General features: G+C 37.3%; 1 protein-coding gene across 2 annotated transcripts; it reads right to left on the bottom strand.

The window, feature by feature from the left end:
• Positions 1-44,612: 44,612 nt before the first annotated feature.
• Wdr44 (WD repeat domain 44) lies at positions 44,613-133,092 on the bottom strand. 2 transcript variants are annotated; one of them, XM_034485665.2, is made up of 21 exons: positions 132,951-133,092; positions 132,678-132,863; positions 101,733-101,766; positions 91,245-91,319; positions 84,578-85,214; positions 83,590-83,720; positions 82,529-82,624; positions 82,007-82,143; positions 81,160-81,243; positions 73,962-74,068; positions 69,706-69,857; positions 67,701-67,839; positions 65,488-65,552; positions 60,609-60,722; positions 54,275-54,397; positions 51,557-51,748; positions 51,295-51,396; positions 50,975-51,090; positions 49,840-49,967; positions 48,309-48,443; positions 44,613-45,664 (listed from the first exon to the last, which is right to left on the bottom strand). In XM_034485665.2, exons 2-21 carry the CDS (start codon positions 132,752-132,754, stop codon positions 45,570-45,572), a joined length of 2,739 nt encoding a protein of 912 aa, XP_034341556.1. In that variant the 5' UTR covers positions 132,755-132,863; positions 132,951-133,092; the 3' UTR covers positions 44,613-45,569. The 2 variants fall into 2 exon arrangements, with proteins under 2 accessions (XP_034341556.1, XP_076775008.1); XM_076918893.1 differs by having other exon boundaries at positions 132,678-132,792; positions 132,951-133,089.
• Positions 133,093-144,179: the final 11,087 nt, after the last annotated feature.

Here is a 144,179-nt window from a genome sequence, read left to right as displayed (position 1 = left end):
GAGAGAAACTTCAAGCAATCCTACTAAGTTCAGGGACTAGACAAGGCTGCCCATTCTCACCTTACCTATTTAATATAGTACTGGAAATCCTAGCTAGAGCATTTAGACAACAAAAGGAAGTCAAATGCATACAAATAGGAAAGGAAGAATTTCACTATTTGGAGATTATATGGTAGTATACTTAAGTGACCCTAAAACTTCCACCAGAGAACTCCTAAACCTGATAAACAACTTCAGCAAAGTGGCTGGATATAAAATCAACTCAAAGATATCATCAGCCTTCCTCTACTCAAAAATAAACAAGCTGAGAAAGAAATTAGGGAAATGACATCCTTCACAATAGCCACAAATAAAATAAAATACCTCGGAGTGAATCAAACCAAGCAAATGAAAGATCTGTATGACAAGAACTTCAAGTTTCTGAAGAAATAAATCAAAGAAGATCTCAGAAGATGGAAAGATCTCCCATGCTCCTGGATTGGCAGGATTAACTTAGTAAAAATGGCCATCTTGCCAAAAGCAAATTACAGATTCAATGCATTCCTCATCAAAATCCCAAATCAATTCTTAATAGAGATAGAAAAAGCAATTTGCAAATTCATTTGGAATAACAAAAAACCTAGGATAGGAAGAACTATTCTGAACAATAAAAGAACTTGGGGAATCACCATCCCTGACCTCAAACTGTACTACAAAGCAGTAGTGATAAAAACTGCATGGTATTGGTACAGAGACAGGCAGGAAGATGAATAGAATAGAATTGAAGACCCAGAAATAAACCCATACACCTATGGTCATTTGATTTTTGACACGGAAGCTAAAACCATCCAGTGGAAAAAGGTCAGAATTTTCAACAAATGGTGCTGGTCCAACTGGAGGTCAGCATGTAGAAGAATGCAAATTAATCCATTCTTTTTCCCCTTGTACAAAGTCAAGTCCAAGTGGATCAAGGACCTCCACATAAAACCAGATACACTGAAACTAATAGATGAGAAGGTGGGGAAGACCCTTGAATACCTAGGCACAGGGGAAAAGTTCCTGAACAGAACACCAATGGCTTATGCTCTGAGATCAAGAATAGACAAATGGGACCTCGTCAAATTGCAAAGCTTCTGTAAAGCAAAGGACACTGGCAATAAGACAAAATGGCAACCAACAGATTGGGAAAAGATCATTACCAATCCTAGATCTAATAGAGGGCTAATATCGAATATATACAAAGAACTCAAGAAATTAGACTCCAGACAACCAAATAACCCTATTAAAAATAGGGTACAGAGCTAAACAAAGAATTCTCAACAGAGGAAACATGAATGGCCAAGAAGTACCTTAGGGAATGCTCAACATCCTTAGTCATCAGGGAAATGCAAATCAAAACAACCCTGAGATACCACTTCACACCAGTCAGAATGGCTAAGATCAAAATTAAGGTGATAGTAGATGGTGGCAAGGATGTGGAGAAAGAGGAACACTCCTCCATTGTTGGTGGGGTTGCAAGCTGGTACAACCACTCTGGAAGTCAGTCTGGCAGTTCCTCAGAAAATTGGACATAGCACTACCTGAGGACCCAGCTATACCACTCCTGGACATATACCTAGAAAATGCTCCAACATACAACAAAGACATATGCTCTACTACGTTCATAGCAGCCTTATTTATAATAGACAGAAGCTGGAAATAACCCAGATGCCCTTCAACAAAGGAATGGATACAAATAATATGGTACATTTACACAATGAAATATTATTCAACTATTAAAAATAATGAATTTGAGAAATTCTTAGGTAAATTGATGGAACTAGAAAATATCATCCTGAGTGAGGTAACCCAATCACAAAAGAGCACACATGATATTTACTCACTGATAAGCGGATATTAGCCCAAAAGTTTGAAACCATAAAGATTCAACTAACAGACCACATGAAGCTCATGAAGAAGGAAGAACAAGTGTGGATGCCTAGGTCTTTCTTTGGAGTAACTAAACACCCAAGGGAGCAAATATGGAGACAAAGTGTGGGACAGAAACTGAAGGAGAGGTTTATGGAGACCATTCCACCTGGGTATTCATCCCATGTGCAGTCACCAGAAATAGATGCTTATATGGATGACAGGAAGTGCATGCTGACAGCAGCCAGATAAGGCTATCTCCTTAGAGGTCCCCCAGAGTCTGACTTACCCAGAGGCAGATACTAACAGTTAACCATTAATTTGATGAAGGGTTCTTAATGGAGAAGTTAGAGAGAAGACTGAAGGAGCTGAAAGGGTTGGTGGCCCCATTAGGAGAGTAACAATACCAACCAGGCAGAGCTCCCCAGGGTCTAAACCACAAGCCTAGGAACACATAGGGAGGGACACATGACACCAGCTGTATACGTAGAGGAGGATGGCCTTGTTGGGCATAGGTGGGAGAGGAAATTTTTGGTTCCATGAAGGCTAAACACTAATTGGGGCGGGAATCTGTGGGTGGGGAGGTGGGAGTGGGGGATAGGTTGGTGCACAACTTCATAGAAGCAGGTGGAGGGAGGATAGGATAAGAGGTTCCTGGGTGGTGGGGAGAATGGGGTAAGGGGATAAAATTAGAAATGTAAATATTTTATCCAATAAAAGATTGGAAAAAAAGCTTTTATAACCAACATCTTTAATAAAATGTCAGCCCTCTAAAAAATTATCTTGATACTAAAATTTGTTATTAGAATTGTATATTACAGAATACACAGCCTTGGTGTATCTACTCATCAAGCAAGCTGAGCAGACCTGCTCAAACCTCTGATGTCCTGGAATTCCATCTGGATGCAGTGAAGACACAGCATCAGAGGCTTATCAACTTACTCTTCCCCCACCCCTCTTCTAATATCTCAACGCCCTTAATCATCTTGAAGAAGTTAATGAAGAGTCAGCGCCCCTATTCCCTGGGCTTGGGGACTAAGGTGGTTAATAATAGTCTGTCTTTCTAGGGAAAAGTAGTGGTTTGTGGGAATAGGGAGGATTTGCTAGGATTTATTGTATAGCCATAACCTATTGGTAGAAATCTGTATAATTATCATCAAGATGAAGTTATAATCTCTTAAATGGCACAAATTTACTTTGATTTCAAATTTAAGGTTTTCATTGGTACGAGCTTCTTATTGATATAAAAGTGAGATGAATATTGATACTCTCATAGGTGTTGTGCCTGTATAACACATTTAGGAATACAAGGCTTAGACCCAGTCCTTCTTTAACTTATTAAACTGATTTGAGATGGTTAGCCTGTGAGTTAAGGGACTATAGCAAATTCATGGCTTTGAGTTTATTGTTAGGGTATTTTCTATGTTTTATTTAGAAATAGCTGTGTGGAGTTAAGAGACAACAGTCCAGATTACCTTACATGGATAGTTGGTTTTCAAAATGTCAGAAGTCCACAGAATTGATGTTACAAACATTTCTGTAGTAATGTTCATTTTGGTTAGAGACCTGTCTGCTCCTGACAGCTTCCTGTCTTGGATTCTAAGAAGAAATTGAGCATCCTTGGAGTTACTCTAGTTGTGGTGAGACAGCCACTAGGCAAGAATTGCCTCTTTCCATCTACAGACAAATTACTGTCCAGAAAAGGACACACTTGCAGAATAGTCGACTGATTATATCTGCCTAGACAGAGTAATCAGCCCTTAATAATTCTGCAGCACTAAGGTCTATTAGATCATCCTGGGCCAGAAGGCTGAAGATCAGATGCTCCAACGTTTTGTAGTATAGGGAGTGTCCAGGTGTTCAGTGGTCTCTATAAATTGGCTAAGTTTTAAAAGCTATGCTTTGTGCTTCCCATAATTTTAACTAACTCAGCCATTCTTGATTTCTGACGGGGTTTAAAACTTATAGTCTCATAGCCAATCCTGGCTATTTACCTTGAGAGAAAAGATTTGAGTGGATGGTTTTCAGCTGACATTTCATTCTAAAGCCAAGGAAAAAGCCATGTTCAGAACTAATTGTTTTAGTTAGGAGAGATGACAGAGGTTCTGGTTAGCCAACAAAATGATGGACTATCTTGTACTTCACTGGTACAAATTGTCATCATTATGCTCTAATTGTATTTTGAAAGAAAAGTTTTATTTTAACAGGAAGGGTGATATGTAGGAGGAGCTAAGGTGGGAGAGTGCTGAGAGGAAGAGAAGGAGTATGGAGAGGAGAAGAAGGGGAGAAGAAGCTAGGTGATGAGAGAGAGGGAGAGAGAGAGAGAGAGAGAGAGAGAGAGAGAGAGAGAGAGAGAGAGAGAGAGAGAGATGTTCACATGCCTCCACCAGTCAAAGATAGTTGATATATCTAGGTTGGGTATTGGGTTACACTTCTGATTGAGCATTACCAAACTTATAAAGCCTTTGATTAACATTTTAAAAAGTGTACATAAAAGCAAAAAGGAAAAGGGGGCATGGGATAGGGGTTTTCTGGGGGGGGGGATGGAGAAAGAAGATGGCATCTGAAATATAAATAAAATACCCAATAAAAAAAGAAAAAGAAAAGAAAAAAAGAACATTAGTTCTCTAGAAACTACCAAAAAGCATCTACCCAATGTTCTTGAATGGAAGGGTCCCTAGTTTCAGCACACTAGTGACCAATTCATGGGAAAAACTTAAACATTTACAGCAGCTAATCCAAGAACAACTTCAGGAAGTTCTTATAGAGCCACGCTTCAGCCCCTGGAATATGTCTATCTCCTGTACTCATGAATCTTGTAAATGGTTTACATATCCTCCTCTGTGTCAGTGCTTATCCCCATTATTTTGATGCTCCTCAGCCTGAAGTTTTGTCTTCTTCCATGGTCACTCAAAACTACCATATCATTTTTATTTATTTGCAGGATCATATTATTTTTCCTTTGTATACTGGTGATAAAGGTATGTGTTTCCAGTTCCTACTCCTCAACAAACAAGCACTGACAAGTGGGTTTCAAAATACTTCCCCAAGTTAAGATCAACAGCCCTATCCTCTGCCAATGCTTGGTAATACAGCAATATGCCCTAAAAAGCAAAACTTTTCCCCACATAGAATACCAAAATGCTATTATCTGAATGTAATAACAATACCAGTATACCCAAAACCTGTCAGTGTCACATTATGGAAAATAAATATAAATGCTTTTCCCTGGTGTAATTTAACCAAGAGTGAGCCCATATTGAATTCTTTAATTTTCTCCCTCCATATCTTCCTTTGTAGGTCTGTTCCATAAATCTGGGTCTGTATTGTCCTAAATGCAGACTTGTAAATGTGTCTTTGTCTGACTATGTGTCTGTCTTTGTATGTATCAGTGAGTCTTTCCCTAAAAATTCTCTCTCTCTCTCTCTCTCTCTCTCTCTCTCTCTCTCTCTCTCTCTCTCTCTGTACATGCCCATATGCATCTCAAGCATGTGTGTGTGTTTGCATGTGTAAATATGTGTCTAGTACAGTATCAGTGTGTCTGCTCCACAGGATGTAATGCCTCAAAGATTCATGAAACAATGCCACAAAAGGGATGGAGTACAGCATTTAGGGTGGAGAGTTGAGAACTGAAACTGAGAGATCAGGTTCTTTTTTAGTGTAAGCCATCTAGGGTCCCCTCACTCAGAAGGAGTCAAGGTGAGCATAATAATATCTGTACTTATCCCTGGGTGTCTGGTATGCATGTGGCTTAGCCATGTGGCTTAGCCAATCACAAACCATGTGACAATACTATGAAGGGTGACAAGACTCATAGTCAGGTGTCACTAGCATAAAATATCTGAGTACAAAGAGCAGGCCCACCCCTATATAGCTCTCTTTGGAGCATCAGAGCAGATGCCTACAGAAGGCTTGGTAGACATGGAGAGTTGAACTTCACTGATGGGTTTGTTGGCAGAAGGCTGAGAGAGTGGTCTTTTATGGTTGATCATGGAAATTCTGGGCATTGTGGAGTTAGAACTCTGGAGGCTTGGTTTTCAAAGAAAGTAAGGCTTCCTGTGAGTACAGAAAATCATTACCCAAGTGCACATGATAAATCCTCTGGCAATCAGACTTGCCCTGTTGCTTTGGATACAGTGGCTAGGAATATACACATGAAACATGTGAGAGGGAATTAGAGGTAGAGCCAGAAATAGAGAGACAGAGAGATAGACAGAATCCCATGTGTGGAGAAAGAGAGAAACAGAGAGACAGAGACAAAGACAGAGACAGAGGATTTTTATATATTTGTGTATAGTGGTGATGTTTTAGTACATGTTTTTAATTTTGTTGGTGTGTTTGCATTCAGTCTAGTGGCAAAACTCATTCACTTATGACTACACTATGGAATCTTGTCCCTGATCTGTGGATCTGAACCACTGGTGAGAATGAGTGAAAGTACCATTCAGGTCCTAAATTGCAGCACCTAGGCATCTCTACAAGCTAAAATGAAAACAGAGGCCTAATCCATCAAAGTTCATAGCTCTTCAAAAGTCTCTAAATGACCTAATCTAGCTTTTTGGCTTCTGTATTTCAGCTTTTGGTTAACAATTCCTGTTGTTTATTTTTTTCAAACACTTTATCAATATTTGTATAAACATATATACTTATACATATATGTATATGTATAAGTATATGTATATATATGTATACATATACATATGTATATATACATATATATGTATATATATATATTATACATATATAAACAATAATTAAATAATAAGATGTATTTAAAATGTATGGGGAGTTGGAAAAAGTGGGAGGAAGGAGAGAAAGGGGAAAATTATGCAAATACAGTGTTCATATATGAAATTCTCAGAAAGGAATCCAGTTTTTTAAAATGTTCAACAGATCAACTAGCATTTTACAATACAGAAATAAATATGACCTATAATTATGTTAAAGTGTTGGAGGCCGACTTTTAGCAGAAAGCAGCTATCAGCTTTGCAGCCATCTTGAGCCATATACCCTGACATGAGACTTGGATTACAATAGCCTACAACAGCTGAGCACACTCTGATAATCTTGGTTTAGATACCTTGGGTGTGTGAGATTAAAGGTATGTGAGATTAAAGGTGTGTGATTTAAGAGTGTGACCTAGAGATCAGATTTAGAGATAAGACCTGAGGCATGATTATAGGTGTGACCAAAAGGCATGGCTTAGAAGTGAGACATATAAAAGGCAGAGGTAGACAGAGAGAAACAGACTATATAGAGAGAATCAGACACTTCAGAGAGTTCAACTTGGAGTACAACTTGGAGTAGGAATTAGGCATTAGGTAGCAGGCACTTGGAAGAGAACTTGGAAGAAGTAACATGGAACTTGGAGGCACTAGGAACTAGGAACTCAAGACTTGGGACTTTGACTAAGAAGAGAGACTGAAGAATAAATGGGACTGAAACACACTCTGTCTGGTCTCCATTCTTCGAGTCCGACCTCACTCTCTCTCTTGCTGAGCCGCAACCCGTGGACCAGAGCTGCAGCTTGGGCCAGGATACAGTGGCCACCAAACTCGGGGCAGCCTGGGCCTCACCATTTTGCTCGGGCCATGACATTTTTGGCCGCCCGAACGTGGGGCTAGTGCGGTTCTCAACATTAAAGGACATTTTAACTCACTACAAACTTTGAAGTTTAAAATGAGATCAATAAAAATCATTTTACCCAGCACACTAACAAAAACCACAGTAACGTTTTATAATTCAATGTATTTCTGACAACAAGAAAATAGATTGTCAGGAGCTAAGTCAGCAGAGCCAGGGGTACACTGTGTGTTTATTTTTTATCAAATCATAATTTTTACTTTTTAACATGGGGGTTATAAACACAAAAATGCAAGATGTGGGGAAGGGGATGACACAGGAGCATAGGTGTTCAGGGGGAGTACAGATATTGTTCAGAACAGGGTATCAACTGGGTGAAGGTTCAGGGGTCAGGTCACTATGACTCTGCCTATGATTCACTTGTCCTTATCTAATTTGGTACTATCTGCCATAGGCTGCCTATTTACAAGGTCTTTGACTACTCAGGCTGGTAGATTTCAACAAAAGCTGCCTGTTTACAATAGTTTATAGTCCTGTTTCAGTGTTTTTCCATAGAGACCCAAGACTTTGTGTTAGCAGGCATGTAAGTCAAGCCTATTGCTGATTTTAGGCTGGTAGATTTCAAGAAAAGCTGCCTGTTTACAATAGTTTATAGTCCTCTGTTTCAGTGTTTTTTCCATAGAGACCCAAGACTTTGTGTTAGCAGGCATGTAAGTCAAGCCTATTGCTGATTTTAGGCTTATGGCTGATTTTAGACCTTAAGTGTATAAGCAGGGCTGCCCTTGACATCTCCTCCCTTCTCCAAGAATAGAAGGGCTGTGGCGATTCTAATCTTGCCAAGGCAGGGATAGAGGCCTATCCTCCAGTAAGTAAAGGGGACCTTGTAATGGCTCCAGTCCTCCTGTCGTTGTTTAGTGAGGGATGAGGGCCATACCTGTCTGTGGGGCAGAAATCTCAAGGGCGGGGAGAAGGGAGGGAGTCCGGCGACAGAGTCTCAGGGCGGTCTGGCACCAGGGCTTCCCGCGCCGCCAGCCCCACATTCATGCAGCTGTCGGTGGGCGGGCCGGCGGCTGCATCGGCAAGGTTCCAGGGTTCCAAAAGCTGGGAATCAGGCGGAGAGACCATGGACACGTGGAGTCCGGTTTTCCAAAGCTTTTATTGTTCATGACATGGTGAATGGATGCAGGTGTTGTGCGCTTCTTCCCCCCCAAAGGCCAGGGGAGACCAGTCTTATAGGGAAGAGAGAAAGGGGAGGGAATAACTTAATTAGCTACGCCCCTGGCCTTTTGATAATTCATTAATATTTAAATCTCTGGAGGTAGAGACTTGTTAATCACGCCCTCTACCTGTCCTACGTGACTGAAAATAACAGGTTAAATGGAGTTACCTCCAAGGCCCAACACCTGTCCCGATGTCTTTTTCCTGGAGAGGGGATACTTTTGACATCAACCCCTATGCAGTCAGGCTTGTCCCTCAGGGAACCCAGAAACATATTTTTAACTTTTATTTATATTCCCTTGCAGTGATTAGCCTCTCAACCTATGCAAGAATTCAGATCACCAGACAAAGGGGGTTCTGGGTGGCCCCTCTCTGCTTGGTCTAGGGGCAGAAGTCCCCTCTTTTAGGTTGGGTGGAGATGGGTCTTGGGAACACCCTGGATAGAGTAACATCCTCATCTAGAGTCTCATGGTCCTCCATAGTTAACATATGATAATGTATCTGAATAGATTTTGCTATCAGATTATCTATGTGTTGTTTCACAAAGTTAGACTATTTAAGACACAGGGACCAAAGGAAATAAGCAAAAATAACCCAATTAATGATCCCAAGATGGAAGGAAGTAGGGTTAACAATCATGGAGAGGTTGAATACCAATTCTTGTACAAGCTCTCCTTTTCCTCTTTCTGTCTCTGTCTATTCTCAAGACCTTCTCTGACCTTTTCATGCTCTCTTTAACCATCCCTGTTTTGTCTATGTAAAAGCAGCATTCTTCTTTAAGGGCTGTACACAGTCTAGAGCTATACACAGTCTTTTCTATTGTGAAAGAGAAAAACAGGTCCAATAAAGACCTTTGCAAATTTGTGAGATCACATCAGACAGCGAAACAAGGAATTTCTTCAGATTAGTGATGTCAATCTATAGCTATTTGATGTCCTTGTCAAAGGCCCATCAGATGTCTGAGTAGTATAAGTTCGGAGGCCAGCATCAGGATTAGAACACGGGTGATTAATTTTTACCTGGAAGAGAAAGAAGAAAGGAATTCTCAAGGAAATTTCTCTTCCCTGGATGTCAATTGTTATTCATCTTATTTATAATTGGGCCTGGTTTGTGGAGGTATCTATTTAATTCATTAATCTTTTTGGCAGCCATTTAGTTGTGCCTTCTGTGGTATCAAACAGTCATATCAATCCTTGACCCCATATATCCTGGGGTATTTAAGGGTAAAAGTGTCCTTCCACATAGTTGTGGCATAGTTTTTATTCGTCTCAGCAATGCCAGAGGCAATCAGTGGCAGATTTGCCGTGAGCTTTCAGTTTTAGAAAGTTAAGAGTAAACAAGGCATGGTCCTTCCACCCTCAGAGAGTCATAAAGACACTATTTAAAGAAACATAGTTCCTCTTTTATCAAAGAACTATTATAAAACAGCCAACAATTAATCAATCTATATAGTATATCAATTAGTGAGAGCTTCTTCTACTTTTTGTAAAATTACTCCTCTTTGTCAATTAATTGTTGAGGAAAATTAAGATTTGCATCTCTCTTAAGAATATTAAACAGAGACATAAATTCTTTTGTGAAGAGCTTAAAATAAGATCTTAGCCAATAAGCATTTCATGGGAACCTTTGAAAATCGTTTGAAATAAGTAAACTATCTTTTTTTTTCCAGACCCATTATCTGGATTTTTTTTTTTTGGATATTTTACATATTTACCTTTCACTGTTATCTCCACTTCCTTTCTCCTTTTTTCCTTACTGCTTTTAAAATTCTTTCTTTGTTTTGTGCATTTTGTGTTTTGATTATTATGTGACGTGAGGTATTTCTTTTCTGGTCTAGTCCATTTGGCATTCTATAGGCTTCTTGTATGATTATGGGCAACTCATTCTTTAGATTAGGGAAGTTTTCTTCTATAATTTTGTTGAAGATATTTATTTTGTTGAAGATATATATTTGGCCCTTTAAGATGGGAATCCTCACTTTCTTCTATACCTATTATCTTTAGGTTTGGTCTTCTCATTGTGTCTTGAATTTCCTGGATGTTTTGTGTTAAGAACTTTTTGCATTTTGTGTTTTATTTGACAGTTGTGTTAATATTTTCTATGGTATCTTCTGCACCTGATATTCTCTCTTCTATCTTTTGTATTCTGTTGGTGATGCATCTATGACTCCTGATTTCTTTCCCAGTTTTTCTATATCCCTGGTAGTCTCCCTTTATAATTTCTCGATTGTCTCTCCTTCCAATTTTATGTCTTGGATGGTTTTGTTCAATTCCTTTCACCTGTTTGGTTGTGTTCTCTTGTAATTCCTTAAGGGTTTTTTGTGTTTCCTCTTTAAGAGCTTTCACCTGTTTATCTGTGTTCTCCTCAATTTCTTTGAGGGTGTTATTTATGTCTTTCTTAAAGTTTTCTATCATCATCATTAGAAGTGACTTTAGATCTGAATCTTGCTTTCCTGGTGATATGGGGTAATTCAGGACTTTCTAATGTGGGAGAACTAGGTTCTGATGAAACCAAGTACCCTGGGTTGCTGATGCTTGTGTTCTTGCACTTGCCTTTAGCCATCTGGATCTCCATGGTGCTACCTGAGCTGTCTCTGGCTGGAGCCTTGTTTTTCCTATTATCTTGGTTGTGTCAGAACTGTTTGGGATGGGTGTTGATGCTGGGGTTAGAGCTGAGATCTAAGATTTGCTCCGTGCTCAGGTGGAAACAGGAAGGAACCAGTGCTCTGGGCCAGGAGTGAATTCCTGGGTCCCTGCGGGTCCTGATTACTCCCTGTTTGGGTAGAGCATTGCTGTCTCCTGACCTGAGATACTGCCCAGGTTAGAACTCCTGGGTGCCCTGCCACCTCTGGGTTTTGGGAGGTTGTGTACAGAGCTGTCTCCTGGGATCTGCTCTGTGCTCAGAGCCCAAACAGGAAGGAACCAGTACTCCTGCCCAGGAGTGAATTCCTGGGTCCCAGTGAGTCCCAGTTACTCTCTATTTGGTGTGAGTGTTGCTGCCCCTTTACCCAAGACACTGCCTGGGTTAGAGTTCCTGAGAACCCCATTTCCTCTGGGTTCTGTGAGATTGGGTGCAGACCTATCTCACAGGATCTGCTGAGCATTCAGGCCCAGTCTGGAAGGTACCAGTGCTCCAGGCCAGGAGTGAATTCCTGGGTCCTTGTGTGTCCCAGTTATTCCCTGTTTGGGGAGAGCATTGCTGAATCCTTACCTTAGATACTGCCCGGGTTAGAGCTCCTGGTAGCCCTCACTTCATCTAGGTTTTGTGAGGTTGTGTGCAGAGCTGCCGCTGGTGATCCTGCTCAGTGCTCGGGGCCCAGACCGGAAGTATTTTTGTTAGCTCTGGTATATCCAAGCATGAAATTTTTTTCTTGCTTAAAAGCTCAGCCTAAGAAAAGCCTGGGGGCTACACTGGGATTTTGAACACCCAGTACAATGTCTAGCCAACTAATAAAGACTTTATTAGCCTAAACATGACTGAACAGTTATCTGCAATGAGTACCTTGTAACATTTCTGGAGGCCTTCACTAGATCCCAAAGAGCAGACCTTGAGATATCAGGGTTCTTAGGGAAGAAGATTGTAGTGGTCTGTGGACTTCTAGGAACAAGTGAGATGTTTCAGATCCCCAGATATCCCTTTGTTCAATTGCTGCCTAACACTTCATAGGGATCTGACATCTCCAGCACAGAAGAAAACATATTAGAAAGTCATCTAGTCCGTCACCTCCAGAAGTAAGTCTGGTTAAGGCACCTTCTGTTTGGACACATAGGATAGGTTGGAAATGGTTGCTGATCCAGTGTTCAGGAACCATTTGAGATCCCCTTTCCTTTTAGTCTCTACTAGCTTGCCAAAAGGATCCTAGACTGGATTCCTGTCCATGAAAAAACAAAAGCAAAACTCCACCTCTCTGTCCCACTTCAGGAGTGGGGAGCACTTGCTTGTTTTGTTGCTTGACTCCTGCTCATAGTCAGAGTAGTTTCCTATGTAGAAATGGTGAAAGCACAGGCCTCTCATCCAGGGCCCACTGTCATCTAAGCAGAATACACACAGGGAGAGGAAAATAATCCTGCTATCTTCTTACATTTTGATGACCCATTGGTGATTATCTGTGACTGTCACTATGATAGATGAAACCAGGTATGTGGGAGCTATAGTAGGTACTTTAACATACATGATTTGGGCCTGAGCCAGGTACTTCAGCTCAGAGAACATAACTGATCAGTGTGACCCAGGGTCTCAGAAAGGGAAAAGAAAACTCCACCACCATACATGTAAACAGTTGGCTATGCTTTCTACTATTGTATCTACTATGTGGTCTATAAAAAGGGTGTCTCGCCACTAAGAAAAAGAATATTAAAAACAAAGAGAAAACATTTGCATTTCTTAGTGGCTATTTGCCTTTCTCTATGAATTGTGGTCCTCCATTGCCCAGTTGCTGACTTGGATGCCCAACAAATGCCCTGAACACCAATAGGGACTGTTGATATTCTGAAGGTTAGGAAAGTTTTCATGTATAATTTTGTAGAAGATGTTTGCTGGCACATTGAGTTGGGAATCTTTACCCTCTTCTATCCTATGATTCTCAGGTTGGGTTTTTTCATTGTGTCCTGGATTTCTTGAATGTTTTGAGATAGGAGCTTTTTGCTTTTTGTATTTTCTTTGACTGTTGTGTCTATGCCTTGTATTGTATCTTCTGCCATTAAGATTCTCTCTTCTATTGCTTGCATTCTGTTAGTGATGCTTGCACCTGTAACTCCTGATTTCTTTCCTGTGCTTTCCATCTCCAGGGCTGTCTCCCTTTGAGTTTTCTTTAATGATTCTACTTACATTTTTAGATCATGGAGAGTTTTGTTCAATTTCTTCACCTGTTTGTACAGCATTCTCCTGTATTTCTTTGAGTGGTTTATGTGTTTCCACTTTAAGGATTGTTAATTGTTTATTTGTGTTCTTCTGCATTTCTTTAAGGAAGTTATTTATGTCATTATTAATGTCCTCTGTCATCTTCATTAAGTGAGAATTTAGATATGAATCTCGTCTTAAGGGTGTGATTGGGTATCCAGGACATGCTGTGGTGGGTGAATTGGGTTCTGATGCTGCCAAGTCAATTTGGTTTCTGTTGCTTATGTTCTTAAGTTCGACCCTCACCATCTGGTTATCTCTGTTGCTATCTGGCCTCCCCAACTCTGATTGGAGCCTGTTCTTCCTATGATCCTGTGATCCTGGGGAGTCAAGCTGCTACTGGTGTATATGTCCTGTGTGGGATCAGGTCTCTGTTCCCTGCAGGCACAGGTAGAAGCTGAAAGGTGCCTGAATTTCTGCTTTCCATGGTCCCAGGGGTCCTGGTCCACCGGGCCTTGGGGTGGGGTTCAAGATCTTACCTGTGAAGCTGGATGTGTCTGAATACCTGGCGGTTAGAGCTGCAACTAGGGTGTGTGTTATGAAGGATCGGGTCCAGCACTGGGTCTCTGCTCCTGGCAGGCTCAGGGGGAAGCCAGGTGACATACCTCAACCTGATGTTGCCTGAGACTCAATGATAAAGAAGAAATAAATAGCTCAAAGCCACCAGTTGATGGAGGACACTAAAGGCAAAGATAATTCTCTCACAAACAACTGGCAGGATTATTGGTAATTGACCTTCACCAGGCATCTGGGGTCCACAAAAATTTCTGAGTTGCTCAGATTTGCATATGTTATACCTAAAGTGGACATCCTGGTTCAAGATGCCTAGTTTATGTTCAAATATATCCAAGCCAGAAATACCTTACCTAGGAAGTAGTCTGAATATGAGATTAACTCTTTGAAACTCTAGGTAAACTGACTTCACCAAGATACCACCTGCCAGGGAAGGCTAAACATTCTTGCTAGTTTCTTTTAGTTACCTTTTTAAGGTGGGTAGAAGCATTCAACTGGACTGAAACTGTTCAAATAGTATCTTTAAAGCTCCTCCAGGAACTCGTCCCTTATTGGAATCCCCCAGCAATGGCATCCAACAATGGCTGAGCTTTCACAGCACAAACTTATTAATTCATAACTAATGTATTAAACAGAATTCTAAGATTTCATTGTGCATATATACCTCAGAATTATGGACAGGTAAAAAAAATAAACAGGACATTACAAGAAACTTTAACAAAGCTCTCATTAGAGTCCAGCAAAGGATGGATAGATTTCTTTCTTTTGCTTGGGGCTTCTGCACCCCATATAGGTAGAGATTTACTCATTATGAGATTACATATGAAAGGCCTCTCCAACTGCTACCAGTACTCAGAGGTCAGCACTTGGCAGTATTCTCTAAAATACTTTCTCAAGTTACTGTAGGCTCTCTAGTTCTCCATAAAGGATATTTATCCGATTATCTGAGAGTTCCAGCCAACATCTAAAGCCACAACCAGTTTCTGCTTGTTCAAATCTGGTGATGCTGTATGTGTCAAACAGGGGACCTGGAAACAGTTGGAATCAACTTAGAAAAGATCCTACATGGCAATTCTCTCCACTTCTATGGCTGTAGAGGTAGATGGCATTACACCATGAATTCACCATATTCAGGTCAAGGTAGTGGAAGCCATGGATGTCCCTGACAAATGGACTATCTCTGGGCGTATGGATCCATTTCATCAAGCCCCAGACCCTTTCCTTCCCTGCCCTTCTACCTCTGATAGAGTATTGTGTTTTATACTATGGCAATAAGTATAGGGTAATTATCCAAACCCTATGGCCTTTAGGACTGAATTTTGGAACTAAGGATGACAGATACAGAGAAGGTATTAGCTAGCATGACTACAGACCAGAAACCTATATTCATCTCAATCTTTGCTCACTGATGTCTACTTTAAATGTCTGGGTTGTATTTGAAAAAGAAAAGAGGTGGGGTTTATCTTTTGAGATAAGTTTGCCAAGTTTACAATACTATGTATGCCCTGAGGTGCCCCTCAAAAACAGAGTTTCCATTGCAAAAATTTTGGTTGTAATAAAGGATTTAAAAAAAAAAACAAAAAAAAAAACAAAAAAACATGAGTATATAGAAAGAAAGCTCTCTTCAAAGGAGTGCACCACAGAAAATTATAATTCAATGGCCATAAAGTGAAAAGAATCTAGAAATTTCTTTTTAAAATAACCTGGCCTATGTTAAACAGAGAAAAACCTCAGGAATCAAGATTCTTTGTCACAGGATGTGATCCCAGGGATAAATTTGATCATTACCAGCCATAAATGTGCCAACAATGATGGTTATGTTTAGACACCCATCCTTGTACTAACTAAACAGATGGTCCACCATTAACTGACAAAACTCATTGTGACTGGGGAGCCAAAATTAACATAGAGGACTTATAAAGAGATGAACTTTAACTAATATCCAAAACCTTTAACCTATGTACTTCTCCTTACCCTATTGCCTATTATTCTTCCTAATGGATTAACTCATGTGGACAACAGCCATATTACTGAGACTACTTGATGGGCATGTAACAATGGTTTGACTAAATATGCTCGTTCTGATGCTTTCTAAACTAAGTAGACATGTTGATTATGACCTAGAAGTATTAAAACAACAGTTAGATTCACTTGTGAAAATGGCCCCATAAAGTGAAGAGGCTTAGAAGTATTTCTCACAAGATAAGGGGACTATGTATGGCTTTTCAAGAAATGTTTCTACAGTGTATCACCAGGAGCAGCTCTGCACCCAACCTCACAAAACCCAGAGGAAGCAGGGCTCCCAGGAGCTCTAACCCAGGCAATATCTCAGGTAAAAAAAAAAAAAAACAGCAACACTCACCCCCAAACAGGGAGTAACTGGGACACAAAGGGACCCAGGAATTCACTCCTGGCCCTGAGCACTGGTTCCTTCTGTTCTGGGCCCGAGACAGAGCAGATCCCGGGAGGTAGCTCTGAACCCAACCTCACAAAACCCAGGGCTCCCAGGAGCTCTAACTCAGGCAGTTTCTCAGGTAAGGAGACAGCAATACTTGACCCAAATAGGGAGTAACCGGGACCCATGGGGCCCCAGGAATTCAATCCTGGCCCAGAGCACTGATTCCTTCCTGTCTTCACCTGAACACTGAGCAAATTTTGGGCCTCAGCTCTAACTGCAGCAGCAACACCCATCTCAAACAGTTCTGACAAAACCAAGATAATAGGAAAGATAGGCTCCAGTTAGAGACAGCTCAGGTAGCACCAAGGAGATCCAGATAGAGATCCTTGCTAGAGGAAAGTGCAAGAATACAAGCACCAGCAACCCAGGGTACTCAGCATCATGGGCATAGGGGAAAAGTTCCTGAACAGAACACCAACGGCTTGTGCTCTAAGATCAAGAATTGACAAATGGAACCTCATAAAACTGCAAAGCTTTTGTAAAGCAAAGGACACTGTCAATAGGACAAAGCAGCAACCAACAGATTGGGAAAAGATCTTTACCAATCCTACATCTGATAGAGGGCTAATATCTATTATATACAAAAAACTCAAGAAATTAGACTTTAGACTACCAAATAACCCTATTTTTAAAATGTAGTACAGGGCTGAACAAAGAATTCTCAACTGAGGAAATTCGAATGGCTGAGAAGCACCTAAGGAAGTGTTCAACATCCCTAGTCATCAGGGAAATGCAAATGAAAATAACACTGAGATTCCACCTCACACCAGTCAGAATGACTAAGATCGAAAACACAGGTGACAGCGGATACTGGCGAGGATGTGGAGAAAGAGGAACACTTCTCCATTGTTAGTGGGAATGCAAGCTGGTACAACCACTATGGAAATCAGTCTGGCAGTTCCTCAGAAAATTGAACATAGCATTACCTGAAGACCCAGATATACCACTCCTGGGCATATACCCAAAAGATGTTTCAACAGACAACAGAGACATATGCTCTACTATGTTCATAGCTGTCGCTACCCACGTCCAACCAGCGGAATAAGGCAATGGCAACCGTGTTCTTCTTCAAGCGGTTTATTCAGCTATCCCTGTACAGTGAGCTTCTTCTCTTTCTTTTCTATTCTCTTCTTTCTCCTTTCCTCCCCACCTCCCACAGCCCTTTATAAGCATTGCCTTCATTCTATCAGCAACTGCCACAAAGTCACTGGTGATTGGCCATTATCAATGATGCGAGGTGGGGTGATCAGGTAACCACACCTCTCAGCGCATACAACTCCATATATGGAGTTGTCTTTTCTCTCAAGCAATGCCTATGCCAAGAGTCACTTTGTAATGGTGAGAGTGGAGCTGCTTCCCACACATAAAAGCCTTATTTATGATAGCCAGAAGCTAGAAAGAACCCAGATGCCCTTCAACAGAGGAATGGATACAAAGAAATGTGGTACATTTACACAATGGAGTACTACTCAGCTATTAAAAATAATGAATTCAAGAAATTCTTAGGTAAATGGATGGAACTAGAAAATATCATCCTGAACGAGGTAACTCAATCACAAAAGAATACACATGATATTTACTCACTGATAAGCAGATGTTAGCCCAAAAGCTTGAAATAGCCAAGATTTAGCTAACTGACCACAGGAAGCTCATGAAGAAGGAAGACCAAGTGTGCATGCCTCCATCCTTTCTTGGAAGGAGTGACAGAATGCTCAAGAGAGCAAATAAGGCAACAAAGTGTGGGACAGAAAGTCAAGAAGGGGCCATCAGGAAACCACTCTACCTTGATATCCATCCCATGTGCAGTCACCAAAGATAGACGCCGATATGGATGTCAGGAAGTGCATGCTGACAGGAGCCTGATGCAGCTGTCTCCTCGAAGGTCTGCCAGAGTCTGACATATTCAGAGTCGGATGCTCACAGCTACCCATTTATCTGATCAAGGGTTCCCAATGAAGAAGTTAGAGGACTGAAGGAGCTGAAAGGGTTGGTGACCCCAAGAGGAGAGCAACAGTACCAGCCAACCAGAGCTCCCCAGGGTCTAAACCACCAGCCTGGGAGCACAAAGGGAGGCACCCATGACTTTAGCTGTATACTTAGGGGAGGATGGACTTGTTGGGCATGGGTGGGAGAGGAGATCCCTGGTCCCATGAAGGCTGAATACTGAGCAGGGAGGAATTTGAATGTGGGGAGGGGGGAGGAGAGGACGGGGGCACACCCTTGTGGAGACAGGAGAGGGGATGGGATAGGGGGTTCCTGGGTGGTGTGGGGATTTGGGTGAGGGGGTAAAATATGAAATGTATTTTAAATTAGAGAGAGAGAGAGAGAGAGAGAGAGAGAGAGAGAGAGAGAGAGAGAGCAGAAAGCAACTTATTGCTTCTTCCAAAGGCCTGGATGATTATTGCTGACTATGTTTGTTCCTCTGGCTTGTATTTAGCTGTCCAGATCTAGGCAGAAATGTAGAAGTCATTTCATTTCTATTGACTTGCCTGAAGGCAGGTGGCATGGGTTCTATGCTCTGACTGTTAAACTTGTACTGTGGGACCTGAAACCACAGAGTCCTGGAGTCCATTGTTTATACAGTGAGTCAATTGTGGAGCAATCCCTGATCAGTTAGGTGTAAGTCTATTTTGAATATACTTGAAAAGGTAATGGGCCTCATTTTTGAGAGGGAGCTTGTGTTGGGAGGGTAGGGAAGAGCAGGAATGTCACAGGATCCTTCTGGTAAAAGTTTACCTAGGGAATTGGAAGAAGGTGTAGGAAATACCTTATCAAGTACAAATGATCTCACAGGCCAGAATACCCATGTGTTCTGGGACTCTGAGGTATGCATGCCAACAATCAGAGTATTTTTTCTAAGAATTTGGTTGGTATTACATGGAGCTATGTCCTCCACAAGCCTTTCAGCAGCAGCACAGGCATGGGCAACAAATATGGGACTGTTCCATGTCTGATGAGAATCCTAAAGGAAGTAGGTGTTAGATCAGGTCAATTTTTACTGTCATATCCAGGATATTAGGTCAGAGTGGTCTGTAATCCCCTTGGTCATTTGACCATATCTGGTCACCTAGGTCAGAAGGGAAATATTAAAACCTCTTAGAGGAATAAATCTATGAATAGAGGTAAATTCTCTGAGGAAACCATTGTCAGGAATGTTGATTTAGAGTTTCGTTGAAAAAACTGAAATTCTGAGTGAGTTTTCATGTCAGGGGCTTGGTCTACAGCCTTTTTAATCAAAAGAATTTGTATCAAGCCCCCTTGAAATGAAAGTGTGTGTCTAACATTCCCTTGTTCAAAGAAGACAGACTATACACAGACTATACACAGACATAATACCCTTGACAGAGTATTATGTCACGGGTTCTTCATTCCATAGTTATTGACCCTACACTTTACCTTATACTGAAGAAAAAATTGAGGAACCATTTATTTAAAAATGTTTGAGGCTCATTCCATAATATCAGGAAGTTGTGTGTGTCTCCTCATATTAAATGAATGTCTAAGCCTCCTTTGAAAAACTTGAATGATTTGAGACATCCCCCCTTTGCTTTAGTGAGAACATCAGATGCCTCCTAAATCAAGGTAGAAGGAGTGAGTACCCTTGAGAAGAGAGGAGGTTCTGAGGTTCAAGTGATAGAAGAGATAATCAAAGTGTGAAAAATCTCATAATACTCAGAGCTAAAAAAATTTAATTTAGCTACCATAGTTTATGAAATCCTAATATTGCTTTACCTTCTAACTATTCTTCAGAGTCTAACATATCCATATGTTTAGCTGAGTCTGCAAGAAACAAAGTATAAATACCAGGATGCATGAACAGCTTGGGTATGTGTCTCAGCATTATTACCTTTTAAGAATTATGTTCATCCAAAGAGAACTGAGCCAGATTGATGATATCACACCATATCAGGTGACTTTACTCAAGAAAAACAGCAGGAAGTTTAAGGATGAGTCTGCTCTTTTTTATTTCTGTGGACACTAACAAGAGGGTAAAATGCTCCTTGATCACCTTGAGGTGAAGTAGCCAGTGAGCCCTTGCCATAAAGGAGATGTTCTGAGAGCCCATTAAGTCAAGGGGGTAACTTTCAAGGCCTAAATCATCAAAGAATGAAAGCTACCAAAATTTTGGAAAGGAAAAAGATCCTAGACCCTGTTGGACAGACATGGAATATTCCCATTTTTATTTTCTGTAGAGAAGGCTGGTCCAGGCACTCTATAGACTATATAAACTCTATAAAATTCTTGTCTCTGAGTCCTACACTGCAGGCTTGACAGCAAATTGGGGGTTCTTTTGATAGGTTTGTTCAACATACCTACATCTGTTCCCTGCTTAAACTTACAGTGAGCCACACAGGTGTGGATGTGGAGGACAGGTATCTTTTTGTGAGCATCTTAAAGATAGGTGGCCTTGTATTCAGACTAAACCCTGCCCCTGCATTGCCCATGGACTTGTATTCTCTAAGGGGTATTTTTGGTGCTGAAGTATATTGATATCCAATAAGGTCTGATGTCTTAGTAGTATGGTAGACTTGAGTCAACCATAAATGGAAGGAGAAGCTTCTATGAATTCTTGCTCACAGGGATTCAGAATTAACCACTCTTCAGCAGAGTATGAACATTTGAGGTACACATCCCTAGATTTGAACCTCACAGGATGAGTTCTATAGCTTACTTCATCAGAAAAGCTTGTCTCAGACCCCTGATAAAGAAGACTGAAATGTTTTTATTCAAATACAGTATTTTATAGCACCCTCTTTGGCATAACATTAAAGTCAGGGGCTACTATGTTTAGAGGAAATAATTCTAAGGCCCTCTTCAGAAGTTCTCCAGCAGGGTTTCAGCCTCCTTCAAGTCATGGGTTAGTTTAATACTGAGAGGGCATGTCTAAGAGTTTATAGAGTTATTAGCTAGAGGCAGACATTGTTCTGATTCTAGAAAGATAGATCTGAAGCCACATTGTGACTGCAGAAATTCTATCGCACATTTATTCTAAAAGGGCTATATATGTGACAGTCTTGGGACATTGAGGAGGTCTAAGTTCCTTTGATTAGCAAGTTGTATGTCTCAGAACACCTTCAGTCACTGAGAATGTGTGTGACACTATTGTTCTGAAAGGGTAAGTCTGAAGTCCGTTTGGGCAATTAGTGAGTGTCTGAAGTTTTCTGGTTCTCAAAGGAATGATGTATCAATGGTCCCTTAAACACTAGGGAGTATCTAACACCTTTGGTTTCGAGAGGGTACATTTGAACCCCCCTTGAGTTATTGGTGAAAGTCAGAGTAACTTGTGTAAGTGTAGAGAAATCAAAAGTCCTTTCTAAGGAAAGGGGGGTATCCAAAAGTCTTTGGGAAGAATGTTAGCAACTAACTTCAGCACATACTGAAAAATCCATAGGTGCATCATCAGATACCACACATCCTGGTGTAGCTGTTAAAGTTTTTTGTGCACAGGGTACAGATGGTAAATATCCACAAGAGCCCTGGGGATATGGCAAAGGGTCTAGAGAGCCTTTTGCAGTTACATAAATTCTCAGAGACCATTGAACAGATTTCAAAGTCCCTGCCTTTTTTGGAGCATGGTGGGTCCATCCCTGAAATACTTGGGTAAATGGAGAATATGCTACTGTGCACTGTATAGAAGTGGATGGTGTTCCTGTACTTTATATATGTAGGAAAGGATTGGAGAGCCCTTAGGCATATGGGGAGTTTCCTAGAGACCTTTGTGTAGATGTGGACAGACATATGGTCCTTCGTGCAGGTAGAAAGGAACCCATAGCTCCTTGAGCATAATAAGATGCTTGAATGCCTTGTTTTGAGAAAGAAAGTCCGAGAGGTTTGGGAGCACCTTCAGAAGATTTTGATATATATACCATTGCCTGGGCAAAGATGGTAAGTTTCAGAGGTCCCTGTGCTGACTGCAAGGGTGCTAGATACTCTTGGCCAGATGAAAAGTTGTTGTATCTCCTTGGGTAGAAGATTAGTGTCTACCAGATTTTGGAGGTGATACTGGCAAACCTATATACAGTCTCTGAAGCAAACTGAGAAGATTCCAAAACTCCCCCACACATGCCAAATGCTCCAATGCACTCAGTGTGTTTGTATTGTTCCCAAATCCCTGTGGAATATGCTGAAGGCCTTGGAACACTTTAGTTGAAGAAAAAAGTGCTTTGCACAGGCAGAGTACTTCCTGTAGGCCTGGAAAATTCCTTGGGCTTTTGAGAGAATAGCAAAGGTTATCTACCAAACCCCTGAGGTAGATAGAGGATGCTGCTGAACACCTAGTGCAGATGTGGAATGTCCTGGATCTGCTGGTAAAGACAAAAAAAATCTTGAGATTTCTGAGTAGGTAGGAAAAGTCCAGTAGCCCCTGGGGAAGACTGTTAACATTGTTCAGCATGGCAAGAAGTTGGATGATTCAAAGTCTGTTGACTTGATGACTCAGCTTCTCTAGATGTTCAGATGTGGACAGTTTTAGAGACCCTTGGGCAGTTCTGGACTGTCCCAAAGCATCTTGTTCATTGGGAAAATGAACAAGAACCTAGAGCTTCTTTTGCAGATAAGGAAAATCCCAGAGGCCCCTGATCAAATGGGAAAGATCCTAAGAGTCTAAGAGTACCTGAGTATTTGGAAGAAACCCAAGAGGTCCTGGGTTGGAGGCAAATGTCCTACAGTATATTTTGCAGACATGGACTTTCCCAACATGACTTTACCAGATATAAAATTCCTACCTTGTCCCTGAGTGGGGCACTCTAGGATCCACTCTAGCATCAGATCCTAGAGTGCTTTGTTCAAATTCAGAAATTTTCAGAATGCCTTCTGCTGACAGGCAATGTCCCACACCCTCTTGATCAGATTGAGAAGATGATGGAGTCACTTGTGTTACAGAAAAAGATCCAGATGCCTTGTAGCAGAACAGGAAGTGCCTGAATTCCCTTGAGCAAATGGATAAATTTCATGTTTCTGAAACTGCTGGGGAAGGTGATGAATGCAGTAGAGCCCACGCAGCAGATCCTAATGTATGCATCATTGGCTTGGCTGAAATTGAAAGTTTCAGAGGCTCCTGAGCTGATTTCAAAGGTGCTAAATACCCTTGGCCAGGTAAAAAAGCCAATCCCTCTTTTTCAGTAGAAGATGAATGGAGGTGATGATTGCAGTTTTTGTAGTCCCTGAAACAGGTTGAGAAGATTCTACATTGTCTCTCACATATGGCAAATGCCTCAAGGTACTCTGGATGTGTTTGTATTGTCCCCAAATCCCTATGGATATAATAAAGCTCTAGACACCTTTGGTTAGATAATAAAGTACTTTAAACACACAGTATTCCCTCTGCAGACCTGGAAAGTCCCTTAGGCCCTTAAGAGGATAGCATAGGTCCTAGAACCCCTGGAGTAGAAAGAGGATGCCCATGAGCACCACCTGCAACTGCAGTATATTCTGCATACCATGATGTAGACCTTAATGACCCTTGATTTTCCTGCATAGAAAGGAATGGTCCAGAGGGTCTCGAGAAAGATGGTGAACTTGTACAATATGTTGTGAAGATTGAGAAAATCTGAACTCTGCCTGACAAGAAGTTTGATGTTTCAAAGATGTTTGAGCACATGAAACATTTTCTACAGTACCTTGTTCAGATGTGGGCAGCTTTGGAGACCCAAATTTTGGGAATGTCCCAAAGCCCCTTGGGATGATGAACAAGATCCTAGAGTTTCTTGTGTAGATAAGGAAATTACCAGAGGCATTTTAGCAGAAGGCAAAGATTCTGGTAGCACTTGAGTACTTTGTGTTGACCTAGAGGTCTTGATGGCATAGGTCCTATCATCTGTTTTGCAGATATGGAGTGCCCTAGTGTGGCATGTGCAGATAGGAATCATCTCCCATGCTCTGAGCATATGGGAAAAATCTACGGCCCTTGTTTAGATTTGGACACTCTCAGTATTCCTTTTGCTGGTAGGCAAGATCCCACATTCCCTTGATCAGATTGAAAAGATGACAGCGTCACTTGTTTTGATGCAGAAAGATGAAGATCTTCACCTGGAGGTGTTGATATCAAAGGTCCTATAACCTCTAAAGTAGATTGAAAAGATTCCACATCTTTCCATACAAATGTGAATGCCCGAAGTTACTGTGAATCTGTTTGTTTTGTTCCAAAATCGCTGTGTAATATGCTGAAGGTTCTAGAATACTTGGGATGATTGATGAGTTCCCTTTGAAGCTGTGCAAAGTTCAGACAGTGCCCCTTGCATAAAAAGCAAATGTTCTACTGATCCTTGAGAAGATGTCAATGAATCCATAATCACTTGTCCAGATAAGAAATTTTTAATGACCATTGGGCAAAGGCCATAGAAGCTTGAGTTCCTGTTGAAGAGGAAGAATATTCCACAAACCCTTCAGCATATTGTGAATGCTATGGTGTTTCATTTCCTAATGGGGAAAGTTCTGTGTGCCCTGGAACAAAGGATAAAGCTCTTGAAGTCCCAGAAATACTTAGAGAAATTTCCAGATTTGCCTCCTGGCATTAAAGGCTTGTATTACCATGTCTGGATCTAAATTTAACTGGGTGGAATATTGCCCCAAGGTCATTACTCCCTTAATTCAATTTAATATTCTTGAATACAAGATTCAGCTCCATTTCACTTCCTGTTGCCCTTTAAATTTTAGAACCACATACTTTATATTTTCCTTTCTCAGCTTGATACACTTTTTATGAATGCTCTTCATGAGACTTAACCAGAGAACAAAATCTATGGATGGGTGTTTCTGAGACTTCCCTTGTCAATGCAATTAATATAAATCTCTTTATCTTAGCCTCATGTAGACTCTTCAAACAAGGGCAACATTCTTTAACAAATGTGGCAACCAGCCACAATCTTTAACAAAATTCCACAAAAACAGTCAGTAAGCCACATTCTAAAATTCTCATTGAAACCTCTTGGTGAGGTACAAAACTTACCTGTCTTTCAGTACTCTTTGTTACTCTCAGTAAGAAAGTCTTTTATATTCCTACTAGCATAGTCTGCTAAGCTCCATTTAAAGCATTCTGCTGCTGTCCAAATCCAAAGTTCCCAAATCCACATTATCCCAAACAAAAGCATGGTCAAGCCTATCACAGCAACACCCCAGAAGGATCTCCTCTGATGAAGAAGGAAACTGGATGCCAGGTGTTCACTTGGGTAGTGAGAGAATGTCTCTCCCCAGAAAAGGGATGTACAAAAAACCATCTTGGGTAGATAGGGATGATTGTAAAGCACCCTGTTCAGATATGGCAGATCCTAGGACCTCTTCCTCAAATGGGAAAGGTTTTATTGTGCCTTGTGTATATGTATAAGTCTTGACTATGGCTTCAGGGTGAGGAGAAAATACTTGGGATTCCTGCTCATATGTAACCTCTCTTAGAGCATCATGGACATATGTGGGAGGTCTAAGAGCCTCATGAGCAGATAGCGAAGTTTGTAGACCTCTGTGTGTACTTTTGGAAGTTTCAAGAAAACTTTTTTTAGTTGGAAAAGGGGAAATATCTTTCTGTATAGAGATGTCAGGTTTATTAGCCACCTTATGGGCAAAACAGATTTAAAGCCCCTTAGGAAGATAAGGTAGAATCCAGAACCTTTGTCATATTTTGATAGATGTTCTGGAGATACTTGTGACCAAGGGGAAGGACTAATATCCCTTTGGGCTGATGGGGGAAAGTCTATAGCATTTTTTATATTTGCAGCAGTTTGCTTATACTCTTAAGGAGATACATAAATTCCTATAGCCTCTTGTGAAATTTGTGGAAGTCCAGTGGATTCATCTGTGCAGGTGGAACCCAATCAACCTCCTTCTTTAGATGTACAGTATGCTACAGAATCTTGTGTATGCATGCCATGTCCCATAGTCCTCTGTTCACATAGGGTTGGAATCTAGAACTCTGTGTGAATATAGAATATGTCCTAGAACATCTTTTTTAGATGTGTCACATCCAAGAGCCACTTCTAAAGGCAGAGATGTGGCTAGAATTTTTGTAGATGTATCCTGTCCCGCACTCCCTTTATGTGATAAGGTAGTACTCAGAGAGTCCTGGACAAGTTTGGGATGTCCTAGTATCTCCAATGTATATGTAGAAATTTTAGGAGCCTCTCCTACTGATGCTGAATGTCCTAGATACCATGGGCATGTAGGGAACATTGTATTTTCTCAGCACCCTGGAAAAATGTGGGGCTTGCATGATTCACTTGGAGTGTCTTGGCATAATGTTGGCGCATTTGTGACTTATGACAACTCAGAAGCACCCTTTTTGCTGGTAAGAGATATTTGAAAATGTCTTGGTCTGATAGAGACATTTGGAAATCCCCATGCTCATAGGGAGCATCTCTCAGTCTCCTGTTAGAATGAGAATGTTCAGTATCCCTTTTCATAATAGAATAATGTTGGAATCTCCTTTTCTGAGGGAGAATATAGTTGAGAATATGCCATTGCCCCTCTTCTGTAGATGTGGACAATCCTAGTCGCCCCCTGACAGATTGGGTCTCAGAACCACTGGGGAAGGTAGTGAAGGGGCTAGATCACTTTGTGTATGTGCAGAAGGCACAAAAGTTCCTTGAGTGGATCCAGGAGTTTCTGCTACTACTTCTGTATTGTGGGGCCATGAAGAGATGGTCTGGTCTCTCGGTAGAGCACTGGGTTAGAGATAGCTGGAAATCCAACAGTACCATGGCCTGTGAGAGACATGGCCTGTGAGGGACGGCATATATCTCCCTACGCCCTGGAATCCAGGCTCTTACATGTGGTCCACATCTCTCATTAACCTGCACTGTCAGTCACTGACCTGGCCCGCAGGTCTAGTTATTTCGTGGGTACGAGAAGGACCACAACCTGAAAGAAGAACGGGCAAGACAGGGAAAAGGACTCAAGGAAGCAAATGCTTGTCAAGAGTCATATATTTGGGTGCAAAGCGCTTATTTATAATACATTTTGCAAAGGGAGGGGTAAGAGGGATCCAGGTGATGGGAAAGTACAGAATCTTCTTGGCCTGTGCCCTGAAACAATGGCGGTCTAACTGCTTTCCTCAAAAGATACGGTACACTGCTTTAAGTCTATAAATCTATTTGTAACTACCAAGCCGAACCTTGTGGTTGCTAGGGAGATGAAGCTGCAGGAGATGTAACTATCAAGCAGAACCTTGTGGTTGCCAGGGAGATGAAGCTGCAGGGGACATTGTGCAGGTGGGGAGAAGTAGGGGGTGAGGGTAAGAGGCGAGGGTCCTGGCTTCTGACAAGTCACATAGTGCACAGGTAGAGGGCGTGACTAACAGACCTTCACCTCAAGATTTCCATATTCATGACTTATCTAAAGGTTGGGAGCATAGTTCAATTAAGTTCCTCCTCTTTCCCCCTCCCTATTTAAGCCAGCCCCTTGGCTTTTACGGGAGGGGGGGCACCATCCAGATCCAACTACCCCACTATGATAATAAACTTTGAAACTCTTGGAGTCCACGTGTCTTCAGGGGCCTGCCACCATATTTTCAGCCTTTGGAACAGGACTTTCTAGTGTCTATTGGGACCCGCCAGCTGCCGGTCTGCCTCTGCAGCTGCTCGTATGTGGGATCCAGCAGCGTGGAAAGCCCACCCTGGACCCTGCCACTAGTTCTCATTTGTTCCCACAGCTCGCCCCCAAAGTGGAACTCGAACACCCATGCGACCACAGGACAGGTGAACACTTCCCACAATGCGCGGTGCCAGAGCCCTCTGTCTCTCCTGGCGCAAGCCGCCAGCTGGGCTGGCGCTTCCCCATCTCTATTTTGCTGTGCCTCCCCTACCCAGTGGTGTCTCCAAATAGAGACATTGGCCTCAGGGTCCACTCGCGAGCTCTGCCCCACTTTGCGGAACAAAACTGAGTGAAAATTCCCCACGTTGGGCGGGACACCATAGCGCCCGTCTGGTGCTGTGTGCAGAACCTGCTCAGCTACACCTCTGGTGTGTGCTTCTGATTCTCTCTGGTGCCTGCAAAGAACAGAAGACGCTCAGACTCACAACTCAGCACAACAGAGAAGCCCAAGCCCGCGTACAGGCCATCATTACCCTGCCCACACACCACCCCATTGGACAACGAGTGCAGCGCCAGCTCCAAAAGCGCCCCCTGCTGGCGCCTGCAAAAACTGTGAGTAACATCTCTGCCCACCCTCTCCTCTCTTTCTCTCTCATATTCCTGGCTAATGTCTTTTCTCTGATTCTTAGCTACAGTCTAACTTCTGCCTAGTTCAAAAAGACTCTCTCTCTCTCTCTCTCTCTCTCTCTCTCTCTCTCTCTCTCTCTCTCTCTCTCTCTCTCTCTCTCTCTCTCTCTCTCTCTCCACGTATTTTCCAGCTCAAGGGCAAGATCGTGGCGGCTACCTAGCCCCTCACTCTTTCCATCCCCCCAGCTCCAGAGAGGGCTCCTTCACAGCTAACAGCTGTCCTTCAGGCCACAGCACCTGCTGTAACACTCATTCTAAGATTCTTTCCCTTGGTTGAGGGACTCCTCATGGCTGACACTATTCTCTCTCTCTCTCTCTCTCTCTCTCTCTCTCTCTCTCTCTCTCTGCCAAGATATCGGCTCCCATGTGTCTCCTATGACTTACTCTCTTACACAAAATCTCACTGCTTCTGACTCTCCTGTCAAATATCTATGCTTCTTGCTTTAAGCTTTCCGCCCAGGATCCCGCTGCCAGTTCCCACACGAGTTTGTTCCCACAGTGTATGTATGTAAATATATGCACATACAAGAGAAAATATAGTGTATTTTATATCACTTATCCCAGGAAGCTTCCTTTCACAGTGATTACCAAACTAAGTAACATTAGTAACCACATACAAGTAACCACATACAAGTCTTGCTCAATAGGGAAATTTGGTTATAAGGGAACAACAAACTCGTGATCTCACACTGAACACAGTATATCTTCCAGATCCAAATTGTCTGCAGATCAACCCAGACTATGTTTAAAGTACCAGATATTTGATACCTCTTCCTCTTTTTTTTTTCTTTCATGTATATGGCATTAAATCTTTGTGCTCTGGATGAAGAGGTCACCTAGTCTCTTGACATTATGATTATGGACAAATTGATGCCATTTGCATTTCTAATGCTAAAAATAAACAGAGGGAAGCAGGGGCTTGGAGACTTGGGTCATGGAAATGTAAGCTGAGTGTCTGGAGCCTATAATTATGATTATTTAAAACATCTTGTTTGTGACTAGTACTTCAAGAAAACTATTGTAGAGGAACTTTTCTTATTTCAAAGGACCTTGCTAGGTATTCTCAAACCCTAACTATAATTTCTCTGACTATAATATGTAGTCAATCCAGAGGCCCCTTTTTCTTAGAAAATAAAGGAAAAAAATTAACCTGCTATGTCCTTCCTTTGACACAGGTCTGAAGTTATTGCTAAAACTATATAAAGTAGACAGCTTCAGAGCTTGTGTGCTTATAAAAATATGTGTTTCTAAGTCACCAATGTTGATTCTGTGGGGACTGTGATCACACAGTGCTTGTGAAAAAAAGATGCATGACAGAACGGAGCTGTGTCTCTCACAGCTGGACTTGCTTGTGTCCTATACATACTTTACAATCTGACCCCCTAATGATTATGGCTTGTATGAGATGATAATACACTTTCTGTCTCAAATGATTGTTTCATGATTAGCAATTTATCTTAGATAAATTGATAAGTGGCTGGGTGAATAAAAACTTACCCAACATATGATCTGTAATCATAATTTTAGAATTTAAAAAATGTTGGAGTCACTCTGATTCAATTCTTTTATTATCTGGACAAAACTCAGAGGAAAAATGACTTGAGAAGTCATTGAATGTAGCTGGAAACACTGTGGGAACAGACTACAGTTTTCTTGACTTTTCTTCACTGATCTTCATTTTGACACTTCTGTTTTGTTAGTTCTCTACTATTTATAACTATACAATTCTCACCATTTTCTAATGCATCCTGAATATCATTATCTAACACCATCCTTATTAGTTCTCACCAAGAGTTCTCAAGCATAGAGAGCTGGGCAGAAACTAGACTGTAAGACCTGGGTGTCCAAATGTAAGAATCTCCTCTTCTGTGAAAAAGAGGATTCTGCCCAATTGGGGTAGTCTATGCTGAGGACAAAGAAAGGGAAGATGTGTGGTAAGGATTCTGAATACTATATATTTCAGGAAATCCTGAACATGGAGTAAACCAGAGAGAGAAATTGCTGGAGCTAATAGAGCTCATGAACTGAAAATGAAAAGAGTTAGGAGCAGCCTGGGTCCTCTGGGACTGTGCTATAAAAGGTATAGAATGGATCTTTAACAGCTCAGGGGTGGATGGTTCTGGTTCTACAAAGTAGAATCAGTATATGTACCTTCATCTGACTTCTGAGAAGAAGACTGATACTTCCAGAACCCCCAGGGAGGAACAGATCAGAAGAAATTTGACTTAGACTTGTGGAGCTATGTCCTCTCTAGACAATGTTATTGTTTCAAGTTTTAGAAATGCATTCCAGAGTATAACTCAGTCTGGAAGTGAGTATATCTACTGAACAAAGAATGAGAGTGTAAATCACCAATCTCTTTTCTTAGACATGAATGTTTGTCATAATTGAGGTTGAAAAAGAGGGTTAGATGATAGAAATTCTTACCAAATCATGTGGTATAAGATAAGAGCTCTTTAGTTGGTTGTCAGTGAGGCTTAAGTTTCATAGACCAACACGTGGATATGTAAACTAATTTCTGTCATAGACAAGTTTATTGTCAGCTTGGAATTCTATCTCATGGCTTTTGTTGCTAGCAATGACTCTAAAAACAAGGTGTTCTTTTTGTGTTTTGTTTTTAATTAGTATTTTTCCCTTGAGTCACAAGACACGGTATACACTGGTGTGACCTTTTGTAAATTGTTTAGAGTCCCCAAATTTTCTGTGCTGAATTATTGGAGTGGGAACAGGGATGAAATGTTTAATAGAAATTCTTTTTTTTTTCTTTTTTTTTTTTTTTTTTGGTTTTTCGAGACAGGGTTTCTCTGTAGCCCTGGCTGTCCTGGCACTCACTCTGTAGACCAGGCTGGCCTCGAACTCAGAAATCCGCCTGCCTCTGCCTCCCAAGTACTGGGATTAAAGGCGTGTGCCACCACCACCCAGCTTAATAGAAATTCTTAATTATCAATTTTTATAAAGAGAATGGGAAGTACACATGGATATCAAGCCTTAATAAAGACTGGATTTATAAATTTCTTGGTTGAATAATTCCATATGTGTGTGTACACTTCCTATATTTTTATTAAAAAGAAAACTATGTGAAAAAATCCCTCTTGTAATTTCTTTGGTTAATACAGGATCACACCTTTAATACAAATCAAAACCGACGCAATCAGAAATTTCAACTTCATTTTGTCCTCCATGTAAAATCAGTTTCTTTTGCTTACTTGTTTTTCCCCTTTCTAAGACTGACTGCAAAGAACACAAGAATTTGGTTTTGGCCTCATCTCCTTTCCTTGGTCACCCTCTGGTGGAAGTGAGTGAAATTAGGCAGAGGCTCATACAGCAGGGAAAAGTTGTAATTAGGTCCTCAGCACATGGGTCTTAACGCCCATAAGACCTTTGAAAAATAGACATTTATATTAGTTTTATAGCAGTAGCAAAATTATAGTTATGAAATAGCCAATGAAAATAATTTTATGTTTGGAGGGTCACCACAACATGAAGAACCATGTTAAACAGTTACAACGTTAGAAAGGTTGGGGACCACTGAATTAAGACAATCAGGCAGGGAGCTTCTTAATTAGAGATGGGAAAACTTGACATGTTTTTATGTTGAATTTCACATTTTGCTGAAGCCCAGGAAAGGGGGAAGCTACTTGCTCCAATGAAGAAAGCTAATAGCAGAGCCACATATAAGTACCATCATTTTGAAGACACTCTTGACCCAATCATTTGGGAAGTGGAGGCAGGAGAATCAGATGTTCAAAATCAGCATCCACTTTAAAAAACAAAAAAAGGAAACAAAGTAAACAGAAAAAACCATTCTTCTTTATATTTGATTAATCTGAGTTAACAACTTTTTTTCCTACAATGTAAGAAAATTACAAAAAAAAAAAAAAATGACCTGTTTCACAGGGAAATGTAATAAAAAAGAAAGGTGTCAAACAGAAAAACAGGAAATTTATGTATGTAACAATAGTTAGGTCAAATTTATGGAGTGTTAATTCCCAATTTTTTCTTCTTATAAAATCTCTGGGAGTGGGGAATTTCATTCTGTAGGTTTTTCATGTTTTAAAGACTTCTATATCTTTGGTTGTGAGCCTAGCCTTTAATGGCTGAGCCATCTCTCCAGCCCACTGATAAGCAGATATTAGCCCAAAAGCTTGAAATAGCCAAGATTCAACTCACAGACCACATGAAGCTTATGAAGAAGGAAGACCAAGTGTAGATGCCTTGGTCCTACTTAGGAGTAACAAAAATACTCAAGGGAGCAAATATGGAGACAAAGTGTGGGACAGAAACTAAAGGAGGGGCCCTCTGGAAACCATTCCACCTGGGTATCCATCCCAGTGTCCCAAAGCTAAACACTGATGTGGATGTCAGGAAGTGCATGCTGATAAGAGCCTGATATAGCTGTCTCATTGGAGGTCTGCCAGAGTCTGACACATTCAGAGGCAGATGCTCACAGCTAACCATTGATCTGATCAAGGGTTTCCCAATGGAGAAGTTAGAGAGAAGACTGAAGGAGCTTAAAGGGTTGGTGGCCCCATGAGGAGAGCAACAATACCAACCAACCAGAGCTCCCCAGGGTCTAAACCAACAGCCTGGGAGCACACAGGGATGGATTCCTGACTCCATCTGTACATGTAGGGGAGGATGGCCTTGTTGGGCATAGGTGGGAGGGGAGGTCCTTGGTCCCAAGAAGGCTGAACACCGAGTGGGGGTGATTTTGAGGGTGGGGAGGTGGGAGTGGGGGGAGTAGGTGGCGGCACATCCTCATAGAAGCATGAGGAGGGGGGATGGGATAGGAGGTTCCTGGGTGGTGGGTGGAATGGGGTAAGGGGATAAAATCTGAAATGTAAATATAATATCCAATAAAAAATAACAACTTCTAGACTTCTTTTTTATTTGATTCAAAATTTAATTGTAAAAAATTGAAGGACCCAAAGAGCACAGGGCTGCTCCACAGGAATACCCACAGGGTCAACTAACCTGGACCCTTGAGGCTTCCCAGAGACTGAACCACCAACCAAACAGGGAGCACGGGATGGACCTATGTCCCTGAACCGCACATATGTAGCAGATGAGCAGCTTGGTCTTCATGCATGTCTCCAAACAACTGGAGTGAGAGCTGTCCTTTAAATCCATTGCCTGTCTGTGGATCCCATTTTTCCTAACTGGGCTGCCCCACCTCAGAGGGAGAGGATGTGCCTAGTCCTGCAGCAACTTGATGTGCCAGGGTTGGGGTGTAGGGGTATGGTGTGTGTGTGTGTGTGTGTGTGTGTGTGTGTGTGTGTGTGTATTTGTGTGTTTGTGTGTGTGTGTGTGTGTGTGTGTGTATGTGATATGGGGGTATCCTCTTCTCAGAAGAGAAGGTAGGAGAAATTGGGGGAGGATCTGTGTGAGGGGGTACTGGGAGGAGGCAGGGGCTGATATTGGGATATAAAGTGAATAAATAAAGTTTAAAAATAATCTGAAAAAAGTGCCCACAGGGCCAGAAGGAAGATGGCATATCCTCTGGAGTCACAGGCAACTGTGAGCCACTCACAGTGGGTGCTGGAAACCCAACTCAGATCCTCTGTGAGAGTAGCATGCACTCTTAACCATGAGCCATCCCAAAGAATCTCACAAATAGTATTTCACTGCAATGACCATTGTACAGCAAGGTGAGTATGGAAATGGAAACATCAAAGAGATAGAGAAAAAATTGGAAAAAGTAATTGAGAACAAGTTGTCCAACTGTTACTACTCAATAGTATTAGAGCTCAGGACCTGTTATTGTGTATGAGACCTGTTTTTCACTAAGTCTCCTATATTTGGTTTCACAGAATGCCTTTACCCATGTTTCTGAGTTCAGTCAAGTTTTGAACGTACTAGATGAGAGACAGGCAGAGTTCCAGACCCTTTCACAGGCACTATAGACCTCTAGGAAGACTGAAGAACAGAGGAGGAGTCAACCTTGAAGCTCCAGACAGGAATCAAAGAAGACAGGGAAGGAGAAATTATAGTGAATAGCTCCATCTAGTGGCCTCACTATGCAGCACTCAGGATGATCACAGCTTTTCTTTTCTCTTAATTGGGTACTTTATTTATTTATATTTCAAATGTTATCCCCCTTCCAAGTTTCCCCTATGCAAACCCCCTATCCCATACCACATCCCCCTGCTATGAGGGTGCTCCCCAACCACCCACCTACTCCCTGGCATTCCCCTACACTGGGGCATCGAGTCTCCACAGGACCAAAGGCCTCCCCTCTCATTGATGCCAGATAAGGCTCTGCAGTTGGAACCATGGTTCCCTCCATGTTGGTGGTTTGGTTGGTGGTTTAGTCCCTGGGAGCTCTGGGGAATCTGGTTGTTTGATATTGGAAATCCATCAACATAATCTACTATATAAACAAACTCAAAGAAAAAAACCGCATGATCATCTCATTATATGCTGAGAAAGCATTTGACAAAATTTAACACCTCTTCATGGTAAAAATCTTAGAAAGTTCAGGAATTCAAGGCCCATACCTAAACATAGTAAAAGCAATATACAGCAAACCAGTAGCCAACATCAAACTAAATGGAGAGAAACTTGAAGCAATCCCACTAAGATCAGGGACTAGACAAGGCTGCCCACTCTCTCCCTATCTTCAATATAGTACTTGACATCCTAACCAGAGCAATTAGCAAGATGTCAAAGGGATATAAATTGGAACGGAAAATCATGACATTTCTTTTTGTTTTTAAATAATTTACTCTACACCCTTATCATAGCTTCTCCTCCCTCCACCTAGTCCCTCCTTCTTTTCTCCCCTCCTCCATCCTCCAGTCCTTCCTTTCTCCTCAGAAAATGGGAGGCCTCCCATGGCTATCAACCCACCTTGGCATATCAGGTTGCAGTAGGACTAGGCACATCTTCTATTGAGGCACCACCGTTAGGGCAAAGGGATTCCAAAGGCAGACAACAAAATCAGTGACAGCCCCTGCTCCTGCTGTTAGGAGTCCCACATGAAGACCCAGTTGTACAATTGTTGCATATGTGCAGAGGGCCTTAGTCCTTCCCATGCATGCTGCCAGTTTGACAGTTAAGTCTCTGTGAGCCCCTATGTGCCCAGTTCAGTTGATTCTGTAGGATTTCTTATGGTGTCCTTGAACACTTTGGCTCAAAAAAAGCTACAAAACAGGGCCTTCATTGCTAAAGCTCTGCTTTGATGTTTAATTGCCTTAAATTTACATTGCCTATCTCCTGCTGTCAGGGTGGCAGTGCATCCCACATTTGAAGAAGAAGACTTCGGGGTAGGTTGAAGAAAAATAATCAGAAAACAGTCCAATAGACCAACTGGACTCCAAGTTATACTTACAAGGCAGAGAAAATTGACAGTGAAGAAGGATTTTTTACTCCATGTATGTTATTCTGGAAGTTCATCAACTTAGGAAAAATGAAAAAAAGAAATGGTTGCCAACTTGGTGGGAATCAAAAAGGGAAATCGAGGCTTTCCCAACCCTTGAAATAGGCCAATGATTACATCATACACTTCTGCTATGGCTTGGATCTTACCTTTTCCCCAAAGACCCATGTGTTACAGACATAATCCCTAGAGTCCATGGTGGAACATGTTTTTTAAGATGTGTGTGTGTGTGTGTGTGTGTGTGTGTGTGTGTGTGTGTTTGTGTATTCCACCATGATCGCATATCTGTGCAAGTACCCACTGAATCCAGAAGGCATCAGACCCCCTGAAACTGGAGTTATAGGCAGTTGTGAGGCCACCTGATATGGTGGGGGGGAATAAACTCAGATCATCTGCAAGAGCATAAGCACTTTTAATCACTCACAGAATCATCTCTCCAGCCCCTATGATGGAACTTTTAAGATAAAAAAAATCAGGTGACAGCAGATGCTGTTGAGGATGCGGAGAAAGAGGAACACTCCTCCATTGTTGGTGGGATTGCAAGATGGTGCAACCACTCTGGAAATCAGTCTGGTGGTTCCTCAGAAAATTGGATTCAGCTATACTCCTGGGCATATACCCAAAAGATGCTCCAACATATAACAAGGACACATGCTCCACTATGCTTATAGCAGCCTTATTTATAATAGTCAGAAGCTGGAAAGAGCCCAGATGTCCTTCAACAGAGAAATGAATAAAGAAAATGTGGTACATTTACACAATGGAGTACTACTCAGCTATTAAAAACGAGTTCATGAAATTCTTAGGCAAATGGATGGAGCTTGAGAATACCATCTTGCAATACCTAAGATACAGCTCACAGACCACATGAATCTCATGAAGAAGACCAAAGAGTGGGTGCTTCAGTCCTTCTTAGAAGGGGGAACAAAATACTCAGGGGAGAAAATGAGACAAAGTGTGGAGCAGAGACTAAAGGAAAGGCATACCAGAGACTGACCCACCTCTGGATCCATCCCATATACAGTCACCAAATCCAGACATTATTGTGGATGCCAAGAAGTGCTTGCTGACAAGGGCCTGATATAGCTGTCTCCTAAGAGTCTCTGCCAGAGCCTTACAAAAACAGAGGCAGATGCTTATAGCCAACCATTGGACTGAGCACAGGGTCCCCAATAGAGGAGTTAGAAAAAGGACTAAAGGAGCTGAAGGGGTTTGCAACCCCATAGATGAACAACAAATATCAACCAACCAGACGCCCCAGAGCTTCCAGGGACTAAACCACCCACCAAAGAGTACACATGACTGATGGCTCCAGCCACATATGTAGTAGAGGATGGCCTTGTCTGGCATCAGTGGGAGGAGAGGTCCTTGGTCCTGTGAAGGCTGGTTGCCCCAGTGTAGGGGAATGCCAGGGTGGAAAGGCAGGCGGGAATGGGTGGGAGGGTGGGGGAACACTGTCATAGAAGCAGGGGGAGGGGGATGCGATAGGGGATTTCTGGTGAGAAAACAGGAAAAGGGGATAACATTTGCAATGAAAATAACCCATAAAAGAAAAGAAAAAGAAAGGTGAGACCTAGGGAGAGAAAGTTAGGTCACTCTGGGCATGACATTGATGGTGCTAGTGGGGCCACAGTACTTTCTTCTTTCCCTGTTTTATTCCATTATCATTAGATAAATGGTTTCACTTTGCCACTTGATTCTTTTACAGTATGCTACCTCAGCACAGGCCCAAAGCAACAGGGCCAATCATCAAGGACTGGGACCTTGAAGACTTGTGAGCAAAACACATTCTTTTAAAAGTTAACCACATCAGGTATTTGTTATAGTGCCAGAAAGCTAACCAACAGAACTTCCAAAGAGTTGTAACTATACAGGAGAGAAACCTGATAACCACTACCCCAGCCTGGTGCTAAGTCACATTGACTGATGTGATATAATAGAGTAATTTACCTCAGTGGTCTTCCTTTCAAAAGTCTATAATTGTAACTGCATCATGAGAAAAATATCAGATAAGCCCAAGTTGAGGGACACTCACAAAATAATCAAATCCAGGTTATGCTTGGTGGCAGGTGCCTTTATCTGATGAACCATCTTGCTGGCCTACTCTTAAATTCTTAATTGTAGAAAAATATATAATATATTAACATAAGCCTAAGAGTAGGAGAAATAGATATAGAGGGTACAGGTACTTTTTTCAACATCTATAAAAATATGAAACTTTGAAATTTTAAAAAGCATTCTATAAATGCAATATGGCATGCAGGTTTGATCTTTAGAAAACTGGAAAACATGATAGAATCCAAATAAAATTTGATGTCTACTTAATAATAATGTATTGGTGTTTCTTATTTTGATGAGCATACTCTGGTAATATGAGACGAACATTAAGGAAAATTTGGTCAGGAGTTTAAGGGAACATCATTGTATTTTTACTACTATCACTATTATGTATTTATGCAATGATTATGTGTGGTGAATGCGCATGTGTGTGTGAATACCTCTGTTCACAGACCAAAGGAGTATGCCTGGTGTTCTGCTCTACTCTCTGCCAAAACCTTGAGACACTTTTACTGAACCTGGAGCTAGGATGCCTACCAGGAAGTCCCATAGAACTGGAGTTATAGGCACATAGGTGGCTGTGCTAGGCCTCTTTACATGGGTGCCAGAATTTGAGCTCGGGTTCTCATGCTTTAGTACCAAGTTCTCTTACTGAGTAAGGCATCTCCCCAGTGCTACTGTTTTATATTTTTATGGTGCTGTATATCATGCTGAGGCAAGCATGTCTTTGAGAATTTTCTACTATTTTTTGCAACATTGTTATAAATCTAAAGTGGTTGTAAAAAATCAAAGAAAATAATGTACTGCAGGGTAGATGAAAATACTGAAAAATTCATTTGGACTACTCTATGGAATCTGTTCAAGGATACTTGATATATTTAGGATTCTGTGGTAAAGTCTTTCCTTTGACACACATCTTAATACCTAATATTATTTGTTAGAACAGTGTGAATGTACTTCCTGCACTCATATCTATTAAAAAAAAGGGGGGGAATCAGATGACCTAAAACTGGAGAATAAAACAAAACAAAAAAACTTTCAGAAATGATAGAAAGATGAGAGCAACTGGGAGGAAAGATCGTTAACCACATAGCTTAAATCAGAGATGGTTAAGATTTCTCTGGGAAATAAGCCAGTGGTTCTTACATCGGGTAAAGGAAAGGGCCAGAGACTTAAGAAAAATATTGACAGCCTTGCTGGTACCCCATTTTCTCTGCCTTACCTATCTGATGCACAAACTTTTTTACCTGTATTATCCCTAGTGCTTTATATGAGATCAACAAAGAGTGGTTTAATAACCTAATGTCGGCCATGATTTACTACGGGTAAAACACATAGGGATGGGGAGAGAAGGGGATAAATCTTGGCACCAGTCACAAGATAGTTCCGAGTATCTTGTTCCTGCCATCTTCTCTCTAGTGAGCTCTTTTGGCACACGCATTGGCCTGTTTATTGTCTTAGTTCAACAGCTCCCTATACATAATGGGTACTTAATGTGCACCATGTAATTAATAAGCAAAATGGGAAGCTGGAAACTAGTGCAACTGGCAAAATATCTCTTTTGGGAACCTGTGATAAAGGCTGATGTAGTGGCATATACTATACACAGAGGTAATCACAACACGCTAGAGTTAAAGGATTGGTAGCCATCATTAACTACATAAGGAGTCTGAATCCAACCTAGGTATGCTAGATTATGTCAATGTGACACAAAAAAAGTCATCTGAGAGGAAGGAACCTTAATTAAGAAAATACCCTATAAGATCAGGCTGCAGGGAAGCCTATAGGGCATTTTTTTTTTAATTAGTGACTGATGGAAGAGGCTCCAGTCCATTGTGGGTGGTGCTAACCTTAGACTAGTGGGCCTGGATTCTATAAGAAGGGGGAGCAAGCCATGGGGAGTAATGCAGTAAGCAGCACCTCTCCATGTCCTCTGCATCTGCTCTTGCCTCCAGGTTCCTGCCCTGTTGGAGAGTTCATGATGAATAGCAATGTGGAAGTATAAGCCGAATAAACCTGTTCCTGCCTAACTTGCTTTTTGGTCATGGGTATTTTTATCATAGCTACAGGAACTCAAACTAAGATACTAGGCTATATAAAACCCTGTCTCGAAAACCCAAAAAGTAGGTTGGTGAGATGGTTCGATATTTAAAGTGCTTGCCAAACAGGCACTAAGAGATGGGAGTTTGGATCTTCCAAAAGCCAGGTAAGTGCTAGGTGGATGTACTGGCCTACCTGTAATTCTAACCTCTGAAGGGTGAGACATGAGATCCCCAGAGCAAGCACAAGACTAGCTACATCAGCAGGTTCTGGGTTTGATGTGGGAGAGGATGCCTCAATCAATGAGGTGGAAGAGTAATTAAAGATTATTCTTGATATCAATCTTAGGCCTTATGTGCATATGCACACAGGTATATACTTATCCACACTACACAGATGACTACACATGCATACACACCCATACATAAAATACAAAAAAAGGAACAAATGAACCAAAGAAAAGATACAACAGAAAGAAGGGTAACTCTATGAGGAATCAATCAAAACATATATTCACATTTCATCCCTGTATTAAGATAATTAAAAATATTTTGATAATCAGATTTTCACTTCAAGGAGATATGGTACCTTAGTCTTGAAATTATAAACTAGAAACAGAAGGGATAGATATGCTAATACTAAGTAAACACTTCAAAGGATAAAAGTTACTCTCAAATTTTATAATCTGAAGTCTAGTGAAAAACAGCATGTTAACAAGACAAAGATGAAGACTAAGATTTGATACAACTCTACGAAAGAGCTCTGAATGAGTCAATCTGGTCATCTAGCACAGTGGTTCTCAGCCTGCCACAGCACACAGTGAGATTTTCATGAGAAAGAAATTCACAGAGAGAGGAATATAATTTCTTTCCAAACCTGGATTTATTCGCCATTGTAGGCTACTTGCACTAGGACTATACTGTTTCTATGTTGTTTTACCTATCAACTATTCTTTCTTTTATGAGAAGGTGATAGTTAAAACAAAAAGGGGTTGAGGTTGGTCTTTTTAAAAAAGCACCATGTTAATCTTTGAAAGCTATTGTTTGCTGGGGTTGGTGGTACACTGTTTTAATCCCAAGACTCAGGGGTGGATCTCTTGTGAGTGACAGACAGAAACTGGTCTATACTAGTAAGGGCTACAAAGTAAGGAGCTAACTCAACAATAAAGCAAAACAAAACAAAGCAAAACAAAGCTATTGTGTATGTGCTCATGATTCCATGCATTTAAAAAGCATGTAAGTGTGTTCATGTGTGTGCCTGTGTTTAGGTTGGTTTAGAAGGGAAGTCAGGGAATTGAAAATGTACATTTACTAGTATAAAAGCAAAAGTGGGGATGGGATAGGGGTTTTCTAGGGAGAGGAAATGGGGAAAGGGGATGGCATCTGAAATGTAAATAAAATATCCAATAAAGATTTTCACATATAAAAAAAGAAAAAAAAGAAAATGTACATTTACTGAGTACACCTAGTAGTTAGGTCTCACGTTTCAAACATATGTAATTTGTCATTGAATGCTTTTTAATTTGCATTAGTCATTTCCATGCTACATGTGAAGAACAGATGATAACATAGGATAAATAACTTGCCCAAGGGATATGCTATCAGTCAGATAAACCTAAGTTTATCACTGTAGAACCTGCTCTTTCCTAAATCACATCATTTATAGAGAATTTCTAAAATTTGCTTTAAGGGAAGTGTCATTCAACTCATTTCATATACATCTTTCTATTCATTCATTCATCAGTACTATGGTTGAACTGAGAGCCTTGTACATGGTAAGGAAGCACTTAACCACTGAGCCATATCTATAGCCTTGTTTTCCTTTTTCAGTCAAGATTTTTCCAACTAGAGTTGAACAAACTTGCTCTGTAGTGCAGTCAAGCCTTGAATCTATGATCGTACCGCCTGAGCTGTAATTATAGGTGTACACACCTTGCCCAGCTTCTTTGTACATGTCTTGATGCTTCCTTTGCAAAAGTATTTTATTACTTATAATTTCAGTGTATTTATATATGACAGCCATGTCAGTTGTTCTTAAGCAACTAGCTTAGTTCATTCTGTAAGCAGCAAAATAACAGGTATCAACAAATATTACTATGTCAATACCTTGATTATCTGCAGTTGAAATACCCACCAAGACAGAAGTACTCTGAAAGAAATCAGGCAAAGCCAGGTGCAGTGGTGCACACCTTTAATCCCAGCATTTAGGTGGCAGAGGCAGGAGGAACTCTAAGTTTGAGGCCAGCCTGCTCTACTGCTCTACATAGAAAGTTCCAGGATAAATAGGAGTAAACAGACAGGCCTTGTCCCAAAACAAACAAACAAACAAACAAACAAACTCTGTCAGCACTAAGCTGCCTCAGAGTTTCAGAGCTGAAGAGATCAAATTAAAAAACTGGCACTGGATCTGCCATACAGACCTTAAGACTAAAAGTAGACAATGAGAAAAACTGACATGGCAGTTCACTATGTCATATAAAATGTAGAAGAGTGAGAGATCAAAAGACAGGGAAGACAGAAAGGGAAAGGAGAGGTGGGAAAGGACAAGGAGAGGGGAAGAAGAGAGTACTGTCTAAAGAAAGAAGGCAATGTAGGGGAAATCCAAGAGAGATGACAAGCAAACAAGTAGAAAGTCAAGAATACTTAAAATCAAGACCATGATGGGTTAACTAGGATATGACGGTGACTCCTTGGGTCCTCACATACTGGAACAAAATGCAGAATACGACCATAGATGACAGTACTACTCACTGTAGAATTATACTCAGAAACAGATTTAAAGGCATGCAGCTAATGCATCATTGCTGGGGACAGTATAGAATGACAACTGCCTGCAGTCGGCCAGGATGGAGACATCTCAGTAGCCCAAGGCAGCTCTTTGTAAAAAAACAGTTGTCCCCATTTCTCCTAACCTTAGCCCTGGACAACTGCTGTATAGATTTCATTTCCGCGTGACAGTTTTTCAGCCGGCCTTGGTGTGTATAATTATTCTATTATATCTGACTTTCTTACTTCTTTCTCCTTCTGCTCTGGTGAATTCTGTGAAACTAGATGTTCCTTGATTTAATGATTCTTCAATAATTAAAATTTGAGGCATAGGGCACAACACAGCACAGTCCTAATGGCCCAGGTGCGTGCTGTGTGTTTTCATCTTGGAAACAATGCAATAACTGCATCATGGTGGTTCCAGATTAATGCTTGACTTGCAAAGAAAGTGTGAAGAAATTATTAGAAAATGAAATAGAGCCCAACACTGGGACCTCAAGAAAGAAAGAATCTATTGAAGTTATGAAATAAGTTTTGCACAACATTTAAAAGTGGTTACTAGATAAAGAAGTACATAAAATCTTATACTAGTAAAACTAAGTCAAAACACTGATACTCTTAGGAGAGTCATTGTGTGCAATGCATAGAAGAAGTGGAAAGCTAGTGGAACTACTGAGTTAAGGGTTCGTTTGATTCTTTCTGGCCACTGCCTGGCAGCTTTGCCCATGTCATTTATCATTAGAACTTCTCAGGAAAGTGCAAGTAGCTAGCCTTGGAACTCTGAAGTATAATAAGTTAAAAGTTAAAGTTTAAATAATGGTAAGTTTGCAATTATTATTTTGGCTACAAGCTTGGCAATAGGGAAGCTTGAAACTTTGGGGAACAACTGTAATTCTTAATTCTTTGTGGGACATGGTTATTCTCTTGAATTTGATTTAGCAATGTCTTTTTTTCTACCTGCTTTTGGAGTATCAATAAAAGACTGGGGCATGAAAAAGGCAAGAGAACATGAGAAGAGCATGTGAAGAGTGAGTGAAGGGAATGTAAAGAGAGACTAAAGAGAGAATGTGAAGAGTGAAGAGAGGATGTAACAGTGAGAGAAGAGACAATGTGAGGTGTATATGAAGAGTGTGTGTGAGTGAAAGGAGAGTGCATATGGTATGTGTGAGGTGGATGTGAGATGTGTGTGAAGAGTGTGTGTGGGAGTGAGAAGGAAACACACAGAGGTGTGTAGGAGTGTGGAGTTCAAGAAAAGAAAAGCACATGGGAAAAAGCGGAGTGCACAGGATAATTTAGAGTATGTGCAGCCTCAAGCTGTGAGTGAACAAGCAAGAGAGAAAGCAGAGTGAGAGAGAAGAGAGAGAAACTTTAAGCCTTGAGAACATTGCCTGTCAGCTTGTACTCAAACAGTAGTCTGTGTATATTTATTATGAGCCTTCCAGATCACTCCACTTCCAGTCGAGGACTCCAAACCTGTGTCCAAGGCTGGACACCGACACATCATAATTTAGAGATTTAAAATCTGTTTAAAATCAATTTAAGACAATAATTCATTTTTCTTGCATCTCAATTTACTAACGTCATATGAAAATAATTCACCTTTAACAAGTGTTGATGACCAACTTTAATGATACATATTTCAGTTTCAGAAACATATGCAAACCATCAACAACATTACCAGGGTTCCATTGTCCCAGATGTTATTTCATTGGTACATTATACTGGTATTTACAAAGCCTTTCAAATTCCACAACACAAAACAAAACGGCTTAATTTTTTATAAACTACAATGCTTTAAAAAAATGTAAACAGTTCATTTTTACATTGTTGTAAAAAAGAAGACTCACTCCTTAATGTGGCTTATTTTTAAGTGAGCAAAGCCTGGTGCTCATGGATAAAGAAAAGAATTCTTTACATAGAAACATTGTGCTCCAGTGTGGCAAAGAAAAAAAAATTATATATATACACTTACAAAGTAAAGAATAAATCCACAATTTAGATCACAAAAAAATCTTGTCCCCAAATTGAGAAATTTATAAAAAACCATTTACACATGGTTATTGACCTATTGAAAACCTATATAACATTTCAAAACAATAATTCAGTCAAAAGATACATTTCTTAAAAATGAAATTTTGTGCAAAAAAATTTTTTAGAACTAGAAACAAGACCACCTCACCCAGTAGGAGGCCAAAAGAGCCACCAAAATAATTTAACTTTGTTAGATTTAGTGCATGTAACCAAAAGGCACGCACATGTGATTAATATATTAATATCTTTTCATGCAGAAACTTGTGCATGTTTATAACTATATAACAAAACATAAACATAACAAAACATAAACTCTATGGTTGGCAATGTTAATCTAGACACATTCTTTTCTAGTCTATCAGTCTAGGAGTTCCTAGATCACTAACACTGCCTCTCAAAAAATATATATTATATTTAAACAACTTTCAATAAAAGCTAAAAAAGAATGTTAGCCTGAAACACTATAATACTTTTCTCATTTCTGATACATATAGAAACTTACTGATATGTTTATTTTAAATATAATTTCAAATTAAGATACAGTTTTCCTTTTGTTAATAAACACTTTGATTGCTCCAGTAAAATCAGCAGAGAGAAGAACTTCTGTATTATCTGTCTTCACAATACCTGAAAAGCAGAAAAATGTATATTATTTGTTGATTTTAAAGGACCAGAAAGCCTGTTACCAAAATTATATATGCTCATGAGCCTGTTGCTACCTTTGGTGGTGGTGGTGGTGGTGGGGAAGATCCTCTCCCAACCATTTATTTTTGTTTGTTTGTTTTGATTTTTTAGAATTCTTACATCCTATGGTACCTTTCTTCCCGACTAAATCATCCTTCCACTTAAATTCTTCTTAGATGTTCTTTGCCTGTCTTAAGAATGTTACAGTTCTTTGTTACTCAAGGCAGTTTAGGACTCTAAGTTATGTGTTTCAATCTCTGGATTGGAATGTTGGTAGAATGTTACCAGCTGGGCAATCTGTTGCTAAAGGTCTAAGGTGACTGATGAGGCTGGCTTTACCACAGACACTGTAACTACTGTGAAATGAGTATATACATTTGCTCTGTGAATGCTGATAGCACTCTGCCTTTATGGTATGTATTGAAGATCTATCTATGTAGCTAAAATGCATGGCCAAAATGCTATATTTCCATTTGCCAGCTTTAAAGAAGCATTTGCCAAACAAATTCCATGTTATCTAACTTGATTATATATAGACTAAACGCTGTAGATGTAAGAACCACTGATTTCTTAGGGATAAAAGAATTTAAATTTTCATTGAAAAGTTGGGTACAGGCTGTGTAAGATAATGTTTTCTCACTCTAGGTTTGTTAACATCATCTTGTGAGTCTTTGAGCATTCCTAATAATCCTTCTACCATACCTTAAAGGCAAGAAGCACAGCAGTAGTAAAGGATTTAGAGACATGAGAAAAGCAGGAGAAGAAGATGAAAATTCTTTATTAAAACTCAATAATAAAATAAAACATGAGATGTTGGCTGGAGTCTCAGCTCTAAGTGGGTGAAGTAGGAGTTTGAGGAGGCCAGCCTAAAAGACATAGTGAGCTCCAGGTAGGCTTGAGTTACAGAGGGAGACTACATTACATTGTCTTTAATTATTACAGGATATAAACCAGATCACCCCAACCTGGGGTGGGAGTAATATAGGAAAGCCCAAACTGCCAAATGTCAGAAATAAAGAAAGAGAGCCACTGGGTGTGTTTTGTGGTTTCATACCCTCAGTTACTACTTTAATCTTACATATACCTAGAAAGATTCAAATTTGGAAATAATCTATTAGAATTTGTGTATCTCCAAAAACAATCCAGAGAGACTATGGGACATTGTTAATGTGATACAGTTTTGAGAAGGGTTTAAAAAATATACCACACATTGTCTCCAAATAGGCATTTAATAAAAGCTTAATAATTATGATCTGGACTGAAAGAAGTGGTAGGCTGGACTTCATCCTTATTTCTACAAGTATTCTTCAGACAGAATAGCACAAATGACTTTATTGGGACAGTTCATTGAAAGTGATTAAGAATTTTTTAGCATTCCCAGAACTTTGAGAAGTGCCCTCTGAAGCCAGGCATGGTGATGCACACCTTCAATTCCAACAGTCAGGCAGGCAGATCTGATGTGTGAGGCCAGGCTGGTCCAAGACAGGGGTATAAACAAAAACCCTGTCTCAAAAAGACAGAACAAAACAGCCCCACTCTGCATCCTATTTACTGTTGTGATTTCATGGCTCTCTAAAAGCTCTATTTGAAGGGCACAAAACTATTTAAGGAAGTTCTCTGTGACTGAATTTCATAATACAAACTTATTTTGTCTAGTAACTGGCCTACAAATTCATGTTCTTAATCGCACTCTTAAGCACTAGCACAGAACATTTTATGTAATTGCTTGGTACATTCACTCTTATTTTTGACAGTTTCTTTTCAATTTCTATTGCGAGCATTTTAAATACCTTAAACTATTTTCAGCACAGGCACAGGAAGAAACTGGCAAGCAGGATCTCTGTGAACTCAAGACCAGCCTGGTTTACAAAGTAAGTTCTAGGCCAGCCAGGGCTCCACACTAAGACCCTGCCTTAAGACAAATAAATAACTGAAATTACTGTTCACTCTCACAGCATATACAACAGATGATGCAAAACTGCAGATCTGGGAATAGCCTATTTCAAAAAGAATGGAATTTGTTGAAAGCTAAAGAACCTTGCTTTCATTTGAATACTTAATTCAGCCAGCAAATGATTATTGAGCACAGACTAAAAGCAGGCAAGCACTGACAACACAACATTAAATAAGGCAAAGTCTCTACCATCTCTGTCTAGAAGAAGCTGATTAAAGTTATTTATAAAATTTATTTTCATTTAAATTTTTTTATCATATCACTTATCCATAGGGTTCATGTGATAGCATGTGTGAGTATTTAAGAGTAGTCTTTTCTTCTACCATATGGGTCCTGAGGATCGAACTCAGGTGTCAGGCATGGCAGCAGGGGCCTTTACTGACTAAGCAATCATTCTGATCTCTCTTTAGAGAATGCTGCCTGCAGAAATGATGAATTTCCAATTTTCCCAAATTCTTAGATGAATTTAAATATGTAAAACTTACAAGAAATATGTCACTAGAATTTTCAGAAATCGGTATCTAACAACTGTTATGCTGTACACAAGAAATGTTTTTTACATGCATGAAAATTTTACCATAGGTAGGTAGAAAAAACAACAGAACAAACAAAATAAACAAAACTAGCACCTACCAGTAGATGTGCTATCCAAAACTTCAGTATCTTCATATTTATCAATCCCTTCTAATTTTTCAGATTGTACATCCAAGGATAACATCAAACTTGGGTTTGGAGCAAAGATGGCTGATGTAACAACTGCATTATGTGCTGGGAAAAATTTATTTCAAGATAACTGAGAAATTTTATACTACGCATCAAGACAAAAATGAGAATATGAAAAAGATCTTTTTAAACATATAAGACTAATTTTAAACTCAGAAATATTTTGTTAAAAACTGTCTCATAGATGCTACTCTTCCATAACTTTTCAAAGTTTAGGTCAAGATCAATTCTTCCTTGGTATAGAAAAATAAAACAACTATGAAACAAAACCAGCTATAATTTTTCTAAACTTTCAATATATCTGTGAAGATCAGGCTGTGACTTGCTCTAAGTGTTTCCCTGTATTGCTCTGGGTGGCTGGTTATTACCAAGCAGCATTTGGCTCCATTTTGAATAGAAATGCAGAGACAGGATGACTTTATATCTTATTTGTACACACAGACACCATCACCTGTACAGCACTAAATACAAGCATAGACTGATACCTTCTTATTAAATCTACAAGGGCAGTACCTATAACCTTTTAAACATAGACTGGAAGATATGACTACAACGGCTTATTAAAACTATATCAGAAATAAAAACAGGCCCCAGAATACTGTGAATACTGTTATCAAAAGGTGGGATACACTTATCTGGTCCCTATAAAAAGACAGCCCCTATCACTTTAATGACAAGGATTACAAACTCAGGGAACTGTAACCTGACCATGTGATCTATGTCAAAAATAAAGAACTCACATAAGCTTCAGCTCAGCTTAGTCCCCTCTGCTTGCTGTTTCTCCATCCTGCACTTTCATAGCTTTGCTGTGGTTTTGGTCTTCTGACTCTCCAGAAGCTCTTTCTGTGGTGTTCCTTAATGTCTTATCTAACAGGCTCAATGACTCTTTACATCTACCTGCCTCTGCCCCAGCAAGGCGTCTTTGAACTCTGTGACCTCTTTAACCATTTAGCAGCTGCTTATAAGCTACTAATTACTGTCATGTGTAATGTGCAATTTAAAACTTAATATTGGTAACTATCATTGGAACAAAAGAGCCAGTGAGATGGCCCAGTTGGTAAAGGTTTTGTTACCCAAGCCTAGCAACCTGAGTCTGATTCCTGAAACCAATTTAAAGTAGGAAGAAGAGCACTGACTCCACACTTGCAGTGTCATGTGTGGAACTATACCTCCTACACTACTCCCACATAAGTAATAATTCTTAAAGCTAGGGACAAGAGAAATTGTGTTGGCCTGTGGCCAGCTATCAAAGGAAACTGGGACTTCTTGGGAAATTGCAGCCAACAAAAGCATCCTATCATGAATTTATTGTTATTCTATAAATTCTGACATAAAGGAAAGACGCAAATATGTCCATCTATGTTTCCGGCATAGTGAGATCTCAACAAATCTCTACTCCTTTATAATAAGGGAAATATACATGTAAGCTGCATTTGCTTACCTTTAATACCTTCCCAGAAGTCATTACGATCTCTCCTGACTGAAGTAAACTTGCTTAGGTCATGGTAAGTACTCCAGATATAAACATATTTATCTTCTGAACCGCTAACGAGGTAAGTAAAGTCATGGCTATATTTGAGCAGGACAGGTCAAAAAATAAACAGAAAAAAAAATCAAGGTTTCCTTCTATCAGTGCTTCCTAATTGAAGATATTGACAACAACACCTGAGGAACATTATTGAGAACTAAAGCTATCTCCTTATTCTTGATTCTGAATGTGGCTTGATGCATAGCCAGGCTTTATTGATGTTTGCTTATTGCTACTCATTTGTTCAAAAACTGTTATAATGACTATACTATCTCTGGGATAACCAGGCTAATTTTTTCAGACATAGGGGTGTTAGCTATTGTTCACATTTGGACATTAATTATTAATGTTTTAATGCTGCAGACCCAACCCAGAGCCTCATCATGCTAACCAAGACTCTATTAGCCTCAGAATTTTTATCAAAGCAATGGTAACTGTGATGTTCATTAATCCATTCTAGAACTAGTGACTTAAAGGACAGCAAAAGAAGCCAACTGGATGGCTGGGTAATTACTGGGTACTTCGAGAAGAAAATAATGAATTTTTGAGAAGAGTTGAAAAGAGAAAAGCTAGGAAGCTAATACTATTTCAGGAGAGTTTATAGATCCCAAATTAAGAGTTCAGATAATAACAAGCAAAGGTATAATGACAAGCTACTTTGCTTTAAGGGTGATAAAATGCTTTCTTAGCTCTTGCACTTAAAGGGATCAAGACAATATATGTGCAGTAGTGGTTGTGGGGTGGGTTGTCTCTTAATGGCTTACAAAAAAGTTCAAAAGCAAACATTTTGAAGCAAGAAGTCTTCTAAACATGTATCTCACAACTATGATTGTAGGACAGTTACTTAATGCTGTGTGTTTTGGGTTTGTTTATTTGCAAAACAGGGATAGTTTTCTTACCTACCATACAGGTAGGCAAAGTAAGCAATGTATAATGAAGATACTGCATGACACTAGTTATAAAAATGGAAAGACTTAAGAACATCATATAATAAAAATGGGGAGTGAAGAAGTGCCATATTGTGGGGAATTTCTCAGTGCCAATTTACCTGAAACTTGCTTTGATCTGGCTGCTGCTATTGACATAACCCTTATACTTCATGGACAGTGATAGGTCTCTCAGATCATACAGTCTGATTCTGGAGTCATTTGAGGTTACCAGTATCTAAGAGTAAACCAAAAGCAAAGTTAAAATTATCACTTTTTAATGTAAATTAAGCCATAACACCAATAGGGTGTTACACACAAACCAAGTAAATAGCAAAACTACAAACAACAATATTACCCTATGCTCTTGCCCGGTTTTAAAACTAAGTTTCAGGGATCCATACCAGTGTGGAGAGAGATGGTTTGGAATACTATATAGTACCTTATTTTCTCCAGGTAAAGGTTCAATGCCAGTAATTTTTCTTCCAACCTTGTTGCGTCCTCTAGTAGATCGTACATGTATTTGTGTATGGTATTTCAAATGCTAAAACAAAATCATAAATTAAAAACACCAGCAACCTCAAAGATAATTTGTTCTAAGTCTCAGATATTAGCATTTTGCCCTATTTTACAGATAAAGTGATTAAAGTCTCCAGATGGTATAAATAAGATATAAATCTTTTATAAAACCAGAAGGGTCTTACCTCTGTATCATAGAAAATACATCTACCATCATATGTCCCAATTACTGCATATTTGCCATTCTGACAAAAATTGGCAGCTGTGATCAACTTTGTCTGACCATCTACTTCATTCCATAAAGCCACTTTTTTGTCAGGTATGTTCCATAGGCGGAGCTTTCCATCCAATGATCCACTGAGAAAATATCTGTCATCCTAAAAAGGTTCCAAAAATGCTTTTATTTTCACATCAGAGAAAGTTTAACTAATTAACTAACACATCGGATGATTAAAAACTAATGGTCTACAGTGAAGTCTTATTTGAAAAGTACTTGTTGCTGTTATTTTCTTTTCATTTTGAAGGCTGGGTACTAGAGAGTCAAGTCGTAGCCTCAAGCATGGAGGCAAGTGCTCTCTCAGTGAGCTATATTTACATGTAGCCACAACATTTTAGTCTTTCAGCTAGCATCATTTTGTGTACTAAAAATGGCAATCACACATGCCAGCTTTTGTGTTGGAGAAATAGAATTTGAATTATTTCATCATATTTTCAAACTGCTTTTCCAAGATATGGATGTTAACAGAAATGTTTTCGTAAGCATTATATGTATGTATGTATGTATGTATGTATGTATGTATGTATATACATACATATATATATATATATATATATATATATATATACACATATATATGAATGACATCCATCCCTCATCCTGCAACAAATAGAGTCAAGGTTGAAATATCCTCTGCAGAGTAAAGTAGCTCAGCTGGGCTAAGTTTTGGTAATGTAATGTGATGAATACATATTAGGGGATGGGGGAAGAGCTCACTTGGTAGTGTGAGGACCTGAGTTTGGATCCCCAGCACCCCACATATGTATATGATAATAACAGATGTCTATAACTTCAGTACTGGTAGGCAGAGACAGCCAAACCCCTAAAGCTTCCTGGCCAACCAGTCTAGTTATATTGCTGAGTTCCAGGTTCAGTGAAAAACCCTGTCTCAAAAACTAAGATCAGAGGTTATACATATACATTACAGCCACCATCCTTTTAAACACAAGGATTACATATTAAAAATTAGGACACTTTTGTCATATAAGACATTTTTTCTTCATCACTGCTGAAGCCTTTATTTATAATATATATTATGTGATGGGCATTTTTGAGATTATGGTTTAGTAAACTATACTTAGCAACTGCAAGAAAAGCTGAATACGTAAAAAGTATTTCATCTTGGACTTCAGACTTTAAAACTTTATTTAAATATCAGCTTGTGGCTCCAATGTACATGTCTGTTTAAGTAATTTTTAATTTTCTTTACAACTTTGTTACTTTCTTTCCAGATAACATTGCAGTAGAATCACATTATCTAAGAAAATGTTGACATGGCTCTGTTCTTCCCCAGTCCCTGTTAAAAAATCCTCACACCAGTGGAGGATTTTTAACTATACTTTTAGGTTTTCAAAGAAAATTAAAAAAATAATTGACTGAACAGAGACCTCAATAATAATAATATACTATATAGAAGACTATTACAAGCTAGTGTTTCCTTTCTCTACTGCTACTTCAGTAGGTGGAGAGATTTCCTTCAGTTAGTGCTATAGATATATTCCACCCTTCTTTATCTTTAAGGGAAAGGATGAGCATCCTATTTGGAAAGAACATTCTACTAGCTTGATGGTCAAAACTAATAAGGTACAAACACAGATTATACATTTTTAATTATTAAGTCTTCTTAAGTCTCTTAAGGGCTTAGAATTATTACTGCCTATGTTATAAGGCTTGCCAAGGGAAATACTGAGGGCAAGGGAATATTGAGGGCAAGGGAATATTGAGGGCAAAAAATAGACATTTTTTCCTAATTTCAGGGAAGAAAGAAGAAATGCATAAATGACTGAATGTTGTACTAAAAAAGATAATGGGTATTAAACACATAGGGATGGACAACCTGACTGGAAAGACTCATCAGACTATGGGAGAGAAAGTCAATTTAGACACAGTCCTCCACTTATTTTAATCTGGCAGTAATGGTGGCATCAATGAATACTTTTCCTTGTGCTTACATTTGCAGAAAAACAAAACTAATTGAGATTTAAATATTTATGGCTCTATACCATAAAGGCATAAGACAACTATAATTCCATGTATTTTTAGCTGCTTGTTTTATTTGCTTCAAGACCAAGTTTCATTATATAGCCCACATTGCCCTGAAATTAACATTGTAGCTCAGTCAGGCCTCATATTCATAATCATGCTGCCTTAACCTCCTGAATACTGGAATTCCAGGCAAGTATTATCTATCAAACCCAATGAAGTACTTAGTTTTTAAGAGTAGATATTAAAGGATTAGAGAATGAATAAAAAGGTTCAACAGTGGGAGCCAGGATCAGCAACACATCTATGTTGCCTCAACTACTAAAAAGCACTGAGGCGAGAAGATCACTTGTGGCCAAGATTTTGATGTGAGCCAGAGCAATAAAGTAAGACCTAATCTCAAAAAAAGCAATAACAAACAACAACATTAAGATTAACAAGAAGCTTGGGAGATGGCTTGTTTGGGTAAAATGCTTGCTACCAAAGCAGAAGGACTTGAGTTCTGATCCTCAGTACCTAATAAATGTTGGGTGTGGCTACTAATGTTCTTTTTTTTATCCTGTAGATTCAACTGTTCTTCACAGAAATCAAGTTCCTTCAGTTCCATTTTAGCATGATAAAGAGTGTATAACTGGTTACTTACTCTTGGATGGAAAGCGATGGCAGTGACAAAATCTATATGTTGAAAACAGCAAAGGCATTCTCTTCTAGAAATGTGCCATAACCTGACTGTTTTATCCATAGAAGAAGAGAGCAGAAAGTAGTTCTATGGAAAAAATGGTATCAGTTACTTTATTAGCATATATATGAAAATATGGCTTGCACAATAAAATTGAACTAGGCTTAAAGTTTCATTTTACAATTTTTAGTTTTATACACTATGTTATTGCTATATACAGCTTCAAAAATCATGGCTATTTCAATTTACTTAAAACAATTTTATTTTTCCAAATTACTAATGTATTTCACTGACTAAGACATTTTAGCATTACTTGCAACATTACTATGAATCTTACAATGTATGACAGAAAATATGTCAGGCACTAGCAGAGGATTAAGGAGTGTCTTAACTGTTCTACCCTGTATATATTTAAACTTAACCATGAATATATGATATCTATTAATTTGATTATTTAAGTTTAGTTATTTTTCACACCTAAAACACTGGTGAATTCTAACTTACATGTATCCTAATGTCCCTTATAATGTCTTCAAAAAGATTACACTGTAATGCAGCACAGAAATAAAAAGTTATTGTGCTTCTGTTATATTCTAGGCAAGAAAGTTAGAGAAAAGGAAATGTCAAATTGCTCAGATACATCACAGAGCTTCCTGAGCTGGAAGAGTTAGGATAACTGATTTAGGCAATGCATTTGCCCAATTATCCTGAAACCAAACATCTATCCATCAAAAGCTTCTGGATGGCAAAGTATAAATAAGTTCCAAAATTCATATTTGAAGAGAGAACTATATATTACACTGAATGAGGAAAGTCAAAGGGACTCTAAATTTTTTGAAGTTTCTAAACATGACAAATAAATCAAGGTTATAATAACACGTATGGAGTATATAAAGTTTGCTAAAGGCTTTGTTCCAAGCACTATATATAATTCCATGAAGTAAGTATATTATTATCATCCTTTTTGACAAATGATAACAGTGAGGCTCAGAGAATTTAAATAAGTTGCCTAATATTACACAGCCTGTCAGTGATAGAGTTAGGATTCAAGAGTAGGTGGTCTGACTCCAGGTCTCAGCTCTAACCATGATTTGCAGAGTACAGAAAAGCACTAAGATGCTTTGTCATATGCCTATAATAATTAGAACATTTAATCATTACCTGTGTGACAGCTCATAGCTGTAATCTTTAGGATGTGAAGTCAGGAGAATCAGGAGTTCAAAGATATCCTTAGCTACATAGTAAGTTTGAGGATACCCTGGCTAAAAAAAACCCTATTTGCAAAATCATAAAATAATAAGCCAAAAAGACTAATTGCAAATATTGATTTAGCTATATAACTTTATGAGCTATTTTACAAAACATACTGAAAATACCTACTTTGCTTCATGATTTTAATCTTATCGTGAAGTTGAGACCATTATGTTACAAGTTTTGATTCTGGTTTGTAAAGAAATAATAATCTGGTGGTCTGGGTTAACTGATCAGTGGTAAAAATCTTGTAAGGCTCTAGGGTTGACCTTCACTATCCAGAAATAAAGAGGAAAAAAAAGAGGGGAGAATTTGGAAGCTTTGTTATAGACGTTGGTAGACAAATAATAATTATTACTTTCAAAGATTATTCAGTTCCAGAAACATTTTTAAGGAGCATATAAAGTTTGTACTATGATTTTCCGTTGATTAATTTAATATTTTAATACTAGCTTTCTTTAGAGCTGAGGGTGTAGCTTGGTACCAGAGTGTACAGGTAGCACCCAAGTAAGTCAACCAACCAAACCAAAAATGCTCAATAAAATTAAAATTTGCTTTATTCAATGCTTGCTTCAAACATATGAGATATATGCATATATTCTTAAGGTATGAAGTGCTAAAGACATGTTCAATTTTATTATACTATGCCAATATTTTTTGTTCAATACATTCTTACTAAATGAAATTAATTTCTTTAAAATTTTTAATGTGTATGAGTGTTTTTCTCCATATATGTCTGTGCACCATATGCATATATGGTGTCTATAGAGGACAAAAGATGGTACGGCATCGTGTGGGTGTTGGGAATTGAATCTAGGTCCTTGGGAAGAGCAGCCAATGCCATTAACTGCTGAGCCATTTCTCCAGTCCTGAAAAAATTTCTTAAACTAAGCACTGACCTTTCAAGTCACATAAAGTGTATTAAAGCTGAAGTTCTGTATATAACTAGTTTTATAATCCTTAGAATGATCAAGGAAGCTAGGCTTCTCATCTGCACAATGAAAGATCCATTACAACATGAAATTTTTACTTTATGATATAATACTGGGTTAGCTGGCATAAAACAAGTACTTAGAAAGTAGAAAGCTCACTACAAACAGATTCTGGTATACACTGAAGAGAAATAACAGTAAAATAAGACTTGATCCCTGTGTTTTAGTGGTTTAGAATCTTCTTGAAAGTATGATCTACAAATCGTTGGTGGCTTGAATAATAATGGACCCTATAGGTTCATATATTTGAATGCTTTGTCCACAGTTGGTGGAATTGTTTGGGAAGGATTAAGAGGTGTGGCCTTGTTGAAGAAGGTAAGTCACTGAGGAGTATCAGGTTTCAAAAGCCCATGTCATTCCCAATTCTCTTGACTCTATTCCTGCTTACTGCCATGAAAATCATGGACTCATTTTCTCAAACTATAAGCAAGAACCCAATTAAATGCTTTATTTTTTTAACTTTCCTTGGTTATAGTGTTTCTTCACAGCAATAGAAAAGTAAGTAATATAGTAGCAGTTAGGTCTTTCCCAGGAAAAAGCACACCAATACCAATAGTTATCCAATAACAATGGTCCACACTGAAAGCATATCATACAAGCAAAATTATATTGAGTTGACTGTATTCATGTATTTAAGAGCATGGTTGTGCGTCCGCACATCCACACACGTACATACACTAATGTCAATAACATCCACAAAAATTTTCAAAGCATTATATTCTTGGTTTTTTTTGTATTTATCTTTTTATGATTAGTATGCATAATATAAAGAATCAGGAAGTCCCAGCTTAGAAACTATTACCAGTCATAAGGCAAATATGTCTTTATACTAAATATATTTCTGTGACCTAAAAATTTGTTAGGAACGGAAGAATTTATGACTTCTTAAATCTCTGCAATGTATCCAGCATTGTAAAATTATATATACTAGCTCCTCTAAGGTGATGAAATACTGTGACATGGAAATTGGCTTAAAGAGTAGTGGTCTAAAGACATGGACTGTGAATTGTCCTCCCTGCTCTTTATTTAGAGGTCTATTAGCATGTTCCTTAATTAATATAAATCTTCTTTTTCAAATCCTTGATGAGTATTAGGACCTTCACTTATTTTGATTGAACAACTGGACACAAAGAACTCATGTAAAATACTTAAACTTGGTCTCCTTAGTGCCTGCTACATTCATAGATCATGTTTTTTTAAAGAATTTATTTATTTATTTTGTGTAAGTACACTGTAGCTGTCTTCAGACACCCATATGAGGGCATCAGATCTCATTATGGATGGTTGTGAGCCACCATGTGGTTGCTGGGACTTGAACTCATGACCTCTGGAGGAGCAGTCAGTGCTCTTAACCACTGAGCCATCTCACCAGCCCATAGATCATGTTTTTATTTCTTTATTTTTAATTGTGTATGTGTGTGTTAGTGTAGGGGGTATTTTTGCCTGCAGAAAACAGAGGTATGCCCTTGAAGGTAGAGTTATAGGCAGTTGTAAACTGTCCCATGCAGAACTAGCCCTATTCACAGATACTGTTAATTGAGCATTTACTGTGTGATAAGTAGGTACATTTTAATAAAGATTTAGTTTATGTGTAGGAGTATTTTGCTAGTATGAATGTATGAGCATGGCATGTCTACCTGGTACCCATGGAGGCAAGATGAGCCTGTTGAATCCCCTGGAACTGTAATAACAGGTGGTTGTGAGCCATTATGTGGTGCTGAGAATGGAACCTAGGTCTTCTGCAAAAGCAGTAAATTCTCTTAACTGCTGAGCTATCTCTCTAGTCCTATGTAAGTGCTTTGTATTTACTCAGTTAATCTTTCCTCCTAACTCTACAAAGAAGCTACTTTCGCTATGGCTATTTTGCAGGTTAGATGTGGTATAGTTAAGATAAGTGGCCCAAGATCACAGAACTATAAGGGGCAAAGAAGTTAGAACATGGATCCTAGGAGTCTGACCCTAGGAGTTGTGCTCTTAGCTAGGTGAATAAGTAAGCAACAGATATGTTTTGAGTGACTATGAAATACAAACTATCTAGTAGGCAGATATTTATAGGTTCTCAGTTTATTATTTTATTTTAATTAAAATGTAATTACATAATTTCCCCGTTACTTTTCTCTCTCCAAATGCTCCCATGTTCTTTCCTTCCAACCCTCCCATATACTCTTTTACTTCCTCTTGAGTTGTTGGTCTTTTTCATTGACTATTCCTATTACACTATTACACACACACACACACACACACACACACACACACACACACTCCCTGCTAAGTTTGTCTAGTTTTGCACAAAAATTAAATTAGGCAAGAGGAATAAGGTCTGTAATCTAAAGTACCAGAAAAGTCTAAAGGTACCAAATACAAAATGGTAATCTTCAAGGAGGTAGATGTCAATTACCTGATTTTTCATCATTACATATTATATACACATATTGAATTATCATGGTAGACTAACTGTCATGTGTCAACTAAAATATAAAAACAGACATAGAACTTTTTATTTATATGTAAAAAGGTTCTTGGGTCTGTGAGATGACTCAGAGGGCAAAGATGCTTGCTGTTTAGCCTGATATACCAGAATACAATCACTGGGACACACATGGTAAGAGAGAACTGAATATCATCTTTTATCTGTTGGCTTCCATATGTACACATTGGTACATGTTCCCACAGACATGTGTGCAAACACAAATAAATACTTTTAAAATTTAAATTTAAAATTTCAAAACTAAAACTTCACATTTTTTTCCAAAAACGGCTCTTTTCCTGTTTGTGTTAATGCATGTGCATGTGGAGTTCAGAGAACAACCTTAGGTGTTGTTCTTCAAGTGTTACTTATTTTATTAGACTAAGACTTTTACTGGTCTAGAACTTTCTGAGCAGGCTTGATTGGCTTACTAGAGTTTCATGGGTCTGTCTCTTTCTAACTAATGCTTAAATTATAAATGTGTGCCATTCCACCTCGCTTTTCTTTTTTATGTTAATTTTTGCCATCAAATTCAGATCTTAAAGGTTCTAAGATATTTGGTTTAAAAAACAGACTACCAGAGAGAAACAGAGAGATACACAGAGAAAAATATTATGACAGACGGGTTATATAAAATACCCAGAACATCTAAGGAGAGTGAGCAATTCACAAATGGACTGAGTCAAAGGTGATGCATAGTAGGAAATGTTGATGAAAATCTATGATCCTAGTACTACTTGGCAGGCAGAGGCAGGAAGGTGACAGTGAGTATGACATCAACCTGGGTTACAGAGTGAGTGTCAGCCCACCCTCAGCTACAGAGATTCAGTCTCAGTGAAACAAGGAACAAACAAACAAACAAACAAACAAAGAGACCTCAGGTATATCTTGATATAATTTGCCAAAATATTGATAACTCTGTGGTACATAGGTTTTTCTCATATAATTAAAACTTATCAGTACCACTTGTATCTCTGCTATTAATGTCTAGTTAATACAAGTTCACTTTTATCAAGTCAAGTTGTTTAAATTTTAATCTTTTTCTTAAATTCCAAATATATTTTAGATTTTGATTACTGATATAAGTTTAAGAGATCAAGAAAAAATTCTAAACACCTTATTTAAAACTTGAAACATCTTACATTTTTAGAAAACTATTGAGGTATTCATTGGCAAAATTGTCTCATTACTTCTGACATACTGATCTATGAGGAAAAGCTTCACAAAATAAACTGTTAAAGAAAAATTAATAATTGCATAAAGGTAGCAAGTTAGCCTAAAAGCAGACTTAAAGATACACCAGACTTAATCTTTGTAGGTGAAGGCATATTCATTTTGTTAAGCATCATTACTTTCTGAAAAAAAAATCACTGCTTATAAAAAGCAAATAGCAAATAATACAAAGATAGATCTAACTTGTTAAGCAATATCCATACTTGAAATTTGTATTTTTAGAACTTAGGGCAACTTTCACCAAGTAGACAGCTGACACTTGCTAGTGTGATGACAATCACACAAATAAGGCATTTTAAAACACTAATGCCAGAGTCATATGGATTAATGCATAATTCAAATAATAATTGCTTACTTTAGACCATGAAAGATCAAGGAGATCAGCAGTATGTCCTTTATATTTGCAAAATGGCCGCTGCCGAAAAGGTGCATTTTTGTCATCTGGGTCTTCGTCAGTTCCACTACATACCTAGTTCGACATAAAACAAACTTTAAAACTCCGATGGAATGCTATCATAACAAGAACTTCAGACTTTTCCCATCTACCTGTTCTCTCATAAATTTGTATGATGCCCAAACGGAATCTCAAGCCACCCAAAGTAGACTTCCCTGTTTATGCTAATTTATTACTTGCCACCATTCTTTCTCTCCATTGAGTGACAAACTAGAATCATTTCTGAGGCAATAGACCCTGACATACTCTTTTCCATATCTAAAAGAACCCCTTTCTTTGTCCTTTTCTTAGCTTCTGTTGCTTCAGAAGTAAAACTAGCTTAAGGGGTGAGTCATTACTAGGCTAAACTAATTTAAGATAAGCTCACTCCATTTTCCTAGACCACTAGGTTAGCAATAAGGTGTGTTCAAGGGAGCTCTTTTAAGAGACTTTCCCATTTTTTGTCTTTAAACATTTCCATGTGATTAAGACACTAGTGGCCTTCTTAGGACCATAAGGTATGAAAGGAACCAAGAAAAAATAGAGTAAAAAGGAGAAAGTTGATGGAACTCTGTTTCCCTGGTGATGCTACTGAGCTAACTAACCCTGAGAAGCCTTACCTCTTGAATCACTTTTTCATTATTTATGACATTTTAAAGTTAGGTTTCTACTATTTTATAGAAGTAGGTAGAAAACAATGCCATACATGCATGCCAAAATTGGTTACTGCATGCTATATGTATTTATCATCAGAATTAATCCTAACTAGGAAATCTTTGAAATAGTTATTAATAATACTATGAATATAAATACTAATAATACTATGAAAATAAATACATTAAGAAAAAATCTTCCAGGTCCAAGAGGTTAAAATAACATATTAGAAGGTCACATAGCCACCTTTGAACAAGAAAATTAAGGTAGAATATAAGTTATCTAACTTGTAAGTCCAGATATACCTCAACTGCTTCAGAGCATACAGCATGAGAGACAACACAGAGTTCCAGCTAAGCCTATGTTTAGGGAAGAATGGTTAGGATGAGGATAGAGAAAAGTTCATAGAACTATAAAACGATATTAGGGTAAACAGTTATTTTTGAGACCACCTCACAAGATCTAACTTGTGTAGCTAAAAATTCTATGTGGTATAAGGCCATGGAGAACCAATACTGAATTCTGAAAGGGAAAAAAGTAACAAGATCTGACTGGAGCTTTAGAGAAACTGTGAACAATGTCAAAGACTGTTTGGTTGGAGCAAGTGAAGGAAGGAATAATAATAAGTTTAAGAATGCAGGTTTGACTTCGGATACAGGTCTTCAAAGATCTGAGCTGGGCTTGATCTGAGAGTCTCCTCCCTAAGGACTAACTTCCATAGTTTAGGAAAGTGCTATCCAAGTTGCCAAGGGAGACAAGCAATCAACATTTCTACCCAGATATGAAGTCTATGAACCACAATAAGCAGTATGGGATATCCCTAAGACTGTAACAGTGACATTAGTATCTTGGCAGTAACCAACAACTGTAACTGAATTTGTAACTGGATTTAAGGACAAGAGGGAACTCATGCCTGGCATTAGAAACCTAGCCACAGCTAACCCACAGCTAGTGAGATTATGGATCTTAGAAGAAAACATATTACTGTCAACAACAGAACCTACTACTACTAAACCAGCATAATTTCTAACTGCATTCTAAATACTTATTAATATATCCACAGATAAGCGTAGCTCCAGCCCTCGCCAAAGAATCTTCTATTTGCAATAAGTAGAGACCATCACAGAAAAAATCACAAGTTGTCAAAACAAACTGATCATAGGGTGCCTAGCCCCATTAGCTATATTTAAAACACAACTCCTACACCTAAGACTTAGGGACCTTATATCTTTTGGTTGTGAGCCTAGCCTTTAATATCTCAGTCATCTATCCTGAAATAAATATTAGTTGTCAAAACAAAAATTATCTTTGGGAATCTCAGATTAAAAATAATTTTTAAAACGGTATCATCATGATCATCATCATCATCATTGAGGAAATAGGGGAAGAAAGGTTTTAAGAGCCAGAGGACCAGAATATCTGTTATGAGATTATATTGTCGAGGTGCTTCAACCTATGATACCACTACTATAGGGCTGCCTAAATAAAACTGGAACAAAGACAACACCAAAAAACCTGCAATGAGGAAGGAGGAAATGTCACAGGACTCCAGGCTAGGACAAACAACTATAGGTAACTAATAATGCTTAAAGAGGGAAAAATAGTCTTTCCCCAAGGGATGAGCCTTACTAATTGCTTATACAATATCAAGTGCTCAACCCTGAATTTACATACATATAAAGAACACTAACCATTCTCAGCAGATTATATTAATATATATATACACCTCTCCCTCTGTGTGTGAGAGAGAGAGAGAAAAGAGAGAGAGAGAGACAGAGAGAGACAGAGAGACAGAGAAGGATAGAGAGAATTAAACGTATGAGAAAGAATAACAGTTAAAGAAAATAGGCCAGGAATTTGAGAGGAAGCAGTGTGTGTGTGTGTGTGTGTGTGTGTATGGGGTGACAAGGAAATGGAGAAAATGATGTAATTATATTTTAATAATAAAAATCTTCAAACTATCAAAATAAGGGCTTGAACTAGGACAGTAGTCATGGGATAGAAATAACCTACTTGTTTATATTGGAACTTGATTTTTGGTGTTGGAGATGAAATCCAGGCCGCATACATAGTAGTCAAGGGCTCTAGCCCTATACAAAAACTGTAAAATTTATTAAAACATCTTCATAGGAACCATGCAGGCAGACTAGAACACTGAGTTCTGGAGTTTTTACCAGTCACTTCTAGATAAAAACTTCTTCCCAAAATTTTACTTCCAGACTAGTGAGCCTTGACAAAAGACATAACATTAACAGTCTTGTCCTTTACATAAATCCAACTTCCTGCTTAATACTTATTTATTTTCCATTAACTCTTAAACACATTTCCACTAGCAGCAATTCTAGGCTGTTTTAAGTAACAGGTAAGTGTTATTATTACTCATTGACACTCTACCAATTAAGTATATTAAATGAAAATTAACCCCCAAAACACTTAGTTCTAGGTTTAAAAAAAAGCACACTTAAAATTTATAGCATTAAGAAAAATTTACCCAGAATTGCATATTACACTCTTGTCCAACTATGGATTCCAAACTGAGAAGGCTAAAAGCCCATGCTAAAGCCAGCTCTACGATTTTTGAACCTTTACACAGCAGAGCAAGCTATGCACACACGTCCCCTACACTTTCTGAGCTACTTTTGAGAATCAAGACAAACATTCATAGGAGACAGAATTCTAGGCTTCAGAACACTGACAGTGAGTACATGAGTACCCTTGGCTCATCACTCTCTGGAAAACTGTACAGAAGGTTCTATTATACTCCATTCCACATGAAGAAAAAAACATGAAAGCACTTCAAAAGGAGTAAGAAACAACTATCATGAGCCAGATAAAATGCATATGAAAACGATCTCTACTGTGCTTACTGTGTTCCACTGTATCTAAAGTTACCTTACATAATTCCAAAAGCCATAAAAGAGACCTCACTGAGCTGTTTCAAGAAAGACCCAGAAGAATCAAAGCAACATCAAATGACCTTTTCACAAAAATGGTAAATTACTGAAGTATTTCAGAAGGAAAAAAATCATCAAATAGTGTAAGAAAAAATGACTAACTCTTCTATTAAGAAAGTTTAATGTTCTCATTTATAATGTCTTGCATTCAACATTTTAGTTTTACTTGGAGATCAGAGGTGGGGCATTCACAGAAATAGTTATGAATCTATAAGTTGCAAAATACATACAAGACAGTCTTATGTAGTATAGGCTGTTTTTAGAAGCAATAAAAACCTAGAAGTGTTATAATAAATTAAACAAATAAACAGACTCTTTCCCTCAAAGCAAAGCAATTAAAATTGTCACCATACATTAGTGAGTGAAGGCTTTAGAGAAAAAGTAGAGCATGAAAAATAGACTTAGTCTGAATAGAAAGAAGAGAGACTGGAAGAATCCAGATAAGGGAAAAAATTAGAATAAAAGCTCAGAGGCAAGATTTCAATGCTGACAGCATGCCTACAACAGTCAGCATGTGGTAAGATAATCAAGATTAGTCCAAAGCCTAAATAGAAAAACAAACTGAAAAGGAAGATATGGTAAGCAATATAAATATAAAATGATATATGACACATTATAAAACTACATGAGTAATAAATTTTCCTGCTGGATTTAGGGAAACTAATAAGAGAACATAAGATATTTGAGCTGAATCCAGAAAGGGTATTCTAGACAAAACAAAAATATGGGGAAAGAATCAACATGAAAGAATATTTAGAATACAAACCAGCATGGAAATTAGAAGTCACAGACACCAGAATATTAAAACTGTTTTAGAAAGGCAGTAAGAGGCAATATTATAAGAAGTATCTTTTTCCTGGAGGTACTAAAGAGACACTAGAAGAATTTAACTATAACTATAAAATGGCATAATTATTATTATTTTAAAAATATTAAACCCAGACTGAAGAAAAGTGATATGTTTTATTTAAGTATGCATCAGTAGGTTGGTACCTTGAATATTATTATTTACCATTTGGCAGTCTTAAAACTTAAGGATTTCTCACTCGTGAATACTAATAAATGAAACATTTTTAATACTATGTGTTAATTTTAATTAAATGCCTTGACAAAACTTTTCAATAATTGAAAATAATTTTAGGACATCAAATAAATGATAGTTTTATAGTAGTAACTATAAAATGTGAACATACCCCCGTGTCTGTGTCAGATTTTGATGAACTTAGACTTTCCTGAGATGGTGAAGGTGACACACGTCCTAAAAACAGCACAGTAATTGTAAAAAGCATACATGTATATGTACTCACTTACCAACAAGAAATACTCTGAAATAATGATAGTCATAGAATATAATACTCCAGAAAAACACATTTTCTAAATGCAAAGTATAACCATACAAGCACCCATGTACTTGTCTTTATCATTTTGAACAATCTTAATAAAATGGCTTAAACAGTTCCCTATGTCAGTAAACAAAATATCATGTAATCCATGTTATTCATAGTAAATGCATCCTTACTCATTACAAAAAGCAAGGGGAAACAACAAAAGCCCAAGAAGTGCTCTGAGCTAAGGTTAAGTCACAACGGCAACTGAAATAGGCTTTTGCCTCAGGTAGAACAAGAAAAAAATGACCAGGGAGGACAAAAAAAAAAAAACTCAGTCACTCATTCTGTAACTGTTTTTTTTTTTTTTTTTTTTTTTTTTTTTTTTTTTTTTTTTTTTTTTTTTGGTTTTTTGAGACAGAGTTTCTCTGTGTAGCCCGGGTTGTCCTGGAACTCACTCTGTAGACCAGGCTGGCCTGGAACTCAGAAATCCACCTGCCTCTGCCTCCCAAGTGCTGGGATTAAAGGCGTGCACCACCACTGTCCAGCATAACTGTCTTGTTAAACACATCATCATCTTAAATTATATATTATAATATATGTTAAGGGAACTCACAAAGGTTTTCCAAGAATATAGGGTCCCTAGAACTGGTGGTGCAGCCTCATTATTTAAAATACTCATGAGGTTGAAGCAAGATCTTAAGTTTAAGGCCTGCCAGAGCTACAAAGAGAGTTCAAGGCCAGACTGGACAACACAGTGAGGCACTGTCACATAATATTTTTTTTAAATGGGAGGCAGATTGAAGTTAAGAATATAGCTTAATGATAAAACTTAATGATAGATGCCTGTTTTTTGAAAATCTAGGTTCAATTTCTAGTACCAAGAAATCTCCAAACAAAACAAAACATAGGATCTAACTAGTTGGCTGGCTGAATCGTCTATGTTCCTTAAATTGGTGCTTGGATTGTACTCTATATTTTCATCAATGGCTAACTCTATTTTCCTTTCTCCCATTTCTTAACTTCTTAAGATGATTGGGAAGGGATGATTGGTGGATAAAGTTTGTTACATTAAAAATGATATATAAACCTATAAAATTAGAGTCTCTACTTACTTAATTTTTCATTATTTCCTAAATCATCACATGACAAGAATATATTGTTTAGGTATACTTAGTGTTTACCATATATTTATAATATTCTGAGGTTCTTCTTTGTTAGCTAACAGTTTTTATATATCCATTCATATATTGACACACTTAACTTTTTTTCATGTCTATTTTCTTAATCTTCCTTAAGTTAGTGAGTATACATAGTATTCTTATTCTTTTTCCAGTTTAATTTGATCTGCCATTTTAATTTAGAGTAGAACGGAAGCTTGCCAAGGGAATCCACAGAATTCTAAGTGGTTGATAAAATTGTACACTATACTTGAAAAGGTATAAATCAAAAGCTTTGTGGTATTTTTTATTAGGTCTGGATTTTTTTTTCTAATACTGTTTGCCTAACTCTTGCTATATAAGCCTAGTCAGCCTTGAATTCTTGACCTTCACACTTCAACCTTGCAAAGGGTCAACATTATAGGTACATAACACAATGCTGGGTAAACACTGGGTATTATGATTAGTAGTTATTACAAATGAGTAACTTACCAGTTAAAAAAAGTAATACATTTGAATATTCCTTATTAGATTTTGGAGCTTGTTGGACTTTTAAGTAACTGCATGGTCTTTATGAATTTAGCATTTCTAATTTGAAAAAAATAGAAAACTGAGCATTTCCTCAGTTTATAAGTTTCAGATTACAAAGTATTTTAGGATTTGGGAACTGAGGAGGCTCAACCTATATTGCATCTAAAACACAAAAATTCCAGATTTACTTAGGTATTTAAAGAAATGAAAAATGAGCTGGGCATGGTGACACACATCTTTGATCCCAGCAATTGGGAAGCAGAGGCAGGTGGATCTCTAAGTTGGAGGCCAGCCTGGTCTACAGAGAGAGTTCCAGGACAGCCAGGACTACAAAGGTGTACACAGGGTTCTGTCTTGAAAAATGGAAAAACAAAAAAGAAATAAAAATACCTTCAGTATTATATTTCATTCGCATATTGTTGAAATAGTCAAAAGCATTTTTTAAAGCCCATATTCTCACTATATTGTCTTGTCCAGCTGAGGCAAGCAATCGGCCACAGTGAGAAAATTTCATGGTCCAAACAGCTCCCTATGAAAAGAGAAGGTTCAAAATGACTTTACAATCTTAAGAGACATTACATTAACACAGCCTTTGAAATTATGCAAAATTATACATAGTAGATGAAACTTACTTCCCTAACACAACTTATGGCCATGGGTGCTACACTACAACAAAGGGAAGCTTTCAGAAGAAAGGTCTATTAAGATCATTATAATTACCCATAGTTTAACCTAACAAATTTAAAACTTATTAACAAAATGGTCACATATTAATAAAAATGAGGTGTATCTTTGGATGCATATATGCACGTGTATGAACATACACGTGGGTTGGGAGGTTGGGGGCAACTTCAGGTGCCATTTCTGAGAGTTCCTAGGCCAGTAATGCTGTTTAGCAAAGCACAGACCAGACCTTAGAAATCTCAGTTCCTTAAGTAAACCCGAAAGGGTAAAAGAAAGCCCTCACTTGTCACTAACAACTCCTATCAGGACTAAAATAAATAAATAAATAAATAAATAAATAAATAAATAAATAAATAAAGCCTACCCTAGCTGTGGCACCCCTGGTATAAACCCCTTTGAAGTAACTAAAGATAGTATGGTCTTACTTGCTTTTCTATTTACAATACATGAATAGACTCTATAGAAACTGAAAACATTTGAGAACTATATGTTCAGAAAAGTGCTAAAGATGGGGGAGGGGGTTCTTTAATATGGATGCGCCAAATCCTATTCCAACAAATAAAATCATAACACATTTAGGTATAGTAAAAAGTTATCTGCCTACAAATTCTCAGGGTAGAAAGATTATCAAGGTTAGAATTGACAGTTAATTTACTTAAATAGCATTTATTTCTACAAAAGTCGAATACAGTAAAAAATTATCATTTTTATCCTGATTTATTTTACTTCAATAGGAAATAAATGTAGGCTCAATATACTATAAAAAATTGATTAAGTTCTAAAATGAAAACATTGCAAATAATTAAAACATTTGATGCACAGTCACTTTGTAGTTAGGGTAAGCTTAGGCTATATTTGATTCCCTGATCAAGGGCTCAGCATAGTTTTCCTAGGTTTGAGTTTGACTGCTATCGTCCTTGTGTTCCTAGATTTGCAGAAGCTAACTGCGATACAATCTGAGTATTTTTGTCTATATTGGTAGGCTTGATTATTTTCTTTGCACTGTTAAGGATCAAACCTTCAAGATGAAGAAAGCACTCTACCAGCAAGCCACGTGCCCAGTCTGGGACTTCAGAAATCTGAAAGAATGCAAACCTGTCTTGGCAAATCTTGGCAAATCTTGGCAAATCTTGGCAAATCTTGGCAAATCTTGGCAAATCTTGGCAAATCTGTCTTGGCAGAACATTTTACTATAGAATAAACACTTTGGAATTCTGAATATTTTTCATTAAGGTAATATGGATTGAAAGTAGGGATTTATGTATGCTGTAAGACGCTCTACATATTCCTTCCCCTAAACTATTTATTTAAATTATCTCTGGGAATATTTAAATATTTTTAAAAGTGACAGACTACTTTCTAATTTAAGTTCTTTAAAGTTTGGTCCCTCTGCATAGTTTTCTCAGTTTTATAACCTAGGATTCATTATTCTAAAGCTCACTTTTATTTTGACATTGGGCTGGCCTTGACCTTGTCATCTTCCTGCCTCAGCCTTCTATATGCTGGGATTATAGGCCTGAGCGAGTTCACTCTGCCTAAGATGTTATTTCTTAAACAATATTTCAGAGACAAACTCTTCATTTAAATATATTAATATACATGTATTGCTCTTGAGTCCAATCAGTAGAAGTATATACATTGGTAAAGATAAGTTAAACAGAAGCCTCAAGAAATACCCTACCAATCATGAAAACTGAAAACAGTTACCTACCATGTGTTCGCCACTAAGATCTTGTACCACTTTGATCTGATCAAAATCATAAGGTCCTTTGAAACCATGTGCTGCCTTGAATTTTACTGGTCGTGTATATGGCATTCCTTCATCATCACTTGATGAAGGGTCATCTTGATCAGTATGAAACACTAAAGATAAAGCAATGAGAATAATTAATGGTTAATACATATCTAGTTACAATCAAAGTTTCAAATATATTGATTACCAAGCATACTGTTAGTAAACAGGAAAGCAAAATTTGTCTATTACTGTATAACATACTGGTTAAGAAAATGGAATCTGATGCTACATTGGTTACAAATGGAGTCTAGTTGTTATTTATAATCTGGGTGACCATAAAGAAGTTACTCAATCTGTCTATACCTTTTAAGTTTTCTCACCTATAAAATGATGATAATGATGATACTCACTTCATTGAGTTCTTATGAGTAAATTAATTAATTAATGCTAATTCTTAGAAGATTATCAGGCAGAGTGTAAGTATTAAATATACTTATTAATAAAACAAATAAGTATAATAATGACAAAGACACAGTGGGATATGATCTCTGCAAATTAAGAAAATCTATTTTTACATTATTCATTGTGTACATGTGCATGCAAATGAGGTGCATATAGAATCTCTTCTATCCTTCTGTCATGTACATTATAAAGATTGAAATCTAGTTGTTGGGCTTCACAGCAAGCTTCTTTACCCACTGAGCAATCTTGCTGTCCCCCAGTTTTGTTTTATGTATGTGTGCATGCATGCACAGATGTGTGTGCATCCACATGTGTGAGTGTGCGTGTATACATGGGTGCATGTACATGCCAAATCACAAGAGATCAGAGAACAATTTTTTGAGAGTGGTTATAGTCTTGCATCTTTTTTGAAGCAGGGTTTCTCTTGTTTTGTTTTTGTTTTTTTCTATTGCTGTGCTACATACTGTAGAGTAGTTAGCCTGTGAATCTGAGAGCAATTATCCTTTCTCCATCTCCTATATCATCATAAAAATGCTGGCATTGCAGGTGCACACTACAGCATTTAGCTTTTGAGTGAATTCCAAGGCACACATCAGGCTTCTATGGTGTTTTAGGGTTTCCATTGCTGAGAAGAGACACCATGGCCAAGGCAACTTTTATAGAGAACAGCATTTAACTGGGGCTGGCTTACAGGTTCAGAGGTTCAGTCCATTATTATCAAGGCAGGAAGCACTGCCATCCAGGCAGAAAGGGTGCTGGAGAAGGAGGTGGGAGTTCTACATCTTGTTTGAAAGCAAACAGAAGAATGGCTTCCAGGCAGCTAGGAGGAGGGTCCAAACTCCACCCCCATGGTGACAAACTTCCTCCAACAAGGCCACACCTTCTAACAGTGCCACTCCCTATGAGCCAAGTATATTCAAACCACCATATTCTACTCCCAAGTCTCCACAAGCTTGTTCAAAGACATGAGTCTATGGAAGCAATCCCTAGCCATAACGTAATGAAAAATACATTTAGTTGATCTTCAAAAATTCCCATAGTTTATCACATTTTCAACAATATTTAAAAGTCCAAAGTTCAAAGTCTCTTCTGAGATAATCCCCTAAAAACTCAAAATCAAAACAGATCACATATCGCAAACATCATGTAGGATATGCATTATCATTCTAAAATGTCAAAGTGAGAAAATACTGGACCAAACATGAGCAAAATCCAACTGGCAAACTTCACATCTTTACATCCAAACTTTACATCTTCATGTCTGATATCAAAGCACTCTTCAGATCTCCAATTCCTTTCAGCTTTGATGACTGCAACACACTTCATTCTCTTGGGCTGGTTCCACTCCATACTAGTAGCTTTACTCATTAGGAATCCCATGGCTCTGACATCTCCAACATCTTGGGATAGCCAAGGCAACTTCAATTTTATATCTTCTTTTTCCATTGTCTCAGATCCATACATGATCTGGGCTCTTCCAAAGGGCTTGGGTCACTTCTCCAGTTCTGCCCTCTGTAGCAATCTTAGGCTATGATTGACTCCACTACACTACACTACAGCTGCTGCTGCTACTCTTAGTGGTCATCACATGGTACTGGCATCTCCAATATACTGGAGTCTTCCACTCCAATTAGACTTCACCAATAGCCTCTCATAGGCTTCCATCATGGTGCCAAGCCTCAGCTCCTTTGCATGATCCCTTCAGTCCTAGGCCGTCAACTCAGGCTGCACCTATACCAATGCCCTCTGTGGCCTCTCACAGTACCAAGCCTCATCTGCTCTAAATGATACCTTTATGCCTTCAAAACCAACCTGGGCAACTCTTACACATTACCAAGTACAGCTGCAGTACAAGGTACAATCTTGGTTATCTCTGGAACATGGCTTTTTTGTGCTCTCAGAAAATACTTCTCAGAAGATTTCATATCAGTGATGCCGGACTCTCCTTAATCACCCCTAGTTTCTTAGCTCCAGCTAGCCAGCATCAATTGTCCAGTAGTCTCACCCTTTTGACTATAAAGCTAGAGCCACATGGCCAGAGCTGCTGAGTTCTGCTGCTTGCTGGAGCTGGAACATGGCCCCCTTGTTCTATTATATTATCACCAGCTTTCTATTTTCCAACTCCCTCACTGCCTAAACTTGGTTGGAACTTGTTCTGTAGATTGACCTTGAACTCGGAGATCTGTATGGCTCTGTCTCCTGAGTACTGGGATTAAAGGCATGTACGTAAGCTTTTCTTTACCTGGAACTTGCTCTGTCCCAGGCTAGCCTTGAACTCAGGGATCTGCCTCTATGTCCTGGGATTAAGGACTTATACTACCATCCCTGGACCTAAATTTAGTTGGGTGGGATCTTGCCCCAAAGTTACCACTCCCTTAATCTGTTTAGCTCCTGAAACACAGGATTCAACTCCACTGCACTTCCTACCTTTTACCTTTGGCTCACACATTTTGTATTTTTTCTTTTTAAGTTTACTATACTTCATCAAGATGTTCATTATGAGAGCAAACCACAGCACACAGTCTAAACTGAATTGTTTTGTGCAATTACTTTTACTATCTTCACCTTAGCCTCAGGCAAACTCTGTTGAAAAGGGCAAGAAGCAGCCACACTCTTCACCAAAATATCACAAGAATAGCTTTTGGCTACATACTAAAAATCTTCTCTTCTGAAATCTCTAGAGCCAGGCTTCCACAGTTCAAATCATCTTCAGCAACGAAGTTTGCCATATTCCTACTAAGATAGCCCATTAAACCCCACTTAAAGCATTTAATTGCTTTCTAAATCTAAAGTCCCAAAATCCATATTCTTCTAAACAAAAGTATGGCCTGGCCTATCACAGCAATATCCCACTCCTGGTACCGACTTCTGTATAAGTTAGATTTTCATTGCTAAGAAAAGACACCATGACCAAGGCAACTCTTATAAGTAACAACAGTTAACTGGGGCTGGCTTACAGGTTCAGAGGTTCCATCATAGCAGGAAGCATGACAGCATCCAGGCAGACATGGTGCTTGAGAAGGGCTGGGAGTTCTACACCTTATTAAGAAGGCAAACAGGAGAAAACTGGCTTCCACACAGCTAGGAAGAGGGTCTCAAAGCCCATCCCTACAGTGACATACTTCCTTCAACAAGGCCATACCCCCTAAGAGTGCCACTCCCTATGGAGCAAGCATAGTCAAACCACCATACATGGAAAGCTGGCAAGCACTTTTATCCAATAAAACAACTGCCTAACCCAAGTTTGCCTAATTAAAAACATTTTCAAAGTTTTATTTATTTTTATGAGTATGAGTGTTTTGTATGCATGGATGTCTATGCATTAGGTGTGTGGTTGTGCCCATAGAAACCAGAAGAGAATGTCAGATTCCCCTGAAACTGGAGTTAGACACAGCTCTAGGCTGCCATGTGAATACTGGGAAATTTAACATGTATTTTCTAGAAGAGCAGCCAGTGCTCTTAACCACTAAGCCATTTATCTAATCCCTTAAAAATAGTTTGAAAAGCCAAAAAGTCTGACAAAATCAACTTTCACCTAATCACTGTATAGTAAATCATTCAAGGTTGTTATAATCACAAAACTACTGAACTAATTCAAACTTAAAACATATACATTATCATTCTTCATATTCATAAAATTAAGTGACTCACTTGTGGCTATAAAAGTTTATTGTACTCACTGATATAGAGTGCTTCTTATAAATGACAAGCTAAATTTACAATACACACATTAATGGAATATTCAGGTGAAATATCCTTATTTTACTGACCTTCATCTCTTACACTTTTAACTTTATTTATAGCACGTTCACCATATTCCTCAGCAAGATGTTTTGCTCTCTTTACTGATTTTCCAAGGAATTTCTTTAGTTGAGTCCTATAGAAAATACAAAAAAAAAGTATATTGTCACAACTTGTGCCATGGGAACTATCCATAGACAAACTTATCTTTTAAAACATTAATAGTAAGTATTCAAGTTTTCAGATTCCTTCTTTTATGGAATGAACATATTCAAGTCAATATGCTCCAGAGAAAATATACATGAATATGATTTCTCTCAGTTAACAGTTATCATACATTCTAGACACACACCTTTCAAGTGTGAATAATAATTGACTGGCAGTGGTGGGGTAGAAATGGGCATGTTTAAGCAGATCTGTTGGTCCTATACCCACATAATCTGATTTGAAGAGCTTGTGGAGAAGCCACAAATATGAAGCTAAATAATCATGGGAAGACTAATTTAGAGACTTGTATCTAAAAATATATTTTTACCAGCAAAAAACATGGGTAAAAAAGTCATTTATCTGCAAAACAGAATACCTGGGAAGTCTAAGATGATATCTTCTGTTTTTTCTTTCATTTGGGAATACATTGTAATAAAATTAGAGTGAGCTTTCCCAAGAGACACTCCCAAACACAAAGTAACACAATTATCAAAAGCTTCCAAAAACATGATCTAATTATTATTCTTTTCTATTAAACAGTAGATATGTGCATCAACAGCAAATGGATAAATAAGTGTTGGTATAAAACATAATAAAACAAATCCCCTTTCTTTGAATTGCCAAGCTCTTATTCATCTTAAGGTCTGTGCACATGTGTTTACTTCTGACTTGAACACTCCAGCACCTATTACTAATTTCTATTTACCTTTTAGGTCTCAGAGCAAATAATTTTCCTTCAAAAAGTGCTTCCTTGAACTAAAACATGTTTTCTTGCTGTACACTTCCATAGTACCTTATAGTTTTTTTGACAGCAATCACAAATATAGCTGTACTTCTGTGCATAATTACATATTTAGTATCTGCCCCATCATTTAACTCGAAGGTCCAAGAAGACATGAGTGTAATTGTCTTAACTACTATATCCACAGCAACTGATTCCTATGTATGGTTCATAGAAAATTGCAATATATTTTTGGTGCTACCATGAAGAGATGCCATGATTTACTTTATTTATAGTAATAAAAATATAAGCTAACAATTTAGAGATATAATGTAATCCCTCTTTTGTAAGAAACAAATATTCTGGGGCTATAATTCTAGCTCAGTGACAGTGTGCTTCCTTAGCATGTGCTGGTCTCTAGATTTGATTCACAAGCATTGTGAAAAAAGTCATGAAGAATCTTGATGATTCAAAAATTATCAGAACACTGATGATTTCTGGCTTTGAGATTATTAGAACTTTTATTTTCAATTTTAAACATTTCTGTTATTACTTTCAATCATCATAAAACAGATAAAATATTTTTGTAGTGCTGGGGATTTGAACCCAGTGCCTTGCATATGCTAAATGAGCACTCTATCATTGAGCTACATCCCCAACCCTATAAAACAAGTTTCTAAAACCAAAATAAGGTGGCTACTTTACAGATAACTATGTTTACTATAATGACATTTAGTTTTAATTGTCAATTTGACATACTCTAGAGTCACCTGAGAAGGAAGGTTCTATAAGAAATGGTCTAGCTTGGGTTAGCCTGTAAGCATGTTTGTGAGCATGTCTATAAGCATGTCTTGATTAATGGGAAGAGTATGGGTGACATCATTCCCTGGGTAGAGGATCTTGGGTCATTTAAGAGTAGAGAAATCATGCTGAGAACTAATGTGCAGGTATTAATAATTTATGTCTTTCTGCAATTTACTGTGGATGTATTATGACTAGCTGCTTCAAGTTCCTGCTGTCTTGCAGGAACTGCCTTTCCTGCAATTATAAGCTATGAGCCAAGTACACCCTTTCTCTTTTAAGCTGCTCTTATCAGGGTTTTTATTATGCCAACAGGAAATGAAGCTAAAATGATTACTATTTAAAAGTCAAGGGAACATTTAACTCATTGAGGAGGTGACTTTGTAAACTATAGACTTTCATGCTTTTTTATATGGCACTTAATATTTAGTAGTATCTTTTCATTGATGAATAGTGTCAGTCATCACTCAGACTATTCTGAGAGCTTTTCAGACAGGATTCACTTAGGCTCAATTATTGGTAACTTCCTCAGATTTCAAAATAATTTGTTATGGTCCAGAAAGTCAGAATCACAGGCCACTCTCTTTTGGCCACTAGCTACCTTCTTGGTTTACTCTATCATTCAGTCCAAATACTTCTATGTTCTATGTGTATCATGGTAAGAGAAAAATCTAGAAAAGAGCCCCTGTATATTACAGACTATTGTACTATGTATGGGTCCTCTCATCATTTTCTGATTACAATCTTGCAATCTGAATATTACCCAAAAGTCTTACATGTCAACATATATGTCATGGTTTACAGTTTCTCTGTTGCTGGGAAAACTTAGGTACTCGATGACCAGATTTTTAAAAAGTATATATATAAATCAAGAATGAAAATGAAAACACCTGAATCTTTTTCTCTTAGAAAAATGAGCTTTAACAGGACACAGTGATGTGTACCTGTAGTTGCAAAACTCAGGACAAAAAAGCAAGAGGCTATGAGTTCAAGGACAGACTGAGCTAGTACAGAGAGTCATATAGTGAGAACTTGCATAGGAAAAGTAAAATAGAAAAAAAAAATGAGCTTTAGGGTATAGACAACAGCCCACTTAGATGTTTACATTTCCTGAACAATTCTTAAATTTCTGGACGCCTACAGTTGTCACTGTTCGATAGCTCACTTTCAAATATCAGCATTTTTGGCACATATTCTCATTTAATATACCAAAAAAATCAGACTTAAGTGGATCATTTGCTTTGGACTTTATATAGCAATATTGCCACTTTAGTGACTCATATATAATCAGGCACAATCTTTATGACCACCAATATACTAGGTATTTGTGTGGGGTAACAGAAGAAACATAAGATCATAAACCGTTCACACCATCTTGTTTAGCTGTTTAAATGTATTAGATTTTGGCTCACAGGGCCATACTCCTTCTGGAGGATCTATAGGTAGTTAACGGCTACAAAGAGAGAGTAACATTTCATCATGGTAGCCACTGAGAAGATGCCTATGATCCTGTAAGTAACCTTTAATTAAACTCATTGGTTAATTAAAGAAAACAAAACAACTTCCCCAAAAAGACATGAAAGAAGATGGAAACTAGTTAGAAAAAAAGATCTTTCCATCTTCTAAGGTCTTCTTTGATTTCTTTCTTCAGAGACTTGAAGTTCTTGTCATACAGATCTTTCACTTGCTTGGACTGAGTCACACCAAGATTTTATATTATTTGTGATTCTTGTGAAGGCTCATTTCCCTAATTTCTTTCTCAGCCCGTTTATCCTTTGAATAGAGGAAGGTTACTGATTTGTTTGAGTTGATTTTATATGCAGCCACTTTGCTGAAGTTGTTAATCAGCAGCAGGAGTTCTCTGGTGGAAGTTTTGGGTCGCTTATGTATAGTACCATATCATCTGCAAATAGTATATCTTGACTTCTTCCTTTCCAATGTGCATCCATTTGATCTCGTTTTGTTGCCTAATTGCTCTGTATAGAACTTTTAGTACTATACTGAATGAATAGGAAGAGAGTGGGCAGCCTTGTCTTGTTTAGTGAATTTAGTGGGATTGCTTCAAGTTCCTCTCCATTTAGTTTGATGTTGGCTATAAGTTTTCTGTATATTGTTTTTATTATGTTTAGGTGTGGGCCTTGAATTCCTGATCTTTCCAACACTTTTAACATGAAGGCATGTTGTATTTTCAGTATTAACATAGTAAAAATGGCCATATTACCAAAAGCAATCTACAAATTCAATGAAACCCCCATCAAAATTCCAACTCAATTCTTCAAAGAGATAAAAAAAAAAAAAAGCAATTCTCAAAATCATCTAAAATAACAAAAAACCCAGGATACTGAAAAATATTCAACAATAAGTGAACTTCTGGGGGAATCACCATCCCTGACCTCAAGCTATACTACGGAGCAATAGTGATAAAAACCCCATGGCATTGGTACAGAGACAGGCAGGTAGATCAACGGAATAGAACTGAAGACCCAAAAATAAACCCACATACCTATGGTCACCTGATCTTTGACAAAGAAGCAAAAAACATCCAGTGGAAAACAGACAGCATTTTCAACAAATGGTGCTGGTTCAACTGTAGGTCAGCATGTAGAAGAATGCAAATTGACCTATTCTTATCTCCTTGAACAAAGCTCAAGTCCAAATGGATCAAGGACCTCCATTCAGATACACTGAGTCTAATAGAAGGAAAAGTGGGAAAGAGCCTGGAACAAATTGGCACAGGAGGAAATTTCCTGAACAGAATACTGATGGCTCAGGCTATAAGATCAACTATTGACAAATGGGATCTCATAAAATTGAAAAGCTTCTGTTAATAGGATAAAACAGCAACCTACAGATTGGGAAAAGATCTTTACCAACCCTACATCTGATAAGGGCTAATATCTAAAAAACAAATATACAAAGAACTTGTGAAAGTAGACTCCAGACAATCGAGTACAGAGCTAAGCAAAGAATTCTCAACTGAGGAAACTCGAATGGCCAAGAAACACCTAACAAAGTGATCAGTGTCCTTAGTCATCAGGGAAATGCAAATCAAAACAACCCTGAGATTCTACTTCATACCAGTCAGAATGGCTAAGATCAAAAACTCAGGTGATAGCAGATGCTGGCAAGTATGTGGAAAAAGAGGAACACTCCTCCATTGTTGGTGGGATTGCAAGCTGGTAAAACTACTCTGGAAATCATTCTGACATTTCCTCAGAAAATTGGACATAGTATTATCTGAGCACCCAGCTATACCACTCCTGGGCATATTCCCAAAAGATTCTCCAACATATAACAAGGACACATGCTCCAGTATGTTCATAGCAGCCTTATTTATAATAGCCAGAAGCTGGAACGAACCCAGATGTCCTTCAACAGAGGAATGGATACAAAAAATGTGGCACATTTACACAATGCAGTACTACTCAGCTGTTAAAAACAATGAATTCATGAAATTCACAGGCAAATGGATGGAACTAGAAAATATCATCCTGAGTGAAGTAACCCAGGCACATAGAACAGACATGTACTCACTGATAAGTGGATATTAGACCAAAAGCTCAGAATATCCATGATACAACTCTCAGGGCATATGAAAATTAAAAAGAAGGAAGACCAAAGTATGAATACCTCAATATTACTTAGAAGGGGGAACAAAATAATCACAGTTGATAGAGTCAGGAAGGGTCCTGGGAGGGAGCAAAGGGAATGAGGGAAAACAGAGGAGGTAGGATCAGGTATAGAGGGTCATGAAATTGAACAAAAATATTTAACAGTGGGAACTGGGGAACTGGGGGTAGCCACTAGAAAGTCCCAGGTGACAGGGAAGCAAGAGGTTTCCAGGATTCAACAGGGATGAATTAGTCAAAATACCCAATGAAGGGGAGAGAGAACCTGTAAAATCCTTCTTTAGTATATAAGCATGGCCACTCACCCATCTCAAAAATTTTAACCCAGAATTGTTCCTGTCTAAATGGAACAGAGACTGAGGGAAAGTCCATTCACAGATCGCCCCACCTAGGGATCCATCCCACCTATAGACACCAAACCATGACACTATTGCTGATGCCAAGAAGCACTTGCTGACAGGAGCCTGATATAGCTGTCCCCTGAGAGGCTTTGCCAGCACCTAACCAATATAGATGCAAATACTCACAGCCAACCATCGTATTGAGCATGGAAACCCCAACAGAAGAGTTAAGGGAAGGACTGAAAGAGCTGACGGGATTGCAACCTCATAGGAAGAACAGCATCATCAACTAACCTGTGTCCCCCAGAGCTCTCAGGGACTAAACCACCAACCAAAGAGTACACATGGAGAGACCCATGACTGTACCTACATATGTAGTGGAGGACTACCTTATCTGACATCAATGGGAGGGAGTCCCTTGGTCCTGTGGAGGCATGATGCCCCAGAATAAGGGAATGCTAGAGCGGTGAGGCAAGAATGGGGGTGGGAATGGGGGAGCACCCTCATAGAGGCAAAGGAGAAGGGGGATGAGATAGGGGGGTTGTGGATGGAAAACTGGGAAAGGGGACAACATTTGAAATGTAAATAAATAAAATAAGCAATAAAAAAAGAAAATAAAGAGAAAGGAGTTCAGCAGAAGAGGGGGAGACAAGAAAAGGAAATAGAGCTGACTATGATCAAATACATCATATACATGTGTGAAAATGTCATAATGAACAATATGTATATGTGCTGATAAAATGTTTTCCTTTTAAAATTAGAAAATGGCATTAAGATAGCATGCTGAAGATAAAAAATTAGTTATGTGGATATAGACTTGTTATGAACTGGAGTAGTTAGAAAGATTACCATATACTTTGTGTAGAAATAGAACTAGGGTTTGGAAAGATGACAGGAAGAGGAAATAATATTAAAGGACAATGATGTTCTTTTACTCACAGTCTAGCACCTATGATGGAAAATAATACAAGGATGATAAAAAAATATATTGATTGATTGATTTCCTTTATGTCAGATTCTTTAAAGGTAACTTATACAAATATAAGACAGTCATGATCAACCAATAGAGGATAGGGAAGAGTAGTATTGAATGTGCATTTATTACTGATTTAAAACCATCAAGAAGAAGATCACATACTCCAATTCAAAGCAATTCTCTTAAGCTGAAAGAAATTATGAGAAAGAAGTTACTTGAACTAAGTGGTAGCAGATATGTCTAAGCAATAATGCAAGGATTTGATCATCTTATGAGTGTATGATAGATCAATGACTGGTGATGGTAAAATTAGTTGGGGGCAACATAACAATACTGGGATGGTGGTAATACTATCATATTAGAAGCTTCAGAATGAGTGCAACTAGGGGCTTTATAGGAGATAAATCTCTTTACAAGACCTGCTTTACAATAATGAAAAAAAGTGGCCAAGAACATTTTTGTATTACATATTTTTGTTAAAAATATACCTGGCAATGTTATTAGCTTTTAATAAACACTTAAAAAGAAGAAAGGAGATGTAGTGTAACTTACGTTTTCTGTTTTAACCTTCCACCATCGGTATCTGTTTGTTGTGACTGTAACTTTTCTTCATCATCTGACTGTGTGGCATCATTACTGTAAGAAGGAAGAGGAAATGATTTGAAAAGAAATCCTTTTTCTTGTCAAAAAATTTCCTTTAATGCTTATTATACAGTTACTAATCAGAATAACAAAATTTATCTTGATAAGTTTTATAGAATTTTAAATTAATGAAGAACCAGAGATTTACTAAATAGTTTCCATGTTTAAAGTATGAAATATTAAAGCAAAATGTGTAAAATTTAAGTTAATGCAATTTAATAGCTTATGATATCCTACTATAACAAGGCTGTGCAAACTAATAATAAAGTAACTTGTAGATAGCTTTTTCTTAGTCCATCAAGTACAACATATATTAAATTTAATATGACCACTTGCTTTTCTAGAACTTATTCCTTAGACTGCATTACATAAGAAAGATCAGTGACTTCACTCTAATTTTTCTGACTGCAATAAATACTACAAATACTTAGAAAGCTAAGTTTTAGAAGACTTAGTGCTCGTCAGACTTGGCCTTTAGTCTTAATGTATTGTTTTAATACCGTTTCCAGCATAAATCATTTTTAAAAGACAAGAAACTAAAGAGTATGAGATTAAAGATTTAGAACAGACTCCCAAAATATCTATATTCCTATTACAGAGATAAAAGGTAAAGAATACATAGTTGAACTAATTTTACTTTTAGATTAAAATAGAAAATTTAATTTAATGAAATAGAGACAGTTGTAGTTCATAAACCTAAATAATCAATAGTGCACTACAATATTGTAAATGTTAAATAACCTTAAGTCATTCATACCTTACATACTCCTTTGTCCTTCTCATGATGTGCAGAGTGAGAGGATTAATACCTGTTGGCAACTTTTCTTCAGCAAGACTTAAAGGTATTTCTTCTCCAGTATCTAAGTTCTTAATCATTACACTGGCTAAAATTTCCTGTATGTAAAAAGAAAAAAAAAAACATCATCCTTAATTTTCTTTTAAAATTATTTGTGAATTGTCTGCATGCATGCATGTAGTTATATGTGTGTGTGCATGTATGTGCATATATGTATGTGCTGCACAGAAGCAAGAGGTAGGTGTTGCTTCTCTTGGAACTGAGCTATCAAACCATCATATCGCAAACCATAAATATGTATAAACATGAATTGTCAATTAAAAATAGAGTAAATTGTTACAGTAATAGGAAACATCAGTGTGTTAACAATTTTTAAGTGTAGTAGTTTAGGATCATGATGTACGCTTATAGTATTATGTAACCAACACCACGATCAATCATTAGTCATTTTCCCCTTATGATTTTTATATTTTATGTTTTTACCTCATCAGTAAGCTCTCTCCCAGAGTTGGATCTAGGTCTCTGAGGGCCCATCACTTCACCTGCTACTGTCTGCACATCAGATGCTTTTCCATTTTCCTAAAATTATAATTTTATAAACAAACACACTGAATCTATTTCTATAAATTTTAATTATTCATTACTATGTGCAATTCTATAACATTCCACAAATCAGATAAAAGGGCCTACTGAAAATTTAAAGGACACATTTTAATCCTTTATTATTCTCTGCATGCTGAAAGATATTAGACACCAAAACCATTGCTGCTCATTAAATCATGCCTTAGTAGTATTACAAACAAATAAATGTTTTATTTGAAACCCATCCAAAACAACAGCTCTCTGTTAAGATTGTAATTAATTCAGGCCATATGTGGATATTGCTAAAGAAGGGTTAGGACGACTTCTGTTTATATAAAAAGCTAGACAACAAATATGTTAACATTTTTACATACAGTTGTCATTGCATTCTCTTCTACATTAAAAAAGTATTTAAAAAAGGCAAACACAAAATCTTACAAAAGCAGACTGTTTGTGACCTCTACTGTATTGCTATAAGATGGTAACATCATATTTCCAGGTCTGTTAACTGCCCTCACCTCAGCTACTCTATAAACTATACCGAGTTCCAGAATTTGGCTGTGGTAAAATGCTATGAAATATTTTTGTACAGTCAACAGCCTAGTACATGGTTTTTTTTAATGTGTAGGAAAGGGAACTTGTAACATTAAACACAGCAGTAGCTATTTCTTTGAAATACCATAACCTGCCACACACTTGGCAATTTTCATTCTTGCAGAAAACCTTCAAGGTGGACCATTTCCCCCTGTTTTATCAGTGAGGCCTCTAAAAGTCAGATGCTAAATAGCTAGCTAACATCACTAAACTAGTTAGTAGCCAAGCTAGACATGGAAATATAGTGGTCAGGTGTCAGGGACAAAGAAATATTTGGCCTAGATAAGAAAGACAGTTTCAATAATTATATCAGCCAGTTATACAAAGTTTGAATTCTCCTGTATCAAATACAATAGTAACTAACCAACCTGGGCAGTAACTATTTTATCTCCACTGGTAGCACTTGCTAAATCGAGAGAAGGCTGGGAATCTCTAACTGTACTCTCTGAAGCCATATTTGTCGTTAGCAGAGAATCAGATGTAATATTGTCTTTGGGTACTGAAATGATAAGAAAATTAATAATAGTAACAATAATAATGACAATGATATCTATAACAGAATAATATCAACAATTTTATACAGACATACACGTGTACACACATGCCTATTTAAGCACACATATGGCTTTTTTTTTTTTTAGTATAGAACAGAGTTTATTCAGGGCATGGAGAGAGGAGTTGAGAGAAAAGAAGAGAGGGGGGGGTGGGGAGGGAGGGAGAGAGGAGGTCAGCCATGAGTATGTGGAGGGAGAGGGGGAGGGAAATGGGGACAGGGAAGCAGAAGCAAGAGGACAGCAAGAGCAAGAGAACAAGAGCAGAACAGTGGCTTTTATTACCCGTTTTCTTTATTGAAAAGCCATGGTTCAAATGAATTATTTAACTTCTTCAAGACTACAATTTATACATTCAAAGATTTAGGATTTACATTTAGATTATAAGTTTTTCAATCCCTTTCCACCATTGCCATACAAATTCTTAGAAGGTAAAAGATATGAAAGTCTAGAGTATGCTAGAATATTCAATAATACTATTATGACTTATTACCAATATAATACCTTTCACCTTTTGTCAACTTATTCAAGAAATAATTTATATAACCTTGCTGTGATTTTTCTTTAGCATAAACTGAAACAAAATCAAAAAGTTAGCTGAGAATCATAGCAAATGCCTATGCTTGGGAAGTAGCGGCAGAAAGATCTCTGTAAGTTCAAGGGTAGCCTGATCAACAAAGCAAATTCCATACTAGCCTGGGTGACATAAAAAGACCCATTCTTACTTTTCCCCAACCAAAAGCAGAAATATTAAAGTTTCAACTCTCATCTTTCCCAACCAAAATATTTCTCAATTAATACTTGCCATCCAGATCAGGTGTTTTAAGAGCCTCAAACTCCAGTTCACTTTTCTTTTTTCTTGGTGGTGGTGCAGGTCGAGATGGAGGTGGGGGTCTAGGAGGCGGGAAATTAGCTGGTGGAGGTGGGCGCGCAGGAACAGGCTTCTTTGTACTGGCTACTATATCAGGTTCTGGAGTAAGGTGCCTTGGGGGTTTGGCAGGAGCCACTTCTTCGGCAGCAGCAAAATCTTTATTAGATAAAGTATCTGAAGATGCAGGATCTAGAACATCACCTTCTTTGACTTCCACTGCTTCCTTGTTCAATATTTCAATTTCTAGTTCAGAAGCATCAAGCTGCTCAGCTGAACATACTTCAGTTAAATTATCAGTTTCATCTACTGTCTTCTCACAGGTGCCATCAGAAGAAAAACATTTTTGTGTTTCTAGTTCAGTTTCTTCAGCTACATTCTGACTGTCTGCCTTTTTGGAATCTTCTTGTAGTTCATGTTCTATGGCTAATAGTCCAGTTATGTTACTAAACTCTGTCCCAGCCATAGAAGGACCAGCAGTAGCCTGATCAGAAAGTCCTTTTCCTTTGGAATCCAAAGAGTCATCTTCCAACTGTAGTGCTTTCTGACTTTCCTCAATAATACTTTCAATTATCTAATGAAAGGTTAAAAAGTAGTTTTAAAAATAATGAAGCTATTTACAATAACAAAATAATAGCTAATTCAGTATATGTCAAGCAATGTCTATAACATTTCAGTGATTTTAATTTATTTTAACCTATATGAAGTTTCACTTCTAATTTCATTTTACATATGAAGGAACATGGGCGAAGTGATTTGTCCAAAGTTTTAGAGCGAGTCAGTAATAAAAGGAGCATAAACCCTGATGTTTGCTTCTAGAATCTATACACTTCAACACTATAATAGACAATTTATGTTAATATAGTCACAAAACTTCAGTCAACCGTGTAAGGTGAAGTCATATATCTTCTCATGAAGACTCCAAACGTCAAGAGTTCATTTATATAGCTCTGCCACTCTAGCTATAACAACACTCTGCTACTTCTAGTTAACAAAATCCACCTAGGATAAGAATTCAATTTGTTTCAGTCTGAACTCAAGAGTATAGAAGACAAGCCAGCAGACACAAGGCAATGAATGTTCTTGAACAACTATAAATAAGGTTTCATTCCTCAAACTGAGGACAGATCTATGAAAAGAGCCCAAACGTCAGCCCACATTGTTCCTACTCCATTTCTCATGTCTAAGAGAAAAATACACACAGGTGATCTACATCCTCAAGTTAATATTTAGAAGAAAATATATCTTTTACCCCTTCTTTTACAAATTTATTAACTTTTATTTTATGTACATTGGTCTTTTGCCTGCATGTATGTCTGTGTGAGGATGTTGGATTCCCCAGAACAGGAATTACAGACTGCTGTGAGCTACCATGTGTGAGCTGGCAATTGAACCCAGTGCTCTTAATCTCTGAACCATCTTTCCAGGACACCTCTTCTACCTAGTATTGTCATTACTAATGCATTAAATCTGCCGATCTACTCATCCTTCTACTGTGCCAAGTGTGGATAATTTACACTTTTTCAATTCCCCAGCTTCACTAAGCTAACAGAGTAGTCCCAGACCTATCCTGGTAGAACTAGTAATTACTGCTGTTCAGTAACATTCACCTTGATATGTCAGAGTATTACAAGTAATAGTTTTTCTCTGTCTTAAAAGTTTTAGTAGTAGAAATTACCTCCTTTTTTACCACATATAATATTAACTAAGGCTCAAAATGTTTATCACATTAGGTGCTTAATCAGCATTGATGACTTCAATGATAACAAAAGTCAGAAAACAACATGTGTGAAAATGAATAAAATGGGTCATTGTAGAAGACATTGTAGAAGAGGGGGTGGAGAAAAATCTAAGAGCCAGAGGCAGTAATTGACTGCAAGGAAACTGACTTCAAGATACAGCAGGGCAACTGAAGTATGAACTCACATACTGTGCATATGACACCATGTATGAGACCAAATCCTTGCATGAAGAGAGGTTTTGGGTACAAAGCTCCACCCACCCCCAGAGAAGCTACTGGCAATTGACAACTGTGTGGAGGGGCGGGACAGTTTTCTCTAAGAGTGTAGCCCCTGGTAAGCTGATCATGCTCCAATGGAAGACCACAGATCCAAGAAAATATGGGCAACAAAAATCAGATTTAATAGGTTTTTTAAAAATAAAAGACAAAGTTTGATAGGAAAAAAGGTAGATTTGGGAGGAGTTGGGGGATTGAATATTTTGAAAACAAATGCAATTCTCAAAGAACAAATAATTTTTGTAAAGACTGTCTAAAATATGAATATATAAACTTAGCTGGGTACAATATAATTTTTTAAAAGGCTGGTAGCTACCTAGTATTTACTAGGCCCTGGGTTTGGTCTTTAGTACCAGGGAAAGGGGAGGTAGGTGTGTATGTAAATAGAAAATACATTTTAAAAAGTAACCCATCAGTTTTTTAAGCTGAAAGGAAGTTAGGCACAGGAGAGAAAGATAACAGAATAAAGTTTGAAAGTTCTAGAAAAAAAAAAGAAAAGAAAGCCTACAGTATGTCATATCCAGTATACATAATCACAGAGGTCTCGGTAGATAGCTAGAGTATCTCTTTTATAGATAAAGGATTCTGAAGTCAAATCATTAGAAAATTTGCCCAAATGCCCCATAGTTAGTAAAAAGAAAGCCAAAACTTAAAATTCCATGCAATACTTTGGATAGGAAAAAATACTTAGTTCTCAGCAAAGGATGATATGAAATGGAAGTAATAAGATTAAAAACAACTTTGCAAATAAGAGGAAGATAATGGAAAAGAGGGGGGGGTTCAGGCTTCTCAGCTTCCTATGTCTACCCACTGAAGAAAACAAGGGAATATTGTTGATCACAATAAGATCAAGAATATTATAAAGGTTTGACATGATCACTGTATGTAAGAGAAAGGTCAGTACTGTGAGAATAAGGGGTCAAAATGAGATTGAAAATGGTGTCTTCCCTAATCTGTTCTAGTCTCATGCTTCTCTAATTTTACCATTCACTATAGCATGAATAATATGATACACAGATTAAACAGGTTGGCTCTGCATAGTCATTTTACTCCCACCAGACCATCAGCTCCATCAGACACATTTTTCATCTTGTTGATGATAGATTCCTACCATACCTATTTATGGTGCCAAATGCTGTCATGTTCTATGGATTTGGGAACATTTTCTATAGACTTTTCAAACATTCTGTACATTCTCCATCTCAAATTAGTTGGTAATGTCCTTCTTCTTTTATCTCTGCCAACCAAAATTTTATCTATTCATCAAAAATCAGTTTACATGCTACTTTCCCCATAAAGTTACCACTGTGCTTTCCATCAAATAGGAGATAGTTTCTTTTGGGGGTACTTATGATATTTTGTAATTTAGTTCAGCATTTTTTACATTTATTTCTATCCAATTTCCATGTTTTCTTTTTGGCATGTGGTTGTATAAAGGCTGGTTGCAAACTCCTGATATAGCTGAAGATGACCCTGAATTTTTCTGATTCTCTTCCCTCCACAATCCAAATGCTGGGGTTACAAGCTTGTTCCACCATGTCTATGTTTATTCAAATTCCTCTACTAAAATGTAAACTACTTATAGGCAGGTTAGTTAGTATTATACTCCTATAGTCTTTATTATTAACTATTAATGAATGCTTAATTCATCTGAAAAATACTTTAAAAGTGTATTATTAAGTCTCACTTCATGTCCCAGACAATTTTCTCACTACTTCTCAGTTTCTCTTTAAATTTTGCTTCAAATCACCTTTTGGGTATTAAGTATACACAAGATAAACTGTACCTAATTTTTTAAGGGATAAATCAAAACCTGGAGTGGTGATAAACATAATCCTAGCACTTGAGTGACTGAATCAGCAGGATGAGGAAAAACGTGGCAAAAAAAATGAACAAGTTTCAACAATAAAATGGATAAATGCAATTTAAGAGATTTGGCAGAAGCATATTAATAATGTATAATTATGAAACACATATAAATATTATAACAATAAAATTTCTGCTGGGTAGTGATGGTACATGACTTTAAGGTGATTTCTGTGAATTTGAGGCCAGCCTGGTCTATAGAGTGAGTTCCAGGACAGCCAAGGCTATACAGAGAAACTAAAAAAAAAAAAAAAGCAAAACAAAACAAAAGCCAAAGCAAAAAGAAAAAGAAAACAAAAACAAACAAAAAATAGACTAGAATAAAATGTAGAATATAAAATTCTATCTACAATGATATCAGGAAAAAATAAATATGTGAAAATGGTTGAGAACCAAGATTGAATCATGGAAGAAAAAAAATCAAAGAAGCTGTTCGACTATAGAATTGTGAGTTTTTTCCTATTCTTGAAAACAGTTCCATTTTTGTTCTATAGGCTAATACATAAGAATACCTCTTCTCCCTCAAGAATCTTTTTTATAGGAAAAAAGTATGATCAGTGTTAAAACTCAGTCTGCTGTATTTACACATTTTATAAGGGTAGACTAGTAGTTCTCCATTGACAGCAATTTTGCCCCCATTCGATACCATATATGTGGTGGTATTTGGAGACATCTTTGATTGTCATGATTAAAGGATGATGAGAACACTATTGGTGTCAAGATAGGTGAAAAATTCTAAAATGTATAGGATAGTGGCTACTTCCCTTCACAACGAATGTAAAGAGTGCTACGGATGGAAGAACTCCAAGGTAGAGAATGAACTGTTTTGCTGGACTCTAGAAACTTATTAACTAGAACAATGCCCATGGACCAGAAAATACTCAAAACTTTTATAAGAAAATTAATACAAATATCTTTTCCTTTGGATGTTACACTGCTACTGCAAACTACTACAAATAGCCCATTTTACAATGCTTTTGTTTTTCTTTCCTTTTTAAAAAAATAAATGTATTTATTTATTTATTTACAGACTAAATGTTGTCCCCCATTTTTGGCCCCCATTCATAGAGTCAGCATGGCTGTCCTCTGAGATATGACTGAGACAGATGCAGACATTTACACCCAACCATTAGACTGAGGTCAGGGACCCCTATGGAAGAGTTAGAGGAAAAGAATTGAAGGGGCTGAAGGGGACAGCAACCCCACAGGAAGACCAACAGTATCAACTAACCCACATGCCTGGGAGCTCCCAGAGACTAAGCCAACAACCAGAGCATACATGTGATAGTCTATGGCTCCTGCAACATATATTGCAGAAGTCTGCCTCAGTGGGAGAGGGTATGTTTAATCCTGTAGAGACTTGATGCCCCAAGGAAGTGGGATGGAGGGGGAAGTACCCTCTCAGAGATGAAAGGGAAGGGGAGTGTGTGAAGAATTCTGGAAGGGGGGACTGTTATGGGGACAACATTTGGGATATAAATAAATAAAATAATTTTTAAAAGGCTATGAAAAATAATAGAATAGAACAAAATTATTTACTTATTTATTTGCATTCCAATGCTGAGCCCCTCCCAGTCCCTTCTTCACAGAGTCCCTCTTCCCTACCCCTCTCTTCTTCACTTCTGAGAGGGTGCCCTCTTGGGTATTCCCCCACTGGTTTTTTTAAAGATGTGTATATGTGTGCACTACACACGGAGACCAGTTAAAGATACCCATCCTCCATCACTCTACCATACTCATTTAAGACACAGTTTGTTCCTGAGCCTGAAGTTTGCCTCCTGGCTTACAGGCCACAAAACTCTATTGGGATCAACCTGTGTCCATTCTTGCACTCCTAAACATAAGCATACACAGTCATAGTCAGTTTTTTTATATAGGTTCTGAGTATGTGAACTCAGGTCCTCATGCTTAAACAGTAAGTGGTTTTGCCTACTAAGTCATCTCCCAAACCCCAAAATCTATATCTCTCTTTTGTGAACTAACTTCGGGAGCTTCACAGAACTGATTACTAAAAAGATACTATGGACACTATCAGCATAAGGTCTTCCTGGTACCTCTGATTCTTAAAGATATCATAATTTGTTAACATAGCCTTTCAGTATCTGTTTTTTGTTGTTATTTTGAGATGAGCCTAAATAACTATCCCTAACTGTCCTGGAGCTTGCTATGTAGATCAGGCTGACATCAAACTCATAGAGATCAGGCTGCCTCTTACTCCCAAGTACTGGGATTAAAGGTGTGCAGAGCCACGTCTGGTCAGCTTCTGTAAACTCAAGATTAGGAAAGCCTAAAACCAGTAATTACAAACATATTTTGCTGTTGGTGTTACCATTTTGATTTTTTTTTTTTTTTTTTGAGACAGAATCTCCCTTTGTAGGCCTGGCTAATCTGGAACTCACTAGGAAGATCACAGAGATTCTTCCACTTTCTAAGAGTAAAGGCTTATGCCATAGTACTTAGCAGCTATATTAAAAAAAAACAAAGAACTGTTTCAAGAATGAATTTCCAAGTAGATGATGATATGACTTCTAAAGGGGCCAATGTCCCTCATACCATAAAACTGATAGATGCAAAAACGTTTCCTAAAACAATTAGTATGTGTAGAATAGTATGCTCAAACAATACAGAAACCATTCTATTTTAAATGTATCATATATTTTAAATATATCATATAAATCATATGTCCTCTACAAACTAAAGTTCTCATTATATCTTTCCAACCTTTTTAGATACATCTTGTCTCAATTCTTGTACAGGGAACTCATTTCCAGCTTTGTTTGCTGTGTTCTCTGTTTCCTGTTGAAAGGAAGAGAAGACCAAATGATGACATCCTTTATTTAAAAGTTTACTCAAAAAGGGTTGAAATGGGGAAAATGCAGCATTAATAAAGCAATAAAGACATGAAAATGTGCCTCAAAAGCTAAAACAGCAAAGTAATAATACTAATCACAGCAAAGAAATATAAGAGGTAGCACAGATGGTATACTACTGTGATTTGCAAAAAAAATAAATAGATAATAATTGCAAATTTATAATTTTTCACATTTAAATGTTAAAAATTGAGCCTAGATTTTTGCAAAGGTTTTTATTTAAAATATATTAGTGTTCTACCTACATCTGTATGTATGCATATGTATATTCATAAAATATAAGCTGCTCAGTCTGTATAATGTTACTTGTGTATATATTTTCATGGCTGACTACTTGGTACTGGATAACCAACTGGTACTCGTCTCTAGAGAAGAACATTTGTCACATTTTCAGTATTTCTTGGTTCTTTATATAGTGCAGAGCCTTGCAGAAAAGGAAGTATTTTTTAAAAGAATGTATTTATTATTTATTTATCTGTTTTTAAATTTTGTGTATAACTGTTTTGCCTGCATGTACATATATGCACTGTGTGAATGCATGATTCCAGAGAACTGAAGGACTAATGGCTATAAGCTGTCATATGCATGCTGGAAATCAAACTTGGGTTCACTGTGAGAATAAGCACTTTAAACCACTGAGTCATCTTTACAGTTTCAGGTTAGTACTCACTAATAAGTGGATATTATCCCAAAAAATTACAGCATATCCAGGATACAGTCCACAGAACTCAAAAAAGTTAACAAGCCAAGGGGCCCAAGTGAGGATGCCTCAATTCCACTTGGGAGTTAGAAGAAAGCAATCACAGGACAGGTGAGGGAGGGAAGGACCTAGGTGAGAAGGGGGACAAGGAGGGGAAGAGGGGAACATGATCAGGTATTGGGTGGGGGAAAAGTACTGAAGCCCTGAGGGCCAGCCAAAAGAATGGAAACAGGCAACCTCAGGAGGTAGGAGGTGGAGGGACCCTCTAGAATACATCAGAGATCTGGGAGGTGAGAGCCTCTCAGGACTCAAAGGAAAGGACCTTAGATGAAATGCCCTACAGTGGAGAGAGAGAACTTGTAGAGATCACGTCCAGCAGAAAGACAGGGCATCAAATGAGGGATGGGGTTGCCATCCCACAGTCAAAACTCTGACCCATAATTGTTCCTGTCTAAAAGAACTGCAGGGACAAAAATGGAGAAAAGCCTAAGGAAAGGGAGGTCCAGAGACAGGCCCAAAGTGGGATCCAGCTCAAGGGGAAGCCCCAAGGCCTGACACTATTACTGAGGCTATAGAGAGCTCACAAAAAAGGACCTATCGTGACTTCCCCCTAAGAGACCCAACAAGCAACTGAGTCAGATGCAGATATTTGCACCCAACCAATGGACAGAAGCTGATGCCACCTGTGGTTGAATTAGGTAAAAACTGGAAGAAGCTGAGGAGGATGGTAACCATGTAGGAGGACCAGCAGTCTCAATTAACCTGGATCCCCAATGAGGCAGCATACGCTAGCTGATATGAGGCCCCCAACACATATATAGCAGAGGACTACTGGGTCTGGGTTTAGTCAGAGAAGATGCACCTAACCCTCAAGAGACTGGAGGTCCCAGAAAGTGGGGAGGTCTGGTGGGATGGGGTGGGGTGGGGTGGGGTGGGGTTGGGGGTGGGGGGACATCCTCCTCATGGAGACGGGAGGTGGGGGGGAGGAGATATGGGATATGGAAGAGTCAGAGGGTGGACCCAGAGGGGGATAAAATCTGGAGTGTAAAAAAAATTTTTTAAAAAGATCTTATCAAATCGTAGTAAACAGAACTTGGATGAAGATGGAGAATATTTAAAAGATCATCTTTAATAGTTACCACATAAGAAAGCACTGTCAATCCTATCAATTTTAAGTATTTTAATACAATTATCTTCTGAATGTTTATTATCTAGAAAATCAAAAGCATTTTATAACATAATTAAATGTAAAATTTTCCCATTTATGCAAAGTAAAAATAAACATGAAAACTTCCTAGGCCACAGTTTGATTTGTTTTCATTAAGTATTTATAAAGATTCTAGGTTAATATCCTTACACTGACAAAAACTGCTAGGTAGTAATTAGATTTCTATTTTATATGGATTAACAATACTTTTTGGACTTTTAACTTAAAAGGTAGCAAGCTGATCTCCGTGGCCACTTACTTATCACCCACAATTCCCTCTTCCTTCTCCTCCAGCTGAGAAAGATGCCCAAAGGAAAGAAGGCCAAGGGGAAGAAGGTGGCCCCGGCCCCTGCCGTCGTCAAGAAACAGGAGGCCCAAAAGGTGGTCAATCCTTTGTTCTAGAAAAGGCCAAAGAACTCTCAGCATTGGGCAGGACATCCAGCCCAAAAGAGATCTAACAGGCTTCATTAAATGGCCCCATACATCAGGCTACAGCGGCAAAGAGCCATCCTCTATAAGCTGCTCAAATTAACTCCTGCCATTAACCAGTTCACCCAGGACCTGGACAGGCAACAGCTACTCAGCTGCTTAATCTTGCCCACGAGTACACGCCAGAGACAAAGCAAGAGAAGAAGCAAAGGCCCATGTTGAGAAGAAAGCTGTTGGCAAAGGGGTTGTCCCAACTAAGAGACCACCTGTCCTCCAAGCAGGAGTCAATACAGTCACCACCTTGGTGGAGAACAAGAAGGCTCAGCTGGTGGTGATTGCCCATGATGTAGACCCCATTGAGCTGGTGGTTTTCCTGCCTGCCCTGTGTCAAAAGATGGGGGTGCCTTACTGCATCATCAAGGGAAAGGCCAGGCTGGGGCGCCTGGTCCACAGAAAGACATGCACCACTGTTGCCTTCACACAGGTTAACTCAGAAGACAAGGGTGCTCTGGTTAAGCTGATGGAAACTATTAGGACCAATTATAATGACAGATATGACGAGATCCGCCGCCACTAGGGAGGCAACGTCCTGGGTCCTAAGTCTGTGGCTCGCCACATTGCCAAGCTGGAAAAGGCAAAGGCTAAAGAACTTGCCACTAAACTGGGTTAAAAAATGTACACTAAGTTTTCTGTACATAAATATAATTACTAAATTAAAAAAAAAAAGTTAGCAAGCTGGTATTTCCAAAGTTAAAAGGGGTCATATGGTACCAGCCAAAAGACCAAATCTCCAGGAAAGAGAGTTAATCAAATGCTTCTTAGTAAAACCTAAGTATATATAAGTCAATTATAGTTTTCACTAGGAGAAAATGACAGTAATTAATTATATAGAGAGTTAGATTATTTTGATAACATGACAACATCACCCAGTTAATATATTTGAGACAGTCTGCAGTACCTTCTTCTTATGGGGTGGGGGTGTTTGTTACTGAAACATAAGACTTACTAAGTCCCAGCTTTCCCAATATCATGCCATTCCTCTAAGTTCTATGTATCACAGGCTCAGAAACATGCTTTCATAAAAGGCACAATTCATGATTCACTTTTTTAGTTATCCATGCAGATATTATACTCCACTTATGTTGGCTAATAAGTTGCTTATACTTTCTCCATGGCCTTTAATTATATGATTAAACATTCTAATTTTAATGTGCTACTCCTAGTTCATCCATAAAATCTGTTCTATTTCCCCTTTCCAGGAATACCCATGTGTTCTCCACCCAGTCCTTTTCTCTGTACCTAATCTCTTTATGGCTACAGATTGCAGCTTGGTTATCATTTATGTAATAGCTAATATCCACATATAATTGGATACATACCATATTTATCTTTCTGGGTCTGGGTTATCTCATTCAGGATGATTGGAAAGTGACAGGAGGATCAGGTGGTAATGGGGAAAAGAGAGTGGCTGAGGGAGGGAATGCAGGGAGAGACATCTAGAATTGAGGTTTATTTGGTGTTGTGGAAACCTAGTACAGCAGAGACTTCCTAAAAACCTATGAAGGTAATCCTAATGAAGTTTCCACATAATGAGGGAGACAGAGTCCCAACTAACCATCTTTTGTCAGCAAACAAAGCCTCCAGTAGCAGGACTGAGTTATATCTGATTGACTTGTTGGCCATTGAAATCCCCAAGCAACCTAGGCTGTTGCCATGACAATAGGTTACTCTCCATAAACTGACAGCAAGGCTCCATTGCTGAAGACAATACATACACAACTCACTGAGCATGGAGAGGTCAAGCTGGGGCCTACATAGAACCTTTACCCCTACCTTCTAGTGTCTTTGTACAGGAAGGTACTTTGCAGGTTAGCAAAAGTGGAACATAAAGGGCAACTCAGCCACAAAACCTTTGTTCTACAATGCTGCCCTGCCAGCAAATTATGTTAGAGAAATAGTGGCACAAAACGTGTGAGAATAACCAACCAATGTTTCATTTGACTTAAGGCCCACTCTATGAGATGGAACCTATATTCAACACTTCTTGGGTAATCAAGAAGCAGAAGCCTAGCTTAAAACCAAAGAATATTAATTTAAAATGTAGTGATGAAATGACTCCTAATGATATTCTGCTATTACTGTCTTATTCAGCCATCACCAGAGAACCTTCCTCTTGCAGCAGATGGGAACAAATTCAGAGATCCACCGCCATATATTATGTGGTGAGAAAGGCCTTAGGACCCACATCTCTAAATGGAATTCCTCCATCAAATCCCTCTACTCAAGGCTCAGGAAATCCCATAAAACAGAAAAGAGGAAGAGTATAAGAGCCAGAAGGTGGAGGACACCAGGAAAACAAGACCCTTTAAATCAACTGTGCATAGCTCATATGAACTCAGAGGCTGAAGCAGCAAGCACTGAGCATGCATGAGTCAGTACCATGTTCTTTGTGTATATGTTATAGCTTTCAGTTTAGTGTTTTATGGGACTCCTGAGGGGGTAAATGAGTATATCTCTGATTCTTTGGCCTTTTCTTGGGCTCTTTTTTTTTCTGTTGGTTTGCCTTGTCAACTTCCATGTGACAGTCTTGGTGTTACCTTATTTTAATTTGTTATGCTTTGTTGTTATCACATAGAAGTCTATTATCTTCTAATGAGAGACAGAAAGGAACAGATGGAGGGTAAACTGTAATTGGAATAAAGTATATGGGAAAGAATCTATTTTCAAAAACAGAATGTAAAAAAGTTTGTGAAAACTCACTTTCACAATTAATTTGTACAAAACTGACTGATCCATACTCACAGAAATACTTGTTATTTCTGTGTTATCTATGAAAGAACATTAAGCTAGGTGCCAGGTATGGTATCTTACATCTGTCACGTCAATAGTTCAGAGGCCAAAGCAGGGGTTTGTTGGCAGTACAAGGCCATCCTGGCTACACAGTTAAGTTCTATGATGGAAACAGAACATCAAACTACAAATAGAAAATATATAAAAAGAAATTCAGAAAAGACTTCATGAAGTTGAAGGTGAGCAACAAAGGGTACATGGAAGGTTTTGAGAGGAAAGAGAGAAATACTATAATTATAATCTCAAAAATAAACTCATTAATTCTGTTGACTCAGTTTTTATTACTTAAGGAGGGGAATATTTAATAGAGATTAAAGTTACAAAAACTTTCATTCACTTTCTGCTGAGAAAAGAAAGAAGAAACAATTCTTAATGGCTATATATCCATCCATCCATTCCTTTCAATGTTATTTCCATTGTCTCTTTGTCAGCAGCAGAATAATCTAAAATTTAAGGTTACCTTAGGCTACACAGTGAGACATTTTAACAAACAAACAAACACTAAACCTGACAGAAACATTGGCCAGAACAAGTGTGACAAAGTGACTCCTATGTCCTGCTTTAAAATGTTAAAGGCTAGAATTCTTAGCTTGCTATCTAAGACTCATCACAACCTACTCTATTTTTTAGGCATTCTACCACTGAAGTTTCTACAGATGTCACACTAGTTAAGTATTTTGAACGCTTCCAGCAAATGTCATACCTTTACATATTAGTTCATACTGTTGTTACTAACACCATATATATCTTGCCAATGGTTCTCTATCTGCCCATGCAATGTCTCAATTTTCTAACCTTAGCACAACTTCTATCTTCTTTTTAAAATGAATTTTATTTCCGAAGTAAACAGTGCTCCCATGGCTGCTACACTGTGTTCTCCTTCTTCCAAACTTGCAATACTCAGCATTTAGTCTGTTCTACAAAAACCAAGACCGTTTATCCCTTTCCGTAGGAATCTATAACGTGAGACTGTAAAATCACCACAAGCCAGGACCTTTATTTGTACCATTTGAGATGTTTGAAGATGAGAAGCTGGAGAGAAGTCAGTAGTGAAAGCACTCTTTGCTTTCCCACAGGAGCAGAGTTCAGTTATCTGCACCTACATTTGGGTGGCTCACAGCTGTCTGTAATGCTAACTTCATGGGATCCAATGCTCTTTTCTACCCTCTGTGTGGTATATACACACAGAGACACATAGATATGTAAAAATAAATCTTTAAAAAGGATACCTGTAGCTATGTCGCATATACATAAAACATACTCAGTAGCCTCACTACATGCACATCATGCGCTACTAAGCAATAAAAATGAATATAATGCTGATAAATGCAGCAAGTCTGATATCTCAATATTTTCAGCTAATTTCATAGGGGTATATACTATATGATTTTATTTATAGACTATCTTCAAAACGACAAAATTACAGAGATAAAAAACAAATTTGAAAATGATGTGGGTTCAATTATAGTTAACTCAGTCATTCTGGATTTCTGACGGGGTTGAAAACTTATAGCTATTTACCTTGAGAGAAAAGTTCTGAGTGGATGGTCGGCAGCTGACATTCATCCTAAAGCCAGGTTCAGAACTAAATGTTTTAGTTAGGATAGATGACAGAGGTGCTGGTTAGTCAACAAAAGGATGGACTGGGTATTAGGACTATCTTGCACCTTACTGACATAAATTGGTATAGTTATGCTCTAACTATATTTTGAGAGAAAAATTTCATTTTAACAGGAAGGGTGATATGTAGGAGGAGCTAAGGTAGGAGGAGTACTGAGAGAAAGAAAAGGAGTAAGAAGAGGAGAAGAAGAAGGAGAGGAGAAGCTAGGTGATGAAAGAGAGAAAGAGGGGGGAGACAGGGAGGCAGATATTCATGTATCTCCACCAGTCAAAGATAGTTGTTATATCTAGGTTGGTCAGTGGGTTACACCTCTGATTGAACAATACCAAACTTATAAAGCCTATGATTAACATTTTTTTTTAAAAAATGTATGAATGCAAAAAGGAAAAGGGGGCATGGGATAGGGGTTTTCTAAGGGGGGGGAATGGGGAAAGGGGATGGCATCTGAAATGTAAATAAAAGATCTAATAAAAAAACTTAATCATATTTGTTTGCACATAATTCAGTGTCCTTAGGATGATTTGGGGCTTGAATGTGTTAAAAAAAAAAAAAGGCAAAATTTTAAGATGGTCTGTTCAGTAAAATCTCCTTATCTCCTTTTTCCTGATTAGGAAGAAAGGAAGCTAAAAGGATAGCACCAGGTTCTGAGTGCTTTTACATGGGCTCTGATTCCACGTCAGGTGTTTGATGCAACAATCTCATTTTCTGGGAGAAAACAAGTATAGAATCTTTACTCTAAAGCTGAATAGCTTGTTACTGAGAGATGTTTTAATGGATGCCAAATCTCTTTGCATCAAGTTGCAAGAGTTTGGTTTTCTCTCTGCATGTCCCTGGGGGAGATGTGCATTGTCCTTAGAGACCTTAGAGACTGTGCATCTGGTGAAAGCAGCAACCACCCTGGTCTCATAACCTGGGAATGGAAATGAATACCTTTGGCTTTTGTTTTCTCATTCTATTGAAAATAACTTATTGTTAGCTCAGGTTATTAGACTGCACGTTTGTCTCCCCTTTTCATCTACTTTCATGATAGTGGGGAGTTTATAAAAGCGACAGTTGTGACTGGTCCCATTATCTAGACTTTTGGGTAGGTACAGATTACATGTATTTGATTAAGAATCAAGATGCATTAAATTCACCTGTTAGGAAGGGTGTGCTCTACAGTTGTATTTATGTTTTTAAAAGGTTTGGTGAATATGTTCCAGCCAAGCAAACATAGGGAGAAGTAAGCTTATATACAAATGTAATAAAGGCTATTTTTTTCTGGCAAAAAAAATGATGTGGGTTGTTGGTAGCATGTTAAAAATAAAAAAAATAAAATAAAGTGGTAGCACAAGGCAGATGTTGATGACCCAGTTCTACATCTTGGTTGTGATGGTTACACAGGCATACACACAAAATATATGGACAGAAGATTATACATTCATACTGTACCAATGTCAAATTCCTGGTTTTGATACTGTTCTATGATTAAGTTATAACCATTGAAGAAAATGGGTAAAGAATACACAGGGCCTCTTCATACTAATTTGTAGTTTCCTGTGACTTCATACTTATTTTTAAATAAAAAAGTAAAAGGGGAATAATACCCAATCTCATATTTATTTACCAAATATGCACATGTGCTATCTATTTTTAGTAATCTTTAGCTACTGAAATAAAGTAGATTCTCCAAGCCAATGTTATAATCTAGAAATATCTTATAGCCAAATAGGTTGAAAGCCTACAACCATAAAAAGCAATCATTTCTAGATATGATGACTAGAAGGTAGGAGATGAGGAATAAGAATAAAGGCTATTTCCACCATATATCTTCTGCTCTAAGGACATTTAAAAAAACAAACAAATTATATATACATACATATATAACTTTTAAACATGTTTACAAAGCTATTAAGTGTAAGATATTTTTATAAAATACAAGAATTATTATAGACCCTTTCTAAGCCTCTAGTCTAAGAAAAAGAACTTTCAAGTCTTTTGTACATTACTATTATTTTCCTTTATAATCTCTCATTCTGAGAAATAATAGCCTAAACTATGTTTATCAATACTTTGCTTTTTTCCAGTTTGACCACATTTGTTTTTCATTCTTCTTTGTTTGTTTGATGTCTCAAGTAGACCAAGACAGCGTTAAACTCACTACGTAACCAAACCAAACCTGAGTTTGAATTTTTGAATTTCCTGCCTCCACATCTCTAGTGCTGTGCATAAAGGCATGAACCATCATGCCCAATTTTTTATAGGGTAATAAAGGAATTGAACCAAGGGACTCAGGCAAATCCCATGATTATATTTGTACATAATATATTCTTCTTTGTATGCTTTTAAACTTAACATAATGGAATCACAGTATATATACTTTTCTGTGCCTTATACCTCTAATCAACAATCTGGTGTTTAAAACTCACTTGGGTTTTGTGTATAATTAATTAATTTTTACTTCTTCAAAAAGATATATATATATATAGATATATATATATATATATATATATATATATACACACATATATATATTAAATATAGAGCATGTTCAAGATTATATATACAAAAGCATTAATACAAATATATATACTTACATGTAAATAAATTTTCTTGATTATATTCTTATACTTAAAATAGGTAAGTCTTAGGAAACAGGATGTAGCTCAGTGATGGAGCAGTTACCTAGCATGTGCTAGGCTCCAGGTTTGATACCCAGCATCACAAAAAACAAATGTCTCCCAATGACGTAATGTCACAATAGAAAATATCTTCACTTACATATAAGGCTAGGATTAATTTTTTGTATACTAATAGTGCCAAAATATGTGCATAAGAAGTATATGAATGTTTTGGTTATTTTATATAGTGTTTTAAAACACTAGGGTCTGAACCTAAAGCTTTGTATATACTAGACAAGTACCCTATCATTAAGTTATATACTTAGTCCTTTATAGAGAAGACTGAAGGAGCTGAAAGGGTTTGTGGCCCCATGAGGAGAGCAACAATACCAACCAACCAGAGCTCCCCAGGGTCTAAACCACCACCCTGGGAGCACATAGGGAGGGACCCATGGCTCCAGCTGTATATGTAGGGGAGGGTGGCCTTGTAAGGCATAGGTGGCAGAGGAAATCCTTGGTCCCATGAAGGCTGGACACCAAGTGTGGGGGAATTCGAGGGTGGGGAGATGGGATTTGGGGGGTTACTGGGAGCACATCATCATGGAAGCAGGAGGAAGAGGAATGGGATAGGGGGTTCCTGGCCAGAGAGGAAGAAATATGGTAAGGGGACTAACACCTGAAATGTAAATAAAATATCCAATAAAAAAATAAAAATTAAAAAAAGATTATAAATCAAATAAAAATTAATGAAATTCTAAAAATTATGTATATATTCTTCCTTAAAGCACAATATTTACTTAGGTATTTATGGAATATCTAATTAATTGGTAAATCAAAAGAGTATACTCAGTGTTATTGAAGAAAAAGTAAGCTTTTTAAAAAGGTAACAAGAAAGTTACAAAAACCTAAATCTTTGAGAAAACACAACTCACCTTAAATGATAAAAGTCCAACTTTTTCTGGAGACCTGTTCAGAAATAAAAGAAGGAATTGAATAGAAGAAATAAGAAAGACTTCTATATATTAATAAAGACAAGCTCACATTTAAAAAAAATAGGAATACATTTTATTACTGGAAAGTCTAGTTTTTGTACAATAAAATCTGGAGAACAAAAAAATAGGGAAGAAAGCTATAGCAATTATTTATTAGCATACACACACACACACACACACAACTATATGGAGCTTTGTCCGTAAAAAACTGCAACTCCAAAATAAACTTTCTCAAAATAATTTTTCTAAATGTGAAATTGTGGGTTAAAATTCTAAAAACATCAAATTTGGGGGATGCTTTCAGGTTGCCATCCAGAACACCACACTAATTTATGTTCTCACTGATTTAAGAATGCCTATTTACTTTTGCCAAAAATGAGTACCATCTCTGCCAATTTGATAAGCAAATATGCATATTATTTTTGTCTTATATTGCACCACTCTGATTCTAACATGGATGAAAATTTTCATATGTGTTAGACATATTGATTTTGGAGAGAAAATCATTTTTGACCTGAGTTTTTCTACTGAAGCAAAACTCTACTCTTACTTAGGGCAAAATCAAATTCTACTGGTCTAAAAAAAAAAAACCAAAATGATAAAACGACTCTTTTTAAAATTCATATGTATTTATTTATTTACATCCCAAACCCACTCCTTTAGAGACTCTCTCTTTTTCCTCTAAGAGGGGTGGGGTCCTCCTGGATATCTCCTTGCCCTTGCACATCCTGTTTCTGCCAAAGTAGGCTTACTCTCTCCCAATGAGGTCAGACAAGGCACCCCTGTTGGGGAACAGATATCACAGTCAGGCTACAGCTTTACAGAGAGACTCTACTCCAGTTGTTGGAGGTCTAACTATTAATGACATTCTACTATTCTCATAGATTCGTGCCTTGTTCAGCCATTATCAGAGAATCTTCCTGATAGGACCAAATACAGAGACTCACAATCAGACAATACAGAGAGTAAGAGAAGTTGGAATACTCAGTCTTAAATAGGATGTCTCTATCAAGTTCCTCCCCTCAGGCCTTAGGGAACATCATAAATGAGAAAGGAAAGAGTGTAAGAGACAGGGCCTTGTAAATCAACATGAGCAAAGCTCACACGAACTCAGAGAGACTAAAGCAGCATGTACAGGGCCTATACAGGTTTGCACAAGGTCCTCTACACTTACATTATGGCTTCTACTTTTGTTTTTTTGAGTGTGCAAGTGTCAGTCTTTGATTCTTATTGCTTCTCGTGAACTCTTTTTTTTTCTGTTGGCTTGTCTTTTCCAACTTTGATGTGATAGTTTTTGTTTTATCTTATATTTTATTTTGTTGTATTTTAATTTTGTCCCTTAGAAGCCTGTTCTTTTCTAATGAGAGACAGAAAGGGAGTAGATCTGAATGGGAAGGGAAGTGGGGAGGAACTAGGAGTAGTAGAGGGAGGGGAAATTGTAACCAGGTTATATTATGTAAGAAAAGAATCTATTTGAATAAAAGAAAAAATAAGGAGTTAATGAAAAATACTCTAACTTTAATCATAGACTATTTTAGATACAGTAATTTCAAAATAATTTCTCAATACCCACCTTTTTGTTTTCTCCAAATAAGAACAGTTTAATATTTGCTTCAAAGCACAATCAAACAAATATATTTATGGCCACTAATTATTTTACCTCAGGCCTACATGGTAACAGTAAATAATTAACATGTCATTCCTATATTTTGAACAATAAAATGTAATGATCACAGATAATACAGCATTGTGTTGAAAGGCAGCTTCAAAGCCAAACCCATTTAATTACACAGTATCTTGGTGCAGACAAAAAGAAAAAAATAACAGATTAAAAGACTAGGTGACTTTTCTTCTAAGTCATATTTAAAGGCAGAATCAAACCACCATATCCTTTACCTTTATATGCCAAATTGGGTGATGTTATTACAGAAATCTTCAACATCTAATTAAAATTTAGTAGGAAACTAAATTCTTTCAAAGAACACTAAATCCCTTCACTGAACAAACACCTAGAGAACACCACTAAGTGCCAGGACTAGAGATAAGAAGATGAAGTAGATAATTTACTAAGGTTGTTTAAAATAACACAAAATTAGCTGTCATAAACAGTACTTATTTAACTAACAGTGTCTGATCCATATAAATTTGTGTTAACAAAGGAAAATTTCCAGAAATGAAAACAGATTTTGTTTTCTTAAGAAAAGGACTTGCTAAATCGTCAAAAGTGAAGATTTTGTTGCCTCAGTCTCCTGATTTGTAAGATTATATGCTTGGCAAGTTGATAGTTATTTCGTTCCCTGGTCAAATCTATATTGCTATATATAAAATTCTACATATAGATAGCTGGTTAGAACTGAGGGTATTCTAATTCCTAAGAAAGAAATAAGGATCAATTCCATATAAATGGATATTTAAATCAAATAAGTTTAATCAAACAAAAACAAAGACTGACACTTCCCTGTACCACAAAACAATGAAGGGGAGGTGCAGACCTTTAATAGATTTTTAAAAGCAAAAAATTTAAGTTATTTAAAACCAAAACCAAAATCAAAATAACTAAACCCCATATGAAATAGAGAAGGGAGAAAATTTTGTTTATCCCAGAATCTGTATACCTAGAGAAATTTGCCCAGGTTCTTTAGCTGCCTGCATCCTGTAGAAAAAAAAAAAAAAGAAAAGCTATACTTAGTTCTTGTATGCAATAGGTTTCTGGATGTTGATTCACAGTATCTAAATATTGGCCAGTTGTTGACATTCATAGATATTCCAGATTATGCAGAGTAACTACTTCCTCTTGAGACAGGGACATAGTAAAATAGTCTGTTAAGCAGGTTAACCTTCCATGAACACTGTTCTACAATGACCCTTGTGTGTGATCGTATCATTTAATAATTCAGTTTCTTAACTATGCTGGTTTGTCCACTCCAAAGGGGGGTAAAAACATTTACTTTGGACTGTGAGGATTCAGTCTAAGTACATGAGGCATAAATAGTACATGGCAATTTCTTTAGCAACTATGAACTGCTCCACAGTTTTCCATGGTATGCAGGCAGTAGTAAGGAGCCAAAAACAAATTTCTGAACACAAAAAGAGTACTCTGCAGCCTATAAAGTTCATTTTAAAGGAGTGAATAAAACAGATTACACTGAGCTGGTGATTAAAATGAAGTCTTATCAATAGGTAATTTTATTAAACCCTAGTAACCCAAAGCACTCATGTTTAAAGCATATTTTAAATATAAAGTTGTTAAGAGTTTCACGGGTAGCAAAATATTTCAAACTACCAAGGTTTCTTTTAATTTGTTAAGTTTGAAAGTGTTTTTTTATCAGGGTAGTATGTAAGGCTAGGATTCTTCTGTTGTATATTTCTACTCTATTTCTAGAACTTCAATGACTAACAAAGAGTTAAAAAAAATACATTTAACTTGTAAATGACCTTGATCATGTGCCAAAATAAAAACAGAACAATCCACTTCAGCATGAAAAAAAAACCACACAAGAGACTGTAGAGATGGCTCATTGGTTAGGGGTGCTTGCTCCTCTTGCAGAAGACTCAGTTTAAGTCTCAATACCTACTGGCTTGCCACTGCCAGTAACTCAAGCTTCATGGGAGCCAACACATTTTTCCGGCCTCTGAGGGCAGTCACACACATGTGCCATACACTCACACAGACATAAATAATAAATAAATCAATAATAGCAAACATTGTGATACATACCCACTTCAAGTTTTTCTAATAAGGGTTTTATAAACAATAAAACAATGCCTATCATGTATGTCCATGTTAGCTTAGCATGCTTGAACTTTTTTATCCCTCAAAATTTTCCTACTAACTACATTATTTTCACAGAACAAAACGCTGACTTAGATTAGACTCAATCATTTAAATTCTATCTTTAAAACACAGGGCCTGGAACATGCCCTTAGGAAGCCTGACTCTAGGCTCTCAACCACTTTACAATATTGCCTCCTTTCTAGGCAAGGTATTAAAACACTACAAAAGTTAGGGACTCAAAGAATTCACTTCTCTGGAGATTTTACATATGAATCATTCCTTATTTCTGATGGGGTTGAAAACATATAGCTATTGACCTTAAGAGAAAAGATTTGAGTGGATGGTCGTCAGCTGACATTCATCCTAAAGCCAGGTTCAGAACTAAATGTTTTAGTTAGAATAGATGACAGAGGAGCTGGTTAGTCAACAAAAGGATGGACTGGGTATTAGGACTATCCTGTACCTCACTGGTACAAATTGGCATAATTATGCTCTAATTGTATTTTGAGAGAAAAGTTTCATTTTAACAGGAAGGGTGATGTGTAGGAGGAGCTAAGGTAGGAGGAGTACTGAGAGGAAGAAAAGGAGTAAGAAGAGGAGAAGAAGAAAGAGAGGAGAAGCTAGGTGATGAAAGAGAGAAAGAAGGGGGAGACAGGGAGGCAGATATTCATGTATCTCAACCAGTCAAAGATAGTTGTTATATCTAGTTTGGTCAGTGGGTTACACCTCTGATTGAACAATTCCAAACTTATAAAGCCTATGATTAACATTATTTTAAAAAAATGTATAAGTGCAAAAAGGAAAAGGGGGCATGGGATAGGGGTTTCCTAAGGGGGGTGGGGGGAAAATGGGGATAGGGGATGCCATCTGAAGTGTAAATAAAATATCTAATAATAAAAAAAAAGAAAATGCTTATTTTTAATGCTCAGCTCTATCTGATAATTATCGTTAACCAAGAAGTAGCAGCCCGATAAGTATGTTACTAATCTTGAGTATCCTGGGTCCACTCGGCCCTTCTATGTATCTCAGTCTCTGATTTTAAAGTGATTCAGCATTTCAAAGTGAGCATAAAGTACTTACAAAAGCTACTGTGGTCAGGCTTACCGATGGGAGGGAAAAATGACTAGAAAAAAGACTAGATGTCAAAAAATGTTATCCTTTTACCTCAACTGTTAACTAGCTGCAAGATTCTAAGCAAGGATCTGTAGAGTTTTTGTGATTTTAGGAAACTTTTTAATGTAACAAGAACCCAAACTTTATTTTTCTAATTTATTCACAGAAACATATCACAATAAAAATACTATTGGAGCTAGTGAGATGGCTCAGTGTTTAAGATCACTGGCTGCTTTTCCAGAGATCCTGAATTCAATTCCTAGCAGCCACTTGGTGGCTCATGACCATCTAATTACCTTTATAATAATTTCACCAAGTTAACCTTACTCATTTTATCTTAATAGCCAAGCCAGATTAGAGGTTCAATATCATCCTATAAACATAGTAAAAAAAAATAATAATAATGTGTAGGTAGAACTCATTCAACTTGGAAAGCACAAATGTTTATTTATATGTGTAAAGCCTGTTCTTTATGTGAGACAGTTTTATATTATAATAGTAAATAAGCAAAGACACTATGAAATATCTACAAACATTTCAGAGAGATTTGGAGCAAAAGTAGGTCTTGTTTGGCAAACTTTCTATGAGACTCTGTCTCAAAAAAGGAACTAAGGAGGAAGGAAGGGAGGGAGGGAGGGAGGGAGGGAGGGAGGGAGGGAGGGAAAAGAAACAAATGATGTTCCTGACTATTAGAAATAATGAAGATATATATATGTATATATATACATATATATATATATATAAATCAATATGTATAATATATATTTAATTATATACAATTAAATATATATGTAATTAATATATAATAAAATATATATAATTAAATCAAGATAATTACCCCATCAGTTTATACATTCACCATGTTTCTAAAAGCAGTTGAAATTTGCATTTATAGCATTTTTTCTGTAGATGGAGTTTCATTTAGCCTAGATTTGCTTCGAAGTCACTGTATATCTGAGGGTGACTTTGAACCTCTTTTAGTCCCCCCTGCCTCTGTCTCCCAAGTGCTAGGATTACAGACATGTAACATAACACCCAATTTTTAGGTTCTGGGGACATAACCCAGAGCCATGTGCACTCTATCAACTGAGCCAAAACAGCAATTTTTAAGTACGCATTACTTGTTATTGTCATATGCCATAGATCTTAAAATTTCCCTTTCTAAACCTTTTGAAGGAAGCCTTCCCATACTGCTCCTCCTCTACAGCACCCAATAAACACCACTCTACTTTCTATTTCTACAGGTGTGACTTATTTTATAGTACAGCGTGTAAATGAGATGATAAAGCTTTTGACTTTTTGTGCCTGATTTATTTTACTTAACTTAATGCCTTTTAGTTTATCCATGTTGCTATAAATCTCAGAATGGTCTTCTTTTGTGGCAGAATAATATTCTATTGTGCATACGCAACACATTATCTTTATTCAGACTCCGAATAAACATTTATCTTGATTTTGTGTCTTGGTTATGAATAATACTATAGTAAACATGGGAATTCAAATATTCATTCAACTATTGATTTCATGTTCTTTGACTACATATCATGAAGTAGAATTTCCAATTCATAGTGCAGTTCTACTTCTAGTTGAAGAACCTGTATACTGATCTCGATATATAAATTGGGTGTTATGATACATGCCTGTAATCCTAGCACTTAAGAGAGAGAGGCAGGAGGACCAGAAGAGGTTCAAGGTCATCCTCAGCTATACAGTGACTTCAAGGCAATTCTGAGCTAAATGAAACTCTGTCTCCAAGGTATTGGTATACTAATATATATCTCTACCAACAATGTATAGAGTACCATATTCTCACCACTTACCTTATGTTTTGGCAATAGTCCTAACAAGTATGTCATGATTTTTTTTTGCATTGCCTCTATGATTAGTGATGTTGAGCAGTTCATATACTTGTTGGCTATTCCTATGTCTCTTTTTCAAAACTTGTGTATTCAGGTTTTTGTTCATTTTGGGTGCAGAGGGTGAGACAAGGTCACAGGAAGCATATAAGCTACCTCAAACCCACTAGTAGCTGAGGATGAAGTAGAAATTCTGATCCTCCTGTCTCTACCTCCCTAATACTGGGATTGTAGGCAGGTCTTTTGTCCATTTAAAAGAATTATTTTACTATTACATATATATGGGTGTTTTGCCTTTTTTATATATCTGTATACAAGTGTGTGCCAAGTAACCTCAGAGGCCAGAAGAGGGTGCCAAATACTCTGAAACTAGAGTTACAGTTATCAGGCACCATATGGATGCTGAGAATGGAACCAGGGTCCTCTAGAAGAACAACCAGTGGTCTTAACCACCAAGAAATCTCTCTAGACCTTACACATTTTAAAACTTGGTCATAATTTTCTTGCTTCTGAGTTGTTTAAGTTTCTGATATACTATAAACATTAATTCCTTAAAACATATAAGGTTTGCAGACATTTTATCCCAATCTATGCTTTATTTTTTCCTCTGTTAACTGTTTTTTCCTGTTCAATAGCTTTTATGTTAAATTTAATCTTTTTTGTAGATCACTGCTGTTGTTGTCCGTGCTTTTAGAGTCAAATACAAAAAAAATCACTGACTGGATCAATGCACACAGTAAAAATTTGAGTTTGTAGCATATTGAAAACAGAGTCTATTAATATATTTTAGCTATAAACATAAAAAAATTATGAAACAGTTTCAAAATGAAAGTTTGTTTTAAACAAATATTAGAGTTTTGCTAAAATAAAAACATGGCTTTCATGTAAAAAAATAGCAAAAAGTAGTATGGCTTCCACTTAGGATTTGAATATAAATGGAATTTTCATATTATTATCTCAGTAACTATCATCATATATAGAATACTTTTATTTATAATAACTTACTTTTATATTTCTAAAATGGACTCTCGGTGTATTGTGAAGATTAATCGTCAACTCCTGGGCTCAAACAATACATCATGCTCAGCCTCTCCAGTAGCTGTAATGCAGTCATGCACCAACATGCTGACTATAAATTTTTCTATGATAAAGTTATTTTTCAATAAACTACTTTTGCTACAGTTTATACTAAAAAAATTAGATTTGAATATAAAAGTATGCACTATAGATATTTTCTCCAGTCTTTTATCTATTTACTATTTTGATGTTGAGTTTTCTTTTTGGAGGCACTGTATTGGTGGCTACAATAAGAAAGTATTTTACTATATGCATTATAGTCATTTAAAAATCACAAAACTTTAACACATTACTCTTGTGGTTTTGTAGAATATAGTAGACATTATTTTTCTTTTTAAAATCTCTAATCCAATTTACTGTACAGGCTGTAAAACCAAATACAACTGCAATAAAATGTGCAAATATGTCAGCAAAGAAACATTTTATCAATTCTTTTACAGGTGGACTTTGAAACTTGCTAAACTTGACTTTTTAGTGTGTTGAGAACAGTCTTCACTTTTTAAAATAAAAATAATTTATTCCCCAAATAGTTAACGTGCCCAATGTACACAAAGACTGAGTTAGATCTCTAGCACACGTCAAATAATATAAGAGAACCAGGTTATCATTTCAGAGATTTAGATATAACAACTATGGTTAGTTTTGCTATCTTGGTTAGTGGGGAACAGGAAACACTTATTCACAGCTGGTGGAAGTACAAACTGGTGAAGCAACTATGGAAATCAGTGTGGAAGTTCCTCAAAAAACTAAAAATAGATCTACCACATGATCCAACTACACCACTGCTGGGTATATATCCAAAGGACTTCATAGCCTACTCTAGAGATACCTGGTCATTCATGTTCCCTGTTCCTCTACTCACAATAATGAGGAAATGGAAACAGCCTAGATATCCATAAGCTGATGGATAGATAACAAAAATATATTTAAGCAATTGAGTATTATTCAGCTATAAAGAAATGAAATTATGACACTCACAGGTAAATGAATGGAACCTGACACAATCATTCTAAGCTAAGTAGCCCAGATCCAGAAAAACAAATGTCATGTTTTCTCCCATTTGTGGATTCTAGATTTCAATCTTCAAATACTTGTGTTTCATATGGAATGACAATAGAGGTTATTAAATTACTAAGGAACCACGGGGAACGGCTTTCACATTAGGGGAGATAGAATATACTGGTACAAATAGTTAAAATGGGATAATGGAATAGAAAAGATTAAATTGGAATGGTAGAGTAGAAGAGGAGAAGAGAGGAAGTGTAAGAAAGGAAAATAACACAAAAAAACTTTTTAAAAGTCATAAGGAAAATTATTACTATAGAAGTTTCCTAATACACACACACACACACACACACACACAAAATATATATATATATATCACAGAGTTAAAATGGAGATAAACTTTAACAGGGCAACAATTTCCATACCAGACACAAAGGATAACAAATAAAAATTCCACTGCCATCAATGGGTTAATTATTTTGGAACTGTTGGCTGGAGAGGTCCTATAGACCCCATACATTACAGGCTATTGCTCTTGCTCTTGGTTACCCTCCAAAATTTGACAGTAAGACTGTGTTGCGGAAGATACCACATACTTTAGTTATAGAACATGGAGAAATCAAGCTGGGACTGACCTGGAAGCTTCACCTGTACTGGCTAAATTTCATAATGCTGAAGGTACCAAGCATGCTTCCAGAAAAGTAATTATCAGTCTTACCCAGCTATGAACCCTGTGAACTATAATATGAATGGCCTGGCAAGACAGGCCCACTGGTATAAAGAGGCATGAATATCATGAGAGCAAGCAACCACTTTCTGATTGGATTTTTAAGTCCTGATCCACAAGGTAAAACCAAGTTTTGTTACCCATTATCAGAGCTAGACAGGCGAGAAGCCCTAGAGGAGAACCTAGCACTATTATTCTGCTAAACTTAATGACTTGTACTTATACTACATGTCAATACATCTTTCAAACCTTCTCTGAGAAACTTCTATTTGCAGTAGATATTGATTAACACAAAGACCACAACTAACCAAGGTGCAGAGAATATGAGACAGCAGAGTAAAGAGCCTTAAAATGGAATACATATAGCAACCCTCCTACCAAGGCTCAGGAATCACTGTGCAAAAAGGGTCAGAAAGAGTATAAGAGCCAGAGGTGGTAGATGACTACAAGAAAACAATGTCGTCACAGTAGAGCAGCTGCATATATGAACTCACAGTGGTTGTGGCAACATACACAAGATCTGTGCAAGCTCAAGCCAGACAAAAGTCCAGGATGGAGAAGGCAATCTGTAACAAACTCCTACTCCTAGTTGTTGAGCTTTTCGCTGCTTCAAGAGGGAGAAATCATTTTCTCTAAGAGCACAACCCTTGTAAGTAAAGCACACTCTAATGAAATAATCCACACATCTAAGATCATTTGAGTATCAGATTGGCCTTGAGGGGTTTAAAAAAGACGCCAAGATGAGTGGTTAGTGAAGGGGATGTGGATCTGGGAAGACTTAGGGGGTAATATGATCAAAATATGAAAAACTCCTGAAGAATTAATTTAAAAAATAGAGCACCTATGATGCTACTGACTATGAAGGAATTATAGCAATCCTTTTTAATAAACTGTTTTTAAAATTAGTCTAATGGCAAAAACATTTTTAAATGTTTGAAGGTATTATTAGAATTATCTCCAAGGCCAGTAAGACTGCTCATGTGGTAAAGACACCCACATTTCAATTCTGAAGACATTAGTTCAATTTCTAGGACCAATGTAAAGGTAGAAAGAGAGAACCAACTCCACAGTGTTGCCTTTTTACCTTCACATGTTTACCATGATCTTCCTGGACACACTCATATACACACACTATACACAACATGAATTGTTTTTAGAAAAAAATCAAAGGATTCATTTCCAGAAGTGTCCAATCTTTTGTTATTCTGATATGATGTTGCCATTTACATATGTGTTGGTCCACATTTAGTTATTATGGGATATATGCAGCCTATAGCTACAGGCTGAACATACTTGCAATTACCTCATTTTTTTAAAAATGAGAAAAATAACACAATAAGGTTAAATTAATGGACTTAAAATCTATCTATTGCTTATCGATAGCATAGTGCTTGTTAAGCACCGGGTATAAAGTAGGGAAAAAGCAGACACTGCCTCTGCCATCATAGAACTTATGCTAAGATCAAAGACTTGGGTTGTTAAGTTAATGGTAAGAGTGCAGACTGAGCATGTTTGGGGTCCTGGGTTCAATTTTCATCACAAATCAACCATCATAAACCAACAAAGCCTACTTAGAACTAGGAAGGGTGTGAGTAGTTTCTTTGCTGATTCTAACAAACCACCTAGTTGCCCAATTTACTTTACTAATTCTTATGACCCTTTTTGTTTTAACCCAGCTAGTTGAAACTTTAACTGTTTATTAAAGAGTTACCTAGAAACACCACCAACTTCTTAGGCAAAGCCAGAAACTGGATACTAGATACTAAACAGTCAATATATCAATCTAAAAGTAAAAGTCATAATTTTAGCCTATCAATAGGAGAGTATGTGGGTTATAATCAGAGCTGAGTTTTGAAACTAAACCTGCAAATAACTACTATATGGCAATTAAAATGTTTGAGGGAGAATTTTCATTATGGATATTTAGAATATACACAGAATTTGGAGAATAATACAATAAAGCTACACCATATATGCTGACCATGTTTAACAATGATAGATCAACACCCCTCTCTCTACTCTATTTCCTTTTTATTCATTAACCATTTCAATATGCATATAAAATGATAAAGACTTTAAAACATAACCACAATATCATAAAATTTAACAAGTCCTAATTATTTATAGCTTACACCCAAATTTCTTAAGTTGTGTCAATCTCTTTTTAAATAATGGATTCTGTTGAACAGTGATATGTGTTTACATCAAGTGTGTGTTTGGAGGTCAGAGGATAATTTGCAGTAGTTGGTTCTCTCTTCCACTCAGGAATTGAACTCAAGTTGAAGGGCATTACCAGATTGATCAGTTGAAATGCCTCTTTAACTCAATCAGTAGGTTCCCCTTATAATGTTTATATCTTGTGATTCATGTGCTGAAGAAACTATGTTGTTCATCTTGTACAAACTTACATGGTTTGAATTTTGTTGATTATATCACCATGATAGTAACATAAGAAATATCATTTCCCTAGGGAACTAATTTACTTTACTAAATGCTTAGGAGTGATGCTTCACAACAGGTAAGTGTGATGCACAAATGGAACCTTGAGAGGCTGCAAGTACTACTTCAGTGATCCCAGAACTCTAAGAGGGCTGGTGGTCATGCCAGAAAAGTGTCTGGCTCAGATACACAACACCAGGTCCCATAGAGGGGACTGTCCAATTAATGGTCTGCAGCCTAGGTTGTGCTCAAAGGCCAAGTATCTGAGGAGTCACAGGGCCTGATCCTGTTTCCAGCAGTGTGCGCTCTAGTTTACCTTGCTTTCTTTTTTTCTACAGGTGTAGCCACAAGGACAGGCACTTCAGGATGAGGTCATAATTTATTGAGGGTCCAGCTCTACCCTAATGGTGTGCTGAGGAAGATTTCCTTTCTGTGCATGCCAGAGAGCAGGCAGGAGATTTCATAAAATGGGTTTTGACCACATGTGAAACAGTGAGGTTCATTTAGTACTTTTTTCATAATGATAATTCTCCAGTTCACAAATTCTCTTGGTATATAGCTTTTTCTCACTGGTGGAAATACACTGAAGATTGCTGTGTACTAAGAAATATCAGTTTAAAAAGAACATTGGTGAATTAAAAGGGAAAAACCAATTTGCTGACTGTTCTGAAACTCATGTCAAATGATATAAAGAAAGAAGGATGGCCAATCCAGAGAAGACAAGGAAAAAAAAAAGAAAGAAAAAAGAAAATCTACCTTAAAATGTTTGAAGCACTCTATAACAGAACAAACACTAGGAGCAGAAATGCTAAGGTGAAATAGTCTTTTTCTCAACTTAATAAGCTTAATAGAGCAGTAGTTTAGAACTTCTTCTGTGATAAGATATTCAAACAGAACTGCATGATAACCTTAACAAGGACATTGCAGATAGTTGGAACAAATGACCTCTGCAGTCTCCTAAAGTCACAATCTCACTAAACCTCACTTTTCACACTTGTAAAGTTAAGGCATTGGATAAGCTGTGCTTTTGGGTTCCTTCATTTAATCAACAAACCATTACTGGTCGTTTTCCACAAGTCAGGCATTGCCAAGCAACAATGAGAAGATAAAGATAAAAAAGACTCAGCCTTTGCCCACAGAGAGGTCAAAATATAGTAGGTGACACAAACCTATGAAGAGACAATTTTAATATATGGTAACTGTACCCAAAGACTCACAGGATATAATGCAAGGACACAATAAGAGCACTTAAGTGTATGTAAGAGGATGAAAGATATCCTGGAATAGCTCTTTTAGTTATTTCTACAATGGGAATTTATAGGGGGCTAAAGAAAATAAAAATTGCTGTAGAACATTAAATATAAACAAAACACTTTGGCCTTGTGCATGAAACTAGTACTTCTTTGTATGTCCATGAGAGAATACATGTGTATTATTGTGGTGTTGAGGTTGAAACCAGAGCCTCAACACCACAAACAATCTACCACTAAGCTTTATCTTCAGATCTTCTTGAGAGTTATTATAGACTGCCCAAGCACAGGCATAACTAAATTAATAACTAGGACACACACTAAGAAATGTGTATTACGCAGTTTTGTTAGGTAGAAACCATAGGCAAAATGAAGAAGATGGTCACTGTTCTGTGTGCAGTCTGTTTTTAACTAAAAACATTATTATGTATCACATGGTTATAGTTCTTATATGGGAATAGTTTAAAATCTAATTTTTAAATTTTAATAAAATACAGAAAAGGTCTTTGTGATTTCTGTTCTAGAAATCCTAATATGTTTAGCTAGGTCAGTTGGATTAATCATATTTTTCCACATGCTCTAGAACCTTTCTTAACTTGATATATAACACATCTGAACCTTTAATTTTTCCAAGTGAAAACACAAACTAAAGCTTTGTTGGTAGAGGTAGAATAATGTAAACAAATTATAAAGCTTTATAAACAGTGGGGTTGAATTTAGATGTATAATATTTCAGTCATCCTGTTAAAACTTACTCATTATCTGATAGAATCTCTGGGATATTAGTGGAAGCCTCAACTTTTCCTTTTGAACTTAGTTCATAAAGTGCATGCAATAATACCTAATATGTATAGGCCAATTTTCTCATTGAAGTCCATGTTTTAACTTTTAAACTACTGTTATTTATTTGATATGTACACGACTATTTTAGTTTTTTTCTATTTTTTTAAATTGGATATTTTACTTACATTTCAGATGCTATCCCCTTTCCCCATTTTCCCTCCCTAGAAAACCCCTATCCAATACTCCCTTCTCCTTTTTGCTTTTATACAATTTTTTTAATGTTAACCAATGGCTTTATAAATTTGGTAATGCTCAATATCAATCAGAAGTGTAACCTAATACCCAACCTAGATATATCAACTATCTTTGACTGGTGGAGACATGTGAACATCCGCCTCCATGTCTGCCCCCCCCCCCCTCTCATCACCTAGCTCCTCCTCTCCTTCTCCTTCTCCTCCTCCTCTCCTTACTCCTCCCACCTTAGCTCCTCCTACATATCACCCTTCCTGTTAAAACTTTTCTCTCAAAATACAGTTAGAGCATAACTATACCAATTTATGTCAGTAAGGTGCAAGACAGACCTAATACCCAGTCCATCATTTTGTTGACTAAGTAGAACCTCTTTCATCTCTCCTAAATAAAAGACTTAGTTCTGAACCTGGCTTTTTTTTTTCTTGGCTTTAGAATGAATGTCAGATGAAAACCATCCTCTCAAATCTTTTCTCTCAAAGTAAATAGCAAGAATTGGCTATGAGACTATAAGTTTTCAACTCTATCAGAAACCCAGAATGACTGAGTTACCTGAGATTATGGGAAGCACAAAGCATAGCTTCTAAAACTTAGCCAATTTATAGAGACCACTGAACACCTGAACACTCCCTATACTACAGAAGATTGGAGCATCTGATCTTCAGCCTTCTGGCCCAGGATCATCTAACAGACCTAGTGGTGCAGAATTATTAAGGGCTGATTACTCTGTACAAGACTATTTTAGAATATCTAGCTTGAACACCTGGATCCTAAAATCCAAAATGTTCCAAACTCAAAATTTTTGAGGGCCAACAATGATGCCACAAATAGAAAATTGTGTACCCAATTTCATGTGAAGGTTCAAACTACAGGCTCATAAAAAAGTACTATAAAATTCCCTTCAAGTTATGTTCATAAGGTATAAATGATTCAAACAATTACTGCATTTAGAGTCAGTTCCCATTCAAAGATATCTTATTATATCTATGAAAGTATCCTCAACTCCTAAAAATTTTAAATCTAAATACTTCTGTTCCTACAATTTTTAAATAAGGAATATTCAACATATTATGTAATTTTCATGTATAAGACATAGAATAAACTTCCTGTGATTCCCCATTTTACCTGGACTCTTGAATAACAGTCATCCCAGAATCATTATTATATGCTCTGTCTGCCTACCCAATACAGGTAAAACTGGGTAAAATTCTCTGATTTGGGGTTTTTAAAAAATTAGTTTTATTGGGTGTTTGTGGCTCATGCTTTTAATCCCAGTTTTCAAGAGAGACATAGGTGGATCTCTGTGAGTTCAAATCCAGCCTGGTCTACAGAGTGGGTTCCAGGGCAGCCAAGGCTACACAGACAAACCCTATCTCAAAACAAAAAAGTTTCATCAAGCTGGGTGTGGTGGCCCATGCTATTAATCCCAACTTTCAGAACACACATGCAATCAGTTTGAGGCCAGCCTGGTGAGTTCTAGGACAGCCAAGGCTATAGAGAAACTCTGACTTGAAAAACAAAAAAGCAAACAAACAAACAAACAAAAAATCTCAAAAAAACCCCCAAAGTTTCATCAAGCATTCACACACGTGTATCCCTAAACAGCTTTACTATTTTTGAGCTTTCTTTCTACTAGTGTTCTTCCCAAGAAAGTGATAGACATTAAAAAACAAAACAAAAACTAACAACCACAACAAAATGCAGCATTATGCTAAAAATCTTAGAATTTTGTCAGACTAAATGCTACTCTTTTTATTGTACTCAGTGGTCATACCTAAATTTCACAACTAGGCCTGTAGCCGCAGATTGACCTATTTAGAAACTGAAAAGAAAATAGAGAATGGAACACACAGCTAACTTTCAATAACAATGAATAATCCTTAACATATTTATCTGTAATTAGAATACAGCTTAATGTACTTACCTGAGATTATAATTAAAGTAAGAGTCTATACCTTATTTAGTAGCTCTACCTCATCAAGTTAATTATGTAGTAACTATGCTAATGTGTGACAAAAGGACAAAGAAGGGATTGAATGGCTAACACCACTATATAAATATTTAGTAGCATTCATTCAATGAAGGCAACTGCACAGGTGTGTAGTCAAAGTTCTATCAGAGTATATTCAGTGTAAAGGCAAAAATGCAAATATTATCTACTTATATGGTATTATATACAGTTAGCAAAAATGTTTAATGAAGAATAGGAAGTAATATTAACAGCTGCATTTTATTCGCTTAGACTGCTTCTACTCTTAAAAGGTGAAGATGGCTACTATTACAAACTGACACAATGTCTAGATAGGTAAACTGACTATTGACCCTATTACTCAGATATGTATATAAAATTAACTTAATTCAACATAATTAAAATGCAGTAATAGCAATACATCAAATAAATATCAACAGCCAATTTTCTAGGTATATATCAATTAATATTATGTTGTCATTAAAAAGAATCAGTCACCACATATAAAAAAGTCATCTGGGGATACTCTTCTTGTACTATAAAAATATTAGTAACACTTCAGACACATTAATCTATATAAATCACAAACTGGTGAGCAATCTGCAAAACAAAATAGATTTTGTATCTCAATTCCTTCAACTAATAATCTTCCCACAACTTTAAGTAATAAGCTCCTAGTTTGAATAGCAATCAATACAAGTATTTATTAAGAACTCATAGATATATTAACCCAAAAAGCTGCCTTTCCCAGTACAGTGGAAAATTCTTCATTTCGAAAGCAGCTGTTGACATGATAGTAATAGTAATTTAACTAATTTTCCCCAGAACCTCAGTGAGGGGTTCCTTCAGAGGGCCAAGAGTATCTACAGTTTTCGCTCCATAAGCCATATTAGAAGCACAACTGTCTTTGGCAAGATAGGTTTTTAACCTATGTCCCAGTAGACTGTGAGAGCATACATATAGTTTTGTTTTGTGTGACACTGTGACACGGCACCATCATATGAGTTCAAGCTCAAAAATCACACAATCAAGTTACAAAAAATAGCCTACAAAATCACTCATATAATGTTCTAAGTTCACAGTTTTCTGTTGAGTTGCATATGACTTGTGTGGGTTAGGCACCGCTGCTTGTAGACAATTAGTGTTGGGTCATCTTTTCTAATTTTTAAGCCCAGATCTTCATTGTTCATGCACTGAGTTATAAAGACTTAAAATTATTGCCAAATGCTAAAAAACTGATTTTATAAAAAACAATAAATGTTTACAGTTTCATAAGTCAGAGCTTAAAATCTATCTTATATATAGTTTCTTGCACATTTAGCTTCAGATTTTCTGTTTTAGGAGTTGTTATTTCTCTCCCACTAACCTGAAGGTTATCTGAAACAATCTATAAGTCTTTGGCAAACAGCTAAGGGAGAAAGAGTACTGAGAGGAAGAGATGGAGTAAGGAGAGGAGAAGATGAAGGAGAGGAGAAGCTAGGTGATGAGAGAGAGAAAGAGAGAGAAAGGGAGGGGGCATGGAGGCAGATGTTCACGTGTCTCCACCAGTCAAAGATAGTTTATATATCTAGGTTGGGTATTGGGTTTCACTTCTGATTGAGCATTACCAAACTGATAAAGCCTTTGATTAACATTTAAAAAAATTGTATAAACGCAAAAAGGAAAAGGGGGCATGGGATAGGGGTTTTCTAGGGAGGGGAAATGGGGAAAGGGGATGGCATCTGAAATGTAAATAAAATATAAAATAAAAAGATTAAAAAAAAGTCTTTGGCAAACAAAGAGGAATCAGTTAACAGACTAATCCTACATTTGCCACCTGTTTTATATTCAATTAAAAAACAAGAAACTCAAAAGGCCACCTCCCGCAGAGCAAAAACAAAACCCAAGAGCAGTCTCATCCTTAACATTGCCAATTTTAAATTCCTCATTATGCTTAGGAAAATATAATAAAACAACCAGCCACAACCCAGAAATGTAGCTTAGTGGTAGAGGACCTGCCTAGCCCTGGAAAAGTCTCAATATTGTAAACCAACCAACCAACCAACCAATCACTACCATCACCACCACCAAGAACAACAAACAAATAAAATTCAAAGAAAAAGAAAACCAATCCCAACTCAAACAAAAACCTATCAAGACTACAGACTGCAAAAACAATTAACAATGCGTTCTCGTTTTGTTTTGTTTTTTTAAAAAAGCTGACTATTACAGTCTTGAGGGAAGAAAAGGGATGGTTGTTTCTTAAATAGCTAGTCAGGTTGCAAAAAATCCCTGACAGAGTCCTGAAGAGGTAAAAGGGGTAATGACAGAGAAGCAAAGTGCCTAGAGTTAGTCAGCTGGAACAAAGCTGGTTGCTCGGGAACATTTCTCTCTTATAGGAAGGTGACTATGAAGCTGCAGAACAGGAACCACTTTGGAGCTTCATTCTGCCCTTTATTCTCTTCCGCTTTTGCATACGAAAAACATAGTAAGAGGAGGTAAAGCAGTGTAACCAGCAACTGGAACAAGCAGAGCAAAATCCACCTTGCTTCTATGAAGAAAGTCCTGGGATCCTAAATTCCTTGAGGGGAACAGGACAGGACGTGAGCATTCTAGTAAGAAGCTAACTCAGGGCTTTAATTTCTAAAGGCCAGCAAGCTAAAACAGTAAAATCTGATAGCAAACAAAGGCCAACACTAAAATGTAAAGTCTAAACAGGAAAATTTGGAATTTTTCTGGTGCTCTGAAAACTACTATGATTTATTTTTTGCCTGAAAGGCCAGGCAAGTAAAAAGAGGAAGACAGACATAAGTAGATAAATAAGCACAAATAAGGCAACCAATCCAAAGCTAAACAGAAATAAAACACCCAACCTGGAAACATATCCAAAAGTAACATTATACAGACTGAGCAGGTCACATTTGAGAATATATAGGTATATTCATAATATCCATGCAGGTGACAACAATTATTTTAAAAAAACATACATTTGAAAGACAGTAATGAGGGGTATATGGGATAGCTTAAAGGGAGAAAAGGGGAGGAAAGGTATTATAATCTCAAAAATAAAAAATAATTTAAAAAGCATTCCAATTTACAGAACAAGATAATACTTGACTTCTGTTTTAAAGCTTTGTCATTGTGAAGTTTTAAATATTTGATGTGCAATATTATATAATCTTTTTTCCTTTCTTTCTTTCTTTCTTTTTTTTTTTTTTTAAGACAGGGTTTCTTTGTGTAGTCCTGGCTGTCCTGGAACTAACTCTGTACATCAGGCTGGCCTCGAACTCAGAGATTCACCAGCTTTTGCCTCCAGAGTGCTGCGACTAAAGGCATGCACAATCACTGCTCCACTATTGTTTATATTCTTGTGGAACATTTTACTTTATTCTATGCTAATAAGAAAATCTCATATAGAAACATGGAATTTGAAAAATACCTCCAATTTAAATAATATACTAAAACTAAAGAAGCAGCATCAAAGAAAAAAAATTTTTGTTTTACCCTTGAAATACAAACCATGACCATGCCCACAACCATTTCCTCATGGTCCTATTTTTAAATTTGCTATTATAAAAAGGGACATCAACAAAACTTATAAAATCTAGGAATTGTTGGTGCTATATAATCATAATCTACTTTTATTTTCCTAAAAGATTTTTAGCATATATTTGGTATGGTGTGTATGTACATGTGGTACATTGACCCAACTGTGCAGAGGCCAGAGCAGAACATCAAGTGTCTTCCTTTATCATGTTCCTCCTTACTGCCCTTGAGACAAGAACTCTGACTGAATTGGTCTCGCTATTGTATTTAAAACTACTGTAATTAAACAGCATAGTAATGGTATAAAGAGACTATGGAATGGAAAAGAACTGGCCCTAGAAGAAAAGTCACATATTTAGTCCTTACTATCATTGACAAAAAAGTGCTAAAAACACAAACTGGAGAAGGGACAATAAATAGAGTTGGAGAAATCACATATTCAAATGTAGAAGAATGAAATTAGACCCATATCTCTTACCAATTACAAAAATCAACTAAAAATAGATTAAAGACCTAAATATAAAACTGGAAACTGACACTACTAGAACAAGAATAAAGAAAACACTTTAGGATACAGAGGCACAAGCAATGATTTTATAGGTAGGAATATAAAAGAACAGTAGATGGATGCATTTTTAATAGGACTTTAATAAGCTAAAAGATTCTACACAGCAAAGGAAACAATAAATAAAAGAGATAATTTATAGAATAGAAAAAATAAAAAGTATACACATGACAAAAGGTGGTCAGAATCTACAAATAATTCCAATTAACAACAAAATAAAATTTTTAATAATTCAATAAAAAATGAGCATGAGACCTAAATAGAAATTTCTCAAAATAATATATATAAATGACCAACAGGTAAAAGAAATATTATACTGTATAGCACTAATCATTGGGGAAATACAAAACAGAATGACAATGAGGTATCTCCTCTTTCTAATAAGACTAATTACAAGAAAGACAAATGATAACAAATGCTAATGCAGTTATGGAGAAAAAGAGAATCCTTGATGGGAATGCATATTAGTATACCTATCACTAAAAAATAGCATGCGATTTCCTCAAAACCTAAAAACAGAACTACAATATGATCCAGCAATCATATTATTGATTATATAGCCAAAGGAAATAAAATCAATCAAACGAAAAGATATGCCTGCACCTCTACACTTACTATAACACTATCCAAATAGTCAAGAAATGGAAAGGTAAGTGTCTATTAAGTGATGAAGGGATAAAGAAACATGGTATATATACACAAAAGAATACTCTTCAGTTATACCAAAAAATGAAAGTGTGTCATTTATGATTGTTTCTATGGGAATGTATGTCATTCTGTTAAGTGAAATATGACAGATACAAAAGACAAGTACTTCATTAGCTCATTCATATAGAATTCAAGTAAGAAAATCTTATAGATGGAGTAGAGTCACAATTACCATAAGTTTAAGAAGAAAGAAGGGAAGAATATGACAAGCCTGATAAATGGGTATTACATTAGTTAGAAGAAAGAAATTCAAGTGTACTACTGCACAGATCGGTGGCTACCATGGTGAGTTATTATATGTTTTTAAACTCTTAAGAATTTTTAATATTTTCATATTCTCACCATAATGAAATAATAAATGGAGATAAACATCACACAATATATACATTATCAAAACATATTAGAACACAGACATATATATATTCTTACATATCTGTTATTTAAAACAAAATTTTCCTTTGATTTTTAAAATGAAATGGAACACACACACATATATGTGTATACATATGTATACATATACACACATCCATATTGGTACTGTCATTGATAAGAGCAATCACCTAAAATTAAAATTCATTCAGTCCTAAAGAACAGCTGTAACACAATCAGAAATTATTACTACACTTTGCAGCATCAACAATCAGTACCAGAACCATATATTAACAGAAACTTGCATCTTCTAAATATTTCTTATATTTCAGCAGGACAAACACGTATTTTAAAACTATTTTAGTTACAAAGCTGTGACATTTATAAAAGACAAACTTTATTAAGTGAATAGGAAAATTTTAAATATCCATACAATTATTCAGCTGTTTCCTTTCTTGTTTATTCAAAGGCAACAAAAGAAAGATAACATTTTCTCAAATTAGAATAAATTAATTTGCAGGCTCAGCATTCTTTCAACAGCCTATAAAATAATTGTTTTTAAAGCCAGATTATTTATTTGGTAGTTGTTGGTGAATCAAGGTGCTTTCTTTCATTCAAGGTACTTCAGCTATTTAGTAATGATGCTGTATTCAGAATCCTATTTGTAAATGGACTTTCTAAATGGTCACTTTTGGGCTTGGAGTTCATACTCATTGACATAACAAAGGGATAAACATGGGTGCTAATGATGTGAGGCATTCAGCCTTCAAGACAATGGCTAACTCTGAAACAGAAAAAGTTTAAGGAACATGGGGCTTTTTGTTGTTAATTCTGTATGCCTAAAATGTTTACATGTTTGAAGACAAAAAGGTTTAGTGATTTGAGAGCAATGATGGAATGACAAATTCCATCATTAAACTGGTAAACTGGTAGACATTTGTAGCTAGTAATAAAGTGCTGAGACCTGAAGCACATTCCTAGAGCCTAATTACATGGCAAATCCCAGTATCTGAGAGAAGGCAAAACAGCTAGAAGAATAACTGATAAGACTGGTTGCTATAGTAACTGAGATAAATTTCTATACTGACTATGATGAAAAAAATACTGAGGTTGCTGTAAGATATGAAGTCCATAGTATGTCTTGGTTGCTTTTCCTTCCATTTTGAATCATGAGAGCAGACTAACATAAAGATACTTCAATTTGAAGTAAGGGAATAGGCAGAATTCCACTTTGAAGATCAAGAAAGCAACCAATTAAGGATTTAGCTGTTTAGCTGAAAAATATATCGAAGGCAGAGTGGAACAGAACTTATGAAAGGAAGATCATGGAAAATAACTTAAAGTTCTATAAATAGAATAAAGAAACACAGGTTATCAATTCAAATAAAATATCCATAGGGTATAATAAAGTGGCTACAAATTTTATTACTTTAAGCAAAGCTTAAACTAGGTACTAATCTCTTGTGTATCCCTATGACAAAAATGATCAGAGAAATTATATATAGTATCTCAGCTACCAGGCCACAGAAGGTAGCTTATAATCTGGTCCCCATATTAGGTGCTTAGGGTGACATTCACCTCTTCAATCTCCAGCAAAATTTCCATGATCTCAAACTACTACCCCTTCTAATATTATCTCCACTATACTCCCAGAAAGTAGCTACCAAATTTGCAGCAGGAGTATAAGGAAGAAAAAAAACCCTCTCACTTGAGGATAAATTTTTCAGGCTTTATCCCAGTTATAACAATAAATAGAAGAGAACTGAATAGAATATATTGGTTGTTGTACCAGAGTTACATGCCCCAAATCAGAAACTATATTCTATTCTATAAAACTACCAATGTGATGCTGAAAAAAGAACTCAGTCTATAAATTACCCACCATGCAAGCATGAAGACCTGACTTCTGATCCCAAGAACACTTGTAAGATAGGCATGGGGGCTGGAGAGGTGGTTCAGTGGTTAAGAGCACTTGCAGAGGACCCATGTTCAGTTCCAGCACCCACAAAGACACTTACAACCATTAGAAACTCTACTTCTAAGGGATTTGTTGCCTTCTTCTGCTCTGTACAAACACCAGACACAGATAGATTACATATTCATATATGCACGAAAAACATCTATACACATAAAATAAATAAATCTCTTTTTAAAAAAACAAGACAGGTATATTGAAATGTACCTATAATCCTATTACAGATCACAGATTGGGGTTTTGTGAGCAGCTAGTCTTGCCCAATAATAGAACTTCAGTGAGCAATCCTATCTTACAATATAAGACAGGATTACCTTACAATATAAGGTAAATGATGACTGAGGAAGACATCTGATATCAACTACTAGCCTCCATAAGCACATGAACCCACAGGAGCACTCTCATTTTCATACACATGCACACATATTTTTTAAAGACTATTTTTTAAAGACTAACTGAGATTAGTACTCCTGAGTACTAATCTCAGTACTCAGGAGACATAGGCAAGAGGATTTCTGTGAATTCAAGTTAGCCTGGTCCACATGGTGAGTGTCAGGCCAGTTATGCCTATTAAGACTCCTCCTCAGCACTTGCTCAATTATGTTCATAGCACCTTTATTAATAGCCAGAAACTGGTAAGAACCTAGATGTCCTTCAAATGAAGAATGGATACAGGAAATGTGGTACATCTACACAATGGACTACTATTCAGCTATTAAAAACAAAGCTATCATGAAATTTGCAGACAAATGGATGGAACTTGAGAATATCATTCTGAGTGAGGTATCACAGTCCCAAAAGGACATGCATGGTATGTACTCACTGATAAGTGGATATTAGCCATAAAATACAGGATACCCACGCTAGACTGAACATACCCACAGAGGCTAAACAAGAAAGAAGGCACAAGCGAGAATGCTTAAATAACACTTAGAAAAAGGAATAAAATAGTCATAAAAAAGCAGATGGAGGGAGGGAACTGGGTAGAAGAGGGGATGGGGAAGGGAACAGGGGGTTCAGGATCAAGTGTGGAGAGGGACAGGAGAGATGAACAAATGGTCATCAGGATGAATAGAAATCTTCAACTGACCAGGGTGGAGAGGTACAGGGCATCAACTTGACAGAGACCTGGGATAAGGGAGGCACCCAAGAATCAATGGAGGAGACCTTAGCTATGACACATAGCATTAGGGATATGAAACCTGAAGGGGCCAACTCCTATAACCAGGCAGGAACCCCAGTGGAGCAATAGGGACACCAACCAAACCACAAACCTCTGACCCAAAATTTATCCTGTCTACAAGAAATACAGGGACAGGGGATGAAGCAGAGACTGAGGGAATGGCTAATCAATAATAGGCCCAACATGAGATTCATCCCATGATACTATAGATCCCAATCCGTGATACTATTAATGATATTCTGTTATGCTTGCAGACAGGAGTCTAGCATGGTTGTCCTCTGAGAGGCCTCACCCAGCAGCTGACTGAAACAGATGCAGACACCCACAGCCAAACAGTGGATAGACTTGGGGACTCTTATGGAAGAATAGGAGGATGAATTATGGGCTCCCAAAAGGGGATAGGAACTCCTCAGAAAGACCAATCGAGTCAACTAGCCTGGTCCCTTGGAGATCTGAACCATCAATCAAAGAACATACACGGAGGCCTCCTAAACATATGTAGCAGATGTACAGTTTAGTCTTCATGTGGGTCCCAAACAACTGAAGCAGAGGCTATCCCAAAAGCTGTTGCCAGTCCACTGGATATGTTCTTCTAGCTGGGCTGCCTTGTCTGGCCTCAGTGGAAGGGGATGCACCTGGCCCTGCAGAGACTTGATGTGCCAGGGTAAGGGGATAACCAAAGGAGGCCCCACCTTCTCATAGGAGAATAGGGGGAGAACTATAGAAATGGGTGACCAGGAGGAGGGATATATTAAACAGGATGTAAAGTAAACAAATAAATATTAAATAAATAAAACAAAAATGTAAAAATAAAGTGTCATTTTCTACTTTCATAGAATTTTAAAAGACTTTGAGAAATAAACAAAAAACCCAACAGAATTGTAAAAAAATAAAGAATTGAAAATTAAAGAAAAAGACTACCCATGAACTTAACCTATAACTACTTGTTTGTAATATTTTACTTTGTTTTAGCTTTGGCTTTTTGAAGCAGGAACATGGTATACAGCCTAAGTTGGTCCTGAACTCATGATTCTCCTGTCCAGTACTAATATTACAGGTGTATACCATGTCTGCTTTTAACATTTTTAGAAAGTCATGTTTTGTGTCTTATTTTATGAAATAAGTTATCATAAGATAGTTTTTAACTTACATTAATTTGTACGGATTCAAATTAAGTCTCCGAACTGCCATATTGCTACCAACTGTCCTACCTCCATGAGTCACCAATTGACAGTTGGAGGTCACTAAATTTAGAAGCTAAATTTACTAATTAATATGTAGAAGGTTTTTCTCCATGTCAGTATGTTACATGAGTATGTTAAAACTACATTGATATATTTCTATCAGCCTACAGAGCCAAGAGAAATCAATATAATCAATCTATGACTGAATGCAAACTGAGAACAGCCAACCATTTTTATGGTAGTTTTAACAGATTCTCATGTAGCCAAGGCTGGCCTGAAACTCACCATACAACTGAAGATGAACTTCAACTCCTGATCCTCAATGCCTCCATCTCTCAAGTACTAAATTAGAAACATGTTACTATGACTAGCTCAAACAGCCGTTTACAAGTATTTTTTTCCTAAACACACTAATATTTTGAAAATATTTTACAAATAAAAATGTGTGCTGAGATGGGTATAGTGGAACAGGTCTGCAATCCCAGCACTGGGGATGCTAAGACAGGAGGATGAAGGGTTCGAGGCTATATACTAAGACAATGTCAAAACACACACACACCCCACCACCACCAAGCAAAAACATAGGAATTTTCATTTCTGGGTGGAATGCTTTTGATGCCTAAGTAAAGTGAGAAAATGGAGTTTTCAATAAAGAAAACTATTCAATTTAGGGACGTTTTCAGACCTAACTATTCTGGTTTTGTGGGGTTTCCTTTTTTTAAATTTCTCAATGTGTATATCAGGTATACGTTAACTACAATGCTTAGCTAGACCTAACAATTCCTCCAGATACTTTGACCTCTGTTTCCATTATTCAGTCCATATTTTCCCATTTCTCCAACCTAAACATGGTGGCTTGCTGTTAACACTAACAAGACCCCTGGAAGTGAAACAAAACTACATGTTCCCCGTTGTAGATAAGCTATTCAATCATTGGTTTTCATTCTGACTTAAAGGAAATGAATGAGCCATAGTTAGAAGCCTGTAACAGTCAATGTCTTTTGAGATGTAAAGCATGAAAAATGTGTGAAATAGAAGTAGACCACTTTTGTGGCCTGACTTAACAAGTTACGTGCCAAAAATCTGAAGCATAGCTACTTACTATAATTCTCTGTCCATTCAAAAGTGGCAGCATCACATAGATAAGGGATCAAAAGACCTGAATTTTAGCTTCAATTACAAAGTAATGTGTCACTTCCTTCTCTAAGTCTAGGTTTCACTTTCAGACTAAGCCAAATTATGTCTAGTTAACTCCTAATCTAAAAAGGCACTATTTTATTCTAAGGCCCTGAGACCTAGAAAATCTAGGATTTTAGCTATCACTAAAAAGTAATGTTGAAAATATTACATTTATTTTTATAAAAATGTTCTCAGTTGCAGTCCTTTAGAATATATAGGTATAATTCACAGTTGGGAGAGGTATCCAACTACATATTACTTAGGCAGTAAGTAATTTCATATCCGTGGATCTTGAACCATGCATGTATCAATGCTATCACTGTTTGTTAAAATAAAAGAGTATAAAAACAAGTAAGCCAGTCCTGGTGGAGCAGGCTAGTAAGCCCAGCTACTCAGAAAGCTGAGGCAGGCCACAATGTTCAAGGCCTGCCTAGGCTACAAAAAGTCTATGCTAGCTAGCCTGGGCAACTTAGCAGATACACATTAAAATAAAAACAAAAAAAAACATAGGCTGTGAACGCTGCTCAGTGTTAGAGTATATCTAGCATGCATCAGATACTAGATTCACTTGTGAGTACAATAAAAACAAAACAACACATACACACACATGATACCTATAGATTTCTCCAAGAACGAAAGTTTATCAATAAAAGTATATACTACTAAGTCTCAATAAAATGACAGACATTTAAATTTCAAAGGGTTCTCAAAATGCAATTTCAGTTTAAAGTTAAGGAAATGAGATGACTCACAGTGTTGGATTCTTTTCTACTACACCTCAGTTCCTCCTGCCTTTCCCGCTGTATTAAGCAGCAGAGCAGAAAAAATGTCACATTATGAAACAGAGCTAGTATAGAGGTCTGTAATTAATTCACTATGGCATCATGGATAAGCCACTTTCTCACTACATGCTTTAATTTTCATAATGTTTTGGGAAAGAGTTCAACTAATTCCCATTTCTAGACATAAAAATGACTTATAGTCCTACATAATAAAACAAAAATATAGATTCTTAAAAGAGAAACTTGGAATTCGTAGCCAAGAGAACCGAAAGGTTTGGTCTGCTGGCTGTAAATAAAAGTATCAGTTCAATTTAGAAGGTTGGTACAAAAGCACTTTACTCTGGGATCTACTGGGGGAAGATATCTTTATATAGTGTACAACAGCTGTAATGCATTAGAATAAACATTGCACTAGTGTTTGGTGAGCTGGTTTCAAATGCTAGCTCTGTTGCTTGCAAGTTGTTTCTCCAAGAACAATATATTTAACTTCTCTAAGATCATATATGTAAAAATGCAGAAAGTACCAATCAAAAAAATCAACACAAGGGTACACATTACAAACTGGGTAAGAGGTGGTCTGCCACGGTGGAAACATAACTGCACTGGACTCAAACTCTAACAACTGGACTGTTTATTAAATTAGCTTTCAAAATATAAATTAATAAATAAATAAGAAATATAAGTAATAAATCAATATTAGGGAACAGACTGTGTATTTAAATTCTGCTGATTAACAAAATATGAGGCGTGTCTCAAGTGTATACTCAATTTAGTACAATTTAGTGAAATGCTTTAAGTATTCCCAAACACACAAACATGAAGAAGCATTTCTTCAATTGGCCAAACTCGCTCAATTAGCCTCTTAGAGTTTATGTAGTACCACTTTGGTTCATGTCAAGGAACAGAAGACGTTTCTCATGATCAACCAGCTAGTGATGCCACCTGTTTTCCAAAATCACAATTTGTCACTGGGTTTTTTAAGCTGCTAGCTGCCAAGCTAAGTCTGCTCCCAGTACCTTAAAATATGCCACAGAGGATGGAGGAAAATATAAACAAAGCCATCCCTTTTATGCCTTCTCAATATTAGTAACTGTCCTCAGGTCCATTTCTCCAGATAAGTGTATTTTCTTCCAATTCTCTCACTAATACAGTAGAAGGGAGGACATAAAATCCAAACAAATCTTGTCATTTTATCCATAGAGCTCTCAACATGCTCATTTTGGGGGTAAGATAGAGTTAAATTTAGGAAAGTGGGACCCACAGGACTTTAAAAAGAAGCTAACTTTTCACCTACTATAAAGTTCTTGAGAAGCTCTATCATCCCAAGGGGGAAACAAGTGCCTATCAATTCTCTCATGACTCATTGGGTTCAAACAAGTAAAACAGTTCTAAGTTCTATATACTTCCTCCTGCAGTAAGTACTCTATAAAATTAACAGATTCAGTGCCAAGAAAAAAAAAAGAGAGACAAATTCACGTTGGAATACATTTTCTATATCAGGTATTGAACTAACAATTTACAAAGGTTCTGACATAACTATTCTTTCTAGACTAAACTTTATTCAACGAGAAAAAAAACAATATTCAGAAAGCTCTGAAATGCTAACAATAGTGAAACTGATAATTTCTCCTTCCCAACTTAAAAAAGAAAAAAGAAAAGAAAGAAAAAATTAAAACAAAACAACCCATAAACGCTTACACAGTGTTTTATTCTCTCACTTAACCAGAACCGACAGTTTCTTACTTTGAAGGAAAAGCCACACAGAGACTTTTTTTCAGGAGAATCCATTATATTTGAAAATCTAAATGCATTTTTCTACCCTGTTCTACTGAGTTCTGAACCTGGATCAGATACTGAATTTCAAGGCGATTCAGTGCCAGCTCAAGGCAGATCACTATCATTCCCAAATCTCACAATAGTGACAGACAGGTTCCTGGAAACACACACATTAGTAATCTATCAACATACATTTTTTTCTGATCTTGTTGCTATAACTTTGGAGAATATAGTGTATATAACATATAGCAGATTTTTGAAAGCCCTTCCAAAATGTACTTGTCACACGATTTCCATCAGAGAATTTTTTCCACGGGGTAACTCTAAACACTAAGAGTTCAACTCTATCTAAGCACCATACACAAACATACATACACATTTTACCATTTCATTTTTAAGTCCTTATAGTTGGAGAATATATTTCAGCACTTCTAGTTACAGACGTGTCAGGAGAAGAGTTTGTGAAATAATTTTAAACTGTATTTTCACTCTGAAATGTGGAGGGGAGTCAAATAAGTTAAGTCCAAATCCTGGTCAGAGACGCTTTCCTACTAGTGAACTTCCTAGTCAGAGCTAGCCATATTAATCACCAGGAAAACATCTTGCAAGATGAGAGAAAGGGCAGCAAGCTGGGCTCTCCTTCCAAGGACCATATTACTCAGCACTTGTTTGTAGATCTGTACTCGGCTGTGTACATTTATGTCCAGCTGCCCTTTCAGACCACATCATTCTCTCTAATGCTAAGGATCTTGTCTACAATTTCTTCTGGCACACAGTAAAGTGCTATTTCAGTAAAACATAGCTGAGGTGGAACACTCACGCAGGCTGGAAGACCTCCTTAAATAAATACCTTCCTTCTCCCCGCTTCCTTTTTTATGCAAAAGAAAAGGTGAGTGGCAAATAGGGTCGAGTTACAGCCGCTTCTGAAATGAATAGTTAAGCTAGAATTTTTTTTGTTTTTGGTTTTGTTTAAGAAAAAAAAAAAAAAAAAAAAAAAAGAGCTGTGGAAGTTCAATTTCTCTTGCTAACGCTCCTTTTGGTCCCGGAGGGTCAAAACTGATGTTGGAAAGGTAAGCTTTGAACCCCGCAAATACAAATCGCTGCCTCTGAGGCACGAATGCCATCCACTCGATGGCTGACTAAGACAAGAAAGGGGTACCGAAAGAGTCCCCGAGCCGCTCACTAGGGTAAAGGGTGGAGGAGGAGGATTCCCTCTCCCTCTCCCAACTCATCCTGCCCTAAGAAGTCCCAGGTCTGGGTTCTGAGGTGTCCAAGTGAGACTAAGAGGAACTGCGGTGACGGACACAGCGGGATGTGGGAAAGGAGTGTAGAGAGATGCGGGGAGAAGCAAGAGACTAGGATGTCCGAGCTCTGGGCCCGGGCTTCTGTTACTTACCCTACAGGATAGCCGCCCCCCAGGTGCACATCTTCAGGGGCATCATAGAATTCCTCAGTGTCGCTTTCCGACGCCATTTATAGGACACACCCGCGGGTGAGGGGGCCGGCTCCGCCTAGAGAAAGGGTGATTCTGAGCGTCTCCTCCTCGTCAGTTAGAGTGTGGAGAGGTGGGTCCCGGGCGTCGCTGAGGAGGGCACAGATGACGTGGAGTGAGAAGTCGGTTAGGGACAGGGGGCCACCCTCAGTTGCTGGGCTAAGGGGGGGGGATGACCTGCAAAGCGACTGCCTGAGGTGGTTGCAGTGGGTCTGGGATTGTTGCCGGGCGACCCGGGCGCTAGGTGTATGGGGCGCGCTAGTGAAGAGGCTGTGGCTCTTCTCAGTCCAGGAGAGCAGGCAGCGGGCGTGCCAGCGACAGCAGCTCCAATTTCTCCCGCAGCGGCAATTACAGTTGCAGGGAAAGCTACTAGCCCGCAAAATACCGACGCGCACCTAACCTCGCGAGACTTCGCGTCCGGCCGGTAAAGCGTGGGCGGGGCGGAGAGGTGGCGGGGGGCGGTCCCAGAGAGGCAATCTTCTGATTACTAAAGCCGGAGCAGCCTGTCAAAATGGCGCAAGCGTGTTGAGCTTTTGGTAGAGGCCGGAAGTAGTGGGAATAAGGGCGGTGTCTAGCCTGCGGAGGGGCGGAGTCTAGGACTTGCGCAGGAGCAGCTGGGTGCCAAAACTCTGAGGCACGCCCGACTTCGGTGGAGTTTCGTTTAGTGGTTTATTTACTAATTCGGCTAACTGCAGTTCGAAAGAAGCATTTTGAGAGGAATGATTTTAAGTCTCTTCCGTTTATCATGAGAGAGCGATGCGGGCATTTGGGATTGTATATTACTTAGTCGTTTTAGCCAAGTCTGAAATACCCGCCTTAGGGTTTTGGCACTTTTACCATCTCTAGTCTATAGGAATAGACCTGTCTTGTTCACTTACTATTAGATCCCTAATTGAGATCCCTACATATCGTCCAGATGGCCAAGGGGCAAAGTCCCTAAGAAAGAGATAGCTGGGGTGTGTCCCATTTCCAAAGAGGAATGGTGGATTTATTGCTGGAGCTGAGCCAGCATTAGAACTTCAACTTTCTCTCTGTGCTTATTTGTCATCACTGCCCATGATGTGACAGAAATTATATACTGCCCAAGATATGTGTCACATCACACACACACACACACACACACACACACACACACACACACGGTGAGGGAGAGGGAAACGGGGGGGGGAGAGGGAAACGGGGGGGGGGGAGAGGGAAACAGGGAGAGAGAGGGAGAGGGAGGGAGGGAGAGAGAAGGAGAGAGACATAGAGGGAGAGAGAGACAGAGAGATTTGATTGAAATACAAACATATCACAGAAAACAGGATACTAAGACTAACATCTTCAACTGCCCAATGTCGGGTGACTAAAATAGAAAGGTAGATTTTGAAAGACTGAAATATTCTTTCTGAAACAAATGGTCATTCATTGCGCATTAAAGTGATAATATTGACTTTCAGTGTTTTCATGAGGCACATTTATTTCTTCCACTGACATCTTGGAGTAGTTCACGCAGCCTTAATCAAGATGGCAGCACAAAAGCTTGGATTGGGACCAGGGACATAGCCTCAGAGAGATTAGAAACACCATGCTAGATCTAGTGTGGACTGGTGGATTTCTATAAATTTAAATACTATAAATTCCATTCTGAAACATCCTGGAGGAGTTAGGAAAAACAGAACATAATCAAATATGTTAATATTTCACATTAGAACATATGATAGTTTATACAGATAAACAAAAACTAGTGTATAACCTCATTCTTCACAGATAACTGCTGCCAAATGAGATTAGGATTGGCAATTTGATTGTTAAATAAGTTCCTTAGAACAAACTGTGTACTGTATTTACGTCATTTCCCCCTCCTTCCAACCCCTCCCATATCATTATCTTCCCAGTGATAAGTCTCCTTTTCTTTAAATATATATATATGAAAAAATATAGAAATACAACCTGCTGATACAGGTTTATGTTGCTCATATATCTTTTGAGAACTGACCACATTTATATATGTATTATATATATATATAATATATATATATATATTATATATATATATATTATATATATATGAATGTTTTTAGATGAAGGTTTGAAATTCATATTTTTTAATTAACAGAAAAATATCTGGGTTTCAAAAGCTTTATAAATGTCCATAATGCAGGCAAGGGAGTTATAGATTCTTTTATAAGTATAACTTTTGTCAAAAATTACTATTAGATCTTATGTGTTTTAAATGTTTTAACTTAAAGAATAGACTTATGATCCTTACTACAAAATAAACTGGTAAAATAATACAGCTTTATTGACTTTTTCTACAGTGTTTACAGCGATTTACACATCACATTGTACTCCCCCAAATATAAACAATTATTTGACAATTAAAAATAAGTTAATTATACTGGGTGCAGTGATGCATGCCAGCAATACTAGCATTAGAGAGGTAAAGGCAGGAAGATCAGTATTACAAAGTCATCATTAGCTATGTAATGAGTTTGAGGACAGCCTGTGTTACCTAAGAACCTATCTCAAAAAAAAGAAAGAAAGAAGGAAAGAAAGAAAGAAAGGAAGGAAGGAAGGAAGGAAGGAAGGAAGAAAGAAAGAAAGAAAGAAAGAAAGAAAGAAAAGTTCATTTCAAATTACAATTTCTTGTTCACTATGAAATACAGCCTTTTTGGTTTTGAGTTATGAAAAAATTATTGAAATATATTGTTATATGAAAACATATAACCATATAAATTTATTTTCTTCCTAATTACTTAGCAGTGAACCTATGCATTTCTTAAAATATTTTGGTTTATTGTAACAGTATCACCTGTTTGAATATTAAAGAAAAGTCTTTTGATGTTGTATTGCTATGTGTGGAATATGTAGCAATTTAGTAAACATGTATTATTTGGTGTCATGGAGTATTCCAAAATGCTGAAGACAGTTTGAATATGAAGAAGCCAACGTAGTTACTATCTTACACAAGCTCATGGCCTAGTGTTGAAGTCTTGATTTGAAGTTTTATTTGAATATTCTATGCTAATTCTCTTGGAGTGTTTAAGGTAAGTTAAACATTAATTTCTCAGTTCAGAAAAAGTCAAAATGGGTAGTAGGAATGATAAGACAATGACATCTTAGAGCTATTATGTTTGTCTATTTAAGTGCTTTTATAACTGCATGGAAGTTAATTGCTGGGAGCAATAAAACATACCCTAAACTTTATCAATTTTGAAAATATTAAAGATGTGTTTACTTTGCCTAAATAACTGTTTTGAGTTATAAAGCATTAAGTTTACTTCAAAGCAAAGTTTTTATTATAAATGAGCCCAATAATCAAATCTAATTTCACCGGAAAGTCCATATATACATTTTTTAAATACTCCGTCTGAAACAGGGATAGTTGAGGTCTGTGCTTTATTGGCCTTCTCAGACTCTTTTATGGACAGTGCTAAGGTTCTGTAAAACAAACAACAACAAACTTAAGAAAAAGGTAAAACTATTGTTTTTCTATGTAGGGGTCAAAAAACTTGTTCTTGCTGCTTTTGAAAATAACATTTAATTTGTATATAGCAAGGCCTATTTATATGTTATGTGCTTGCCGTTTTCCTGGCAGAGTTTAGCGGTTGGAATGTTGATTGTGTGACTTGCAAAGTGGGAATATTTATTATTAGTCATTATAATTTTTTGTACTCTGGTCTATACAATAGTATTTTGTGAGCCACCTCATAACTGAAAGTGCCCTTAAATTGATTATTTTAATTCATTCCACAAAAATCTTAAGACCTCACAACATCTTATATATACATGGAAATTATGATAAAATATTTTCCATTTGGCTCATTCCTAATGGTTAGAAGAACTACACAGACATAAGGCTAAGGTAGGTATAAGGAAAATCTTTCTGCTTGGCTATCATCCTTCTCTGTATAGCAATAATTGCATTCTAAAGGGAAGAACTCACGATTACCATATGGAAGAGCTTAGTGTGGGTGTTTTCTCTCTCCTCTTAAAAAGAGTCATATAAACTGTCAGTATCTCTTCAGCTAGTATTATGACAACCCTGGCAATAGTCAATCAGAACATCAGGAATCAAAGTAGCTCATAATTCATGTAGCCTTTTTTGTAATCAAGCAGGACAGTGATAACTTGGGAAAAATATATAGAAGATTAGATTGATGTAGATACAATATAGACATAAAAAGATTTGATGTTGCTATTTATTAGATATTTTTGTGGGTTTTGAAATATCAGAAACCATTAACAACATGTTCTTAAATTGTTGAAAACTTGTCAAGGACAAGATAACATTTGCTAATGGTTGACCCTGAATAATCTGCTAGAAAGGTCAGTTGTGTTATAACTGTAATACTAGGTATTAAAATAAACTTGTTCCTATTTGACCTTGAAATCTTTATATCTTTCTTCAACCCATCAGTGTACCTTTAAAATTATACTTTATGCTAACATTAGAATGAATTTTCAAACCTTAAGCTAACAAGAGATGAAATAAAAAGTCTAGACGTGTATTGACATAGAAGAACTAGTCTGCATTACAATTGTGTTATTTTATAATAGAATATTATGTATCCACACACTCTTGTTTAAGACTCTGAAAGGAAGCAAACTAGAAATATCTTTAAAAGAAGGAATTTGTGAAATAATATTTGCTCTATCATGTTAAACACACTAAAAATAGAGCATGAGGAGAATTTCACATTTACACATATACATTCATTTCATTGCCCCCCAAATTAAATAAAAGCAAAAATTCACACTTAAACTGAATCAAGTTGCACAGGAATACACAAAATGTACACACCCATACCTCAGAAATCTACCCCTAACTAAATTTATTGTGGTTAAAATCCTTTCTATTCACATCTTCCAGTTTGCTCTCAGGTAGTGCTCTTAACACTATTTCAAAATAATTTACAAACTATAACCTTTCTGATACCCTCATCATTTCACAAACTCTATTTACTTTAATATTTTTCATATGAATATATATATATATTGGATATTGAATATAGCCTTCCTCATATTATCCTGCCCATGTTTTCTGTAAATAAACTTTTAAGACTTCAAAATAAGGTGCTATGTATATTGTATTTTCTTACTATGGGTAAAATTGTGCTTCTATTGTTATGAAGTTCATACCTTTTTGTATACAGTTCATACCAATGAAGACATCTGATGCACTCAAGGCTCAATATATATCAGTGCTTTCTCCTTGTGTTTATCTTTTGTTACCTGTGCTTTTTGTTAAATGTACTTTGGCCTCAGTTTTTCTATTGCTAATGCTTTCCTTCTTATAGATATTGAAAATGGATGCAAGAAACTTCAGTTCATAATATCTTAACTAAATAGCTTTCCTTTTGTGGTATGGGGATTGAACATAGTGCCTTTGCCTGTGCTTAGGAAGCACGTAAAGTCATAGCATAAATGTTATTTTTCAGGCCTTGGTCAACCGATTGGTTCTGTGCCACGTGCCTGGCAGAAAGAAACTTGCATGTTTATCTGAGTCACTTAAATTATGTAGACTATATAATATGATTCTGTTAAGCAAAAGATATGGGAAGACAAGGAAAATTGTTTACTATAAGTTCATAAGGGATAAATCCCTATATTTATTTGCATGAGCTTATAATATGTTAAATGAAAACAGATGATACAGAATAATACATGTAATAATCTCATTTGTGTGAAATCATTTATTTGTAGATCTATGTGTTTAGCCACATAGAGAGAATTATGGTAGAATATTCTGAAAGAAGCCATGGTGATAATTTTAAGTTGCCAATCAAAATAATAATAGTAGGGGACTGGAGAGATGGCTCAGCAGGCAAGAACACTGGGTGCTCTTTCAGAGGAGACGGATTCAATTTCCAGCACCCACTTAGCATATTACAACTGTCTGTAACTCCATTTCCAGAAATCTGACACCCTCCAACAGACATACATGCAAGCAAATACTAATTCACAATAAATAAATAAATTGTTTAAAAGGGGGAAAACAAGAAGAGTAGAGGATATATGTTAATATATATATATGGAAACTTGTGACTTATTTCTTTCTTTGTGGTATTATTAAATATCCTATAATAACTGTATTACCTTGAAAACAGAAGGACTGTATTAAAACAAACCATGTAAGCTATCATATCATTAGATAGACTTATATACAAAATTAAGGCTTAACATTTGTTTTCAGTGTTTTATATAACTATGAGTCCTGGGCTTATTGATGATTCCAAAACTTATGTCTTGGGATTGTTTAATAAATTTCACTGAGAAACTAAACTGGAAAAGAATAATCACAAAACAAAAGAAAAACATATTTGGGATGTAAGTACTGTACTGTTGAAAATGCCATACTATTTACACTTCAATAGACATATAAGAGAATAAGCAATGGTAATTTTAATGCAACTGCTAAATGTTTGACTAATGTGAAATGTCTAGGAATAAGACATGTTAAAGATATACTTCTAATAATATGGTCTGGACATAACGCTGTTTTTCAAAGCAATAAGCAGTATATATGGCTTTATATAAAGAGATATAAACAAAGACACATGAACTGTATGCTTTAAAAAATCACTCAAATCAAAATATGGGACTGTATGCCTATAATCCAAACATTTGGGAGCTGTAGCAGGGAGATTGCTACAAGGTTGAGGCCACATTGCACTACCTAATGAGTTTGAGTAAGACCAACTTGGGATAAACAAAGAAAACTTGTCTCAAGATAGAAGAGTTTGGATGAGAGGGGTGTGGAAAGACAAAGAGACTGAGACTGAAAAGACAGTATAGTTGTTAAAACACATACTATAGATAGATACATAAATAAATAATAGCAAGAATAAATTACTTTGGGAAACTTACATTTATTCAATAAATGTTACTGTTAACTTTAAAAACAAAACAAAACAAAAAACAGATAAAAAACATATTGCTCTTTCAGAGTGTCTTAGTTTCCATGTCAGGCAGCTTAACTGAGGTCTCACTAGTAGACCAGGCTGGCCTTGAACTCATGAAGATCTACCTGCCTCTGCTCCCCTAGTACTAGGATCTAACATGTGCACTACCACACCCAGTCTCTAGTCACAAGTTGAAGAATTCATTTGCAATTTTTACCAATGTGTGTGGGGTGGTGGTGATTATCTATCCATCTATTTATTGTTGAACTTAAACTATTGGCAAACATTTACTTAGAAATGTCAATACAGAACATATGTATCCAGTCAACAGGAATCAATAGAATTTATGATTCTATAGACTACTTCATCTCAGAATTTGGATGTTAAAATCTAATTTCCAATGTGATTGTATTTAGAAGTGAGAAGAACTTTTAACAGTCACTATCCAAGTCTCATATCTGATTAATACATTTCTTCTATAAAGTTCTCTGATACACAGTCTTTCCAGGTTATTTTCCCAGTCAGAATTTTTGGTTTGTTTTATACTTGTTTTGTGATAATCTCAAACATTAACAAATTTCTACATATTATTTAAACTGCAACTATATTTCTGTAACTTCAATCCTTTTATAATTATAGTTGCTGTCTTAAGATTTTGCTGCTGTGAACAGACACCATGGCCAAAGCAATTCTTATAAGGATAATACTAATTGGGGCTGGCTTACATGTTCAGAGGTTCAGTCCATTATCATAAATGCAGGAACATGGCAGCATCCAGGTGCCATCTCTTTTATGCCTTCTCATTATTACTAACTGTCATCGGGTCCAATTCTCCAGATAAGTATTTTCTTCCAATGAAGCAACTGTGTGAAATAATATGACAAGCAAAATTTAAAGCAGGTAGTTGTTGTAAGGGAGGGTTGACCCCCTTGGAGTTGGTTCAGACACAAAGTTCTCAGCACAAAGGAGGTTTATAAGCCAGGAGGAGCAACCATGGGTAGGTAGGGTAGATGGGGGTACATATGAATTGGGCAAAAGCAGGCAGCAAGCTGCAGGCAGCAGCATGGTTTTTTTTTTTTCAGGAGTAGGGTTTTAAGCAGAAAGGGGGAATGTGTATGCCAGGGTGAATTGGTAAATCTTGATTTGAACATGTTAGCCAAATAATGAATTTTGTTTATTGGACCTTGGTGTTTTGTCTCAGGAATGAGTCAGTGGCTAAATATGGGCATGGACCTTGAGGGCAAGCTTTATGTATGTAATTTAATTTTTTAAGCAAGGGAGAGAAAAGAGTAAAATCTAAGATGGGCCCAACATTCCCAGATCCTGGTATATGCACCTCCTCTGGGTTATTCTGTCTGACAATCAATACTAATGCCACAAAGGGATTTTGTACTTGTAATTAAAGTCTCAAATCAGTTGACTTTACAATTATGAGATGATATAGATGGATCAGACTCTTTGAATGTAGTTTTTCCTGGCTAATAAAGAAGAACAACTCAGGGAAAAGAACCCTGCGTTTCCTGGAAGGAAGCGAACATCTCTGCTGTGAGCTAACAGTGAAGACCACAACACTTGGATTGTGAGCATTCTGTAGTAACTCATAGAAGCTTCCTGCCAATAACCAGCCTATAAACGGAGGCCTCAGGTCTAAGACTACAGGGAGGTAAATACTGCCAACAACTTTAATGGACTTGAAAGAGGATCCCAAACTACAGATAAGAATACAGCTTTACTTGACTTTGGTTTTCTTTTAAGTAGGTATATTATTCATTATTATTATTTAGTAGGGTGTTTAAGTATTCACTTTTTTTTACTTATTGACTTTACATCCTGCTCATTGTCCCCCTTCTGGTCACAACCTCCCACAATTATTCTCCATCTCCCTCTTCCCTTTTCCTCTGAAAGGGTGGGGTATCCCCTCTCAGATACCCCTGGATATCCCCCACTCTGGCACATCAAGTGTCTGTGAAGCTAGGCACTTCCTCTCCCACTGAGGCAAGACAAGGCAACCCAGCTATAACATATCTCATGAACAGGCAACAGCTTTTGGGATAGCCCCTGTTCCAGTTGTTCAATACCCACATGAAGACCAAGCTGCACATCTGCTACATAATTGCAGGGAGGCCTAGGTCCAGACCAAGTATGTTCTTTAGTTGGTGGTTCAGTCTCTGAGAGTCCCAAGGGTCCAGGTTAGTTGACTTTGTCTTCCCTTACAATTCCTATCCCCTTTAGTGCCCACAATCCTTCCTCCTATTCTTCCATAAGAGTCTCATAAGAGTGGGTATGTGCATCCCTCTGAGTCAGCTGCTGGGTGGAGCCTCTTTTTACTTCTGTGTAACCCTGAGTTTAGAGCCCAGCTAGACTGTATGCAGACTTCTGATTTACAAGGCTGTAAGCTAAGACATCAGTGTTGTATGCTGCTAACTGTATGGTAATTTCTTATGAATCAGTATAAAACCAATGCATATGTAAACATCCCTGTCTTCTTGCTCCTAGTTAAGAACCACAGGTATAGGTAAGTTATGATAAAAATAAGCTGAGGCTATGTAAGTCCTTGTCCTTGAGTGCATTTGTGATTAAATGTAACATTGTAATGGATATTGATTAAGCTGTAATGAAAAAAAGAAAAAAATACCTAGTGAATTCAGAAAAAAATAACCTAAATGCATTTAAATATCTATTTTCACATATACTCCCATATACACTGAATCACACATTCCACCTCATTTACAAAATATTATCTAGAACCCCAGTAATCTTGCTATCCATTTAATATTAGGGAATGGCTGCCATTTTGTTTATAGGGCCTTTTCCCATTTACTAAACCTGCATGCCTTTAAACCTTGTGCCTAAATGGGGTCAGATGCCCTCTTCTGGCATGCTGGTGTACATCAGATAGAGAGCTCATATACATTAAATAAATAAAAATAAATCTTTTTAAAAAATTTGAAGAAAGTATGAATGATGAATGATCAAGTAACCAGGGTGAAAGATAATGATGCTAGAAAGTCAGTAGTAACATTAATGCAAAGCATACTATAGAAACTAAAAGGAAAAAATCAGCTCGGCATGAAAGCACACCTCTGTAATTCTAGCACTCTATACATTGAGGTTGGTATCCAGTATCCTGTGCCTCAGTGTGACTCATGTCACCAATGGATGGGGCTCCAATTAGTAATTTTTTAGTTCTTAAAACATTGAACCCCTTATTTATTTTTTTTACTCACGGTCTTTTGCCTGTATTCATGGTTTCATGTTTGAAGCCTAGTCTTTGGATATCAGCCTTCTCCGGTCTCCTCTGATCACAGTCTTTTTCCAGTCTCTGGCTAGTACTTAGTTTTATACTGAAAATTTGCCTTGCTTTTTTGCATCCTTCATTTATCCTGTCTGTTTTTACAGCCCTGCAGAGCTGAGTCACACTTGGTGGTAGTTGTGGTTGAGAACATCTATTCCATTTCAATCTGTGGTTCCTGAAGAGCTGAAGAAATACAGAAAGTGGGTCAAACACTGGGTAGAAGGTGACAGACCACTTTTGTTCCAGTAGAGTGAGACTAATCTATGTAGTAGGCATCGAGCTTTAATTGGTTTCAAACTGAGCTACTTTCTAACCAAAACTTTATCCAAGAGGCAGTTTGTGATCATTTATCTTAAGTTTCAACTTGATGAGATCTAGAATCACCCAGGAGACAGTCCTCTGGGTATCTCTGTATGGAGTATCTTCATTGGGTTAATTAAAGTGTGAAGATCGACCCGCTGTGGGTAGGACCTTGGGTTAGGATCCTGGATTGTATAAAGAGGAGAAAGTGAGCAGAGCACAAGCATGCGTATTATTCTCTTCTCAACTAAAGATTTAATGTGAGTATCTGCTTCAAGCTGCTGCTGCCTTGGCTCCTGTACCATGATAGACCTTAATGTGAACTGTGAGCCAAAATAAACCATTCCTTCCTTAAGTTGCTTTTGCCAGGGTATTTTATCAGAGCAGCCAAAGACTGTGTGTATGTGTGTGTGTGTATGTGTGTGTGTGTGTGTGTGTGTGTGTGTGTGTGTGTGTTGGGGGGGTGGACTAAGAGGTTATTCACTTATTTAATTGGAGTCTTAAATATTGTTCTTCTGGTGTGCATGTTTTAGTGTAAAGCTGTTCAACATCCACCATTTGGTTGTGGAATAGAAATCAATGAGGCTATAGGAATAAAAATAGGCTTTCTATCTTCATGTTCTATATGTGAGAAATTTGGGATGTAAGCTGTTTCATAAGAGCACTGGAAAACACTCTGGATAGTTGACACTATTATAGGAGTATGGATTTGTATAATAGTAGAGGAGATTTCTGATATTATAGAGGAGGACATTCTATTACATGTCTATGTAGCATGGGAAATGTAATAATTTGTTTTCAGCTTACACTCCAAATTTGTTTTTTCCCAAGCAATCCATATTTAAGTATACCTTAAATGATTTTTTTTATCCTGAAGATTTATTATCTTTAAAAAATGAGAAAATTTTTATATTACAGTTAACA

Source organism: Arvicanthis niloticus, chromosome X (genome assembly GCF_011762505.2).
Source record: "Arvicanthis niloticus isolate mArvNil1 chromosome X, mArvNil1.pat.X, whole genome shotgun sequence".
In the NCBI taxonomy this organism is placed as follows: Eukaryota; Metazoa; Chordata; class Mammalia; order Rodentia; family Muridae; genus Arvicanthis; species Arvicanthis niloticus.
Note: the sequence above shows the minus strand (reverse complement) of the source record. Positions and strands in the feature narration are given on the sequence as shown.

Excerpts from the sequence above, each read along its gene's own strand:
- Wdr44 (XM_034485665.2), bottom strand. The coding sequence starts at position 132,754 with ATGGCGTCGGAAAGCGACACTGAGGAATTCTATGATGCCCCTGAAGAT. Across the intron at positions 83,721-84,577 it reads TAAAACACCTGATCTGGATG|TACCCAAAGACAATATTACA; the intron begins GCAAGTATTAAT and ends TTATCATTTCAG. Across the intron at positions 49,968-50,974 it reads CAGATCAAAGCAAGTTTCAG|CCATGACTTTACTTACCTCG; the intron begins GTAAATTGGCAC and ends GCTCAAATATAG.